Source organism: Thunnus albacares, chromosome 1 (genome assembly GCF_914725855.1).
Source record: "Thunnus albacares chromosome 1, fThuAlb1.1, whole genome shotgun sequence".
In the NCBI taxonomy this organism is placed as follows: Eukaryota; Metazoa; Chordata; class Actinopteri; order Scombriformes; family Scombridae; genus Thunnus; species Thunnus albacares.
The window spans coordinates 13,578,988-13,723,166 of NC_058106.1; the positions used below are offsets into that span (position 1 = coordinate 13,578,988).

General features: G+C 39.0%; 1 protein-coding gene across 5 annotated transcripts; it reads right to left on the reverse strand.

The window, feature by feature from the left end:
• Nucleotides 1-5,196: 5,196 nt before the first annotated feature.
• Nucleotides 5,197-119,918, reverse strand: LOC122971272 (protein unc-13 homolog C). Of its 5 annotated transcripts, XM_044337883.1 has the most exons (34): nucleotides 119,387-119,918; nucleotides 107,926-112,189; nucleotides 95,502-95,524; nucleotides 94,806-94,852; nucleotides 93,566-93,644; nucleotides 91,081-91,086; nucleotides 90,632-90,703; nucleotides 86,320-86,539; nucleotides 85,023-85,250; nucleotides 81,098-81,239; nucleotides 77,361-77,530; nucleotides 75,712-75,827; nucleotides 75,253-75,416; nucleotides 70,047-70,203; nucleotides 69,529-69,597; nucleotides 62,025-62,114; nucleotides 60,876-61,004; nucleotides 52,793-52,926; nucleotides 50,041-50,126; nucleotides 35,357-35,483; nucleotides 31,825-31,921; nucleotides 29,264-29,407; nucleotides 28,951-29,028; nucleotides 26,318-26,395; nucleotides 25,455-25,481; nucleotides 21,503-21,591; nucleotides 21,026-21,163; nucleotides 19,093-19,216; nucleotides 18,583-18,642; nucleotides 15,426-15,506; nucleotides 12,472-12,619; nucleotides 9,244-9,336; nucleotides 7,838-7,997; nucleotides 5,197-6,809 (listed from the first exon to the last, which is right to left on the reverse strand). In XM_044337883.1, the coding sequence occupies exons 2-34, from the start codon at nucleotides 111,989-111,991 to the stop codon at nucleotides 6,524-6,526; spliced, it is 7,728 nt and encodes a 2,575-aa protein (XP_044193818.1). In that variant the 5' UTR covers nucleotides 111,992-112,189; nucleotides 119,387-119,918; the 3' UTR covers nucleotides 5,197-6,523. The 5 variants fall into 5 exon arrangements, with proteins under 5 accessions (XP_044193818.1, XP_044193972.1, XP_044193895.1 ...); XM_044338037.1 differs by lacking the exon at nucleotides 91,081-91,086 and having other exon boundaries at nucleotides 90,632-90,685; XM_044337960.1 differs by lacking the exon at nucleotides 91,081-91,086.
• Nucleotides 119,919-144,179: the final 24,261 nt, after the last annotated feature.

Genomic DNA, 144,179 nt, shown 5'->3' on the forward strand with positions numbered 1-144,179 from the left:
GATGTAAATACTGTGCCAGGCACTTACCACATTCTTTCTTACTGCAGCACTGACAAATATATAACCATATACTGTATGTACATGACAGCTCTGAAACAAAGTATTTCCCAACATTTCCAAAAAGTAAACAGTTTTGATGCTGGGCCTAGGAGCTGCTGATAAAATACAGGTAAGTCTTGTTTACCCTGAAGGTCATAAAATGCTTGAAATATTGAAATGTTTTGAAATCCAAGTCCACAGGATAATCAAAATAACATTTATATGCATACCATCTGTAACAACATATTCAGTCTAGTCTGCATTAATGCAAACTCGACTGATACACAAATAAGTGTTTCTTGTTGAAGGACTGTGAGTTGAATGACTTCCTCTCTGTAGAGAATTTACTTTCATCCTATATTTTATTCTACTGCTTGAAGGAGTCAACTGCATTGCTAACTTTTTACACCTTGTTTACATCTTATATATCCACTTTATAGATGCATAGCATTCCCAGAGGTTTGAAATCCTCCAGTTTGGATCTTCGACTTTAAAAATCCTGCTGTGAATGAGTAATCCTTCCCTGGAGGTGAGCTCCATCAATCTTCCCCTGAAGAATAAACAGCTCTCTGCTTTGAAGGACACAGAAAAGTCCAGGTTGGATGCTTCATGTTTGTTGGGGTGTTACTCATACATAACAGCTGGCTGCATATCATTATCACACACGGACATGTTCCTGTGCCCCATAACTTCTAGATAATGTATCCTCCTCTTGTTGAGCTTCACTGCTGTTTTATCGTCCTGTCATATGCTCAATTAGTTACCCCTGGAATTCATCTAGGCTTTATTTTCATCATTTAATGATGTAATGATAAGTATCATCAGTAAGAGAAATCAGCTGCCTAGTATGCACACCATACACACACATGCACACATGCACTCATGCACACACACACACACACACACACACACACACACACACACACACACACACACACACACACACACACATATACTGTACTCACCACACGCAAGACCATGAGGTTAACAACCTGGTTGTCATCTTACAATAAATCATGTCAACCAGCTCATCCTCAGAGATCATGTTGCCTACCATTGGTTTGTCCTTTGAAATGTGCTGCAGATGATGACAAAAAAAAAATCCCACAGGAGTTCATAATATGCAAATTAAAGGTCAAGGTTGTGGAAGTCAGAGTTGATGTAATTTTGCATCTTGGCAGCTCTACCGTAGGATGAGTCAGTCAGGTAAGTGTTTTTCTCTGTTTTCCCATCCTTCTGGGAGCACATAAGTGAGAGTGACAGTGTTTTCCTTTCCCCTCCACATTTTGCTCCTTTGTATATGTTTTCCTCTTTTTACTTCCTGCTCTGAAATCTCTGATCACAAGGTGAGGACACAAGCTGGCGTGCTTGGCACAAGTGACTCAGGCATCTGGAAATTTGTGATGCAGTTTCCTGTCGTTTAATTCCATCTATTTTCAGATACTTATTTACTGTAAAACCACACAAACTGATGCTGTAACTCTGTAATCTCACATCATCAGCTATAGTGTATTTCTTTAGATTTTCTCCCATGCTATGTGTTTTTGTAAAATGACTATCTCAGTGTTTAGCCTATTCTACTCAGTGGTCCTCAGCTCTCCTCTTGTTTCTCTGTTCACTGCTGCTCACATCTTATACTCCCTCTCCAATTGTATTATAGAAAAAGGCCTCTAATATCCATATTTATCTAAGTGAGCGATTATATTAGCTGTTTATATGTCATGGCTTTCAGCGTTGGCGTCACAGGGGGGCACAAGGGGGCCAGCCCCCCCAAGCTAGACTGGTTTGCCCCACTTCCAGGCTGTGACAGGCTGTGGTTCTATGGCTTGGTTGGTAAGCAAATTTTGTTAACTTGAAACAGAGCCATGCCATCTTTCTCCATTCCCAGTCTTTATACTTACCTAAGTGGCATCCCTTGGCAAAAAAGCAAATAACTTCCCAAATGGTTGCCTTCAGGTATTTGAACTTGTAAAGCAGTTTTCTGTCTTACAATAACTGTGTGTATTAGTGTAATATGCTAGTAATACATTAGTGTTGACATTTTTAGGGTGTTTTTTGTTTTTCTTTTTGTTGCTGATTGTGTCCCATGACTGATGTAAAGAAAAAGAAACTGGACATACAGTGACTTATCTGTTAACTTCTCAATGAAAAGAAAGGATGTTAAAATATAGAATTTACAAGGCAATAACATGGGATAAAAGATTCTGTAGATGTTTTATGCATAGAATTGCGGTTAATACTGTAACACATATACACATATGCATCATTATTAGTCAGTGATGAAATCCCTGCAGGGAAACGTGTTAAGTCTTTTGAATGTAAGCAGTGTCATCACGTCTGTATGATGATTTAATTGTTCTCCATAAGCTTTACAGCTCAGGACTTAAAATATCTCCCTTATTTATTTCCCCTTTCCTTTACAGTTCTCGTCTGTTGTTATGTCTTTACCTTATTCTAAAATGGCTCCATACCTTCATTGCTTTCTCTCCTCACAGTTTTTCTCTGTCAGTCTCTTGATTATGCCCATTTTCTTTCTGTCCCTCTCTTCTTCACAATTGGACTACAGCTGTAAAGAAAAGACAAAAGGGTGACACTGACAAATGGACTTACTTTGTCTGGCCTTCTTATGTCCTGGCTCCAGCTGATTAGATACACTGTGTGGGCTTTTGACCAAGGACCTGGCTAAAGTAGTTTTTCAGTCAAATCCAAAAAACTGGTTATTGCTATTGTGGTTTTTTAGAGAGAATATTTGTGTCATTTTGAATTGTAACATGAGTGTTTGCGTACATTTATACAGTTTGCATTTCCCTGAAGTATTATCCATGTCATATACAATTATACTTTCTAACATTCAGCTCATAAAACTTGGCTTTACAGTGTCCTACTTAAGGCTAAAGTCTTCCAGATTCACCATCTTCATAAAAAGACATGAACGTGGCATTAAAATGTTGCCATGTTTTTGTGGGATTATTTCCTTCCATTGATGAGCATTTCTTCCTGTCGTTGCCGAGTGACTGACAGTTGAGCATAACTGATATGAAGGCACTCATCTCAGGCACCATAAAATCATAAAAAAGAGAAACCTTGTCAGAGTAAAGCCTTCATGTTTTGTGCAATGGATTACAGTATCTTGTGGAAGCATCTGCAGATGTGGAAGGGTTTTTTCAAAAGAATAAGTATCAAAATGCAAGAATATATGCAGTTTAGTCTCAGTTTCCATATGTAGATGAGGAGGAAAATTCCTCTTCAAACCTTTTTTTCCCCAGCAGCACAGTGTCTCTTATCTTGTAACCCAACACTATTTAATATATTTACAATAAGAAGTAATGGAAGTCATATTTTTAACACTTTTTGCACAATCTTGTAGTGAAAAAACATGCTACAAGTCTTTACCCAAATTGAATTAGGAATTAATTGAATTATTCCAGGACCTTTTAGTGTGAGTTTGGAATAAGGTATCTCTGGGGTCTCTGGGGTGGGTGTGTTAGGTACATTCAAAAATGTGTACAGTACATTCCCGCCATTTTAGAGCTCTACCGCAACATTGCAATAGAGAGTTAAAATAATTTATAAGCATGCAAAATGCACTTAATGGTGTATTTACACTTAAGTAATGTTGTGTTCATGTTGGTTGTACTGGTTATCATCCCAGCACACACACCATGCGAGGAAACAGATCTGCAAACCAAAAACACATGTTCACATTGAACACAGGTGTTTCTTTTCTTTCTTTCTTTTAAATACTGGCATTGGACTGGTGTCTGATTTTCTGTCCATGTTTTTTTGTGTACAGTTCTGTAACCTCAACATATGCTATTTCAGATTAAACATGATGGACCGACATGCAAACTTTGTCACACTATTCCCTGAAAGTAGATAATTTCTTATGATTCTTACATTGTGGATCCCAACATAAATTGCAAAAAATTAAGTGCAACAAATTTGCATGAATATAAGTTTATAGGTTAGTTCTTTAATGACCTCAAATTGAAAATTCAATTACAAAAACACTCAGAAACTAGAAGAGTGCAGTCAGTAGGGTGCAGATCTCTGCCAGGTGTGTACAGTAAAGATGGTGGTGAAGGTAAAAAAACGTGGATTTATTCATCTCATATCGTGCCTAACTTTGGTGGCTCATGACATATCAGATGAGACCAAATTTTTCTATGGATTTCAGTTTTTGAGCCACGACAAAAGCCAAAATGTGGCCTGCAACAAACTAAGTAAACCTTGTTTTTAGCCTAGCCAATTGCTGGAAATGCCTTTTGCTATGTCGTAATGCATATTGTAAAATGGCGAGGACTGCTGAAAAGACAAAAGTCTGAGCTTTATGATAGGCTCATAAGAAATGGCATTATAAAATAGGTTTTTCCAAGATTGTGAATCACCACAACCACAAGCATCCTTGAGCATATAGTCCTAACTGTGCACAAAAAGTATTAGCAGTGTTTCCCCTATGATTGTACAGGCCTGGCAGGACGCCAGGCCCTTGAGAACCCTCGCCAGGCCAAAAAAATAATAATTTAATGCCAAAAATAATGCCAAATATCCATTAATTCGGAAATCAATATATTTTGGGACCCTCTGTGCAGCGCTGTTCCTAATGTGAGTTAACCACTGTGTCGTTGCCTGGGAAACTCTTGGTAGCGTAGCTCCTTTTAAGGAATAGGGCAGTGTGTAATGTGTGTGCGTAGCGGATGAGTGAGTGGTTGAGTGAGAGAGCGAGCAGCAGAGAAGTTGCGGTGAATGAGCAGAGGAAAAGGTTAGTAGTAAGGTGTCAGTCTGGCAGTAAATGTATAGTGCAGGCTACAGTGTGTCAGTTAATAAATGCTGCAGCTTCTCATGACCAGGAAAAGTCTCATCTGTTGTTTCCCTAAGTGCTGGAAAAGTGAAGGGGGTTATCTCCAAAGTTAGCAACAAAGGATTAGCCTAACCTGAAGACACTAAACAGAGAAATAGGGAATGGAGAAATGTGTGGCTACTGAGATTAGCTGCGGACAGACACACATGCGGACACATGCACACACACACACACACACACACATACACACGACTAAAAGCATGGTCACCTTCAGGCTGACGCCTGGCAGAGATAATATATTTTGTGTTAAAGGGATGCCTACTGGAAAATTGCTCAAAATGACCCAGATATGTTAACACGTTTGCACATACTTTATGCACATTGAAGAAAAGTAGACTTTTGTACAATATCTCACTAAATATATTTACATGACATACAATTCGCCATCAGTGCAATACATAGGAATGTTGCATATTTACCAAATGTTAGACTCTTTCCTTTATGAAGAAAAATAATTTAAATGACAGAAGCTGATTTAACTAACGTGTAAAGTAACATGTGCAACTTTCATATCGGTTAACAGCTTCACAGGAAATAAAAAAAATAAAATCTTATTACCACCCTATCAACAATCAAATATTAAGCATTGAAAAAGTAATAGATCACGTACATATATATCTTCATACATGTAATGGATTGCTTTTGTACAAATATTTTATATAACTTTGGCAGTTTATCAGGAACAAAGTTATTGGAAAATATGAAACAATAATATCAAACTGTCAGCAATGTCATGTAAGCTTGCCTTCCAAAGCTCATGTTCACAGTGGTCATTCAGAAAGGCTGGAAGCTGATGGTCGAAAATAAAGAACCAAAAACCAAAGAAAAAAAGAGAAAACATTTCCATCCTTTCTGCTAAGACTGTTAGCACTGGAGGCTGTCATCATTGTTGTCATGGTTATAAAATTACAAACACCTATGAAGGTTTACATAGCAGTCATCGCCATTTAAAAAAACATGGTCTATTTTCAGGTCGACTTAAAATACAAACAGTTTGAAGGCAAGGGGACAGGACCCTGCTCTGTGGTCACTGTGGAATCATGGGAGAGAGATGACCGAGAACAGGACATGCACAACAGTGCTGTGTGGAAGGACGTGAAGCAAAAACGAGGGTGCAAAATGAAAGACTTTGCAACAATCAAAACGCCACACGGTCAGAAAATGACTTACACCGGACAAAATAATCGAGCAAATTTCAAACGTACTAAGTTCACCATAATTCATATACGTTGGTTTTGTTCTTTTTTTCACTGGTTTGGCACTTTATTGGAACAAATCTCTGTTCAAAAAGACTAAATGTTGTACAAAAGGTATTTCATGTCTCGTTAACATAACTCGTAGAATATAGTACTTAATAGTAAGCATACGGTAAGTAAACACTTGTACATACTGTAGTTTAAAATGAACATTCCAACAGATGTTTTACGCACATGCACAAAAACAAACAAACACAACTCTCTCTCTCTCTCTTTCTCTGCCTTGCCCATGTGGGCCTCCACCGGTTCTCTTTGGACAATCACCTCCTCCTGCTGAAAGAACAACTCTTTCTCTTCCTCCTCCATTCTCTAGCTCTCTCTCACTTAAGACAACACAACTCTTTTAATACTGCATTTATGCTCCACATTACGACACTTCCTCCGCCGAGCGTGTGTCTGTCTTGAGACGCACAAACTCCTTGGCCACCTCGTCGTTGGTCCTTTGAGAGAGTATCCTCATGATGGTGAGGCCTGTTTCGTCCATGCAGATGCTCTTCACCAGGGGGTAGCAGGCGCAGCAGCTGCCCTTGTCCACCAGCTCTCGGAGCTGGATGACCGTCATGCCGATGATGCGGTCCTCGCGGGCAAAGCAGTAGTCCTTTACTGAGACGTGCAGCTCGTAGGCCTCCGGACCGTGTTCATTACTCAGGACACTGGGAGAAATGACAGGGGAGGGTGGGGGGGTGTCAGAGGGGTGAAATTCAAGAGTTCAAATATGAAAAATAAGAAATGTTTGACTATACTGTAGTGTATCTGTATTTAAAAGGGAAACTCTTTAGATTTTCTACCCAGAGCTAAAAATAAAGATGACAAATGGTGTCTTCATGACATTTCAGATAGTGTCAAGTGAGATTCAAGTCACTTATAAGTATACTAAATTGACTTTGATGCACTTTTCTTATTGTTCAAACTTGATGAAAAGCCCAGAGTCTCATTCTGAAGAACTGTATATGAGAGCAAACCAATTTCAAACCAATTTGGACTCTGACGTTGGGCTTTGTTCGCAGCTGAATATAATGTGTCAGTAAAAGAGTCTGGCTGGGTGACATTTCCCCAACGAAAAGCAGCCTTATTGTGTGTGACTGTGACGAGACGATTCAATCATGTTTTGCGAGTGAAAGTGATGTTTCTATTCAAATGAGTCATTACTCTTAGCCAGCTTTTTCTTTGGGCTGTTTTCTAATTATCCTCTGCAACTTAACAGCTTCTTAAAATTCAAATGACAATGCCCGGAGTAAATTTATATGCTTACAGCAGTAGGCCTCACTAATCACACTGGTGTTGCTACAACTCGCCTGGCTCAGAGAATTACAGTGTTCTAAGGGCAGGCAAGCCTATAGCTTGCCTATAAGCTTGCTAAAGCAGTCACTTGACTTCCTTCAATTGCTTCAATATAAAGAACAGAAGTGCCGGTGAAGCAGCTGCCTTTTATTCACAACTAGAAGGATTTTCACAGGTATTATGTGGTATATACTGTAGGTCCCTGCTTTGTATTCTGCAGTGGCATACTGAATAGAGCAGCATATAAGAGAATGTTGCACATTATCTTGTAGGTTGTATGCAGGCAGATAAAATGCTGCATAATAATTTGAATGTGTGTGCTTTTAAACACACCCACAGCTTCACTCTTCAGTCTTTTCTCCACCTCTGAAAATAACACCAAGGAGGCAGGATTACTCACTATTGGAATGTTTCATTGTACTTTGGTGACCAATTGTTATTCTTGGTCTTGGTGCTAAACTTGCGCTTCTTGTCAGCCAGGTGGGGTCCCACGGCGTTGACCTCTACAAATGGCCGGAACATGGCGTTGGTCTGCCAGATGAGGTTGTTCACTGCGACCACTGAGAAATGCAGAGGGAATAATCAGTATAATTGTAGGTAAAGGTTAGGAGAAAGTTCAAATCCAAGTCAAACGCTAATGCTGTTAAAAAAAAACATGGCCCCATTTTTTTGGAAATATATTTATCTTGTTTCAACAGATACCTGCCTAAAGGTAGAAAATGCTGAGATACTGTCAAAGCCTGTACAATAGAGTCTGATGGCAAAAACCTTTTATGTTATCTGGAACATTTATGGTAAGCATATTTGGTGCCTGTGCATTTTTTTCAAGGTTCACCATTTTGCACTAACTTCAATAAAAATGCACCAGGATATTCATGTGCATCAGAGATACTGATGGATGCAAGGGTTGCGACAGACCATAATGCAATGGCAGTGCACAGAATTGAAATGGAAAGATACAGAAAATAGATACAAAAAAGCGAAACTGCAAACTGCTCTTCATTGTATAATAACTGACTAACAACATGTCACAGTGTCTACAGATGGATTTTCCATGATGATATGTGATTGCCATAGTAACCTAACTGGCAATCACATTGACGTGTCACTACTGTCGGCTGATAATAGCAGTATGCCAGCATATGGTGCAGCTGTAGGTGGTGGAACAGATATCATTGCAGTTATGTGGGTGATGTTTTTAGCTGAGTCCATTTTTTGTTGCTGACAAAGTGTGTGATTATAGAAATAAACCTCTAAAACACAGGAGTGACTATTTAAACAAGGAAATTACACAATCATCAGTATATTTCCAGCTTGCAATGAGACACAAACACAAAATAAAGCATTAAAAATGAATGAAAAGCATCTGTAACTGCAAAAGAGAGCAGGAATCTGAACAAGTAAAATACATTTGTACTTTGATATAAATGAGGTAAGTGTATCATTCATTTTATACTTTCAGATGGTGAAGAACTACAGATATTTCAAATCTATAAATCATAAAGTGATGGGCTAAGCTGGTAATGAAACTAGTACAACCCCCATTGTGGTTGTGATCTTGCTTGTCTGTATAATTACTTTAGTTATGTCATCAGCAATCTTTCAGATGTTAATTTCCTTATTTTTGTCTTTAAAGGGAGCTCTAACAATACACAACAATGCTGCTTCTCCTGGCCCCAGCAGCACTCCTGCACAAATGAGATTACCACCATGAGCTGTCCACGATGAGTCTTTGAACATTTCCAGGTGTGAATACATTTGAATAGAAATGACGAATATCAAGTCAAGAGCATAGGGAAAACTCACCCTTCACGCTGACTTTGTGCTCCCCAGTGCCAGGGTGAGAGATGAGATTCACTTGCATCGACACCTCCCCCACTGATCCGTTGGATGACTGACCTGGACACACACCAAAACAGCAACAGGAGAATTGGAAAGAGGTATAATGAAAATCAGAGCGAATAGAGGAGGGGCAGAGAGGAAGTCAGGGAGAGAAATAGAGAGACCGGTAAGCAGAGGTAAGAGAGGATGAAAGGACAGAATCCAAAACTGAGGGTGCAGCTTTTTTTTGTAGATGAGGTATCCATGAAATTGATCCATAAAGCTGTGTATAGACACCTCTCTGTGTGTCAAAGCTAAAAAACTAAATCCAAGAAAAAAACAGTAGGAAAGCACACTCGATTTCACCCCCCATGGCAGACCAGTAGCAATCACATCCAGGGTTCCTTTAGCTTCAGGCTGAACAAGAACAACAACAAGAATAAAACACATGAAACATGAGACATGAAATATTCTGCCTGGTTTGAAAGCCATGGAAGAGTCAGATGGTGTGAAGGGATGCATTAAATATACGATGTTCTATACGATGAAATTATCTGTATGCATTTGACTGTATGCAGACAGCTCGAGTGGAAATCAAAGCAAAACAATGCATCACAAAAAAGGTAGATAGGGGACAGATAATGTAAAGGGGTCATACCCAGGGCAACCTTTTGGGCATCACAGCCTGCACAGTTATGTCAGCATTACAGTTTCAATCGCACAGAGACATGCTGTTGCTAGGAAAGAATTAGAATTGATTGCTGACCATGTGTCTCACTTTGCCTGATGCAGGGAGTCCTGCCCACTTCAGCTGCCTCTAACAACTGCCTTGTGTTTCACCCAGTCCAGGACAAACAGATGTTGAACACTGGAAGGCAAGTGCTGATGTGGTTGATGAAGGGGCTTGTTGATCCAATAGCTAATCAATATGTGCCAAACATGCAGTGCCCATTATAGCTGGTAATGAAGAAATAAGCCTTGTGATTTATTGTAATGATGCCCTGAGCAAAACAGTTCTGCTGCATAATTAAGCCCTGGATTTGTGAGAAATTAACAAAGCAATGTCACAGCACATTTACTTCAACTATCTATTGAAATAATGTTGGAAATATATAGGTTCTGTACATTTTCAGAAATATTTCCTGCTCCTAGTACAATCTACTATGAGTTAGTGCGTCTGTGAAATGATAAGCAGCCACAGCAGACACTGGAGAGTTTGAGGGACGTAGGAGAGCAGAGTGTGAATAAGATGAATGGTGCATAAGTGAGATAAAGGAAAGCAGACGCAGATAAAACAAAGGTGGTGGTGAGGAGGGTCAGGAGATTAAGAGAGAAAAATGCTAACAAAATGAACTAACAGATAAGAAAGGTGAATTCTTGCCATTAATTGCTGCAGAGCTGCACTTTATTTCATTGAATTTTTCCCCTTTTGCTGTGTCAAACAACAAAGATGTTACCAAAAGCCCACACAAAGTGACGAATGACAAAGGATTCCTTTTTTTAAGCAAGATGTTGTGAAATAATCATGTAAAATGGCTGTATGTATGATTTTATGTTTTTTTTTTCTAGTGCTGAGTTTCCATTGAAGCATAGAGCAGCTATATAACCTCAGCCTGCTCCCTCACAACCAGAGAGACACATGTATGCTTCCATGCGCACTCTTGGAAGGAATAAACTAGTGCATGCCGTGGTCTAAATGTGTCGCTGTCAGTGCACAAGGGTTGGTGATTAATGAAACAGTGTCCACTGTGCTACATCAAGCATCAGCACATCCCCACACTTTTCACTGACCTAATGCACATCAACCACCTCACTACCTCCACTTACGGACACCACATTAGACCACCTCAGATAAAGAGTGACAACATGGTGTGAACTCAAAGGGGGAGGGGAGGGGATGGGATGGCATGAGAGATTTAGAGAAGGAGGAAGAGAGAAACACATCGAGCAATCTCAAAATAGCACACAGCGAAACATTGTGCGTCTATGCCCATCTGCCAGTTAGTGAGAGCGGCAACGCTGGCTGGCCTGCTGGCTGCCTAGCTTTCTCCCATTGCCATTCTGTTTCCTGCCGCCTGCCTATATGCAGTGTTCTGCAAGGCTGAACACACTAAGGCAACCAGGAGCTTAAAGCTTCAACGCCCCACTGGACTGAATTCCCTCTTGAATCTCTCCGGACACCTGGAGGTGTTTCTGCCTTGTTACGGAGAGAGACGGTAGGGAAAAAAAAGTTTCATATAGAGACAGATGAATGAGACAACAACACAGAAAAGTGGGTCAGTGATGACGGAGAGAAAGATGGGGAGCGTAATAGACAGATAGAGAGAGAGAGAGCACAAGAGGGAATTTATAGATTTACACTACACATATATCTTATGAATTTGTCATGACATGGTTTTTATGTGTTGCTAATGAGAAAGAGAGAGAGAGCAAAGGACATGGGAGCATTCAAGCCCTTAAGGGTATGGGCTGAAGACGCCACAGATAACTTTGCTCATTTGTTTTTTTTTTATTTATTTACAGTGAAAGAGAAAAACGACTTATACATTGAGGGGATACATGCAATTACTGCAATGTCCACTGTGCACATAAGCCTAAAGAAAATAAAGTGACACAAAGCAATTCCACCCTGATCCTTAGGAAACACATACTGTAAAGGGAGCTAAGACTGAACAGCACATTGTTGAGATTAAAACAAGCCAGGACTGGAGTCACATCATTTTTCAATCTATTCTAAATAGCAATATGTAGAAGCTGCAAGTGATCCGGAAGTAATAAGGCTTTTCATTTATCACTTGAAAAGTATATGCTTATAGTAGTGAAAGGCTGCAGACATAGTGAACATCAGCAGCAACAAAATACATTGTGAATAAACCAATTCACTACCAGATTTTATCAAATACAATTATCCTGTATCAGGTGTGTATCTTTAATTGTGTAAATATATTCACTAACTGCTGCCTGAGAAAAAAGCTAAAGTGCTGCTGTGCAAGTATATCCACAATCTGTGCTTCTTACGCACCATCTAAGCATCTTTTAGCATCACTTGGTCTTGCTTATTTATTTATTTATTATTTTATTTTTCATGGACACATGAAATGAAAATAACTCTTAAGCCAAAAGGTTTTTCAATATTTGAATGCTGAAGTAGTTCTACTCCCTGAAATGAAACTTAATTGAGCCTGCTCTCAGCTAAAGCTTCAGCCTCCTTACCTTGAGAGGTTTGGGTGCATATATATTTCTTGATCAAGGCATCTGTAGGTTGAGTGTAAAGGCTGAGAGCATATTTGAGGGACTTCATATCGGGGCTCTTTTCGAGGAAGGTTTTCTTCAGCCCATTGCCTCCAGCATGGAAGTATTGCTACAAAAAAAAAAGAAGGACAGACCAGCTCATATTTATAATTTCACAAGGTCAACAGAAACTTTGGAACATGATGGCAAACTCTTCTTTGCCATCAAGCAGTTGCAGTTGCATGAGAAACAGCCTAGGATTATATGGACAGTGTGTATTTTACAAGGAGGAGCAAACACATAAAGAGACCAGACAAGAGACAGCAGTAATAGCCACTTTTGCAGCTAATTACCATGCATGTAAATCAGAAACCCATGCTTGGACGGTTAATGTACATTTGTGCTGATAAGCCTGATAGCTCAGGACAGACAAGGCTTTGCTTTCTTTTCAAGTGCTGTCACGACTCCCACATGTGGAAAGTGGGAGGGTGGCCATGGACAGATCTTATTAAGAAAGGAGGTGTTACTGAAAAGAAGTACTTGGAGACACATTTCTAAACCCTTTATATCTTTTATTCATTTGTGCTTCTTATGTGTTTAGCTGTCTCTCTTCTCTAACACATAATCATTACAGTAACAAATTGTTTGCAGAGTTTGTTGTGTCGTGATCTAAGTTAAAAAGTCCTCATCATGCCTCTAAAGAGAGAGGGGCTTAGGAATATTTTTTGATTTTCTGATTCGTGTCAGGTCAGTACTTGGGCACCGACTTGACACAGTTTTCTGCCTCACCAGTGACTCATGAGTCACAAAATTTGACCGACGTGCCTCTTACGAACTGTATGTAATCTGGCATGCAGGGGGGTGAGTCATGGGTGGAGATTTGAAAAAAAAATAATATAAAAAAAATAATATCCAATAGTTTTGTCTCATTTTGCTGCTTTTATTTTTAAACTCTTACGTTGTGGTTATAATTAAATTTATTCAAATAACAAATGCCATTCTATTCACCTTGTCATGGCATCACGACCGATACAAGACAGTGTTATTGGTCAAAGAAAGTGTTGCCTTATGTTGGAAAAGCCCAGTGTTACTACAAGGCTGCAATGCTGCACTCCCTCTGGCAAATCAACGAGCTGACCTGTCAGAACAACCCTGCCTCTGGCAAAATTACCTGCCAAACTTCAGCCCTTTCTCCATTTCTTCTTTCTTTGTCTTCTTTACTCTTTCACTTTTCACTTTCCTTCTGTTCTGTCCTTATATCCTTTATTTCTTTAACGGTTTTCCTCTTTTCTTTCTTCCTCCTATCCTTTATTTTCTTTCACCTCTCTTTTTGTTTCTTGTATAGTTTCTCTTTTCCTTGTTCCTTTCATGAATTACATTTTTCTTTTATTTCTCTCTGTCCTCAAGGCTTACCAGGAGTTTGCTTCTTGTGGTGAACAATGTGGAGTTACACTATTCTCTAGGTTGTAGTCTATATGATAAATAAGTAACAACTACTCCCATATATACATATATGTAAAATCAAAGCTAGTAGTATATCAGTAGTATATCAAAGCTGGATTTGATGGGACAGATGGACCAGTTGCTTTTCTTCTACAATCACTTATAGGTCAGAGTTCAAAGAAAGGAGCAAACTGTGTCTTATTGGGAATCAGTTCAATGAACTGCATACATCTTTGTCTCATATGGACCCCTGTATGGGCCAGTGAGTGCATTTATCCATTAACCTACCCATTAGTTTTCACAGGTTCAAAGTTCAGTCTGGATAAAATGTTTTCAGAGGGAAAACAAGCATTGTGATTTCAACACACATAATAATCCTTGCTGATACTAATCTGAAGACATGTATCACTTTATTTCAGTATAATCCTCATGCAGTATATGTGCTTGGCTACTTAATACAATATGTACCATTTTTAGATTACATATTTTAGGATGTTGTGCCTGTAAAATGAAAAATATGATGCACATAACTCTCTGCATATCGTTTCTTGAGCTGATCACCCAACTCTCCTAAGGCATTACTGAACTGTGTTAATTGACTGTCCTCATTGGAATACTGATGAAAAGAATTCCAGTGACATGACTGATCTAAAACATGCAGGTAGTTTCCTTGGAGACAGCAGTATCAATTAGTGTTCTCTGCACTTTCTGATGCAGTGGCAGTGTTCGCCCCAGTGGTACATCATAGCTCTCCTCTTGTCTCTGAAGAACAGAGGGTTGGTCTTGAAATTGTTTCATATCCCTTCACAACAAACGGTCGTATGGCAGTAAATTAACAGAGCTGCTCTGCACATTTTCTTTTGCTGAGAGGCTCTGGGCATCTTTCCACATTCATTGGTATCAATTACACCTCCTCAGATGGGTCTAGCATAATTTCATATATTCTAAAAGCATCATTTTTTGCAGCCACTGCATGTCTCATCAAGAGGCATCAAGAAGATGTTAGTTTTATCAAAGAACATAGATTCAAAACATTTCCTGCCAGCCCCTGTTACAAGTCTCCTTTGTAGTTTTTAAGGTGACCATGAAGAATATTATTTCTCTCCAAATGCACCTTTTCCAGCACATGAATACCTGGACATAAAAATTACTACTCTCCAAGTCCACTTAACTTCCAGTATTTATGCTTACCATACTTTCGATTTCTGTTTTAACAAGCCTACTATATATACACCAGAGAAACAGAAGGAAATAGAAGAAGGGGGGCAATAAAACCTCAACATAAAATGTTCTACGCAGATGACATGAACCACAGCATTCCACGCTGTTTTCTTTAGTCCTTGATTTACCAAATGCTCATTTAAGTCAATTTGCATATTTCTGCTCTGATTTCCCGTATGTGGCTCTGCTGTAGATGATAAAGGTATATGATAAAGTTTACCCATCCAGCTGTCTCCCTGTACGGCCAACAGTATAATTAACATAAAACTGACCTTGATGGTGGGAAGCACAAGGTCCATGGCTGCACACTGTCGTGGAGTCAGACTTCTGGCTTCCTCTCGAATGACATGTTCCTGCCGGGATACCAGATAAAGTCAAACACTCTACAACTGGAATACAAATCACATTCAGACACTTTAAATTTTAAGATGTTTCTCCAGCATTATGGTAATGATCTTAAATTATGAGACTGAACATTTACTGTTAACAAAACAGCACAATTCAGAGTTTGACTTGTCTGCTAAACTTGAGCCTTGCTGTCTCAAACAAGTAAGTAAAGCTTTATTTATATAGCACTTTTTAAAACACATAGTTACAAAGCACTTCACAAAAACACACACATGCAAAATTAAAACAAACAGATTAACAAATAGTATAATTTATAATATAATATATAACATGTAACACAGAACAGAGAGAAACAGACCAAAATGAAATGAAACAAAACATGAGAACAGGTAGGGAAGTCTATATAAAGGCTTGCTGATATAAATTGATTTTTAGCGTTTAAAACAGTCCAAAGATTAAGCAAATCTAATAGATTGTGGAGGATGATTCCACAGAGCTGGGGCTAAGACTGCAAATGCGCGGTCACCTTTTGTTTTGCAGTTAGTGTGGCGGATAGATAAAAGACCAAGATTTGAGGATTGTAGCAGTCGAGAAGTGGAATAAGGAACGAGGAAATCAGAAATGTAGCTAGGGGCAAGGTCATGGAGTGCCTTACACATAATCAGCAGGTTTTTGTAGTTGATTCTGAATTTTACAGGAAGCCAATGGAGGGGAGCAAGAATAGGGGTAATGTGGGACCTATAGCGGGTTCTGGTTAGAGGGCTAGCTGCTGCATTTTGGACTAACAACACACTAAAAGTCTATTTTAGTCATTAAAAATGTTTTTTGTCAATTCTAATTGAAGTTTTCCTTATTTGTGAATTGATTACATCGAATAACTTCTGGCATAGCCTTATTTCCCAGATGTGTACCTAATAGAGCATAGACAAAATAGCACAAATGCTTTATGAAAAGGATTAAACTAAAGAACTAAATCACCATTGCAAACACTGCTACAAATGTTGTAGTCTGGTCCCTGGTGTGCACAAAAGCACACAAGTCTGTTAAGTAACAGTATTTTGCATAAGCTTGGCGTTGGTTCAAAAGAGTTGATAAAATACCCGCTGTGGAGGAGGCATGTATAGATGCAGTGCTGTGAAAATGCACACTTCATCCCTTAAATTAGAGGCTGCAGATGAAACACACATACCTGTCCTTTTTTTATTTCTTCAAAATACAGATTTAATCAACTACAAGTCTGTTTTAAATAGATTTTAGAAAGCTGGTGTGAAACAAAGAACACTTCAACATTTGTGCTAAGTTGTGATCTGTTTTGGATGCAAATGTGCATTGGGCCCACTTCATTTTTATTGCCTCAGTTCCAGTAGAACATGTAGAAACACTGGGCTTCTTCTTTGATGAAAATACAGACCTTAAATTGGATAGAATTTTTCTCAATTCATTTTGATGGTGCAAATAGAAAACACTGCTGATTCTATCAGAATTTTTTAAAGAAATGATTCTCTTTCAACAGGAATAAATTGTCAGAAGCAGATTAAACAATACAATCCCCCTTTCTAACATATTGTCATATGCAGATGGGATTTGTGGAGGTCAAAGGATGTGATGTTCAAAGTGGGCTTGAACACAGCATTATTTGTTTCAGATTAACAGCCTGAGTAAGTCTTCTGCTGTTGAAGCCATGTCATTATATTGGTCAAAGGTCAGCACTTGAATAATAGATAATGTGATGTAACAATGACAGGAATTCATTTTGCATGTTAGCAATGCGGTTAAACACATGCATTAGTAATAATAGAACAGAATAGTATAGAATAGAATAAACACCATCAGACATATCTCTTTATGTATACCCATATACACACATAGACAAAAAAAAATAAAATACTGGACATGAAAAGAATAATTCAGTAAAATGAGATGAAGACGATCACTCATGATTAGAACTAACAAGAGGATGATAAACCACTTTAATGCTTTAGGAAAGAGACAGAAACACACACATCTGTGTACTAGATGTTACCCAGATGTTGCCTCAAAAGACATCTGGGTCCCACAAACAACACAAACATGAGTACGGACACACCAACTGGTAAACACAATCCTATGAATGCAGATAAACACACATTCAGTTTGCATCCCCTGACTCAGAGGTAAAGTACCTCTCTGAGGTACTGTCATACCACGGTTGTTAGTAAAACCACAGTGTAACCACTGATCCATTCCAACGCCTCACTACACAAAGCCTAAGGGATTAAACATGCTCAGGTCACATCAGCAATTAGACACCAGCCTGGCATAGTGTTACACTGAGCTACACTGTATAATGCCAAAGCATACAGTAGCTTACATGCTTCTATTTCTTCTTTTTGGTTTTTAATGGCGGCTGGCAACCAGCATATTAGGTGCATTACAGCCCCTCTTCTGCAGGCTTCCAAATGACATAATTCATCTATCCAAATTTGTATGTAATGTAAATATAAGTGCAAAATATTGTAAACATACTGCATGTTTTACTGCTAAGATAAGAGCAGATTGGCTGAACTCTGCAAAATTCCCTCTGGGAAAATGGAAAAATGCGGGGGTCATGGAGTGTATATTGGACTGCGTGATTAGATCCCTCCACTTGTACACTGAGTATGAGAAAAACATCTTTTTTTTGTCAAAAAATATCTATATTTTTGTTTATCTACTTGTCATGGTGTTTTCCATGTTGACATTTATCCACATATCTGACTAGCTACTAAAAGACTTACAATTCTTATAATTTTTCCTTTTTTATATGAATAGGCATAAATATGGATCAACAGACTCTGTAGTGAGTTTCCTATTGGGACTGTGGTCTGTGTATATCTGTGTTATCTATAGTGGCAGTGATAGACAGTTAATAATATAATTCATAATAAATGTTCAGTACAAATAGAAACCCGTGTGCATGTGGAGTGCAGCCATAATACACGTTTTACTGAGATGACAACTATGCTGTGAGAAATCCTTTTGGAATCAACACTGTTCACAGACACACTATTCAGACTATGTGTAGTGAGATGAGCATCCGCCTTGGGCTTATCTAAAAATTACCTTCAGTTTGGACAGCTGTCCCAAGTCCTTTGCCGCATTGAAGATCATCTGAGCTCCTTGCTGTTGGAGAAACAGATATTTTTCCATTATAGCATAAACACTCAATAGATAAATATGTGAATGGAAAAAATTATTACATTACATGATTACAGACTAAGCAACAGAAGATGACGGGAAAAAAATCTCAAATATGAATTCATATCTGTAATGGTATTTTAAAGCTGCTATGGTTATTTTGGAAACTCTAAGTGACAGAAAGAGGAAAATGTTTGAAAACTGTTGTAAATGATGCCATTAAATTGCAAACATGCTTCTAACAATATAACACAATGTGTAAATGAGATGAAAAATCCAGATTTATGTCCTATACTGTAATTTGTGTGTTATGAGGGAGCAGAATAGAGCTGAATAGATAGAAGAAAAAAGAGAGAGACAGGTGGACATGACAAGGGAAGTGGGGGGCAGGCAAAAGAGTTACAGAAAGGGAAAGAGATAATTGATCAAACTCACACTCTGGTCACTCAGCGGAGGCAGAACAATGGTTCTCTCAATGGTGTTAAGCACAATTTTCCATAGCTCTTTGAGGACTCGTTTCAGCACAGTCTTCTCACAAATCTTGGCAAATAACATCAAACTGCAAAGCGGCAAAAAAAGGGCATTTGTCAGGTCAACACTTGAAGCACGTGTGTCAAACTGAGTCAACACAGCTTATGGCTCCAAGTGATGATGTCTTCATGAATAATATGGTTAAGTAAGGAAAAACACCTGTGAGTCACCGAATAAATGCAGCAGCTTTATGCTTTAATCTCACCCTATTGTACGAGCAGGGTCTCAGAGACAGGGGGAAGGATTTGGTATTTCCATATCATTAAGAGGATTCCCTGTAATACCCCATTGGCCTCAATGTTGCTTTGACAAATTGCTGAGAGCGATTCCCCAAGCTCAGCTGAACCATATCCTCGCTGTGGTTCTTTCAAGAATGCCACAGAAGTAAATACAGTCCCTAGGTTGAATTAATAGACATTCAAAGATAATACTGGTCTTTCTTTTTTTACTTTTCTCCAAAAACAAATGTAAAATGGTTGTCATTATTATACTGCTGTATCAGTTTTATTGAGCTGACACATCTGGAGGCCCTCAACTAAACCAGAATTAGAAATGGAAATATGATCAACAATGATCTTTGTCATGTCTGAGGACGAAAACATTTTTGGAGTGAATACAGCAAATGGGATTCTTTGGTTTTTTTCACAGAGTTTTTGATCCTACTCACGAGTCAATAAAGCGGCGTTCAGACAGATAACTGCACAGCATGAAAAAATTATTCATTTGAATGGGATCACCGTGTTAGCACAGCAGGGTGCCGATTGTGAGGAACAAAAACACCAAGTAGCCTGGCAGTAATGTTGAACCAGGCTCAACAAAGTGCAACATCATCTAGCAGGGCTCTGCATTGGCCTGTCAAATACATTCAAGTGCTAATTCCTGATAGATTACTGAGTAACATGAGTGCTGTATTTCTATTGTTTACCTCATAATCATAGCAATGAAAGATAAAAATAATGACAATTCATAGTAACTTTCCAGAGTTGTAAAATCCTGTCTTGTAATGTTATGGCTCTATTACTCAGGACTTCCTGGACACCATCTCACATGTCCCTGTAACAAAAACAATGCAGCCTCTTGCATTGTTTCAATGCTGTTTTCAGAACACCTACTAGGACTCTGGTGTGAAAGGACTTACACTGCATGTGAGGTTCTGCTGTCCTTTTAAACTACTGATCTGTTTGAGTACCAATTACCAAATACCAAGGTTACTTTTTATAATCTTCCAATTCTAATATAACAGTACAATATAAAAACAAATTCAAACAGAAAATTGTTACAGTTTACTTTGCATACTTTATTTTCCCAAGCAGAAAGTCCTCTTATATTGCATTGGCAAAAACAACTGCCACAGTTAGAATTTAAGCAACTGTGATCTAGAAGTTATAGAGATAATGATTTTTTTTATTCTACATTCAGTGTATCAAGAACTTTAGTTACAATTTTACAATACTTTCTGTAAAGTCCCTTATTGTAAACTGAAACTAAAATCTGTAATCTGATACTTGGGCAATACAAACATATGGTGCTAGACAATCAAGAGTACTAGGCATACATACTGTATGACTGGATAGAGGCAGCTGAAATATTAATGGTTAATGGTAGCCATGTGTTTTTGTTAATCACCTCAACATATATTGTAGATTCTGATGAAACCAAACTAACACTGACTGTTCAAACTATTCATCAACTTTGAGACCAAAACTCTCAAACATGATAGCGGTAGATGAAAGATTTAACACTTTCAAGAGAGCGTGGCACTTATGGTGGACCAAAGTGTAAAACTGTCTTACATGTCAGAGGATAAACTCTGACCTTGCATTCAGCAGATACCTACTTTTTATCCAGAAGGTCCATAAGAGGCCGAAGAACAGTCTCTGCATCCATGGCAGCATTGCTCCCTTTAGCTGAACCTTTCATCTGGACCAGCTCCTGGTTCATCTGCTTCACACAGTCCTCAATCACAGGTTTGAAACTGGGTGATGGAAAACATAACAATCATTTAAAGCATTTTGTATGTTAGGATGTAGCAGTCACAGGTAGCAACTTTAAGGAGGTGTAAGCTCGCTCCTGCTGGTCCTATTAGATTATTAAAAAGGTGTTAGAGCGAGGGTGTCCTTTGTTCAAGCTGAAATGTTTAGCAACTTGCTGTGCTCACTGAGCGTGGTGCACAGCAAGAGCGCTGGAGTCAATTATATTCTGAGTGCATGTCTGTCAATGCTTAAGTAGTCTTGTAGCACAATTTCTTTGATGGAGACCTTCACCTTAATGAACATGATCCCACACTAACACACATGCACACACTAATGCTCACCTGGAGCCGAACACTCCGCTGAGCTCATCCAGCACCGTGTTGAGTTTATTCTGCAGCTCCTTTAGCAGATCACTGGCCTCTGCATCCAGCTGTCAGTGGGAGACAGACAGTTACTACATCTTTACACTCCATTCACTAGCCCACACTGACTAGAACTCTGTATCTCTGGAGGATGCCTCAACTGGGGTGGGGGTGTTGAGAAGGACGACAGGCACAGAGGAGAGGTAACCTGCCTCGCTGGTGGCTTCCCACTCATTTTGCCTGCCATCTGTGCCGAGCAACGTTCTGAATACAAATGGACGGATCATCTCCGAGCTGTGCAATGATGACTGCTTGCCGAGTCATGAGACATGGTGTCAGCAAAGAAGCAGCCAGCTAGTGGTCTCTCAAAAGGAAACATTTTTGTGCACTACTACACAGTTACAGTAGTAAGAGTGTACTGTCAGCCAGCCTCAACATTGTAACATCTCAGGGGAATAAAGCTTACTGTCATATATATTCATAAAACCTTGAATCTACAGATGTTCTGATACTGAAAACTTCTGACTGCCTTTTTATGCTCAGGAAAAAAATCTTGCTGCAGGGGAAAATGTTGGTCTTGTTTGTTTCACTACTGAATTCATTCAAGTGTGCAGCTATTCTGTGTTGTTTTTATTTACCAGATGGCAGTGTATCCTGCCTAATGCTTTCTTAAATTCATGTACTATGTGCCTTAATATCTATGATATAGTGACAAATCAGACACAATCTGCAATGCACAATTTTTATAAAAACATGCATGGCATGTGTTGGCTTTCTGCAGCACCATATTTATGCATGTGCATGTGATGGATGTGCATATTTGTTCATGTTTGCATTCATGTTTGTGCTCATCTGTAGTTTTGGTGAGATTCTGAGAAGATGCATGGGTGGATATTGGGTATCTGAGCTGTGCTATGTATATTTTTGTGTCAGTAACTGCATGTATGAGTACATCTGCGTTACTGTTTGTCTCAGCGCATATGAATTATGTTCGCCATGTAAAATGTCGAAATATTGATGTTTTGGATGGGGGTGGAGAACATACGTTGCTGAGGCTCAGTGCCTGAGATGGATGTGTGAGGCCAGGCACTGTACCACATGCATGACAGATCGTCGCATTAGACCTGATAAGCTTAGACATGGAGCTGCTCATCTCACACATGCTAATGGCGGATGGCTCAGCTGGGGAACGGATGTGTAAACTAAACCTTTTATAGACACTGTTATTCTGCATACATGCCTGTATCTGCAGCACGAACAGGATAGATTTATGTGTGTGTGTACGTGTTTTCACTTGCGCACATGTTCACACTGCTGTCTCTTCAATAGATGTGATCGAAGCATGCAAGATTTTTCTGTCACAGAGGAAATTACCCATAAAGATTGGAGATGTTATTTCAGTGTTCAAGTAACAGATAACATCTTTTCAAGTGATAGCAGAAAAATACTGTAGGCATTGGTCTTTTATCAGTCCTGTTGGCCTGAGGAAAGTTTTAGGCTAGCCTCTAATCTATAGCCCAGCAGTCTCTGAAATTGAGATTCTCTTTTCTTCAAGAACAGTGTGTCTTAATGGGAATGCTGGCAAAGGAGATTCAACACGCTGTTAGATAAACCAAGGCACATGTCACCTCCTGAAAGGAGAAAATTACATTCTGACTCTGTATGGTTACTGATGCTCCAGTCAAATGTCTACCTGAAGCCTGCAATCCTGTCAGAGGGGCCTTCATTCAAAGGTAGGCGCAGACATTTGTATGTCACTGGAAAGTCATAGAAATGACTTGCAAAGTGAGGCAGTTTTGCAGAAGGGAAATATCAAAGATTAATCTCCTGAAATGTCAGGTTACAGATAAAGCATAGGATTAGTCTGGAAATGGGATATGATGTTGAGAATCGAATGATAAATATTATTTATATAAATATATATATGGGGTGCTATGAATAGATCCTGTGTTAATGGCTTGCACTCTCTGCATACAGAAACTATTTAAGTTGTCCATATGTCACCACAAGAAATTCTTTTACATTTATTGCACTTAGCAATTAAAGCCATCTTTTATTGTGGTAATCAAACTTTATGCAAAGGAAACATCATGTTTTGAATCTATGGAGCACCTGGCTCCTATATGGTAACTAGTCTCACTCGACACTGACTGTCATCCAGAGTCCTCCAGAGTGCACAAACTCTCTCCTGGCTGACAGCCTATCAACAGCAGCCCAGCTTTGCTTCCCTTTGCCTGTTTCAACAATATCTACTCACTGGCAGATTGTTACTCTGAAACACAGTTTGTCCTAAATTACTAACAGTGCCAAGTAAATAAAGGTTTAATAAACCACCGTCTCTAAAGTGAGAAAAGCATATTAGTAAACAGGGTGACACACAAAATAAAGCCTGATACCAATCTGGGGAGATCAGTCCATGATCGTTCTATAAATGTGGGCACTGTGAGAGATTATTGCTAATCTCTGTTATTGGTAACGCTATGATAACAGCTCTTGGTAATTACATTGGCTCTCTGGGAGTTAATTGCTGATAGGGAACTATTCAGTAATGAATAGGCTACTGTGCAGAGAGGAACCTTTGGAAAACTTTCACCTTAAAAACACCTCGGATGTGTAATTAGCATTCAGGAGAAATTACTTAAGTCATACAGAGAAATTCTTAAAGATATACATGATTGTCCATTGACAGTGGATATTCACAATTTGACTTTTTGAAGGGATGTAAAGACTTCGGGTGTCATTATTCATCAGACAATAATGTCCTGGGAGGGATCTGCTAACTGTAGCCCCTTTCACACATGCACTGCAACCCAAAAATTATCCTGACATTACCCGGAGGAGCTGTTTGTGAAACATAAATGTCTGAATCAGCTGGACCAGACTTTACCCTGCCAGCTCCCAAATACAAAGTCTGTGTAATGTCCGATTAACCCCTTGTGTTAATACAACAGGTAATTTTCCAGAGAATTCACAGCGAGCGAGTAGGCGTGTTGACGATGTTTCTATCATGCAGCTGGCACTGGATAAACGCAGCAGGCCAGCTAAACTGCATTTTTTTGACTGGGCCTGAACAGTCCGCTGCGAAGCTAGGACTAATGGGAGACTTCCTGTGATTTCTCAAAAAATAAAAGCAGTTTTATTTCCGGTTAAAAGCTTAAAAACACCAAATTACAACCGCAGCATACTTTTTGCACCATGTCCTGCCTCCTGCACACTCTACCCAGGCGCCACCCCTTGCCTAAATCAAATGGAGTATTTCCAGTAGGTCAGAACACATCTGACACGGACAATCTCCTGCTGTGTATGTGTGAAAGGGCAACTCTAGACAATGTCCAGGCTTGATTCTCCGGACATTGTCCAGAGTTCACATGAGAAAAAGGTTTGTGAAGAGGTAGCACCACCTCAGCTGAGGGCAGAGCTGGAGAGATTTGTAAGTGTTTGAGAAGCTCATTAAACATGGTCCGAAAAATACTTTCTGAAGCATTTTGTGGCTGCAGCCTGGGGAATGGATAGAGATAATCAAAACCACTGCCAGCGACTAGGTGAGTCTCTGACTCCGCTCTTTACGCCAGGAAAAAAAAGGGGGAGGGGGACTAAACGAACTAAAATAAATATCACACTTCTAAATTAGCCATGGACAGAGAAGTGGTGGACAGAAAAAAAGCAAGCTAAAAATAAAGATGGGGTCTGGTGGGTTGAGCCACTATCCCCAGAATGTGGGGATGGTGAGCTTCAGCAGCCTGTCTAGAGCGGTGATGGGTAATTCAGATTCCGTATGCTCTGTGGCACATGCTGCTGGAAGGGTTGGGGGTGGGGTGAGAAGCGTAGGAGTGTGAGGGGTGGTGGGGAGACACGGGGGGGAGGGGGCGTGCTTTTTCGTATCATTCGGTAAATGGTGGGAAGGGGTGTTGACGAGTCCTATTGCACACACCTTACAGAAGGACACAACCCCCTCCTCCTGGAGACAGAGAGAGAGAGCACAAAAAGGAAATGGGGGGAAACAGAAGACACAACGACAGGAGACAAAACGCAAGGCAAGACAGGCGTTAGATACTGGAGAGAAACATGCGTGTAAGTCATAAGAAGCCGTGGCGGCTGCTTCTCAGGTTAGACTGACAGACTGACAGGTCGACAGGGAAAATATTCAATGGTGTTTCAAACCCAGCACACAGATTTATAGGTTTAACTCAATATTTACAAAAATGTTAAGGCAACATATGTTATACACAAAGGGGATTAGAGACGAGGAAACAGTAATGGGGTAAGAACACTAGTAGAGGTAGTAGTCAGAAATGTGATATTAGCAAACTGAACTACATGTCAGATTAGTCTATAAGACGGTTACGCACAGAACTGAGGGACGGATTACAGCACAACACCGATGGGGTCAATTCACTTTCACTTCAAATAAATGTAATCTGAAATGATTATTTACATAATCATGACACAGCATTTATTTCTCGGCAGAGTGCTGATCTGAGGATGTTGGTTTAAGCCTTCATATATATGTACCTCCATATATATGTAACTGGTATCAATTTTGCTAAAGTGTCCTTGAGCAAGACAGTAAATCCCTACAAGACCTGCTGGGGGACATTGTATTGTAGCTAACCTTGTGGTTTGACCTTCCAGTGGAAGGACACAGATGTAAAGAGAATTTCTCTGCATGGATAAATGGAGAATTGCATTCTAATAGTTTATACAGGGCTGAAATTTCAAAATTAGAATTGAAAATGAATTGCCTCAAAACTGGACACAGACATAGCAGACAGATGCACTCAGCTAGGCACAGACCTGTTTGCCACCCATAGACTCGAACATCTTCTCCAGTTGGACACGGAGCTGCTGAATGTTGTTGAGAAGGATGCAGGGCTGTAAAAGTACAAGAATGAGATGTATTATATATAATGTGTTTTATATTATATATATATGGTTTTGACATCCCTCAAAAACCTAGTGTATTAAATTTCCTTTTTTAACAGCTATTGGCACTATACTGTAACAGTTTGTGAGCTTGACACAAGCCCGTATAATTGGAAACATATTCAAAAACATCAGAAAAATCACAAGGGTAACAACAGTTAAATCCATCAGTTTTGATTTCCTGACAGATCATCTATACAAAGATGCAAGGTTTCTGCACGACATTGACAGTCAGCAGGGAAACGCAGTACATAATACAACGGGGAGAGAAATGTCTGCACTGAATATGTCAGGCATTATCGATTCTCAGCTCCACAACAAGTTTAACAGATGACAGACATTAATCACACTGCTTTTTATGGAGACTGTGAGTAATTCCTCCTAGTTTTCAGTCAGTCACATATTATGTACATTATCTGCTCAAAAAAGAACTGACAAAATTACAACACCCTAAAAATTATGATGGTGGTAATGGATAGCACTAACATGATAACTCTGTGCCCCACAGGAGAAAGATGATTGGTGTCTTTCAGTCTACAAAGCAGCCTATAGGGTCTCTGCGGCAGCACATAATGGCTTGCTCTCAACTAGATTTATGAGCATATTTGTATGGGAGTGATTAGATATTCCAAATCTAAATAAAAGCAATAGAGATTTCTCTCCGTTACATGTTTCTAGCTTGAGAGAGGTTGAAAAATATAGAATAGGGGACTGAACACACGGATTGAATATATCACAATCTATCCGTTAAAGGCTGCTTTTTTCACTTTGGTGAAATGATGTGTATCTACTAGAGGTATAACAGTACAAAAAATTCACAGTTCGGTATATACCTCGATTTTGGTGACACAGTTCAGTACAGTTTCAGTACAGCAGAAAAAAAAGAAGGATAGAAAATGATATTTTGGTCCTTTATTTTGAAAAATGTAAACATCCAACAATGGATCAATTAATTGGTCATAACTATTACTGAAACAGTTTAGTTGCTGCAGTGGAAAAAGAAAACAATATTTCTGTTTCTTGCAAGGAGTCAGGACACCTGCTGACAGCTGTCTTATGCTGATTAATGGTCTAACTGTACATATAGTAGTTGAAACTAGCTCCACTTCCAGCAGCTACAACAGTAACACGCTGCTTACACACTGACGCTTCAGTATTAATAATCTAATGATGTCATATATAATAATATTTCGGTCAGAGGAACCAAACTTTAAGACTTTTTGATTACATTTTCCTCACTCAGAACTGGTTCTTACGACATGCTGTCTGACCACGTCAGAAATCAAATGTGTTTATCGTTCTAAACAGCTTCACTCAAAGACAGAAAGAAAAGCCGACCGTCACAGAGAGGGGAGGGGGGAGGGGAGACACGGTATTGTTTCACTATGGAGATAACAGAGCATATTTTAAGAATAGTGTTGCACTTGGTCAGTGTTATGGGTCTCTAGTTTGTCATCCTGAAGGCAGCGTAACCAGGGCAACCAGGCTACCTTGGCTAGCATACACCAATGAGCATGCTACAGCTAAGTGGTGCACTGCCAAAACATTCTGGGTGTAACTTGCTCTCTAGAATTATTGTTCCGCACGTTGGAATAAATGGATTATTAAACTATTTGTAAATGTTTGGGTCACAAGCCTTATTCTTCATACGACTACATGCACTGAACCATAACATCTGTACCATGGCGGTTTGGGATGAAGTACTGTTACACCCCTAGTATCTACTGATTGATTTAGAATTCAGAGGGAAAATACTGTTTGTATAGGGTGATGGTAAACTAAAAGGTTTTCACCACAAATATTAGCAATGTCAAGAAATGCATTCATCGAGTCAGCGCTTTGTTTACAGACAGACCAAAGAGGGGAGGGGAGTGTGGACGTGTCACAATACCTCACACAATATCTGGTACTAAATGATTAAAAAAAATAATATTATGGAGATTAGCTTCAATTTGATGTAACCCTGCTACTGTATAACTCCATCTGCCTCTTTATTTCCTTTTTTCCATCATTTGTCACTCCTGTCTCAAGGAGACATTTCATGTTTTCTCTGGAACAATTGTAATGAGTTGTCAGAACTGTAAAGAAACATCTGCCTCTTCTACTAGTACCCTGTGTGTTATCTTTCACTTCAACTTCAAAGACCAGTGTGGATAATTAGGCCACTCAGAGGGCTCTGTGTTTAGCCATCCGTCACATTAAACAATGGACAGAGAGCCCAGAAAATACCAATGACTTTACCCAATCAGCTATGGGCTGCGAGATGAATAATTGAATCTGGGTTAATAGAGACAATTTGTTAAGTGCATTACAGAAGACACAGCAGGGCTCAGCATAGAAGAGACTGGGCTGCTATCTTTAACGTTTGCCACATAGTCTCCATGCCAACTGCTCTTAGAGACAGTCATCATGGAAACACCATCATCTGCATTTCTACCCAGAAAAAAACTCAACTCAAGGTATCCCTTTCTGTTAACGTTTTCAGACTTTGAGGGGGCACTTACCACATTCTCCTTACTCAAATACAAAGGAAAGTCCTTGGATATGATTGCAGCATATTGCAGAAGAACCTTGTTGATAGTCTGCAGGGAGGGAGAGGGACAATATTATAATTATAATATGTTTGCTGTTCTATTATTGAAGCACTGGAACATACTGAGAAACTTTCAGCAGTCACAACCCAATAAAGAGATGATATAAAACAGAATAAACATGTCAAAGAGTCTTCTTAGATCAATGCTATAGTCTTTAACTGTGAGTTATTACTCCCTACAGGAGTATTCAGGTTTCTTTGAAGGCCTTTCCAAAGAGCCTGACCTTCGCAAAGCGACACATGAAGTGAGCCAGAGCCTGTGGGTTTGGACACTCTAGCTTCTTGATAATCTCAAAACTCTGGTTTAGTTGAGTGAACACATCCACCACTGAACAGGAAAATAGGGCGTGCTCTGAGGTCTGCTGGAACTGTAGCAGGAAAGATAGTTGGAGAGAGAGGCATAAGTGTAGAGAGAGTGATGCAGGGGTTGAGAGAAGGAAAAGAGAGAAACAGATGTAAAATCTTAGATCTTTAGGCACATTGTAAAAGCATAATATTCTTTAGAACAGTGTTGAGAATAGTCAATTAATGTAACAATTACTCTGTAACTACAGTACATTGCTCACAGAGCAGGAATCTAGACCACCTAATGCTGATGAGGAACAGTAGGTGTACTGTTAGCTGAGGTATACTGCCCTAATAACATGCCACGTTAGGTCTTTCACATATATGAGTTAGGTCTTTAACATATATGAATTCCTACATTTATTCATAATTAACATAAAAATCATATTTAATCACATAAACTTTACAACCTCATTTTGTAATGCAGGCTTTCTATTACCTGTCAGTGATGCGACTCAAGTAATTTTCTGACTTGAAAAAGCCTCTATAGAACCACAAAAAACATTATACAACTGTTTTCACAAGCTGTGTAGTACTCCACGTGACTTGTAAATTAACTTGGACACATAAAATATGTGGAGTGTTCACCTGTTTTTACAGAACTGTGCTATTTTAAAGGGCAAACTGTGCTGATTGAAAAGTTTTACAATTCAATTGAAAATATCAACATTTTAAAAAAAAGTGTAGCCCTATGCAATTTCTTTTGCAGCGTTTGTTAGAAGCAATTGTAAGTGCTTCTCTCTATGCAATTATGTGTCATAACAAATATACAGTACATCCTGTCATTTAGATACATATGAACACACATGCACACAAACCAGGTGGGTCAACAATTTCTTTGCCAAATGTTTTGTGAATATTTTACATATTTTGTCTCATTATTGCCTAATATGTTTCTGTTCCTTTTATTGCCCCGAAATCATGTTTTACTTCCTGTTTGGTCCAGGTATCATCTGATAATTCGTAATTCATTTGTAATTCAAAAACCAAAAAACGGTAAATCTGTTATTTGTTTCAAAACAAAAAATGGAAAACCGTTTTTGGTGTCAGAATCAAATAACGAAAAACCAATCAAACCCGGCCCGTTTTTGGTTTTTGCTGATTCGTTTTATCGTTATTCCTTTTTGGATTGAATATCCAGCAGGTCTGTGGACATCAAGTCAGGGGTTTTTCCTTTTTTTCATTTTAAACGAAAAACGAAAAACGAAATCACGTGATCTATTCCTTTTTAGTTTCCCAACAAAAATCCAGAAAACCAAATTCAAAAGACCGTTCAATGTTGGTTTAGAAATCAAGTATTTTTGTCAGTTTTGTATGATAGCGGAAGTGGCTACATTAGCCTACCCATGATCCTCAGTGACCGTTGCTATGGTGAAGACGCCAGCGACAGCCTTAACATATAGTCAGTATAACTTTATGTAGTACTGCAGATAATTGGTTACGATCGGGATCAACGTACTTTACTGCACATTGAACTGTAAAGAAAATAATGTGTGCTATGGACAAAGAAAGGAAGTGTATGAAATATAAAAAGGTGATGAGAGAATAAATTAAACATAAATAATTAATAAATAATTACATCATGTAAGATTGGAGGTTGAATAAAATGCTAATCTAAAGACCAGTTTGATGAAAATTACGAAAGTGAAAGTGTAGGGCTTCAATGAGGGATGTGAAATGTAAAGTTCAGTTTTATAACCCCGTCTTCATCCCGTTTACACACACGGCTGTCACTGGCGTCTTCACCATAGCAACGGTCACTGAGTATCATGGGTAGGCTAATGTAGCCGCTTCCGCTGTCGTACAAAACTGACAAAAATACTTGATTTCTAAACCAAAATTGCGCAGTCTTTTGAATTTGGTTTTCTGGATTTTCGTTGGGAAACAAAAAAGGAATAGATCACGTGATTTCGCTTTTCGTCTTTGGTTTAAAATGAAAAAAAGAAAAAACCATGTGACTTCAGTTTTTGGTGTGAAACGCAAAAACGAATTGGCTGAATGTCCGCAGACCTGTGCAATATTCAGTCCAAAAAGGAATAACGATAAAATGGATCGGCAAAAACCAAAAACGGGCCGGGTTTGATTGGTTTTACGTTATTAGATTCTGACACCAAAAACGTTTTTTTGTTTTTTGTTGTGAAACAAATAACAGATTTACCGTTTTTTGGTTTTTGAATTACAAATGAATTACGAATTATACAATGATACCTGGATCCTGTTTTTATCCATTTTTAATTTACATTTCATTCATATTCTTGTCTTGCGATGCCTCCAGACAAGGAATGTTTTTGACTATGTGAAATTTCCTTATCCCCTACATCCTCTTCCTCAAGAGGTGAATTTTGTTTATTTCCCTTGTGAATAAGAAAGCAGTCTTTAGTTGTTTGGCTGATTAAATATAAAGTTTTATATTTAAAAAGTAATTTAAGGTAGTGCTCACTCCATCTTTCTTGTCCCTTTCCAGCGCTCCATTGAGGAAATCCATGGCAACATCCTCGTTCTCATCAAGCCATTGAATGACAAATGGTTCGAACCACCTAGAAAAACAAAACAAAAAACAAACCAAAAACCTTCTATTATGCATGGGTCAAATTATTGTTTGAAGTCATTTCTAGCATTTGCTTCATCTCATCTGTCTGAAGCACCAGATGAGTCACGGTTTACTATGAGAAAATGATTCAAAGGCCAGGGCATTTTATCATTTAAAAATCATAGGGAAACCAATGCACATCGGCATGGTAAACATCAGGCTTCCGGGGCTTTAGCCAGGATTTTTCTTTTACTTGCTCTGAATCTTTCTGATAGAGGAAAAAAAGCTATAATCATCAGGAAGTGTAATTAATTTAATTCCCGACAACCCCCTAACTCTTGCTGCTGCCTGTGTGTGGATGTAGTGGAGACTGAGGGAGTGGACGGGGCTGGGTAACACCCTCTTGTATGCAAGTTCAGTCCATCTGCAGCCCTCACGTGCTTGCTCATGCCCTCACCTGCGCCATGATATGGACGCACGATGTGCAATTCTGCTTCATGCTGTCTGTCAGCTGCCAGGCTCACACAACACTAGCGACTATGCTATCCCTAGATTTGAGAACCACTGGTTTATTGACTAATGTAGCTAAGCGAACCCTAACTACATATCTTTGATATCTGCTGTTGGTGCATTCTGACATTTGTGCCAGAGAACTTGGCTAAGCCAATGTTACTGGTACATGTCAACAAGCTAATTAGTGTAGAGTAACAGCATTTTGTCATGTAGGCATAGATGACATGAAAGGATATAGAATACTTGGGGAGTTGGTAACACAATTTGGAGATGGCCAGATGGTCAAAACACCTGATATTCCCTAAATGGATGTACAAATAAACAAGTGTTTCAATTCAATCTACAGCCATCAGGGTGCTGGTTTATTTTATTTGTACAACACAAAGTGCTAAACATTAAAGCAGTCAAAAAAATAGAATAGAATAGAAAAGTCGCAATTAAACACTGGTGCCATAGGTTTGAGAACTCTCAGCTGCCCTGCAGATGTCCATTTTGTCCAGAGCAACTGTGTTAACATTACTATTAAAAATTAAATTTCAAATGAGACGTAATGTTTGCAGTAGTCATACAGTGCCGTAAATTAAATTAAATTTAGGCAGTAGTGTTCCAGGCAGAACAGCAGGGACAACCCAAAAAAATTTGGCACACACCCTGACCCTGACAGCACACACCCTGACCACAGCTCCAGATGGTCTGAGCTTAGCCCCAGACCTTATCAACTCCTAGAAACATCCCTGCCAATGCATTTAAGGGAGATCAATGAAAATTGATTGCGCTACATTCAAAAAGGTATACTAAAGAGACCTAGCAGATTTCAATGTGGTTTTGGCCAGGGCTCCAATTTATGCAGACATTGATATCAGGTTTCAGTTTGTGTCGACAGATTAGACTGCAAGGCTCAGACAGAGGACAGCAAAGGACAGGACAGGCTAAGACGGATGAGTCGGGTGAGGAAGTACATTTGTTAGAGGAATAATAATGCTGTTCTGTCTGTTTCATTTTGCCATTTCCTTGTTTTATATAATACCCAAGCTTGTCCTCAGAGCAACGGATGTCCCCCCAAAACGGCTTTGTACTCTGGCTAAGGGCATCTGCTACAGGAGGAAGAGCCAATAAATAAGGTGGGCGTGGTGAAAGAGAAAGAGAAGAGAGACGAGGCAGACGAGAGAAAGTCTGTGTGTGTGTGTGTGCGTGTGTGTGTGTGTGTGTGTGTGTGTTCATATGATGTGTATGTCTCAAGAAGAATCAATCCTGCTAGGGGTGGTGTTTGAGTGACAGTTTTGGGAGGGGGGGAGGGGGAGTCATTACTCTGATAGACTGGCAGGATGGGAGAGGGCATTGCATTCCATGTGTTTATATTGCAGCTATTCCTGCTTTGCTGCACATGATTATGCATGCATAATGGAAAACAGTGATTATGTGAAAAGAAGAACAAAAACCTGCTTTTAAGCTATAAATTTGTCTCCTCATCCAAAACAATTTATGATCAGCTTGTTTAAAGGCTTGTTGTAACTGCCATCACAGATAATCCAAACATGACAGGTTTATAGATTCAGTCTTAAAGGACCAGTGTGTAAGATTTAGTGGCATCTAGCAGTGAGGTTGCAGACTGCAACCAACTGAATACCCCTCCCCTAACCTCTCCCCTTTCAAGCGTGTAGGAGAACCTATGGTGGCCATGAAAGTTGCGAAAAATGCACATGGCCCTCTCTAGAGCCAGTGTTTGGTTTGTCCATTCTAGGCTGGAAGAGGACCCACTCCCTATGTATATATAAAGGGCCAAATCTAAGCTAAGCTATCTAAGCTAATCTAAATCTATCTAAGCACAGTGATTTTCAGGTGATTATACACCAATTAAAACATACTTATGAATATTACATTGCATTTCTGCCAAAATCTGTTCTACTAGACGCCACTAAATTCTACACACTGGTCCTTTAACCAGCCACAATGACTCAGACATCATATTCACACTGTTGACGATTACATAATCTTTGTCCTTATGGTTTTTGTGGTACAGAAGTATGGTTTAAAGTTGATTTAAAATAATTTTTAAAATATTAAGAAAGTATGAAAAAAAAGTTTTTATTGAAAAAACATTTGCACTTTCCTGCAGAATTCCTGAAAGATTTATCTTTGAGCCTTTTTGTCTTATTCATAATATTTACTTTCCATGATTAAGATTTTTAGCCACGCTAGCAGCATGACTCTAGAGATGGATGTGTCGGTCTGTGTGTCAGTCCACCACTTTGATCTAAACTGAAATATCTCAACAACTACTGAATGGATAATGATGCAATTTTGTGGAGACATTTATGGTCCCCAGAGGATGAATCCTATGGACTTTGGTGATCCTCTGACTTTTCCTTTTGGGTCAGGCCAAAGTCTCAATTTGTACAATACTTTGGTTTATGACTAAATACCTGTAAAACTAATGACATACAGTCAGCCTCTGCTGTAGTTTGTGTTTAGTGCTAATTAGAATGTTAGCATGCGATTGTAACATGCTAAACTTGGATTTCTTAGCATTTACTTCCTTATGCCACTGAGCATAAGTGGTACCTAACAGAGCCACTAGCATGGCTGTAGACTCTTAGTCTTGTTAAAATTTTGTTTTGTTGACACCAACAATTTCTTAGCTGGTAAAGATGGGCAATAATTAGTGTAAGAAATGAACACTGAACTGTAATAAAATTTCATCCTGAAGCAACTGAACAATTTCTTTGCAATGTTTCTCTCTGCTCTGTTTCAGTCAGTCTTATCATCCTCTTTGTGTCTTGTAGCCTTGCTTGTTTTAAGCATCTTTTCTGCAGTTTCAACTCCAATCCAGTTCCAATTACAGTATGTGTATGTAATATAACATGTATGTATGCATGCTTGCGTGTCTCTACATGTACAATACATGCGTGTGAAAGGAGAGGGCACTTACAGAGAATACTCAGGTGAAACACCCTTGAAGGCTGGCAGCTCACGGACGTACTCATTATAGAACCATTTGACTTTGAAGTGAAGATTCATGTATTCAGTACTTTTGCATAGGCGGTGCTTGTCATGCTCTGTAATGCAGATTAAAACATGAGAAAGGAACATGTTAGCATATACAGTATATCCACTTGAGTCACAATTCTAAGACAGAGAAACCTAAGTTGTAATACTTATGAGTCTCACACCTAGGAACACCTCTGGACTGATCAGAGAGCATAAAAATTGTAGGGCAGCACTGCAGCATCAAATGTTCAGTCTGTAATACAGTAAATGTGTTAATTAGTTAATGTGCTCTGAAGGAAAGACTGACCCATTGTTTCTTTGGACTGCTATTTCCTCCAGAAATCCAAAAGTACACACACACACACACACACACACACACACCCACACATGCACACATAATAGGAATGTGCAAACAACTTAATAAGCATAAAAAAGACCTGGGAAGCAGTGGTTGTTTTTAATCTGACATCTTACAAACTCAATTCTGTACAGCCTTGAGCTATGGAAGAATAAGTAAATAAAACTCGGCCTGTGAATGCGTCCAGTTCCCTTCAAAACAAAGAAAAGCCTTGAATGACTGCAAATAAACTGAAACTAAAGTGGATTAGACTTTCGTGTCAGCTGACATGGCTGCTGAGTCATTTAGTCCAGCTCACTGCAGACATTTCAGAACAATTAAACATTTCCATGGGATCCCCTGGAAGAGCAATGAATGGTGACGGTGCAAGAGAGGGAGTGAAGAAAGAAGAGATGAGGGAAAAGAAATCAGTGAAGTAGAAACAGTGAGAGGGATATGAGACGAAAAGAGAGGAGACCATGGGAGAAAGACCAATCAGAAGAAAATTATTTTGCTACTGCAGTGATGGGTAAATTATTTGTGTTTATTATGTTCCTGTAGATGAGGCAATACCACGAGGTGGAGGAAGACATTCAAAAAAACAAGGGAGACCAGCGTTGTGGTGGAAATATCATGGCAGCTTAGAGGATCACGGGAACATTTGTTGTTTCATGAAAATAGAATAGAGGAAATCATCATTTCAACACAGATAAGATAGATGAGGACCAGTGGGGAAGTTAACATGTCATACAATAAACACTAAGCCCTAACAAAAGGGAAGAGCAAAGGCTTTGTTCAAGACTGTCCTCACCAGAACAAGACTAACAATGTCTACACAGTCAGAGCCCGACACACAATCAAACGTAAAGCGCCAGTGAAACTCGAGCCTACATGCAAGCAGTGTAGACAGCTGTATTGATTAAAATAGAAGCGTATCTGTTCCATCAGATATGCATGAGATGAACTGAAAAATGCAGCTTTCTGTGAAGAGGCTGCATTCACAGGACTTGGTGCTTTGAGCTAAATTCTAATGTCTACCTGCTCACAATGACAGTGCTAACATGCTGATAATTAGTAGGTATAATTATATTATTATTATGTTAACCATCCTAGTTTAGCATGTAAGTGTGCTAAAATCTGCTAAATAGAACTAAACAGTACAGCTGAGTAGAAAATTACTTCTATTATTCTGGACAAAATTTTATGGCAATCCATCAAATAGTTTGAGATATTTCAGTTTAGACTAGAGCTGCAAAGATTAATTGATTAATCAATTACTCGATTGACAGACAATTAATCTATTATTGATGATAATAATTTTAAAAACATTTTAAGAAAAGATGCTAACATTCTCTGCTTCCAGCTTCTTAAATGTAGATATTTTCTTGTTTCTTTAGTCCTCTATGACAGAAAACTGAATATCTTTGGGTTGTGGACTGTTGGTCTTGACAAAACATTTTAGGTTGCAACTTGGGCTTTGGGAAACAGTGATTGACCTTTCCCTAATTTCTGACATTTTAAAGATCAAACCGCTCATCAATTGATCGAGAAAATCAACGAGAGATCAATTGATAATGAAAAAAATCGTTAGGTGCAGCCATAGTTGAGACCAAACTGGTGGACTGACCAGGCAACCAACATTGCCATCCACTGAGCCATGCTGATAGCATGAAAAGATTGGTGGTTTGTGCCTACGCTTAAAACACCAGAGACTGCTCCCATCTCCTGCGAACAGTAAATGTTGGGTTAACAGAATTATGCTCACAGTCTTTCTCTGACATGTAACAAGTAGTTTTAACTGCCTAAACTTAACCAAACCTTATCCATAGATGTGGTTGTTGAGAAAACATTCTGATCACATTCAGAGTGATCATGCATTTGCTTACATTATAGTGTTGTGTGAAAACATAGGCATACTAAACTGCAATGGACAATCACCTTGTAAATGCTGTTTGTACATTCCATGACAAACCTCCCAGTCTCAGTCCTAACCTGAGGCAAGTTACCATGATCTCCCTCTCCCTGTCTCACTCCACTGCTTCCTTAGTGTGTGTGTGTGTGTGTCTGACTGTCTCTCTCTTAGTCACTCTCTGTGACTCTGCATTGTCTTGTTTCACTTTTGTGTGCAACCTTTTCTTTCTCATTTTGAGTTTTTCTGTCTAGTTTTTTATTCATTATGCAAATAGCCATGCAATAATTTCTCTGTGGCAGTGCACAGATATCAATTTTTCAGTTTAGCAGCTATTCCAGTTTTCCACAGATAAAATGTGGGGAGCTACTATCTGATCATAACTGCTCATTTGAGACACATTTGAGACATATTCTAATATCAGGTGTGAACTGCAATCCATCTCAGCTAAATGGAGACAAATTCTGGCTGTACTGTATCTAGACACAATATATGAGGTCTAAAACAGGGCTAAAGAAGCAGAGAATTTAAAGGAGGGTGATAATTTCTTTCTATTTTACTGCAGGTGCTTCTAAATGGTAAAGCAGAAATGAAGATACACATACAGTACTTAGTACAGGACACATACATCCACACATCAAAGACATGTTTAAATCCAATGCATTGCTCCCCTACTGTCATGCTTTAATCCTGATAAGAACCCGAACACTTACTCTGATGAATAGTGCACCGCCTGCCACCCTACACTCACTCTAAGCCCTGAGGAAAACATTTACATATGTTTAATTAACATACTAACACTACCTGTGAATAATGTATTCAAATACACAATGCACAATATTTTACTCATTAGCATGGAGAAGATTCTGAGTGCTTTACTCAACCCAGTCTGTTATATTTGTGACTGAAGCTCATTTCAAACCTGCTTTTGAAACTGAGGTTAGACTGTATTTAACAGAAAATTTCATTGTGTTTATGTGTAACTTCAGAGTTAAATCAACTTAAAATCAATGTTACAGTGAAATATATATATAAATATAAGTAATAAGTAATAAATTCAAAGAAATGGTTTGACAGTGTTGGTCTCTTCTTAGAAAATCTCAGATGCATAGTGGGTGTGAAGATAAATATAATCAATGAAAGGACAGTAAGCATTAGTTTCCATAGCCACCATTGCTTAACATATATCAAAGTGTCAGAAATGAAACCTCCATCAATAGAAAATCACAGTACTGGCAACACTGACTGACAAATGGTCTGTGGGAAAGGTATCGCAAAAACACCACAATAATGGCGCAGATGTCACCTAAATTCTTCTCGATAATGAATCTGTCTCTTAACACCTTGTGATATGAGAAATATCATTTTTTGTTGAGTGGCATGCCTATCTACCCAAGTCATCTTCTCCACTCTTATTCTCCTATAAAAGCCCTAGGTAGTGTTTGTTAAACTTGCACATATAGATTTTGACATCTTGCCAAAAATCTTTTCACAAATCCCAGGAGACACACTAGAAGACTAAAAAAAAGTTTCTGCAGTATCCTGCATGATATGAAAAGGGACAATGCCTTAAAGTTACTTTCTTTCTGAACCCAACACTGGAAAATCACTGCTTTTATCTACACCTACCTAACCTTCATAGCTGAAGTGGTTTGATGGGTGAAATTGCAGAGGGATTTAAGGTTTCACCTGAGTTCACCTAGTCAGCCAGTGTCATAAAGGAGCAGGTGGTTTAAACATTGTGAATATTGGGTTGATATTGTTTTACTAGAGAGGACCTGCTGTAGAGGCTGTGTAATATCTGAACAGAAGGATCCACTCTGGCAGTGCCACTTTAATAACTGAGCTGGTACTGCAGGGGCGCTTATACACATACAGGATGGACACACATATGCATGCGAATACACACACTATTGCAGTCTGTCAACCTTTTTGCCCTAAGCTCTGTCTACACACATACTCGCTGTCATACACTCACAGTCACACTCTAGTCACCTAAAGTAAGCAGAAGGAGGTCATTTGGAAGACAAAAAGGAGAGGTCAGCAGGTGTTTTGTTTGGTGTTGCCAGCCAGGTTCTGCTAGCTTGCTAGATGTGTATATGTGTGTTTGTGCACTGTGTGTGTGTGTGTGTGTGTGTGTGTGTGCGCGCGCGCACAGTTTTGTTACCTCATTGGAACCTTTTCTGGTATAAAAACCGACCTTGTCAGGACCAGTAGTCCTCATGAGAACCAAAGCCCCGTCCTAATGAGGCCAAACATAATTTCTGAGATCCTAGTTAAGGTTAGGGTTTGGGTTAGGCTGTCCACAATGAATGGAAGTCATGAAATGTCCTTACAAGGATAGCTGTGTAAAAAATCTATGTATAGAGATTAATTTACTATAATGAAACTAAGGGGAAACAGCATTAAAAAAAGTAAGCAGAAGGAGGTCATTTGGAAGACAAAAAGGAGAGGTCAGCAGGTGTTTTGTTTGGTGTTGCCAGCCAGGTTCTGCTAGCTTGCTAGATGTGTATATGTGTGTTTGTGCACTGTGTGTGTGTGTGTGTGTGTGTGTGTGTGTGTGTGTGTGTGTGTGTGTGCGCGTGTGTGTGTGTGTGTGCGCGCGCACAGTTTTGTTACCTCATTGGAACCTTTTCTGGTATAAAAACCGACCTTGTCAGGACCAGTAGTCCTCATGAGAACCAAAGCCCCGTCCTAATGAGGCCAAACATAATTTCTGAGATCCTAGTTAAGGTTAGGGTTTGGGTTAGGCTGTCCACAATGAATGGAAGTCATGAAATGTCCTTACAAGGATAGCTGTGTAAAAAATCTATGTATAGAGATTAATTTACTATAATGAAACTAAGGGGAAACAGCATTAAAAAAAAAATCTGAGTCTAAAGCCTTTTTGGTTGGGCTTTGTATTTTTTATGCTGCCTGTATACAGTATGTTAACGACTGATAATTTTGCTACTTTAAGATCCTTATGATTAGTGGCATTAAACATATACGTTTCTTACAGTTGCTTTAGAGGACAGATCATAAAAATTGCTAATGTTCATCCTCCGGAGATCATGAACATTCCCTAACACCACATGCTAATACAATCTTAAAATTTTCTGCATAGTAAATGTCACCTTGTGGGGGAAATATTGAGAAACATGCACTTGCTGTTGAATACAAATGTATTCTTACACCAGAGTACATAATATTTGTAACTTTCAAGAATTAAACTGTTCATTGTGCAGGACAAACATTCTACAATGATATTTTTCTTTCAAGCTCAAAACATGCGCAGTATTAAGACAGAAATATCTGCTAGAAGTTAAAGCGTTCTTGAAAAGCTTTCTTCTTTCAAAACTCCGCAGTTTAGGAGTGATAAAGCTCATATCCTCTCTATAGAAAACTGAAGCACACAAGGACCAAATGTGCCTCTTTGCACACTCTGAATTAAAGCAAAAGGATGTAATTTCCCATTCACTGGGCCTGATGTGATTCTTTGAATAAAGGAGAGAATCTGAGGGAAATGGGAGCAGTGTTTTAAAATACTGCAATAAAACATACATAAGCTGACTTCAGAATGAGTTATCTGCTTCTTTTCATAAAACTGTTTAAATGTTTTATATCTTTGGATTCCAGCTAAAAATGTAGGCGACAAATAATATTTCCTCTTTTACATAACACACAAACAGTCAAGGCCTTCTTAAAACATGTAATTACAAGCTGTGGAACTTAAATGTGATTAATTTATAATTTATTGAAAATATAACTTCCATGACAATTAATTATTTCGTAAGTTTAGGTGTCACATGTTTTCAAAGGGCAATCTGTCATTGTGGAAGGTAAATCAATTTATACTTATTTATGCTGTTTAAACAAATCCAGCCTCCTGAGGCCTCCTCCTGGTGTCACATGGATTGACACATTAAAAAAAAAGTATTTAACATACTGAGTGTGTCTATGCATGTGCATGCATGAATGCATGTGGCAGGGTGCTATTCTTGTAGCATCACAAATTCTGGAGCAAGAAGAACTACAATGTGTTATTTTACTTACCTTGAAATATGCTTTATCCATTTGTATGGCACTTTCTGTGCTTTACACAGTGTGAATGAGGCAAAGGTTTAAGGAGAGGCACAACGATACACTAGTGGCATTCAAATTAGGTGATAAAAGGATACATGAGGTGTTTAGAATTTGTGGATATCTGACTGAACACAGAATACACTGACTGAGGGAATACAGTGCACACTGACGTCCAATGACCAGGTCCTTTTTTTGTTGCTGTTGTACTGAAAGGTTCCTCATTTAATAATTTGGTGATTACAAGAAGACTATGACTGCACATTCCTCACCTAGTGGACATATTTTGACCAACAAAAGTATACTTAAGTTTATAGACTGCAAAACTGCAGTAAGGCAGTAGGAGTCTATGGCAGCATCTGTCATCCACAATTGCTTGTAGACTATATAAAGACCTTCCTTTTAATTCATTTGACTGAGGTGGTGGGCCAGATATGTACGTAATGCTCCATCTGCAGTCTCTAATTTGAAGAAAGTGTTGTGCGGGACCAACCCCAATTTGTCACAGAAAAACCACACTGGTTCACATTGCAAACCATGAGGTATAAATGCAAATAACATCCTGGATGCATTGGACACACATGAAAAATCATCACTGAACTGCCTCACAACCCTGCGCATTTACACATCAGTTTACCAGCTGCAAAAGCTGCAACCTTCATCGTCTTTTTCCAACATGTTTGCCTGATGTATTTTTAACTAGAATAGGCTTGCTTGAATTAGATACTGTTGAATCAAGGAACAAGTTATGTTTTATCTTTTTTGATTTCTACACCTCTGTCTGTCTTCAAAACTGCATAAATTTCAGTTGATGCAATCATGTAAATGGCTTGTGGCACCGTACATTTGCACCTTGCCCCTATCCACCTCCTGGACAGCAATACAATTCTTTATTTAGTGAAACATTTATGTTACAGGCCATTGTGATTGGCACAGCTGTTTCACAGATAATGTGACTGACTGTGAAGATAATGTTTAATCACCACACCCACCCTATTTATATTCCACTTCACCCATGTTTTTGCAAAAAAGCTGGCTGCACATATATAAACAAAAGTATCAAGTGTGCTTGAATGGGCTCTCATTATACACACTGTACCTCATATCTGTGTGTGCCTGTATGTGTGTGTTTCAGTATGTTTGTGTGTGTGCATCTGTGTATGTATACGCCATTGTATGTGTGTGTGTGTGTGTGTGTGTGTGTGTGTGTGTGTGTGTGTGTGTGTGTGTGCCTTTGTGCCCTGCTGGTGGTAAACAGTGTGGGCTGTCCTGAGGGAGGAGTAGGCTCAAGGTCCCTGGTGAGGATGTCATCTTGTCTGACTGAGCCCACAGGGACAGACAAACTCACAGGAGACTCATTCACTCTCTGCCTCATTGATTTAAATGCCGTGGATATTATGATGAAATGCAACGGTTCACCACAGCATTCCCATCCTCTAATTACCATTCAGTGAATATATCTATAGGAGCATGTGGCTATACAGATTTGCTTGAGACAAAAGGCTGGAGAAGCAGAATGGCAGCCATGGCCAGTATATTTCTCTTTGTGACATAATTCCTTCATCTTGGCTTCTGACCCAGTTCTGTCAAACAGCCTCCTAAGCTACATCACAGGGGCCTACTGACACAGCTTTGCTATAACACCAAAGCCCACAGAGACACTAACTCCTGTTGATGCGACTCAAATATAGAATGCACTGGGACACAGCCAAATTTATGACTCAATAATGTAAAGGTCCACATTGGTTCAGTAGAGTGAATCACTAACAAATGGAAAAGTCAAAATGCCAGAGGATTATGCTTTTCATCTGGACTGACCACATTCACTAGATGTAATGAGGAAAATTTCCTAAGTGTTTATGAGATCTCTAGTATGACATAAATGCACCACCTACAAGGCTTGAACAGGACCTCAGTGCTTTATAAACTTGATCTGTGCCAACATAAAACCATAAGCTGCTGAGGTACAGAGTGGAGAGGAGATCAGGATTAACTGTATGCTCAAAACTGCAAAAAGGGCATTAGAGATCACTGGCTGGAGAACAGACTATTAAAATCACACTGCAACGCATAACCTATAGCCATGCCCCAGCCCCGTAAACAGCGTCTTTCTGTAGAAACGAACTTGCTGAGGTACAGTAATTGAAATTCAATTAAAATATTCTATGGAGTGAAGCTGTTCCAACAGGCTGAAGATGAGTTAATGGGCTGCTGGCCTGGAGCATTGGATCTTTAATGACATGCTCCAAAGACCATGGCCATTAAACAGCTATACAGTGGATATACAGCATGTGCTGTAGAACTTCATCATCGAAGTATTCTGCACTCTAGCAAGAAGTAGCACTACTTTTTCGTCTCTTAATAAATGTGTTTTTTTTTTTTTTTTCCAAAAAACAGAAAAACAATTTATTTAAACCCTGTTATCGAGGTACTATTTTAATGTAGATGACAGGATACCCCCTGCCTTTTTATCAGTCAGTGATCCCCTCTGTTTATTTACGTTGAGGTTTGGTGAGCTGGCCCCACACTAGATGGCGGCTGATGTTTACTTGAGTCTGAATTCTGAATTCTCAATGTAATGGCTTCACCTTTGCTTCTGGGAAATCAAGAATGTAAATAACACATGAACCTGTCTGTCAGTGGTCACGGAAAACGATGATGATTAATAGGTGTCTGAAAACTCAATTACAACTACAGAACAGCACTTTGAGGGTTTCTCATGTAGGTAATAGTGAATAAACAAATGGAGAAGTGAGTTCAGCTGCAGCCACAGTCATTCACTCTCTCACATCTCTGCCTCCTAGTTTGTCCTCTCTCTTTTGGTCTTCCCTCCTACCTCTCTCTATCGCTCTCTTTCTCTCTCTCTCACACATTCAGAGATTCACACAGAGATGCTAAAATTAGCAGCATCCATTTCTGCACCAGCACCAAAAGCCTCCGAGCAGGAAGCAGAGGATGCATTAAAGACTTCATTAAGTAATGCGCATGCACATGTGCGCATGCACGCAAACCCACACACACACACACACACACACACACACACATTCCTCTTGTATTCTCATTCATTCTTTCTTACTTGCTTGTAAAACTGAATGCTTGCACAAATGTGTGGCTGAATAAATGCACACACAAACATGGCTGCACACACTGCATGCACAGACACACACAGAGAAACACAGGCCTACAAAGCAGGACATTCTGGCCTGCCTCCTTCAGGGTGTCTCTGTTAGCCATCTTGCCTGTTCTCTGTGCCTTCTTATGTAAACAGGTCACTCTGAGTTACTTCCATCCATCTGAATGAGAAAAACTGGCAGAAACATTGACTGGCTCAGTATTCCTAGCCTCTTCCATCACATTATTGTCATTCATTGTGTAAAAGCACATAGAATACATGCATAAATGGAGGAATGTGCACATACACACTGCAGGATACATGTGTGTAGAGCATGCATACATCAACATTAAATGTGGGCTTGTCGTATGATGGTAGAGAAAAAAAACCTCAGATGACCAAAGCTTTCTTACCTGCTGTGGAAGTACAGTCGAGTACAATCAATTGCTGGTGTTCCAGCTGAATAATTGTGTTGTGACTGATCGTTGTAGAAAGCAGTGAGCCGTTATTAGAGTAATTAAATCCCCTGCGGTTTCACTGCTTTCCTTTACATATGACCATTCATGTTGTCTGTTTTTGCATTATCTCTCACACAGACACACATTTATGCATATGCCAGATACATGTATGTGTCATGTAAGTGGTTAAATTAAAGTAGCAAATAGTCTAAATGTTTACTAGTTGGCAGTTTGGGCAGTATAACCAGGCCAATATACAAATTACTTTTCTGTTGAGACTTTATGAGCCATGGATTATGTTAGCCTACATTGCATGTATCAGTTGGTGTGTGATTGCTAAATCAAATTCTTGACAGAGAATTCATTAGTTACACTTTTTTAAGTGAAAACACAAGCATTTAATGTATCTTAATATACAATCTGATGTACATTACTTTTTTTACTGCAGTAAATTACAGTACCACAACCAGGCTGAAATGTTAGCTGGTCCATTTAGCCATGAGGTGCATTTTCAACTGTAAAATGGTTTTTGCTATTATATAACATTACTCACACATGCACCAGTCACTTTTTCATGTACTTTTAAAAATTACGTATAAACACTGGTTACACAACAGCAATGTATTATGGGGCACTTTATAATTTCTAATGGAAAAGATAGTCAGATATCGATGTCAGTGTATCATACATACAGTATTTTAAAGATGCACAACATCAAATTACTCTGCACCAAACCATGAGTAATACACCGGATCCACAGGCATCATCTGTTTTTATGTGGTTTTACAAAAATCTATTCAGTTATGTGGTTTACAATGTGCATGTTTTCACCACACTGTTATGTGGTTTATGAGCTGCCAAACTCTTTCATATACTGTAAATACGAGTCTTCACCAAACCAAACCTAGAACTATTACAGCCAGTAGGACTGACAAGAAATGAGCAATTATTCATACAAAGTGCTCCTTTGAGGAATATGACAGTCATGTCCTCCTCCTGGCATGTGTCGCTGTGGGCGGGCAGTGATGTACTGACAAGATGAGGCAAGAGGAGGCAAAGCAGGGGAAGAGGGTTCAGGCTAAAGGAGCAAGAAAGAGGGTGTATGTGCATCCATGATTCTTGTCTACTTTTGTAACACGGACACCCTCAGGCAAATCACAAACACACACACACACATATAAACACACAAACTGCCCAAACCTGCTGTGACAGCAGTCAGTAACACCCTAGGTGGTCACATGCCCTGCTGCCCTGACTCAGATATGTACATGTCCAATCACACATAGCCACACTTTGTCCCTCTCTTTCTCTCACTTTATGTATATTACCCCATAAAGTGGAAAGACAAGTGATCTAAATAGCTAGTCTAGTATACTTCTATTACAATGTCCTGTTTAACAAAAGCCTTGTAATCATTTGAATGCAATGCCAAGGTTTAATTTTAGGGCCACTTTTGTTAACTATCTATGACTATCACATTGTTTCCATTCAATTTACCTCTAATTAATTGCAATGTACACCTTTATGCTGATGACACACTATTCTGTAATACATATTGTACTGCAACTTTTCCTCTTTGCAGTTCAGCATTTTATAACTTCAAAAATTAAACTTTGATAAGACTAAAAACATGTTACTCTCAATGTCTTGTAATGCCTGCTTATGCTCTTTACTGTAATGTGCTGCAGAAGATTTTTGGAATGATGACCACATTCATAATCAAAAGCTCAGCTTTCAGTGGGGAACAAACATCTTCTCCAGCTAACCAGTCATTTATAAAACACATTATTTGTTTATATTTCCATTGTTTTCTCATGATCAGAGTACTTCTTAACTTTCTAGATTCCATTTTACAGTATGTTACTGGGTTGGATTTTGTGCAAAATCTGCTGGTTTGTGTTATAACACAAAACATACAGAAATCACTGTTCTTGCTGTCCAATCAGAGGAACAGTTTCAGAGAGCATTGCTAGATGATGACATAAGGTTGATGGAGGGCTTTCAACATGTTTTTTTCTGTTTTTCTCTTTGGGGCACAGGAGGTAAGAAAACAAGAAGCAGCATCCTTTTTATGACAGACAGGCAGTGGAAGTCTGAGGACATATAACTTAAACAATTCTATTAGTGGGATATAGAGTCTACAGATAGTCTTGACTGCCACCTCATTTGTTTTCCATAAATACCGAGGTATCAATTAATTTTACAAGAATACAGTGATGTTTAAAATTATACACATAAAATTGTGAAAAAGATTACGATTGGGGATTTAATATAAATTTCAGCTTACATAATCCATCTTGTTGATTTATGGCTGCTCATTATCTCACCACAGAAATACACATCTTTGCATGCACACACCTACAAATCTACACCCCACCCATCTCATTAAAATTTCATGTATGGGCACATTTGTATGCATATACTCCACACACATTCTGTATATTTTTCCTTGGCAAAACGCAGATCACATTTAATACCATTTGGTATAGAAATGATATTCCATCTATAGAGTCTATATATGCTTCTTTTATGTATGTGTGTGAATACTGTATCTCAAGACACACTGCAGATTTCACTCTTGCCACCTGGTTTCCATAGCAACTCAAGATGGCTTAGCAAGGAGGAAGCAGCAGGTATGTGCTGTGTGGATTAGGATAAATCACCAATAAGCTATTCCCTGTCTTTTCTCTTACACACAGCAGAAAGAGCATTCCCAACTTTTGACCTCAATCAGATCACCCAGCTTTTCTAAACGCAACCCTCTACCTCTTCTGTCATCATTATAGTAGAAAATATTCCTCCCTCTTTCATGTCTCATTCAACAAAGAGGTGGTTTGCAAGTGAAACCTGCAGGTGAAACACATCTGTTGCACCAATCTAAATCATAAAGTTGGGCGACAGCAGATCACAATCCCTAAAATGAGTTGCAATACATTTGCTCTGATTTCCTAAATGTGGTGGGAATCTTCTCTATCCAAGTCAAACCCAAAACCGTGTTCTACACAGCAGCGGGCAAGCACTTGTCTGTTAAAACTTGAATTTGACATGAAGGGATCTGACAAGCAAGATGAATTTGGTGAACTTAAGTATAGTGTGTGCTGTGTACTAATGTCATATTGCGTTATTTCTGCAATTTGGATGCATGAATGTGGAAAACTTGAGCTGAGTACAACTTTAGAGCAAAAATTCACACAAAATCATAACCCAGGGTGCTATCCTGCTGAGTCCTCACGTTCACATACACACACAGACTCATTTTAACATTCATTCACAACCCCAGTCCCGTTAACTCCCTTTTGTATTCCTCCTCCACCATAAACCCTGATATCCTGGAGGTTTGATCCTGAAGCCTCCAGCCTAGTTCAATAACCTCCAGGAGGCTTTTGCTGCTTTTTGGCAGGTGAGCTGGAGAAAGAGGGGGGTGGGGATTTAAGTCAAAACCCACTTTAAAACCGGGAACATCTGTCTTCCTGCCAGCAGAGCAAATGTAAGATTTACTGCTTGATCACTAAGAGCTTCTTCTGTCTTTGGAAAAAGACTTACATGTGTTGACAAAATCTACACTAAATTATTGAAAATGATAAGAATGCTAAATGCGTATTACAATTTGGGGCATATTTTAAATATAAATTTGTCACTACAATGGCTGCAACGGAGTGATGGATTTTTCATTCTTGAGCAATTAGTGATTTTTGGTTCATGCTACAAGACTACAGATTATATATCACTACCTTTATATGGTACAAAGGAAGTGGCGGTAGAATTCCTTTTTTATGCATTCATCTTGCACACTGCACTCATCTTACATAGTACTTGTATTATTCAGTAGCAATGAAGTACGAGTCTGTGTATCTTTATGTTATGTTAGACCATAGCATAAACACACAGAAAGCAGTGCAGCAGTAGTGTGGACATTTCTATGTATATAATGGCTGCTGTGTGTCTATAATTATGGTAACTTTTAAGGTAAGATTTTTGTTTGACTCATGACTACTTCCTATGTGCCGCTGCCTGCTGAAGCTAATGTAGGTCAATTATATTGCTTCCTGCACATGAGTCATGGGTCCAAGTAAATAACTAACCTGAACACTAAATTGTGAATCTAAATGTAACTGACTTTTAAATGATACATACATAAGTACTCTGTCGCTGTCTTTTTTTCTCATCTTGCATTACTTGTGAAAACATTTGGTCCTCATAGATATCAAGATATAAGAACATATACATACTTTCACACGACACACAATCCTGAGCATCCCATCTGTTTTTGATTGTGCCATTGATCAATTGTTTATCTTGATTAAAAGAAGTTCCAGTTTCTCTATACTGATCAATAGAGCTAAAGCGGGGAAGCGTAATCTAGATAGGCAGTGCAGCTGACCACAGCCAGAAACAACTGATAAACAACACAGTGACACCAGCAAATAAACAACACTCACCTCAATGGAGGAATAAAACACTTTGCACCTGTTCCAGAGTAGCTACAGAAGAACTAGAGCTACTTATTAGAACTAACTACTAATTAGTGAATAGCTAACAAGTAGTTACACATTCAGTGGTAACTACTCAAAATATTGTGTATCTTGTTGTACCTTGTTGTAAACTTTAACCTATTATTCTTCACCAACATGTAATCAATCTATCTTATTTATCTGCAGCTCTGACTCACTCACACACACACACACACACACACACACACACACACGTTCAAGCAAGAGACAATTGTCTGTTCAGCAGCATTACTTACCTTCCATTGCATACTTCATATCCAGGGCAAAGAGGTTCCATGTGATCTCCGCGCTGATCTTGCCCACATTCAGCTCCTGTGGAAACCTGGTGGAATTGAAACGGATTCCAATCAGACTCATTTCCGTATAATGACACGCTCGACTGGGTGGCCTGATGGCTTGGCCCAGCCTGAATCTCTAACAAACGACTTAACAGATGTGCAAAAAGACATGGTTGGTGAATCTCATAATCTAATAATCCCCCGTCATTTCCAAACCTGGTTGAACTGGGGTAGAATGGAGATGCATGTGAAGGGCTTTAAGATGAGGAAAAGTGCAGGAGGAAATGGCACAGCAGAGGAGAGAGAGAGCAGGGGAGGCAACTTATTTGGCAAGTAATGTGCTATTTTGAATGCCTATAGATTTTCAGTCACAGCTTGAATGTGAGATGTCAATGGTTTAATTATCCGTATCTTCAGACAGTGATGACAGGGCCTTGGCTTGAGAAAGGTTTTTCGTTTCAAACAACAAACACATTTGTCCAACTATTTCTATTGAAACAGTAATCATCTGCTCAGCCGGGACCCTCCTGCAAAAACTAATGCCCAAGTGTGTGTACACATTTACACACACTTTCCTCTTTCCTCCCCAACCTTCGGCACACCCTTTTATGGAGCAAAGAAATAAACACTGAAGCTTGAAGGCGGATTTATGCTCCCAGTGGCAAGTGGAGAAAAAAAAGAAACATCCCAGAAACAACTGCTCCCTCTTTCATCTCTATCACTCTCAGAATCTTTCTCTCCACCTCTGTTATTCTTCAGTCTCGTTGTGCACCCACGATGTACTGTAGGCAAAGCAGACAATGAAAATCCTGCATGGCTAAATGAATGTAAAGATCTGTAGCTACTGTACATGCCTGTAGATGGTTTACAGTCTGCCTCTATGTGGTGAAATAAATGATGTTATGTGCTTTACAATCTGCATGACGAGTATTTCTGGAAATAATCTCTTCTTATCCTTTTACACTTTTAAAAACATCTATAGCATCCAAATTTTATATTTACAATTACAAAATTGAAAAAAAAATTAAATCAGTAGATCAGTCTATTCATTGTTTGGCTTGAAACAGAGACATAGAGCAACAGGCTAACATTTTTTTCCCTCTGGCAACAGCTCCAATTATATAAAGGCAACAAGTCCACTCCTGGATTTACCATGAAAATGCATCAGAGTTGCTGTCACTCTGGAACTTGACCAGGGGAATGTGGAGGAAATGGGCATGAATATTGCAAATGTATCATTAGACAGTGTAGGAGAGAGGGCTCAGGGCATAAACAGAGCCGTAATAAGCATCGTAAATCAGCAAGAGGACAGAGAAAAGAGAAAGGAGGGCGAAGAGTGTGAGAGGATATGTATGAGCGAGACAGAAAGAAAATGTAGGTTGCATCTTATTTCATCTGAGGCGAGCTCCACTCCATTTTCATCAGGTCATGTAGTTTGCTTGATTTTATTAAACAAATCTGACGGACACAAACGCTTTGTACCTCCCTCAACATCATCACCACAACCAGCCCTCTATCCCTACTTTCTACAAACAAATCTCTCATCTGTTATATAATTCAGCATCACTGTGTTCCCCTTTTAGCCATCCATAGCATGGCTCACCATACAAAATAAAGCATTTTGAATGCTGGCTTCTCTGGCTGCCTCACAGCCTTCTTGCGCAACACACCGCTCATTCAAGTCTCCACAATCTGTAAATATTTTTTTCAGATTTAAAGGAGCTGATGGGCACCTCATTTTTTCTAAAATATAAATATAAAATAACTAAATAAATAAATGATCTTAAAGGGAATGACTATGAAATGAATTACTATGAAGCGATACTTTGAGAAGGATATTTCTCTCTCATTTATTCAACTCTGTATGATGAATACTGAAGCCTGAAAGGCAAATAAATGAATAAAAAATGTAAGTATTGTATAAATACATAAATATTTCATCAGCATGAGCCACATTATAACCCCAATTATATATCAGCTAGTTATCTATGTTTTTTTTTCTCCATCAAGTCTAGTTGGTCATGAATGGTTGGGGCATAAATCATACAGCATGCAGTGAAAACTCAGCCTCTCTCAGGATGTTGGTGTATTTTCAGTGTGGTCATTTATAGCTTCAAAGGCCCTGAAAATCAATTTACACAAATAGTTTCTTACTATAAGTGAGACTTTCCTTCATGAACACACAATTTTCTGCCAAAGTCAGAACTGTTTTGGTTATTCTACATGACAGATGTCTTTATTTCTGTTTCTGTCCTTCTTGCTGGTTTGAAGTGGGCAGGGCTTAGCTGGAAAAATGGTAATGTCATGCATTTCTGGGCACCAATCAGGGTTTAGCAACATATGAATGTTCTCAAACAAACACATGCAGGCCAGATGAAGCAGATTAGTTTAGTGTTTGAGTGTTAAAACTCTTAATAAATAATGATGAAGATGTTTAAACTGTGATTGTTGCTTATCTAGTCACAAATGTTAAAGAGAAGTACTTAAGACTTTAATACAACTTTTCTGGGGCTTTAAACAATTTAAATGGAAGATACACTGGGAAATGTGGTTGCATGCAAATATTATGATGTTAACAACAATGCATTTGTGAGGAGAATACCTAACCACAAATGTCGGCATAGCAACCAAAAAATGCAGTTTGGGCATGCATTTGACTGATCAGATTGCTTGTTAAAAACCACATATGGTATAATAAAGAAGTACATACTGATTAATGACTGGGGTGTAAGCCGTTCGGTCCTCATCGATTACAGAAACCATGAGAGTGATGAGCTTTGGCCAGAAGTCCAGGTTCTTTATTGATGGACCCTGCTCCTCGCGGGGAATGTCCTGCTTCCGGCTCTACAGAGAAGGAATTTAGGTAACATGAGTCATAAGACAATATCAGTGTATTGAGGGTGATGCAGCAGATATGGTGATGAGACATATTGAAAAAAATGAAATGTTGCATGGGATTAGGAGAAAGATAAAGAAAAAGATAGCCAGAGAAACAAAGGAGGAGGGATGCTGTATACAAGCAGACCTATCAACACATTGCATATGTTCTGTACTGCATGTCATAATATCTTGCCATGATATATATTATGCAACCAATACTGTACTTGCAGTATAATTAACTAAATTGAACAACAGGGACATGAAGGTACTAATATGGAAGACGTTCACAGTGTAAGGACAATAACCCTGAATAACTGAACATTTTTAAATGTGGCATGATCACCAGACTTTAGTGATTACCTTATTTATTTATCTATTCAGTGATTACCTCACTATAAAGTGGTTTTTATTGTTAGTGGCAGAATCCACCATGCCCTTGTGGGACTCAAATTAGAGATTCAAAAGGTATTGATGTATGCATGAAATCCCACTTCACTTTTTTAAAAGTTATCTCATTGATAATAGCCTTGCTCACTATTACTCCCCGTGTATTAAGTTACTACTAATGCAAGCCAAATATTTCCTCTTTCCGCTGCTTCACATTGCATTCAAGCATTCAACGGGCAAAACATAGGGTGACTTTTACTGTGGATTTGTCACTGAGATCATCATCATCAAAAATGCATCAACAAAACAAAATGGCAGCTATTTTCTGCATTTTTTTGACAGCAGATCAGTTTTAAATATTGCAGGGAGTGATGACAGGAGAAGGACCAATCACATAAGCTGTTAGATGATGAGTTGCAGGCAACGGTCTACACACATCCAACTCCTCAGCAAAGTAACAAACTAATATTGGCCCAAACATGTTCCACACAAGTACATAAATACAAAGGGCAACATGTGGCCCAGCCAGAGCAAATGTGCAACCCTAGTGAAAATACTCAACGTGTGCTCTTATGGACTGGTGGAGGTGATCAATCTCAGTCTTCGAAGAGGCGATATAAGATAGGTAAAGCTAATCTGAGCATTTCCATGACCACAGTAGTAAACCAACATGGCATCTGTGGAGGAATGTGTACTACTGTACTTACTGCACAGAAGAAAGAAAACAGAAAACACAGAAGATGCAATGTGCAACCTTTGAATTTCTCACAGAGGAAGGATGGAGAATTTCTGTCTGAATGAAGAGGTGACAAAGTTCATCAAGAACTTTGTCAAACTGGTCAGTATGATTGTTTTGAGTGGAGGTGAACCCAAAGAACGGGGTTGGCTTTCTCTTGTTGTTTCATGCTATAGTGACCCTAGCTCCAATACTCAGACTGCAGCTTATGCTTGCGTTGCGTTAAGAATTTTCCAGTGACACACTCCTGAACGCAATAACATGTGAAATCAACCAGCACTGTAATCTTAAGGATTATAATTTTTATTTGAGTTTTAGAAGCAAAATTGTCCTCCATTCAATATATCACCCTCCAATAATGTGTGTCACAGTGTGTGGCAGAAATCTCTGCTGCTGTCCGGGGGTGAAAGGTGTTGAATCTAAAACCACTCACTGACTCGACCATCTGTTCTCCCCACACTGACTATGACCAGACTGATCTTCTCCAGTCAGTGAGTAACTGCAACAGTTTTTCAGTCTGCCGTGAACAGGTTCCACAAAAAGGAAGCAAGGCTGTGCACACAGATAAAAACACAGCTGAATGCACATACTGCAGCAAACTCAGCCAAAGTGACAGATCTGTATCATACACAGACACAATTACGTTCAAACACACCCGCGCACTTATTATGCACTCTGACAATGAGAAATATAATTTATGACTGTGGACTGCAGGGACATACCCTCCCAAGAGGATGCTATATACATTCTTTAATTTGTGTATTTAATTCTGGCTGGTACAAATTTTTAGATGAATAGAACTTTGTTTTAAAAATGAAACATGTTCAGATCTGTTGCTGAATAATTTAGTTTAAATTATTATTCAATATTGACGTTGGTGCGGCACACAGAAGAGATGTAGGAAGAGCTTGGGAAATGGAAATGCTATATGAGTCCATTTATCCTAAATATAATCCTTAGAATCGAATCGATTCCTACAGTAATCAACTTGTGTCCGGTGATGTTGATTCTTGTATTAAATATCTTGTAATGCAAGTAGTGTAATGCTGTTGCATCTCTTGCAGCATTGCAGCTGGGAGAGCAACAGAATTTAATTTCACAGGTACAAGAAACACATGGGGCTTACAGTTGATTTTGTGACAGTTGATCATGTCAGAAAAGGGTTTACTACTTTAATCATTCAAGTTTGGGGCTGCAAAAGTTAAAGGCATACAATGCAGAATTTGTCGGTTGGTGTTTGTAAACACAGCGTTCAAAGTTTGCCCCTCCTCCCTAGCTCAATGACACCAGAGCGAACTGAGAGCATGAACGAGAGAGAGAGAAAGAAAGAAAAAGCAGTGGTGGTTCAGCAGGCTAGAAAGTGAATAAAGACAGGGAGTGGTGCCGGCAAGAACAAAGCTGTGAATCAGAGAAATAAAATTTTCTGATTGTTTCAGGGCGGTTACTTTCTGAAGTGCAAACAAACACGCCCACACCTCCACAGAACCCTGTGGGAAGGTGCCACATTGCTGGATTTTGTGTGAATGCAGAGCTTCATCCTGTCTGCTGTGGCCTCTCTGCTCTGCGTGTGTGTAGCTCAGCCCTGCCCTCGGTCAAGCAGTCAAATCTGTTCTCTTTATACATACATGAAACAGACAGAGAGCAGAGGAGAGAGACGGAGACAGCGATATAACCTGGTCACTACGCTTTGAGTCCTGGCCTCACACCCTGTATGCTGTTATTGGCTTGGGGCAACACACCCACTGCCCAAAGGTTGACGCCCAGAAGCGTCCCAAACACAGCAAAATAATACGAAAATACAGGCAGAGGGCAGAGTCTCTGCAGATAAAATCCCTCATCTGGTTAAAAGATATACTTAAAAACAACCAAGATCTAAAAAGTTTATCATAAAAATGTGGCTTAAAACTGAATAAAAATCAGTTTATGACAGTTTCTGGAGGACAACCACAATGCAGACATATTATCTTGCAAATGTATACTCTTTGGTAGATGCCATTGTGATGGACAACCACAACACTGACGCATGGAAATGTTTGAGATAATGTAAGTGCACAGCACAACAAAATACATAACATAGGTCTAGTTGTTTTTAGACATTTTAATGCTGAATAATCACATATTATGGCTTTAAGTCTATCATCTTGCCTGCCTGTCATGAAAATAGATTACATGTTTCCATGGGAGGTTCCATCCCAGGCATCATATTGATTAAAGGCTCATGAATTTCTAATTTGCATTTTCACTTATGTTTGCTATGTAGCATGACATGAAAAATGCACTATAAATGCAAAAGGGAGGTAGTTTGAGTTTTATATGTAACAGAGTCTCAACTCAAATACTGTGTAGGGACATGCCAATATGGACTGGACACTAATTTTCAGAGTTTACATGTACACAAACAAGTAAATTATCTAGAGTATGTGCAACTAGAGCTTGTGAAGAACTGAAACAACATTGGTCCATGTGATCACAAATTAAGGCAAGCTGTGCTAAAAACAGATTTGCCTGGTCCACCAATCATGAGACTAAAAATATTGAGACACTGTCAAGACATTACCGGTCAAAACTAAATCAACGCTTTACTGTATGAGTTTAGATCAAAACTACAAAAAATAACATGCAATCTATTTTGGCTCCCGATCCATAGTTTATGAAACTAGAATTGTAATGCTTGGTTCATACAGAAAGATACAACATATGTAGCTGTGTATGAGAGGACTGGGCCATCAGGGGAGGTATGCTACTATATGCAGGAAGGTAAATTTATGTTAAATTAGAGGCATGAATAATGAAACAAGTGTATCTGCAGGGGGTGAGTCAGCTATGCAAAACCTGTCTGTGCCTGTGTCATTGTGTGAGTGTGTGCACGTGCAAAACTGTATGCATCTACGAAGGACACTGAAGGTTGTGTCACCCCTACTAAATCGGATACATTATGCATCGCGTTAAAATGTAGTGTTTGCTCATTTGTATTCACCTCAAGCAGGTACAAACACATTGTTAAAGGTGATTAAGTGGCCTGCCGTTCTTTTTACAGTCAACAACACACCCATGGGCTTCACTCTCAGTTGTACTAAGAGGTGAATACTGTACTGAACCAAGAGTGCAGTGTAGTCCCAACTACTTCCAGTGCACAGGGTGGTGGGGGCACTAGCAGCAATATGCGTAGCAGCGCATCACTCCTCTAGAGGGTAGCTAGTGGATTATGTTTATTGTTTAGTACTTTCAGTCCCTGTGTGGGAGAAATCAGCATTAGCATACAACTGGCTCCTCATCAGTTCTCCCAATGTGACACAAATTACAGAGTCTCTGATTGAAGGATGTTCCCGGAGAATGTGATCAAATTCCCAAGACAGCAAGCAGGGGGTTGAACCGAAGCTGTTGCAAAGCATTTTAAGGCACCGTGAAAATAAGGTGTATATGTACATTTTTTATGGAGAATTCAACCCAAAACCACATATTCTGAAAACAAAGATCTTCTTCAAACACAGTTAAATCAACCACTTTTGTATCATTGGCAAATAAGTGATAATGTCAATGAGAGATACTTATCAAATCAATTTGAATTGCTTGCTCAGTAACAAGTGGAGTATTCTCCGTGTTGCTCTGTGGCTCTTCTCACAAATAGGCACAGTGGAGACCATACATGCCTGTCAACGATCACCAACCTCACTCTTCGAAACCGGATTGCTTTTATTAATCTCCATACTTATACATTGATATTTGCATAATGCACAAGCATGTATACAGAGTCATGTGTATGTTACCAGGTATTTCTGGTCTGTGCATCATCATTGCCACTGCACATTCTTCCACTGGATGAACCAGAAGAAAAGTATAGTTCCTTTCCTTTCCCTTTTCCATGATTCATTTGCCCTCTTTCCATTTCCCCTTCATCTTGTTTTTCAAAATCCTCCTTTTTCTGCCAGGATTTAAGAAACTATTAAGCTAGATTCCCCCTGCCCCTCCTCCCCCCCAGTCATTTTATGCCCAGGCAGACGCAGAGAGCTTTGTTGTTATGTTATGCAACATGCCTGGGACATTTCACTGCCTGCCTGGCCACCGTGTCAGCTCTTGTGTTGCCACACTCCGTTACTGTTAGCATCTGGAGAATTGGGGTCTGAAATGTGTTCTATCCACTGAGTCAAAGGCTACCGAGTGTATATCAACATAATAATTTATTGTCACAGTGAGGTTTGCTTTGAGGTGAAGTTGACCTCAATATTGCATTATTTATTTGTTTGTTTGCATGTTACTGTGTCATGTGTACAGCAACCTGCTCCAAACAAATTTCCCCTAGTAGGGATTAATAAAGTTGTTTGCGTTGTATTGTATTGGTGTCTTTTTCTTCTGTTGTAGAGGAAGCATTGATGGAGAGGCTGTCTACTGTGAAACTGTGGTGGACGAAGATGTAATTAGAGAAAGCGTCTATCTCTCCAGTTTGGTAATTGCTTACAACCCCTCAGGCTGTTTAAACAAAGGAAGCTTATTATTCAACTTTTGAGCGGATTGCACACCATTACGACCTAAAAAGACATTATCTTCTGTGGTGTGGCTGCCATTCTCCTTGGGAAGTAAGCCGTAAAATAATCAGGCGGAGCTGCCTGTTGCCTGATTATTTACTCAGGCAAGGCCAATGCACAAGTAAACTAGCACATGGAAATAATGTGTTTGGAGAAGCAAACCTAACTGAGGACTGGATAATGTTGTGTTTCTTGAATATGTAAAGAGTATTGTCTCAATATGAGAACATGCCTCCAGCTGCTGATGGCATGCCAATGATATTCTATTCTATTTATACATGATGAAGTAACATGCTTTCAACTTATTTTTTGCACTCATACATTATCCATCGGCTCACTTAAGAGCCAAAAAAGCCCAGAACAGTTGAGATTTGCATCAGGTAAGTGCTGCCTGATGCTTGGCTGTTTTGATATGGCTCTTCACTGTGGACTCTCCCCTTCTTAGAAGGTTGAAGTCTTTCATGCAAAGATTGCAATAGACACGGTGAGCATTTATTGGCTGGTAAATGTCTGACACAATATATAGCCTATTGATTTCTGGTCATGCTGGATTGAATTTATATTTTCCCAGCATTGTAACACAAACACTACACAAAGCGCACTACAGCTGAGGGAAAGCATGATATCAGCTTTATGACAGGCTGAAGGTGATACATGATGAAGGAATGAGGTGAGAGAGAGGGTGCTCGCCATAGGCAGAAAACTTCAAAGAGTTTTAATGTTGAGCTTCTGACAAGTGAATTAGGAGCAGAACTGGAGTAACAACTGTATTCAATATTAATTGTTTGACTGTTTAACGACAACAAGCCATTAAAGGAAGATTTTTCTGGTATCTGGCTACATGAATTTATGCAAGCATCATCATGTTTAAACAACTGAAGCTGTGCAATAAGCAAGTAGAGAGTTAATAAAGACTCCCTTTAGCTTCAGTTATCTAGTTAGTGTTGCATATTGTTGAGCTGGTGAGTTGGTAGTTTGTTATTAATTTAATGTTAATGATTACATGAATCTGCAGGAGTGCTGTGAGTTGCTAAATTTGAATTTCACACTATCATCAAATCATGATTCAGAAAAGTATAACATTTTTACAATAACAAACACATGCCAGAGGCCTAGGTTTGTTTGTAACTATCCTGTGTATAATATCCATAGAATACAAATTCTATTCTTAGGAATAACATATTTTTTTATAATATCTTGTTGAGTGTTTGTTTGCTATGGATTGACCAGTGGTGGGCCAGGTTATGTCTTTCACGCCCAGGAAAGCAATAACAACAACAACCACAATCAAAGACACAAAAAACACCAAAGCTGAACAGGTGGCAGACAAGTCCCATTCTGAAACAGGGTGAACAAATGCATTTTTAAAACAACAGTCTGCATTAATATTCAGCTTTTCAACAATTGCTGTAGAATGCACAAATGCTGGTTGATTCAGCCACAAAATAGATGATGGTTTTTAAAACTGCATATATAGTGATAACATCAGACAAATTCTGGGGAGCATTAAGGGCTCAGATTGAAACCTGCACCCATCAGTGTGTCTCATCTTTGCAGGAGTTGCAATTGCTCTCTGATACTGTTATTGGCGCTGTGGACAACACCTACAGCGAATAGACAGGAGGGTCGCTACTGAAGTCGAAGAAAGCACGTAAAGCTGCATGTGATGTTTCTTTCTCAGAACTTTAAAAGTAGCTGCATTGTACAGGTAAAGCCAATCATTAACAAGGAGCTGTGGGTAGTAGGCAAGGCTGAACACTGGGATGTCAGCCATAATTGCATTACTATTTTGTGCAGGTTTGCGGGTGCACAGCACGCAGAGGTATGAGGGTCCGAGCACAAGAACTATGCAGCCTTAATTTGATTAGACTCAAACACTATCCACACCTACAACCTGATACCTCATCCTCTTCTTCATATTTTTGACACAAATGAATGTGCACACTTCTATAGTACAGTAACTATGCTTAACCTGTAACTTAATTGTGTTCGTGTATGATTTGACCAGAGATTAGGGTTTCAAGACACATCTACAGAAAATCCAAGTGAGGAATCACTAAGTGTTGAAGTGATGCATCGTTTAGTATGTGCGTCACTACATCTGCAAGATATAATGTGAGAAATACAAGCTGGCAACTGTTCACGTTGTACATGACTGGAGAGTTCAGTATATACACTGCTGTTCTTTATGTTTACCTGTGCCACAGAAGTCTGACTTTCTTGAGCTGAAAAGGTTTATAAGTAGTGTTATAAAAAGTACTGTTTACCTGGTCGAGGAGTTGGTTGTATAGTTCATGACAGTTATCAAAAATGTATTTGTATGTGGAGTCCAGACACGCTTTCACACAGTCCTTCACCACCATACTGGCTCTTGGTGGACTCTGGAGCTCTTGAACCTACACACACAAACACACATACATAATAAAAAATAGGTATACTTTCAGGGTTAGGTATTCTTGTAGGTCTCCTAGCATATTGTTATATGATTTAAAAAACCCAAATCAATGACAGGTACATTAACTTAAATGCATTTCTATGTACCATCCATTAGTGGAGTGATAATGTAATAATATCATCTTACATGTTTGAAATATTTATACTAAGATATCACTACCTTGTGGAAAAAATGGGCAACCTACTTACATGTATTATGTATATCATAATTGACATGTGGTCAGACTGGCATTTAGGGTGTGTGTGTGCACCGTATAGTAACACAGTAGCTCCTATGAGTGAGCAGCGGTGCTTATACACAGTAAAGCTCAGCATGGGCATGGCACAGAGTGAGAGCTTTGGTAACCTAAAGTGACAGGTTTCATTCCTTTGCTCGCAGCTGCCATCTTAGCTATGCCTCAGTGCTCCAGTGCTACACCCCCACTCCCGCCAAAAGAGAGCTGAATGGAGCCGAGCTTCATAAAGCGGGAGACAACTCGACATACTGTTGGGGGGGGAGGGGGGGGACAGAGCTGGAAGCATTTGAAACATAGAGGCTTACTGTAGTATGGAGGTCAGCACACATTATACAAACACAACCCCCTTGCATGAACCTGCAGTCATGAATTTGTACAACCATAAATCTTTTGGTTTTGAATGGTCAGTTGTGTTGAAAGGGGGGCAGGTTTCAGGAATTATGTGATTGAATTGATTTCACCTAAATGAAACATGCATAAAATCAATCTGGGTTTATGTTTATAACTGGTTGGGAGATTTTATGGCCTTGACCAGTATTGAAGGCGCCTCAATCACTAAGTCAAGGGTGCAGCACTTCTGTGATAAAACGTGACAAAACACATCTTAGAGATCTACAAAGATTAGTTATTGTTGTTTTCCATCATCATTTATTAAAATGTTTATGTTTCTTTCAATTTCAAAATATTCCACACCCACAAGCTCACACATATGTGCACACACACTACCTTCATCCTGAAGAAGGTGATGCTGGTCAGCAGATCAACAGTGGACTTCAGGTCCTGGAGACGCTCTGGGTTTCCTGCAGGGAAATTATCCTGGAGAAAGAATGAGAAAGACAGGAAAATAACATGAGGAGAGAGGATATCTTATTGTAAGCAGACTTTAAATGTCACACACCTCCCCCCCTGCCCTCCAACACATCACACCGCGTAGGCCAAAACATTGAAATTGATTACAGAGCAACGCCCAGCAATCATAACGAAATGACTGTCTGTCTAATCGTTTAGTGGACAAGGGAGGTCTCTGCTGATGAAAACCTCTATTTCAGGGCCATGAAGTCATCAGGCAGTGCAGAACACCGTGACAGGGAGCATATAAAGCCCTGACAGCCCTGAGGAAAAGCATCCCTGCCCCATACATTATCCTACTTCTCCTACTCTCTCGGTGCTCTAATACAATTCTGCTTGTTTTCAATCCCTCCTCTACCTTGTCAATAAATACACACCGGAGATTCAGGAAATAGAACAAAATCTTCACAACAGCCTGAAGGCTTGACAGCACACGAACAGGAGAGGTCTATCTGAGATCAAGGCCCATCAGCACAAGCAAAACTCACCTGACATCTTTTGGACGTGAACTGCATACAAGTTTTTATTGGGTTGATAACTGATTCAAGAGGATTGGTTTTCGAAGAAGAAGAAAAAAAAAAAAACGACAATGGAGTTTTCAAGAACAACCAACAGAGTAAGAAATATATGGGAGGCATATTAATGTTTCACCGACAGTCAGCTGCCTACTGAGAACTTACAGTTTATTTCTCTAGATCGATGATTAAGGAAAAGTCTAGTTTAGAGGTGAAAGTGTAGTCCCCAATAAAGATAAACACCCTCCAGGCAAACAAGCTTGACACACATCCTGCACAAGCAAATGTGGACCAGTTATACAATATTTGGCTGCCTACTGGAAAAAAAGAATCAGTTTGGAGTAGATTTGTTGTCTCAGAAAAATTGCAATTTGCATCAGTGCCTTTAATATGAACAATTCAATTATTTGAGCATTCATCATTTGTTTCTAGCTGGAAAATTTTATTCCATTTAAATTTTAAAACATGATTTAAGAAGCTCAAGCATCCTGTCTCATCCAGGCCCCAGCACATTCCTTTTAATATAAATCTTTCAATTCCAGGGAAATAAAAGAATTTTCCAGCAGCTACTGTACCGACACAGAGTCTCATTCCCAGCATGGAGCCCATAAGCGCCATCAGTCACTTTCCTCTCTTTCTCTACTGACACTGATATTTCTCTTACAATAAACTCACATACATGTAGCCTTCAGACACAAGTGAAACCATCAGTCCCTTTGAAACATGGATTCTATATCTTCCACTGCAACCTTGAATGCCATCATCGATACACCTCTTGAAATAACCATGCTGGAATCACCGCACTGGAACCAGTAAGACAGTTGTGTTTCATCTGTTTATTTTGGGTATAAGTATTGCAACTTTTATAGAGTGAAACCAATTAAGACTTTTTTTGTTGCTAAAAAGTAATTCTGAAAAATAATGGTGTCTAATCCATTAAGGCTTTTGCATTCCTGAGGTAATGTCAAACAAATCTGTCCCTTCATGCTTTTCCAATAGAAGCATTAACACCTTTATCTAAGAGAAGAAAATCACCCTAGAAAGAGCTGAAAGTGCCCACAGGGGAAAAACGAAACAAAAAAGACTGCAATTTCAATTACTGCCAGTCTGTCTTTTACTGATAGTAGAGGTCTCATCTATTGAGTTTACTTTTAGTACGTTCATTGAGTTGACTTTTGAAATTAAATTATTAATTCAAATTGTAAACAATATTGTCTTATATCACATCATAGTGTGGCATTTTTAACATGTTAATTAGTGGATTCTCTGACATCAACAGGTAATCTAGCTGTGTAATTATGGTGACTGAAGTCAGGAAAAGTCAAGTGCTCATTGACACTCATTACAGTTGATGCAGAGAATGTATATTTCTACAAACAAAATGTTATGATCTTAGCTACCAATCTAATTTGATTTTTTGACTTAACAACCTGCTTTGATTGCAGATGGCAAGGGTTCCCAAAAATGCATTCATTATTGAAAGCAAGTATCAACTGAGCAGGATTTATCTTAATTATAATGTGTGGGATGCTTAAACATGTTAAAAACAGCATGTACTTGTGAACCAGTGAGACGTTAATTACAGAACACAAGGAACTGAAAATTGTAATTCAGCTCCTCTCTGTTTCTTACCAATTCCTAACTTTACAATTGCTAATTTTAACAACTATTTACAGATATTTCTTTGTTTGTATAAACATTGTTTTGTGATTGATGAACAAAGACCTTTGTCTAGCGTAACAGCAATTTTTGCATGTCCAAAAAAAAAAGACCAGAAATGAAAACTCCATCAGCAGAAAAAAAGGAAAAAGAAACAGATGGATTGCCCAGAAGCAGGCAAGCTAAAAAAGCAAAACATCCATATTTCAGCCAAAAGTAGAGACAACATCAACACTGCCTTCGAAAGATGACAGAGAGTCCATTATGGGATGGGGCAAGGAGTGAGTGATGCAGATGAGCTTTTACTCCTTTTTCTTTATTCTAGTCCACATTGAATATTATCTTAAGACAGTGTCTACATTGAGTAATAAAAAAAACCCAAATTTTATTTTATTCAGAATGGACAATTGTAACTGTGCAGTTTACATAATGTCATGCATAATGGCTAAAATGTTGCTGGTTAAACACCGGGTAACAAGTGGAGGGAGTGCAGGTAATCATGTGGAAAAAAAGATCAAAAGCAGTCACGCACTGACAGGCACTGGACCTCAAACTGCCACAGGAACATTGCACCGGTCACCCTGCACTCTGACCATCCTCAGGCATGTGCCACTGAGTGTGTCTATTTGTGTGGGTTTGTGTGTCTACCAAATTTATAAGTTGTATATTTAATGGGTACATTTAAGAGAATTTCTGATAACTTGGCTGTAAATGTAGAAATAGCTACATAAATTCACATGTAAAGCTAAAAAGAACGACTCTTCTATCATCTCAAATATTATGCATATTCCACTTATTTTCAACATGCATGGAGGGTTAATAAACTATAAATATTAATGTTTCTGTGTCTTGTTATTTTCAAAAGCAGCAGAACTTCACACATTTCAGACTTTGAGTCCTGCGCCCTTTCAATAACTTTTTTTTCATCGGGGTTGCCAGAGAGGTTTCTTATCTTCTCCACTCTGTGAAAGGTGATACTAGCTTTTCCATTGTGCCTGGGTTTTTACATTGTCATAAATTTCAAATAGCTACCTCTGAATTATGCAGGTTTTGCTCTGCAAAGAACAAGATTATACTTGCAACTATGCAGATACTGCTTTGTTCTCTAAACATTTTCCTCCTCTGGAAATTAGAAAATCATATTTGTCTGCCATGTGAGAATGACAGAGGCTGGTTGTACACTTCTGTAGCAAGTATATCCTATTAGTGCCATAGAGCAACCTTGTGGATATAATCTCAGAAATATATGTTTTTTGTTTGTGTTATGCCTCATCGCCTCCATTAACAGCTCAGTGCTACTGAATATGGCACAAACCTGTAGTAGAGAGAGAAAGATACTGTAAGGAACAACTGCTTTACTCTCTTTTTTTACTGGAGGTAGCAGAAACTGCTGCACCACAGAGAGGACCAAACCAGTTGTTTGCATTAAGTAACCTTTTCTCTAAAGGTCTGCTGCAATACTGTGCACAGTTCAATTTCAAGAGAATAGAGCACAACTCCCAGGGGTGCCTACTATCATGACTTTACATCAAACTGTCAAAACTAAGGCAACACCCCAAATCCCTTGCAGTGTACGCTGGATACTGAGATTTTATGTCCGACCCAGAGAAACCTGCAAATCCCAGCAGGGACAGACTGATTATACAAGGTGTCACCGTGTATCAGGGCTGTTAGAGTAAAGTTTAAAAGGAAGAAACGCATATGTAGCAGAATGTAGAGTGACAGCTGCACCCCTGCTCCCTCTCTGCTGATTCAAGCTCTCTGTTTTACAAAAGCAAACTCAATCTCCCTCAGAATGTCATTATAGGGAAATCCATACGGCGAACGGCAGAGCAGCCAGATCTGAATCTTATTACTGTCCAATAGTGGCAGGCTGGCTCTGTGGGACAGCTTCAGAAAGTGAGAGAGTGAGAGAGAGTATGAACTCTGTGTGTGTGTGTGTGTGTGTGTGTGTGTGTGTGTGTGTGTGTGTGTGTGTGTGTGTGAAGCACTGTTTTGTGGCAGGCTTGACAGGAGAGCAGCAGGGCAGTGCTGGCAGGTGAAGCCATTGTGATATTCTGTGACTGCTCTCGGTGAACATGTCATCACCAGACAGCCAGGCCATCTGAAAATAAAAGAGGCCATCTCTCCTTCACTTAACCCTCTCTCTCCTTTTCTCTTAACCACTCACCATGCCTACTTTCATTCTTCATCTGTTCCTCTTCTCCTCTTTCCAAATCCATCTCTCATTTCTTCCAACTCTCCCCCCTTCGTCCAAAGCCCAGCTCTTCTGACTCCTTCTCTCTGCTTGTTTCATCCACCTCTCTTTCCAAATTCTCTTTATCCCTCCCTCACTATTTACTACTTGCTGTCCTCCTCTCATCCTTCCTCTTTTTCCATCATGCAGCCATGATGGGCAGCCAGCAGGATCTGCTGCTATCAGGGTGTGTCTCTGTATCATGTGGCTTCACAAAGAGAGCCGTGGCAAGGAACGAGGGAATTAAAGTGATAACCCACTCAACGACACATTGCCTTTTGTATCACACTAAAGGTGAGAGGGTCATCTCTCAGTTACAGTTCACTGTGTAATGCCACCAGCTGAGGAGAAATGTGTGTGTCTGTGTGTGTGTGGTGCTCAGGTGCATACCTGTGTGTAAGGCAGTGTGCAGTTACAGTGAAACAACAGTGTGGATGGCTACACATTTGGTAAAGCAAGTGCAGAAGTGAAGGAGATGCGGGTCTGTGTATGCATGTATGTGTGTGTGTAAGAGACAGAATGAGAGAGAGAGAGAGATATAAACGTGTGTATGATTGTGCATGTGTCCATAACTATGTGCATGTTTGTACCTGCATTTGGGCACATGTGTATGGATGTACAGTATATGTGTGTATATGGTCATGCAAGTGAGTGTTTGAATGTGTTTGTGCGTGTGCCTGCGTGTTTGTGTGTGTGGTGTTTAACAGGATTAGCTCCCCTGGGATTGTTCTGGAAGATTATGTACTGTATGTCAGGATTTCAATCTGCCTGAGTAGAATACAGCAGCACCTTTAGTGGCCCGGGAGTGGCAGATCTCTGGCGATCAGAGATGAATTCCTGATTGCATGGTTCCAGTTTCTACATTTTACCATTGTCTAATCTAAACACTATGTTTTACTGGCACATTTTCTCATACATTTTGAGTTACGTAGAGTCACTATGTTTTTGATGATTCTTTCAAAGGGTCATTGGTTATTTCATCAAAAAAAAACATGTTTTATTTAAATTAATTATACAATTTAATCAAATTTTTACATGTAATTCAGCTTTTTAGGTATGTTTTATTTGAGTTTATTGCACAAATATGCAAGTATTGACGATAACCGACCATGTCAATTGGCACACTACAACACAAAGTGTGGTCTCATAAGACATGAAACAACGTCAATAAGCACTCTAAATCAAACACATACAGGCTATGGCTGTGACAGGTCAATCAGAAAATTCTGAAAATTCTGTATATACAGCAGTACAGTTCACTAACAAATGATGTGAAAACCCACAAACAAACGACCATGAAGAATGAACCTATATCATACAGTAAATAGGCCTCTAAGTGTCACTAACTGGGGGATGAAATGTTACTACATCTATTCTTACAGAGAAATGTTATTTCCCCAGCATGTATATAAATGGGGTGGACAAAATATTAGAGACACATTTTAGTATAATGCATTCAAATTACTTTAACATTTGAATGATCACCTCCCTTACACAGTATCAACAAAAATTGAATCATGTTACCTTTACAAAGATAAGGTTTGTTACAGCTCTGATTCAATTGTATTGCTTGTACTATTATACTAGTGCATATTGTTTTATATTTCACATATTTAGCTTTGGATACTACAGCTTAACCACCAAAATATGAAGTGTGCTTAACTTATGTGAACATGCATGGCAAGAGGCAAACATCATTGGCATATTAATGTAGTACACAGACAGGTATGTGGTTGTCTTTTGAAACAACATGTTCTTGTTTTACATTAGTACTGGCCAGCAAATGTCTGCTAGTATTAGTTGATACTTGACACATTAAATCATCCTGGAGTTGCTACAGCCTACATACAGAAACCTGGGAGTATGTGGCCTAGTTTGCATCTGTTTACATGGTGTCCAGTAGTCTAAATCCATGTACTACCATGTCAGGTGGAGTGCTGGACACTCACTGTAGGGTCTATTTATTGGACCAGAAGAACCACTATTTCTTGAGATGCCGATGGGCTTCTTGACACAGCGGGCTGATTACCAGTATTTATGTGCCTGGCTACAATCTGCTGAAAACTGCAAAATCACTTCAGTCATTTATAATTCAATTCATTTTAAATTAAATTCAGTGTTGTTTAACAACAATGTATGACATGAGGTCTGTCTGTCTGTCTATATATGTGTCTATCTGTAACTTCTGCTTTTCCAAATCATACTTTTCACAAGCCTCTCTTAATCATCGCAGCTTAAGACCACAAAATCTCCAACGCTATATACACTCTGCATATACTCAGTTGTTAACATTATGGGGACATATGGGGAATGTGTCACATGTGGCATAATAAAATGTCATTCTTGATATGACATCATGTCACACACAGCTGGAATGACATTTACCTTGCAATAATCACCATATTTAGTAGAACACTTTTAATACAGTATCTGACATTAACATGCATCCTGCGCAATTACACTGTGGGAAAAATGCATGAAATACGGATTGAAATGTTTCCAAGAAAGAAGATGACCCAGTCAATATCCACGTTTGGAGGGAGACAGCCACACGTTTGGCATTAACATCAAAGCGTAAACGGATTGCTGTTCCATGCCAGATATAGTAAGCACACACTGTACTGTAAACAAAGTTGAGTGAACCAGGAAGCCTTTATCAAATCAACCAAGTGGAAGAAAGCTTAGATGGCATTACTTCTGTCAAAAATAGATAGCCAAATAGAGCACAACAAAAAGGTGTTTAAAGCCAGTTTTAAAGGAGGTAAATGCTAAACATAGCAAACTAAATGGCAGCCTGCAGTGTGTCAAATGTCCAGTGAAAATGTAGTCCATCTACATAATAACAATGTAGACTTGAGATTGTTTTTTACAACAAACTGATAATAGTCACAGAAGAAGACACAGAGACAAACACAAATAAGATTAGATTTCACAAACACACTACACTACATGCATAATTTCACATACATACCCGATATTTGGAGAGGTCGATCCTTAGAGAGTTATGCAGCTGGTCCAGTAATTTGACAAATTTCTCCCTCTGTCAGGATGAGAATTCCATAATTTAGTTTAGAGTGTCACCACACCCAAAGTGTTTTGTCAAAGAATTTATAACACTGTGTGGTAGCATTGATATGCCTGCGGTGGTTCATTTTTGCTTCCTGGAACAAAATTTTGTGGTTTAAGTGTATTGCCAGCTTCGGCTTCCTGCCTGGAAATATTGCAACATTAGCTTATTAAATGTTCAATCAGAAAGCACTGGCGACCTTTGAGATTTTGTTGATTTAAAGTGCACAACTTGTTTTAGACAATAACTCTGGGAATGATCACACAAAATAGTGATGTCAGTAGTTCAATATCAGAATATAAGATAGCAATAGATGTTACTTGATTCTAACTGGAGATTGTGGATGACCCACATTTTTATTTAGCACTCTATGTCTATGTATCACTTTTGGCAGATTACAAGAGAAAAATAGGCACACTTACTCCAAAGTTAGAGGCAGCAAATCGGTCAGAAGCGGAGGCAGTGGTTGTGGTGGTGGTGGTGGTGTGGGCGAAGTAGGCATTAATATTAGCAAGCAGGTTGCTCATCACTGCTGGCACACCGGGACACATGTATTTGGCAGACAGACAGGAGAAATGCCTGCAGAGGAGAATAAACAGCTATTATCTTCACTTGGCTTCAAGCATAGTGCCGTAGTCATTTCAGGGCAAGATCGACATCATTTCTTCACCCAGGATCGATAGATAATCATATGAAAAAGCAGAGACCCCACAACAACTAGAAAATTCCAGGCAGAGAAAATGATAAATTAATCAATATGAACTTAAATAACCCAAAATCCACAAAGTTACAGTGTTGAAAAAGAACACAGTTAAGAGTTCAGCAAAAAAAATACCCTTGAAATATATAGCTCAAAAATATCCCCTACCCTGTGTTTGTCCATCTGTCCATACACTGCCAGTGGCTACAGTAAAAAACAAAAACTGTGCAAACATATTGCAGTACAATATTTCTTCATTATTTTCACCTTCTGACTGCAGAAGAGAGAACACTCTGTTCCAAACAATTACTTCTGGTGGAAGAGTTAGTGCATAATTAGTTCACTGCCCTGTTCATGTAATAAAAAGTGTCTTCACAGATTATCTATAGCAAAATACTTGTAAATAAAAGCTTTATAAGCTATACAATTAAAGATATAAGGCTGCAGGTAATAGATGGAGCAAGTGTTTGACAGTAAATCAAAGGTTCCTGTTGGGGCTGAGATATAGTCATATCCAGAGAAATAGAAGAAAGAAATGCAAATCTTACTGTCTACCATTAAACTTACTTGTTTTTTCATTCTGTAACAAAGACAGTTGAGACAAATTCATGCACAGTGTGTGCAATTGCCAGTTTAAGTGTTTTCCACTAAGATGAATCAATGTATGTCAACCTTGCACAAAACGCATCTCAATACTACTGTATGTGATGAGCTAAAATTACACAAACTACAAGTCATCTCTCCCAGGGGAGGGATTGAAGCAGGGGTTTGTTATTGTTGCAAAGTTGATGTATTTTGTTTAAATACATTTTGTTTCCTTTTCTCCTGTCTCCAGCACTGTTTTAAAGGGGACCTATCAAGCTCATTTCCAGCTCTATATTTTTTATTTTTGGACTCCACCAGAGTAGCTTTGCATGATTCACAGTTTTAAAAAATCATTATTTATCTAATACTGGCCCTTTATGCAGCCTCTCAGTTCAACCTCTGTCTCTAACAGGCAGTTTTGGCCCATTCTGTTCTGATTGGCTTTCAGGAAGCCTGCTGAGGGGCAGCCGTATCAGAGTCATGTTAAGTTACCGCCGATGCAAACTCTACATTTCCTGCTTTACTGCTTCAAATTAAAAGCTTTTAAGTAACTAAATAATGGGAGACTTTTATTGTGAAGAATTTACAGGAAATGAAATGTGTTCCTCACCAAATTATCAGAGCTTCCTTAACAGCGCTAAAATCCAGTCAACACAACAAGATATGGAGAAATTTGGAGCTATTAAAATAATGCAGGGGAGAATAGTACAAGCAGAAACAGTGACAAGTGATGATGATGTTTGATGAAGAGCTGCAGATGACCAGCACACCTCCAACAGGTAAACAACTTATTTTACTTTGCCTGCTGTGTAATGGAAAAACACTCATGTGCCAGCTCAAGTCATGGCTCGATGTGACTACCCCCAAACAATGGAAAAATGCCATAATGTTAGCGGAGCGGAGCAGTGAACTGGCGCACTGTGTGCTGAGCAGATGATCATATAAAGAAATCCATCACGAGCCAACGTCGGCTCAGGCTGAAAGTAGAAAAACGCTGGAAACCGAGCATTCAGAGCAGTATGAAGCTGGTGCTCTTTGCTCACTGGTATTACTTCTACATATGTTTACCTCATTATTTGACACTTTGGCCATGATTAATCTGAACATCTGACATTGTAACATTATACATATGACTGTAAATAAGCAAAAGCATAATAGGTGCCCTTTAAATTACCTGAAATTTAGACTTATCATGCTGAGAGAGGCGCATGTATTGCCCCTTCAGATTTGCCATGATCTCTCTCTCTCTCTCTCTCTCTCTCTCTCTCACTCTCTCTCTACACACACACCCACACTCACACAAACACTGCAACAGCACTACCCAGCAGTAATTAATTGCTGGAGGCCCGGTTTGAGCAAGGATCTCTGTCTGAGTTTAGAGCATATGCTCATTTTAGCACTTCATACTTCTGCTTCACAAGCGATGTGGAATGCTTCCTACATTATAATTCACTGGTACATCCATCCTCATTGATACATCATTGACAGTGAAGGATAATGTTACTCTAGGTAGTACACAACATAAAAATGTATATGCGCAATAATCTGTATGTTTACTTTAATGCAGCAGACAATGTAAACAAGGGTTCCCTTATCAGTCTCTGGCTGTGACCCAAAGCAACCAAGCATCTGGATGAACTGGATGCTTTTTACACTGTAAAGATGCCTGAGGGCTTAAAGCCAGAAAAAGTAGGCTGAGCTCTATAAATATAGCATGTGTTTAATGCTCATTCTTAATTCTATGGAAAACAGATTTCCTTGTATTTTGAGTCTGTATCAAAAAATCTCAACCATTACCTTTAGTTTAGATTCCACATAATGTTGCTTTAAAAGATAAAAAAAATCAAAATAATTGGTATTATTCACCTTCAGATAGATATAATTTTGCAGTATTCTTTTTAATATATTATATAATATTAGGAAAAATAAATTGAATTAACGTGTTTGTCCATAAATATCACATAAGTTGGAAGTGACCATAAGTATCATGAAGCTGGATGTTGGGTTTGAAGTCCAGAGATTTTGAAGCTAAACAGCTCAGTGAGTCATTGCTTCATGAAGCCAAAGTGTTAGAAAAGGCACCGAGTTATGTGAAATAATGATTACAGATTTACTCCCCCTCCAGAGTGCAGCCCATGCACACACACACAAACACACACACACACAAATAGAAACACAAACATGTTCTCATCGGGAGGCCAACTTAATTACTCTGCTTTCAGCCTCCAAATTACCCAGGAGCACTTGGGGTTAGGCGAGCACAGAGACTGATGCAAAGAGAGTGATGATGGCATCCGACAAACTCCCATGGTGCTTTTAGAGCTGGATCTCCTGAGCAAATTTTCAAGAGAAAGACATTGCTTCTCCGTGTGTTACCCTGCCTTGGTTTTTATCAGTGGATGCAATGTACCATGCATTCACTCACATATGATCATTTTGTGGTTTCATATGGCGGGAAGAAATGAGAATAAGATGATGAGAAACAGAGGAAAAGGGAAGCAAGGGAGTTAGGGAGTGGTGATAGAGTAAGATGAAGAAAAACGAACATGAGGGAAGTGTATGTTGGGGGTTGTTGTGGGGGGCACAGGAGGGAGAGTGAGTCTTCACAGCTGCTGTGATTTATGCAGCCATCATGTCTGGAGTGACTGGGAGTCAAGGTTCTATGATGAAGAAAGCAGAAAGGTAGGGCCTTTCATAAATTCCTGATGAAGCATAATAAGCACCACAATGAAAAACGCCCAGCTTAAACAAGGTTCAAGCCTGGAGCATTAACTCCACCTGAAAAAGCTGGTAGTAAAGCCACTTACTGCTTCACTTGTCTGCAGTTAAATAACCCAGCAATCTCTCACATGCTGCAATACACTGTCACACTAAAACAATAGTCTGTCACCCAGCAACTTCACATCGGCAGCACTACAACAATCATATGTGTCAACAACACAGCTATAACCATGCTGTTGCTGTAGCAGTTGGACTCTTTACTTATGTGGATATGAAGGCTACAAATGTGAGATGCTGAAGAATCCTATGAAAAGCTAAATCAAGCTTTAAAGGGATCTACAGAAACCCAACAACACATTTGCCCTATAAGGCCAGTAGGAGAGTAAATAAAGGAGCTGCTGTGGGATATATGAGGCTGAATCCTGATCAGTGGGATCTCAAAAAGTGGTAGGGGGTGGGGGGATCAAACATGCTTGGGCCTAGTAGAAAAAAGCTAAAAATCAGAAAGAAACCAGTCATCCTGAAAGAACTGTTGTCTCATTTTGCTACAAAAAATAAAAAAAACATTGCAAGCAGAGTACTTTATGTTGCAAACATTTTTTACAGTGGTTGAGCAAATAATATAGAGACCACAAATACAAAAACTGTCTCTCAGTGTTGCTTCATCTCAGGGATGCATGTGGCCAGATTCCTAAACATGAAAGCACAAATGTGAGCCTTTCAACCAAATTTGTCCACACAATCTGTGTGTAATTAGCATCTGATTTACTAAGGTAGTAACTAATTACATAGTCAGCTACTGGGACCGCCCAACAAGCTCATGTTTCAGGGTGAGGAGAGCTTAAAAGGTGCAGTTTGGTGATGCGATTTGAGATTTTCAAACAGCAGCTCTAACAGGCATCAAGTGACTCATTATTACTTACTGAAATATTAAGAAGCAGAAGATGTCATGAAGCAAACAGTGAACATGAGACAACATAATAACAGACTGAGATGCACAACAGACAGTATAGGTTAGAAATGAATTCCAATGCAACCAGTGATAGATCACCAAGACTAAGCGAGGTGACACTGACAGAAGCTCAGGAGTAGAATCTTCTTTGTCTAATGTAGTCTTAATCAAAAATTTTCAGCCATCTCATCATTTCACTGCATGTACCACAAAGAGTTTTGAAATAAAGAAATAGTCTTATATAAGAAATTAAGTAGTAACATGGCATGGCATGACCTTGATCAATATCTAATGATTTTAATTTTAGTTGGTGTGTCTTTGCATGTGGCTATGTGAGTATGTGTGTGGAGAAAACCCAGAGACAGACATTATTGATGGAGAGGGTCATAGAAGATCAGGGAGACAGAGAGAAAGAGGGAAACGAGTGTGTTTATGTGTGTCCATGATCAATGTGACCAAGGCAGGTTGGGAGTTTTTCCAGGAGACCAGCAATTAATCAATCAAACTTAGGAGCTTGATAGTCCAAGCTCTGATTCTGCTGAGGAGACATCTTTACTACTCCTGTTCTCCTTCTACTCTCCTTCTCTCATCTCCTTCTCTACTCCACTCTCCAGAATGAGACAATGACTGATTGGTGAGGTAAAAGGCCATAGATCAGGGTGGTACTAACGTCATAGCCTGATAGATGGACTCCACTCCGTATCTCATGGCGGACTCATCCACTATCTCTTGGGACACGTCGTCAAAGTAGACCTTCCATGCCTCGTCCCCTTTCACCTGCGGGATCTTCACTACCCCGCTGTTCTTCACCTCGGTCAAGTAGTGGAAAAGGTTCTGTGAGAAGCACGAGAGATAAGAAGGAACAGGGTATGGTGAGGGAGCACAGTGTCACAACAGGTATTAAAAGAGACATTTCTTTGCTCAGTGTACGCCACTACTGGAGACATCTTCATCATCTTTTATAGCAATTCTGTGAATGTCGATTGTTGAAAGATCCTGTTGTGTTATTTTTTCTGTAGTCACAGTCTTTAGCAAACATGAGATATGACATAATTATTTAATGCTTTGTTCCCCAAAGATGAGTTGTTTGAAAACTAACTTTCCTCATGAGTCACATTACAATGGTTACCTCATGTAAACAGGTGTACTGGCCGTGGGGTGGAACCACATTTTCCTCCCCTTTCATCTCCACGCTGATCTTGAGTCTGATGGCACCAGATACAGCAGACTTGTCAGTCCTCTTATCTGTAACACACAACCAGGCTGGATTAGTTCTGGTCTGAACTCTCAAAATTGGGAAGTAACTGAAAAATAACTACCAACTACAAGACATATTAGCAAAACCATACAGAGTGCAGTGATGTGACATGGCTTAAACCAGTCTTTGGTAGGCGCATATTCCAAAAACATACAGTAGCATCTCTTTCTGCTTTGTCCTGGATGATAAAGTAAAGTTACTGCTTGACATTATGTTCCATAAAACATGAATTATGTCATATCTACAGCCATGACGTTTTATGCACAAGAAAACAGTATCATTAACAATATTATTAGCTATAATAGGCTTGTTGGTTTTGGGGAAAAAAATACTTTATTTATTTAGTAGAAAGAGAGTGCATGTAGACTTGAATGCTCACATAGAGCCACATGCACTCACAGATGCCAGCAAACACATTCCTGACAGGACTGAGAACTAATGACACGGCAGTTGCTTACAGACTTCAAATACCCCCATCTGTGCTCTCATATGCAATTCATCTCTGCTGTGTCAAATGAGTGAAATTTTCCTCTACAGTCAGTTGGTCAAGAGACAGACAAGTGAAAAATAATAACGTGACAAAGCGACGGTGACTAGCCATGTAAGCGCAAAAGCCAAGATTGAAGAGGAGCTGAAGAGGCTTAGAGAGGAGAGCAGCTGGAGGGGTGGACACCCACACCAGCAAAAGCCTGTTTAAACATTCATTGTGGACATTTAAAAAGGCACAGAGAAGCAGTAGAGGGCAGGGGTCACTATTACCACAAATTGCTTCCTTTTAGCTAGAGAGGCAAACAAAGACAGCACCTGTTAGTCATAATACTTCAACAGAAGTGGGAGCTCCCATTATGCTGCCATTCATCCTCATGCAGCATGATGAAAACAGTGATGTATGAGAGTGGAAATAGGTAAAGACTCTGCATCAACACCATCAGTACCCAAACTGAACCACAGGTCCTGTGGTTATTTGGTGCATAGACTGTAATGATGACCTCAACTGGACCACACTTCATCTTATCTTCATATCCTGTTATAATAGTTACAGTGTAATGGGTTACATGTTTATGTTCATAGCATATAAACCTTGTGGAGTGGTAATGACATTGATAACTAGGGCTGAAACTTAACGTGCCTATAACACAGTATCAAAAACAGTCAGGTATCAAACATTGCATTGAATGCCTTGTTAGATACTTACTCTTTAATTAGATATTTAATGATTAAAATCCTAACTTGCGTGATTGCAAGTGTTAAGTTAACATTTGAGAAGTTTGGCTTCTTTTGTTAAATAGAAAATAAGTTTTTTGTAGGAACATATGTTTAAATTCCTCAAAGTATGGTATCAGTAAGAAAAAAAAATGAAATGATCTGGTCCTTTTAATGACAGATTGTTACATATATAAAGGGAGATCTCAAAGTGTCTTATATCACTGTTTTTAAGTGCCACAATAAGTGCCACCATAGTTGTCGAGTAATCAATATCTCATTTGTAAGAAAACGTTAAAATAAAATGAGCAACATACCCAGATTGTACCAAACATCCATCTCTCCGCTGAGAGTGCGAACCTCAATGATGGTCTGGCCCAGAAAATCATCTGACTCGCGCTTGAAATGCTGCTTGACTCGTGATTTGATGTCATCATCCTCATCCCACACACGCACCTTGATGCGGTCAGTGGCATTGTGACATTCGCTGTGATTTGAAAGATGATTACGCCAGGTCAAAACAATCACAACGACATGAACAACAGCAGCAACAGCATATTAAGTGACAGCTCATCAGGTTGGGGGTATTCAGTGGAGCGGAATGACAGTCAAATGCATAATTCAAGCATAAATACAAGTTCAGACACACACATACATCTTAACCCTTTTCTAAGGAACATATGGAGAACAATTCTTGCCTGGATTCAAATGAGAGAGTGTGTGTTTTTGTGTGCATCCATGGATGTGTATGAGTGAGTGTGCAAGCCTAGCATGTGTATGTGGAGAAGGGCTCTCTGCCTGGCAGGAAGAATTACCCCAAGACATTGCATGACCTTTACTGTGCATCTGTATATTTTTACTCTCTTTCAATGCATGCTAAAATCATCAGAGATGAGCTGAACGTTACACAAGAATGATTGTGTAGCATTTAAAGCAAGGATTACTTATTTGGGAGGCTTTATACTGCAAAATATCCATCTCTTTGGTCTTCCTCACGTCATTGCAGCTGACCGTCGTTTTGCAGTAATGACACTGCTAAATAGAAAAGAGGTGGCCAAAGCACTTAGCTTCAGATGGGGTCAGACTGTTCGGCTCTGGAATTAAAACCGACAGATTACATTTTGTTCTAATGACATCTTGGGTGCGACAGCCAGAGAAACAGTATCTGCAGTATTTTTTTTTAACTAATCCCTTTCTTGGGGAAGCACTGGATGCTGCTGCTACACAAGTCTGGGACTTTGCTCTCTGTCAAGCACACAGTAATGTATCGCTCTATTAATCTACATCCCTGTAGTAATGGGAAAGAGTTTTATTACAGCCACCACTGGAGTCTCATTACAGGTATGGAGCCTTGTCTGTTACTGGCATAGGACATGCACACATACACAATCTCAGTAATATGCTGGTAATGTGTTCCTACGAGTTCTTTAAAATTAATTAATTAATCACTGTTAAAACTATTCATTAAAAGGCTCACATTTAAAAAATATGGTCTCTTACATGAATATGAGCTAGAAGTATAGACAGACACCTCCAGAGGAATAGCACCTGAAAACTTAGCGCTTGTACAGCATGAATCAAAAATGCCATTAGCTGCTCACTCTTTGGTTTAAGTCAACATGACAAAATCTCTCTGATCCTTTAACAGTTGCTCCCCAGTGTCCCATATACATACAGAGGATTACAGATAAAAAGAAAAGAAGAGAGAACAAAAAACAAAAAATACAAAGGCTCTCTGCTGCCTAGTGAGATGGAGCCAGACCTTCAAATAGCAGTCAAATAATATGTTCATTTTATTGTTGGGTTTTGTTTCCAGGTACCGTATTTCCTCAAATAGTGGCCGGGGCCTTTATTTACCTCAGCTGCAGAGGGTACCAGGCCTTTATTGGAAGCAGGTTTATAATAGAGGCCTTTATTTCTAATTCCCTCTGTTTGATAAGTATATGTGCTCATATTTTAGTACAAAGCCTCCTTGTTTTCTGATCTGTTTCTGTTTGCTCTGTTAAATTTTTGTTACTGCATTACCAGTAATCCACTTACTCTGACGTGCAGAACAATAATTCTAGCACTTGATTTCCACCCAGAATGTTTTGGCAGTGCACCGATTAGTTCATGGATGTATGATCGCCAGCTTAGCAAATTTACCCTGGTTACCCATGCTCATGCAGTGTCGTTGCCGTTGGCTCCTCCATCCACCTTCCTTCTCTAATCTATCTAAAATAAATTAAAGAGTAAAAATAAAACATGGAGGCAGAGAACTAATAAGTAGACGGAGTGGTGATATTCATGTGGCTATTGCACACCTTTACTGACCAGAGAGAACAGCTTGTGCTGAAAACAAAGAGGCAGAAGCCTGGCCAGCACAATGGATAAGTCATACAGTATGAGAGTCACGTACTGCTAAAGCACTAAAGGATTTATTCTATTGTTTCGACCATGCCACAGCACTGAGACTGCTCTTGTTAATTTCTTCAATGATATCCACTTAAACACAGACAGTGTTTAAGTGTCTTAGTATTACTGGATCTCAGTCCTGCATTTGACATGATCGCACACAACATATTACTTGACTGACTGGAAAACTGGGTGGGACTTTATGGCAAAGGACAGGGACTACTTTGTGTGTATTGGTAATTACACATCTGAGAGGACAAAAATGACATGCAGAGTTCCCTAAGGCTACATTCTGGGGCCTCTTCTATTCAACATCTACATGCTTCCACTGGCTCAGATTATGGAAAACAGCAAAATAAGTTACCATAATTATGCAGACGACACACAAATTTACATAAACATAAACATATCACCAAGCAACTATGGTCCAATACAAGTACTGAGTAAGTGCATTGAACAAATCAGTGATTGGATGTGCAAGAATTTTCTTTAATTAAACAAAGACAAAACTTATGTAATTGTCTTTGGAGCCCAGGAAGAACAATTAAAAGTCAGCACTCAGCTTCAATCAGTAATGTTAAAAAACACAAATCAAGCCAGAAATCTTTGTGTAGTCATGGACTCCTGAATTTCAACAGCCACATTAAGACAATTGCAAAGTCAGCCTACAATCACATTAAGAATATATCAAGGATTAAAGGACTTATGTCTCAGCAGGATTTGGAAAAACTGGTCCATGCATTTATCTTCAATAGACTTGTCTACTGTAATGCTGTCTTTACAGGTCTCCCTAAAAAATCAAACAGACAGCTGCAGCTGATTCAGGACGCTGCTACTCAAGTCCTCAGATGAAGAAAGTGGATCATATAACTCAGATTCTCAGATCTTTACACTGGCGTCCTGTCTGTCAAAGAATTGATTATAAAATATTACTGTTGGTTTATAAAGCACTGAATGGGCCAAATTACATTTCTTATCTGCTGCTACGTTGTGAACCATCAGGTTATCTGGGACTGGTCTGCTTTCTGTCCCCAGAGTCAAAACTAAACATGGAGAAGCAGCATTTGTTTTTTATGCACCTCGTATCTGGAACAAACTCCCAGAGAACTGCACATCTGCTGCAACTCTCAGTTCTTTTAAATCAAGGCTGAAGACCTTTCTGTTTGCAGCTGCCTTTTATTAAATCAAATAATCATTTCTGACACTGCAATGTAGCTTTTATTCTTGTATGTTATACATCCTTATTCTATTTTAGTTTATTTCTGTTTTCTATTCTCTTAGTTCTTTAGTGACTGTTTTTAATTGTATTTAAATGTCCCTTTATAGTGTTTCTTTTGCATTCTGTCTCGATGCTTTTAATGTTTTATATAAAGCACTTTGAATTGCCTTGTTACTGAAATATGCTATATAACAATATTGATGGATACTATTGTAAAGCTGTGTTTAGTAAAGTCTCCAAAAGCTCTGCAGTGCAGCTGGTGTGTAACATGTAATAAATAATAGTAATTTCTCAAAGTATTAAGTAACAGCCAGGTATTAAAAAAAAAAAAAAATCGTTTACATACTGACAAATGCTTTAAGAGTCTCTTGAACAGATGAAGCTTAATCTTGCTGGGGATTATCTGGTCAGATAAAGTTCAAATTAATAGAAAGCACTTACAAGTAGAACTTCTCATCCCAGATTGGGTTGAGGTTGCCGAAGATGGTCTTCGTCCTGCGTTTGGTCTTGCCCACCTGGACGGTGACATATGGGTCGCTGGAACCAGTTTTATCCTTGGCCTGTAGCCCCTGTGCACTCATCACTGGGGTGTGATGGGGTAAGACAGGGTTGAAGAAAAGAAGAAGATTTACGTGAGTACCACAAGCAACATAAACCTTTTTTGTTATTAGATGGATGACTGTTGAAATGGTAAGTTAGTTGTTTTTAATTGAACCTTAATGATCCATACTTAATACTATTAGGGACATATGTCCTGGAATATTTTTACAGGACTTTTTCAATCCCATTCATGAATCTACCTCTATATTTTACTTCAGTGCTTACTCATCAGTTTCCTGTATTTCATTCTTTGGTTCCAACTTAGACTTGAAGCCTTGTCACTGCCTCTGCTTCCTACGACAATTTGGTGTACTTGCCAAAAGCTGAGGTAACAAAGCAGCTTTGGTTCATTGACAGCAGCTATCTTTCATCTATTTTTGTACATAATATTAAGTTTATCTATGATTTATCTATTCTCACATCCAGGCTATAGGTAGATCCCACCCCTGTGTGTGTGCCCACTGCTACAACATCACCATGCTGAGCTAAGCCTTGGCTTCAAAGAAAGACCTGTGATTCAGAATCTTACTTCCACACACAGAGAGGAAGGTGCAGAGAAAGCGAGACAGTAGTATTTCACAGCGCCATAAAAGGGAAAAACGACACTGGGGCATTAAATATGCATAAGTGACAGTCTAAATAATTCAGGGTACATATATATTCCTCAGCTCAATGCTGACAGGGGTTGGTGGGCAGGATATAGAGGTTTGAAGAGGCATGGCCTGCTTGCTCCATGAGTACTCAAAATCAAATGGCTCCTGTAGTAAAGGAGGGGTCTGAGAGAGTAACAAATGTGTAAATTGGTCAGGTTCAAATAAAGTGCTTGTTGGATCATCCAACAGTGTCTGAAACCCCCTCCCCTAAATCTTTCAAATGTTGGAATCAGGAGGGGCTGTGTCCAACATTTTTTGTAAATTTATCAAACTGATAATCTGACCAGCATGCCCACTTCAAGGCAGCGAATGGCCAAGTGTTTAGAAGTGAAAAAGTAGGTGGAGTCTCTCATGTTCTCTTTATCTATTCTTCACACAACTATTTTAATTACTTTCCTATGTACAAATGAGTGCAAAACACCCAGTCCTCAAGATTGGCCATTCAGAACAATTATAAACACTTTTGCCTAGAGGTTGGACAACATGTCATACAAATCAGTTTGTTTAGAGCATATCTACACCTTCAGTGGAGTAAACTGGGAGTTGGTGTTTGATAGTATTTTAATCCCATAGTGAACCTGTTTGTCAAATTCAAATCCCTCTGAATCCTTTCCTGAGTCTATCTGGTTTTATATTTTTACATGTTCAAGCACATCACAACTACCTGAACACTTATACAATGTTTTTTCGCCAATAGAAAAGAGAGAAGATAAATGACTCGCTAAGAGATTTGTTGGCCCTGGGGTGTGATGAATCTGGGTATTTCACCAAGTTGAAATCAGAGTAATTGTTATTAACTCTCTATTCCCAAATACTGTATACTTGTGTCCTTTCAAGGTACCATGCTGCTTTTTTGGCTTCTTTTGCCATTTGTGAAACACAATATATACTATAATACAATATAAGCACAAAAGGTAAGAAAAGTGAGATATTTCTATTGATTTGAGTGGAGTAGAGTACCAGAGGGGGCATACCCAGAAGCATAAACACATGGAGCATGTTTGTGGTGTAAAGAATGGTCATTGAACACAGGAGACTGAGTACTTGTTTTCCAAATTAATAGACTGACCTCTCTTGGGGTGTGTTTGAGCAATGTTTTCAAAAACAGCAATATAATTCAAAAGAAAATACAATGTTGTTTGAAGTAAAGGAAAATAGTATATATATACCTTATAATATATACATATAATGATGTATGTCATTGTTTCTTTGATAATAAGTTGACCGGTGCAGAGTTGATAATTAGCTGAGATTTTATAATTAACTGATTACTGTATGTCTGATCAAGGTTCATATTCACTGCCAGACCTTCTATTGTGCACATTTACCAGATACAGAATATCTCATGGTTGCTGTCAGAGTGCTGCAGATTCAATACCAGTCTGTGTTTATCAAATGAAAGATAAATAAAAAACAACTCAATAAATACTATCCAAAATGGGACTCTCAATAGGCCCCTGGGATATTGACAGAGGCAACTCTTGGTCTTTCTCATGTCTCTCTCACTCCTTTTTCCTCTCTGTCTTCTTTTTCTTCTTTCTTCCTCTCCACATGTCCTCTCCCCATCTATTTGTCTGTCTCCTCCTCTATTTCTGTTTCCCTCTGGTATATTGACACTGCCAGAAATGCAAGGTGGGCAGTAACTGAGCTGGGCCTGGCACAGTTACCACAGAGATGGGTTGTTAACTAGCTGCAGAAAATGAAACCCAGTGATTTCAGTGTGTACCATGTGTATGTAAATTATGCAGGGAAATAAAAGAAAGGCCTTGTAATTCTCAAGGATGATGATTTTGTTCTTCAACTTTATATGATATTCATGTTTATGCTACTACGATTACTGGAAAATTAATTTTGTGGCAGCATAACAGGAAAAGCTTGCAGCAAAGAAAAATAAAAACATCATTATTATGTTGTTATTATGTTGTTGAGATTATGTAATCAAAGAGGGAATGAAAAATGGTGCCATAAATTAGACTCAAATATAGACTTGTGATTCAGTTCTATTCCCTTTCACTAAAAGGGCTGGTAAACAAAGACAATAGAAGTTAGGGAAGTAAAGGACATCGGTTTCATTAATTAATTTCCCTTTACGTCCACAGAAAGAGAAATTGTTCAATCTGAGTTGGTAAATTTACCAAACCACTGCATAACCCCAGGAGCTAATAGTGCCACAAAAAAGAGCAAAATGCATGCGTGAAAAGTTGTCTTAAAAAGAAAACCCAGATCATTTTCCTTCTGAACATGCTGTGAAGAGCTGTACTGTCAAACTGTACTCAGGGGCATGACATTTTGATTGGCATCTCAGAGAGAGCTGGAGGTGCAGCTCTGGGGGGGCTCATTTCCAAAGCACACCGTGCAAAGTTCTGTCAGCATAAGTGAGCTCAAAAATAAGACATAAAGATCTCTGTCAGTTGCAGCAAGTAGTCTACTGCTATAATAAGTCATCATCGCCTCTCAGTTGCTTTGTATTTACTGTGCCACCATTTAACATTTGGCAGGAAGCATTGTTGCAACCTGATAAGCCCTCCCACTGCTCAACTTGTATCATGTTTTCATTAGCGCTACATATCATGGACTGAGGTCCTATTTAAAATGGATGTGTTCTTAAAAATATGCCATTAACAAAGTAAATGAGTTGAGTGTAGTAGATATGGTTTAGATCTGTCAAGAAATTAAACTTCTGTTTCCAAAGTCTGTACAGGATGACCAAAAAAATCTTCATTGTCCCCATTAAGAGTGACATGGCAGTAACCTTCACAGTATTATCAACAAATTGCTTCTCCTCAAACTATCTAATTTATTTTCATTTCTGTTTCAAATGGGCATTGTTGTTTTTGGTTCTGTGTCAGAGGTTAATGACCAAGATCTTGAGGTTAATGACAAGTAGAGGATCCTGACTTGTAATGGCAGTATTGTTGATTTGGGTTATAGGTCATGGCCCATAGGTCATAGGGCAGTATGAGGACATCGATGATTAATGTGTAAATGAAGGCTAATAAAAACAACTTCATATCCTACCTGGCAGATGCTATTATGGTATGATTCATAATAAAATATGTAATGGATGGTTTGAAGAATGAACTTTCTGATATATTCACTGGAACCAGACTAACCTGTGATGCTGATTTTGGCAGACCACTTGGAGGTCCCATCAAGCACAGCCTGCTTGGCTGTCTTCAGATGGCTAGCGAAGTCCTCTCTGGAGATTTGGAACATCTCCTGGATCAACTCAAACACCTCAGGACGGTTCTTCTCCCTTATCTTCATGCGCTCCTTCATAGCCATGATGATATTCTGAGTCTTGTCCTCTGCCCCGTGCTTGGAGCTCTTCTCCACTGCCCCTGAAACAAGCCAAGAGGGCATTCATCTTGTGTACTCATCACCTTTCTTCATGTCTTATCTTTTAACTATCTATGGTTGGCTAACATTCATTTATCTCTACTTGTGTGTGAAGAGTTCACAATATAGTGTTACAGCATCCAGCAACAGATCAGATCTAATGTGTGCTGGATGTGTGATGGATGAGAAATCCAAAATTCATGCGTTGATGTCAGTGTGTGTATATGTGTGTTTATTTATATGAATGTGTGTCTGTAAGACAAAAGAGACCCATGCGACGGTTAATTCTCTGTATCTGATCATAGTATCATCTTGTATCTGCAGTGCGTTCATGAGTGCAGATTGAAATGTGATAAAGATGAATCGCAGTTTGAATTATAAAACATTGTTATGCTTGTATAAAACTGTTACAAAACACTGAGTTTTATAGCAGCCAGGGTGTAGCTAATCCACTTAAGTGTGTGTGAGGATTGCCGTGAGGATCATCCTGAAGCCTGTGTGTCGCATTGTTTCTATTAGTCTACACTGTTACAGCAGGGGTGTGCCTGATTGAAAAAGCTGATTGGAGATTGTAATGAGTGCCAGTGACAGAGCGAGCAGTGTAAATGCACCATGTTACTTGTAGCTACAAGTGGTGGGGGATATGTAATATGTATTACACAAATCCCCACAACAGCATTCACGTGTACTGTGGGACTTATGCTTGGTATTTATAGACATGTGCGGGGAAGAAAAAAACAAAAGTGAAAACATTACAGACTGACTACCACATGGCATGGTGCATACATAACAGATTCCCAGAAAAAAACATTTAATTCAAGATTAAACTCATGTTAACGATTATATAATTTCTACCATCTAAAGACTACGATTAAAAAATAGACATTAGAAGAATACATGTAACATAATGATAATAGGTCCGTGTTATTTTAAATGCAAATAATACTTACTCTCACAGACTTACACACAGAGTGTTAAAATCTCTGTGAACCATACAAAAAAGCATTATGGGAAGGAAAAAAATAGGTCAGCTGTCAGTGTGTTGATGTATAAATTAATCTACTTCCTTACTTTGTAAACAATCTGCATTGAGCAGGTCCTGGCACTTCTCGTGGCATTTAACACCACACTCTGAGCAGCGCATGCCCTGGCGGGCGATGCCCCACAGCAGCCCCTCACACTCATGGCAGTAGGTGGGCGCAGTAGCTGTCCACACCTCAAAGTTATGAGGTGTTGTGGATGAAATTGGGTAGATCAAGGCCTGGAGAGTCTTCTTGAAGACATGTAGTTTCTGAAAAGAAACAAAAGTGAGATAGTGTATAAATAAAATGATGGAAAAAAATGTGGAGATGTGAAAAACAGAAGAGGTAGGGCTCATGCTGTTAAACTCTCATGGTACCATGAGCTACAGAAAATAAGATTTCACACCAACTGCGAAAGTGAATAAAAAAACAAGTTTGCGCTTAAATTGCCTTTCAGAGATGTTTAATACATCTTGAGATCAGTACTGAAATAAGATAAGAGGAATACCTTTGCACCTGCTGAGAGATCAATATCATAAATACAAAGTTTCAGTTTGGAACTTTAGCAGAATACACAACCTCAATAATCTTTATTCACATCGATCTGCAATCTGAGCTGGATAAAATTTACAATACCCCTCTGCGTTAATCTTCACAATCATATAAATTGACAAACTGCAGTGATGATTCATCTGTACTGCTGTGTTTTTCAAGCTTCTTTTTTTAGAGAACAGGATCAGATTATATTATTCCAAGAGATAACTTGTGGGAGTCTTTGTTGATCCTATTCTGATACCTTATCATCAATGGAGAGGTCAGTCGTATGAGAGAAAATCAGCCTGACATCTCATTAAGCTTAGATTAACAGCATCCTTAGCCCAAAGGCTTTAGTCACATTGAGTGGTTTACTGACAAAAGCTTCTCCAGACCAAATACTAAAGTTGACTAGAGGTCTGTCTAGACTGATTGTTGTGTAACAGAAGCCTCTTCAAATTGAATGCTTTACTGCAGGAGCCCTGCCATCCACAACGACTGGAAAACGGGCCAGGACTTGCCAATTCTTGAAGGGAGAATCAATGGATGCCGTAAATAAGGTTTTTAAAAGTGAGCATTATCCAGATTGAGAGCGAGGGAGGAAGAGAGAGAGAAAGTGATGGAGAAAGAGAAGGAGATGTATGGTGGTTAAATAAATCTTCAAGAGGTACTTGCTCTCCACTTCTACTGCGCTCCACTCCTCATCCCTTCTCCTCCTCCCTGCCCTGTGCTGTCAGCCCCCTGTGTGTTGACAATGTGCTTTTACACCTGAACAGTAGCTCTGCACTTCACAGCAGGGACTACTGCACTGCCCACTTGGACACACATACCCACACAAATACACACGCACTTGCACAGATGATTAAATGACACCCGATGACAGGACAACAAGGCTATAACATTGTGAGACTTTGCGTCGCTGATGCAGCACAGAGGCTGCTGAACCCTGGAGGACCTTTAATGAAACACAGAGGGAGACAGAGAGAGATCTCTCTTTTAATCTGAGGACGATGAGATGAAGCAGATGTCTGAGATTTATTCGCAACTCACACAGTAGCTAGAACAGGGCCACACCCGGAAGCCTCACCAAATATAATACTGAACCGTCTGGTACTGACAGCCTGCAGGAGATGTGGGAGCCAGAATTTCTGTGAGTGTGGGAAATCTCAGAGACCTCTCAATCTCTGTTTCTCTCACTCAGATGACTTGGCTGGGAAATACCATCTTTTTTGGCTGCAATTTTACCAGCCAACTAGATTCTTTTTTAATGGTACAAAACCTTAAAGTTACATTACTGAGCATGTTAAGTGTGTAACTCTTTTTTCCGCTTTGGCATTTCCATAAAATAGTATTTTAATATCTATTTCTTTGCTCCAGTCTATTTCTCTCTTTTCAAATTTCCCTCCCTATCTGTTTCCTCATTCCTGACACTGCATGTCACACTGTGCAGCAGATGTGTGAAGAATGCTCCATGTGTGAGTTTCATCTGTTACACTGTGAGGTAACCCTGGTGATGTGCAAGACACTGGTAGAGCTGATTGACAGCCGCAGCCTCTGCCTGACAGAGAAGAATCTAATCTCTCCTCCTCCTTTCACCCCTCCTTTCCAATTTCACCACCTATTGTCCTTGTCAACCACTTCATTGACACCGCTATCCTCCTCATCCTGTTCCAGCCTTCTACACCTCTAATCTTTCGCTTTAACTACTGTACCATTTCAGCCCTGACGAGTAATCCATGTGGTTTTCCCAAAAAAACATATGACCTGGGTGTAATATTTAAACAACTGCAAGTATTTTTAAACTCTAATATCTCTAATCTAATATGCTTTTCTGCCAGATTCACGAAACTACTCAAAATGACCTGGGCAGAAATCAAAGGCATGTATTGTATGGTGTAGTGTATTTGCCAGCTCACAGCTTGCCTGATGCTATCTGAACTGACTTAAATCAACACATCACATCCTATTTCCAGTAACTCTTTGACCCATGTCATTCTGTGTCTCCCTCCTTCCTTAATACAACTGAGTCCCTGCCTTTGTCTCAGCAGGTAAGCAAGGCCCTAGTTTATGTTGACAGTCACCATTAAAAGACTCTGGTGCTCAGATCACATGCAGCTCAGAACATTAAGCGGACACACGGGCCGTTAGCCAGCTCACATATAATGTTGCTTTCTGCTCTAAAAAGCAGATGCATGAGAAACATGATGCAGAAAGAGAAAAGCATCAAGGGAGAGAGTTCTACACGTCATAGCTAGTGTGTTTACTAAATTAAATTCAATTAAAATGTATTAAGTTAAAAGAGAGAACACAACACCACAGAGTGCTAATCTAAACGGATTGAAACATCTCTCCAGGGAGTCGAGGGCGGATTGTACAACATGGATGCCTGATCGGTGACTTTAGGGCTGTAGGGTCATGATGACAAATCACTCTCTGCTTTGCTCTCCTTTAATTCTCTTCTCATTCGCTTCCACATGTCCTTTCCTTTCCCTTTCTCCTCTCTTCCACTAACTCCTCTGCATTCTTAAACAGCATATGGTCATTTACTGAGTACCCTTACAGTCCTCACAGGAAAGCACTCTCCTGGACTTAATGCAGCAGATAAAACTCTGACATCTGCTCGTCCTACTTACCAAGACCGCACAATCTGCAGCTTTGCTCGGAACTCAGCTACCCTCGACCACCAATTATTAAACTCCTCATTTTATCCTAATCAGAATATTGGACATCTACCCCTAAAGTTCAAGCCTTTACGTACTACTGCTGCACAACCTCCATATTTGCCAAAGAATGAGCTCCCTTTGCACACCAATTAACACAGTGCATCTATAACGTAATTTCTCCCTCATCTGGGACATTAGTTGTTCATCCCTAAAGCCCCTTTAATCAAACCCATGGCTATTAGTAAGCAATCAAGACCCTGTCACTTTAGGGCAACTGGGCATGTGGACCATGAAGACCAAGTGAAGTGTGTCACATAGAAAAGTGATAGGAAAATACACACAAATTGAGAACCATGTCTCTTGTTTAAAAAGATGAAATATTTGCGCATGATGTACAGAGCACAATTTAATCCAGTAATCTTGTAGGCTTAGGCAGTCCCATGTTGCACATCAGCGGATATGAAATTGTCTGCGTGTTTGTCTTGCTAAGAAACTACTTTCTCCTGCTGTTTGCCTCCTATAACGCCGTCTTTCCTCTGGGAGGGAAGAATTGCAATCAATTAATGCAGAGAGAGCTTTGGAGGTCAACACAAAAGTGTCTCTAGCTATTGACTGAGACATTCTGCCCTTTCTCTATAACTCTGCCTTCCTCGATGCACAGTGCTTATTATTAATCGCAGGGCATAGTCTAACTGAAATGATGGGACCATTTCTTAATTTCTGGACTCAGCCAAATGATCTGACAGAAACAGCATAGCAATAAGAGTGAGTATCTGGCCACAGAGACCATTTTAATAAACTGCAGTGTGAATTACTGTATATACAGAGAGACAGGAAGAGAGACAGATGATGGCATGCTGTATGTACATCCAAAGAAATAAGGCCAGTAAAGGATGCAATCCATCTCATTTTCATTTTGGAACCCTGCGTTCCTGGCAACGTGATCCCGAACCCTGAAGTACAATGGCTGCAGCAAACAGCACAGCTATAAAAGTTTGTCAGTGTTCCAGCACACTCTTCTTCCAAACACCACCCTAAAAAATAATGAGAGCACGGGTCCAGCATCCTATGTCTCTGCAGAGTCCTCCATTACCCACCAAGACTCCACTATAACCAGACAATGATTTCCATGCAGGCAGTGAGTGCAGGCATGTTAGTACTCACCAGGTCCTCATTATTCAGGGTGGACCGGTTCACCAGAGCGAACGAGATGCCTGCCTTTCGAGCAGTGAGGGTCTGAGAGAAGAGGAAAAAGAGAGATGATGAAAAGGGAGAAATCCATTGACCCATTTTACTTTTCTGCAGTTTTACACAGTATAACAATGGATTTACAGACAGAACACACATCTATACAGAGTTACAGCTTGTGACTGAATGATAATATTGAAGCACTGAGTAGAAATAAATGTCATGAAGACTGAATCATTTATTTTGTTCCCTAAATCTAACAATATAAGAATAATTTTTACATATAGAAATTAGCTAACATAGTAAATGAATTGATGAAAACATAAATGATATCTACAGTATTTTGTTATGGATATTACTGAAGATAAAGCTCTGCATCTTTTGCTCTTAACTCGTGCACAATCACGGACAAACAATAAGCTTACCAAAGCCTGTGATTTCCAGGTGGCATGAATAGAGAATGAAAGAAATAAAGAAATTGAATTAGACAAGGAGTGGGAGGGTGAATTATGAAAGCACAAACAGCAGAGTAATTGTATTTATCCATACTGAGAGCATAGGTGTCTCAACTGCCATGCAGGACTGCTGGTTAGGGCACAGGGCTCTAGAAAAATAACTATTATCGAGAGAGATTATACAGCCGTTGCATGATTCTTTATCCACTCATGCATTGGAAGTTACTAAATTGCAGTCATGCTTGGCATTTATATTCATTTCTCTGTTGGATGAAGCTTTGATCATATTTTCTGCTGTCTGCTCTGCACATTAGTTTGACACAGAGAAACACAAGACACACACACTCATGTATGGGTGAAGCCAGCTGTACTGCACGACACCGACTCACGCGCACATACAACACTGACTCACACACTTAAAAAAACACACACGCATCTGTTCAGACGTTCGCAAATTTACTCAAACATAAATGATACGCGCCCACACAAGGCAATCTCACAAACACAAACAGGTAACACACAGAGACACACAGATATACACGTGTAAATTAGCTATATTACATTAATATCCATTGAGTCTGGGTGACCAGAGATTGATAAACATTTATCCCATACTGGAGGAAATTACGTAACAGAGGAATGCAGACATGGACAGCTGACAATATTGGATCAGTCTTTACCACGACCCTCTTGTCTGTACAGCCCAGCTATGGTAAAGATCCATGGAAGCCATGGAGAATGTAGGAGGGAATGTGACCTCTACATGAACTGTGAGTGTTGATGTAAGTTTATCAACATGCACCAGCACTGCTGAGGTTGCTGAGGGCAATACAATATGACCCTGTGTCCAGATAATACCTGTTCAGCTACAATATAGCATCCAGTGCTTTGTGAATCGATTTCAAACTATTTCTTTCCGTTTGTTTATGTTTTTGCATCCCGCCATAATGTGGGGGAACCCTGCCGTCCGTTCCAATCAAACGCTGTTGCTGCCCTGAAGCAATCGCACAGCAAATGGGGGACATTGACAAAGGAGAGGCATGAGAGGGGACCAATTAATTTGCTGACTACTGACTTCATCCCACGTGTAAAAGGCTTGTTCAGTGTCACTTTTACATGATTTAAAAGCCTCACACAGTTAAATCAGAAGTCAATGAAGTCTCTTGGATATATTTTTGGGTTGAGTTGTCACCATTTCAAGTTAAATGCAATTTTCCACACCTGCCGAGCGACACACAAAAAAGAAGAAAAATGGCCAAGCATCGGCAAGGCTGAAATCTGACAACTCACTGAAAAATATCACCCATAGCTGTTATGGGTCTATGTAGGAATGGCAAATATACACGCAAAATCCAAAAAAATTAAAAAATAAAAGACGACAACCCATACTTACCAAGACATTGTTGGTTATTAATTTCATGAGAGATATGGACAAATACAGTATCAACTCATGTTGTTCACTGTGATATAAACATTTATCAGCATCTATGTGTATGACATCAAGCTGCATTATCATGTGCATAAAACGCATGTTGTATTACTTCACAAGAGACTCGAAATCTTTAAAAAGTATTAAAACAGGTTGTTTTTAAACAACTTAATTTAAAATAGTTGAGAAAATATTTCTATCCTTTTTGCTAAAATACATGAAGATGAGAAACATAACAACACAAGACAGACACGCACTGTGCAGCACATAATGGACAAACAGTTATAAACAGACATGAATACTATTGGCATCACAACCGCCTGTTGTCTTTCAGAAGGACTAACCATGTGGCACAGTGCTAAAGTGGACTGCACTGCAACAGGCCTCTCTGTGGGATATGTTATGACACATTATGTTGTAATAAAAACAAATTGGGGAGCATCACTGTGATGCAGTATCTTAAACACCCTCTCTAGGCTAATTAATTAAGCCATAGAGTTATAGCTAAGGTTACATTTAACATCCCACAAGGCAGTGCTCTACACTAAATTGCCAGACTTCTAAGTGGTTGCTTTTATCACCAATCAGGTCCTTACTGTTTTATCACAATGAAAGTTTGTGACTTTTTAAAAATCTACTTCATTTTGAAACTGCAAAGCAGGTCTACATATGTGAAGTCAATTTAATCATACAAATCATGTGCTGTAACATATTTGTAATTAAATCCAGACTAAATTATATTTAAATAACCATTAGCCTACTTTTGCAGAGACTTAAGCTAAAAAGCTATAATTTCAGTCCTGAGGATATCAGGCTATATAATAATGACAGACAGACGCTGTCACTCACTCTATCCCGGCATTATCGCAATTTATCAATTTGCCAGTAAAGTGAAATTCTCATTGTTATCTTCAGCAGGAGTCCATACTCACACAGAGAAGGATTCCGCCAGTGTGGTACAATGTGGGGTCACTCAGATAGATTTAACATAAATCACACATAACCTTGTTGAGGCAGATGACTCACCAGGTCTCGGACAAGAGGCACTGTCCTCTTGCGGCGTAAATCTGGCATGCTGTCAATACCATAAAGAATACTGCCAGCCCTAGAGAAGCAGACAGATTTAAGGTGTATTAATATCATAATAATACCATGCTGGGGGAGACATTACTACCATGGAAGGGGGGCCTTGATTTACACAGCTGGCAAACATCGTGGATCATGCCTCCTGCCTAACCTGTCTCACCCCTTCCTCTCAGCTTCACATGGTGCCGACCACCTACACTGGAGCTCTTTGTAATCCCTCTCACCCTCTGCTGTTCCCATAGACTCCCTTTCTTCCATGTAATTTCAATTTCTACAGGGCAGTGTTGCAGCAATGCATATTACTGATACATATTATACCTATTATTGAGTAATGTGCATACTGTGAATCCTGAATATGATATTGTATTATATAGTGATGGATCACTGCAGCAAAAACTATGGCAACACCTTAAATTCTTCCACACTGAGTTTTTCCAATTTCCTCTAACTGTTTCTACAAGTTGTAGTTATCTTTCTCTCTCCATCCTCTAACTCCCTTGTGCACACTACACAGCTCCATACCAGTCTTGCTCCTTTCCTGTGAGGCTCTCAGTGGCATCACCTCAACTGTCACTCAAAGCCTCTCTAATGACCTCAAAATGACATCAAGGCCCCAATGCCTCCACACAGATAAAGCTCCTCGAGCTTTTCTGTCAGCCCTCTCAGCGACATCAGTGGTATGACCCTAAAGATACACAACGTGATGAGCTGCACGGGCTCTCGCCTCACCCTAGGGTCCCTGCTTCTTGCTGCCTTTATGCACAACGCATGTTGCAGATGGCTGCATAGCAATCTGGGGTAACGAATGCTAAACATGTTTAACTATTTTTTTCCCTCATGACATTATATGACAACAGTTGGCTTCATCTATCTTTCACATCCATTTTCATAATTGACCATTAAATTAATACACCTTTCTGAATAGGAATCAGATATGTGAAGCCAAGGGGATAGGCTCCATTACAGATGTTGTGAAGGCATTAGGCGTCTTGTATCTTATTCTTCTCTCTGTGTCACAATATAGGCAGCATGATGCCTTGATTGAGACTACATACCAGAGAAACAGCATGCTTGTACATTTCTGTTACATGTGGCTCAGTGTGGGCGTAGAAAACAGCACATCGGCAAAAATTAGTGTAATTGTGAACGGATCAGATCATGAAAGTGAGCCACCACTCACCCTCCAGACTGCAAGCCGAGCACTTTGGGGTCCAAAATACTGCGAGGCTGCAGAGAGAATAGTGACACACAATGTAAGATAAGAAACTACAAGGTAAGTACACACTACCAGGCACAAAACAGCCAAATTAAAACAAAGGAAATATACAGTATAATACAGTAGGAATATACAGTACATTTGGAGGTCATTTCAGGACAAGATAAATGATAGGAGATGAGGAGTACAGCACAGAGAGAAGGGAGGGAAGCACCAAAGGCAAAAGACCAAATTATTCCACATCAATGTAATTTGTGGGCTCAAGACTGAGAGTTTTGCCGCTCTCTGTGCTTCAGGCCAGATTTGCCTATTGTGTAACGCTCCCTCCTCGCTGACCAAAATGTCCAGTTTGAAACACAAATCATTTTCTGAAAGGAGAGGAATAAAAGGATAAACACCACAAAGTGACAACAAGATGACTCATAGGCACATGCAGCATTCTCTTTCATACCGGATATCACTTCAGTTTAATTACAGGACAACAAACACACACACTCATTCACCCTCAGGTAGATGTATTATTTGAAAACCAATTCTAGGGTGATGCATTTCACCACATAAACACAAATACACACACAGCATACACACATACACAAACACATGCAAGTGCAAGGAAATCACAAATATCTAAATGGTTCATGATAAACAATGACTTAAAACCTGAGTATCCAAAGCACTGCAGTCTGAAAGGAGAAAATGACAGGAGGGTGGAGAGTTAGAAAGGAGCAGCTCACTGGAAAATACACACACTTAGGACACTAATCTACTATTACTGCCTAATGACACAATTCGGTTTTGCCTAACAATTTATGCAGAAATGGAGAATAGTCAACAAGCCCCTCAGGGAGAATGGCTATGAACAGAGGAATACTGTATACAGTAGAACCAGTAGAGAAAGTCACTGTTATACAACAGAAAGCTCTCAGCTGAAGGTTTAAATGTAGAGATAATTCTTACACATAAAATTATCAAAATCAATGCAGCACAAATTTAAAAATTATGCCTTTGATCAATAATATTACCTGCGTTAACACTCATAGCTACAGAGACATGGGACATTAGGTAAGCCTAAGCAATTGGTATCATATTGCCATTTCAGAAGGGATCTGTGAGAGGGCAAGCCCTTTAAATAAGCAAGACTGCAGAGGTGTAATTACTGTGCTATTGATCCATGGGTGATAAATGGCAGCATAATCCTGATCTAATGCGCTACAAACAGAAAACAGCTGTTCACAAGAGAAAGATCAAGTTGCTGCTCTGATTAAAACGACACAATGCTTGTTGTTGACATGCAGTTACTGCATTATTGCTACTGAATTAGACAATATTAGATAGCTTCTCTCTTTAATTTTGGCAGTTTTGTTTTGTCTGTTAACTTAAAAGTTGACACATATTTTTAAAAAATCACACCATGAACACACTAATTGATAATCATTATAATAGTGATAACTAGACCTGCATTGATTGAGAACACAGTACATAGTATTCAGTGGATGCTTTTACCCAAAGTGCTTTATAGTACCATTAGTGTTCACCACAAGTGTATATTTGATAATGAGTGGTCCTTGTGGATGCATTTGATCATTTAAAGGCATTAAAAGTGTATTCCAGTCAACATTAAAACAAAGTTGTCTGAATTATTGAAAAGATTTTTGTAGGAAAACTACAGTTTTTGTTCAGTTGTGACAATATATCACACGCAGAGCAACAGCACTTAAAAAGGAGCTAAGGTGTGAGTGGGTACCATGGACAGCGATCAGCTAAGCTACTTTCAGCACAGCTATACAAGATAGTGCCATCTCCTCTACCAGCAAGTCTGCAGCTGTACTAGATAAAGCCAGACCACAAAGATAGGCTATAGGCTGCTGATATAAACCTCATTTCACAGATGCCTTAAATCTGTGGAACAAAAATGTAATTGATTGGTAGGAAACCTTTGTGACTATGTGCTGTGGGCAAAGTGTTGAGGTAACAACAGTCGCAGTAAATCCTGCATCTCAGTGCTGACACATATGGTCACACCTCGCATAGATCAGAGCTCACTGGAGCAGAAAAGCCTGCACGTAGCTGATAGGACAGTGCGACCAGGACTGACCTGTGTTCCAGGAACATGCATTCTTGTGGAGACATTCAAACACACTTTCACACAGAGACACACAAATATACACTGATGTGTGTCTATATACATACACAGACACAGGCGGATAAAATTACTACTTGGTTAAGGTTGGGCGACCTTTGTCATCATGCTTACAATAATAATCGCAATGTTAAAATTAGGGGACGATCATGGTCATGGTTTTAAAAAAACAATGATGACTTGCAGTTGGAAATGGGAAACAAACAGCAGTCCTCGGTGTTAAAATTTTAAGTTTGGTTGGCTCATCCATCCACCCTGACCTCTTTTGTACATGGGGATCACCATTTCAGATTTGTTCAAGTCTTAAGTCTTGTGTCTTAAAATACAAATCACACCCAACATAAATTACAGCTCATTGGAGCAGAAAAAATCTGCTGGGGTCAAAAATTATGCCAAGTTTCAAGTCTCATGGAAAAGACCACGTCCATTCATGACTAACATTAATAACTGAGGTCAAACACAAAATGTCAAATGTTTTTATAAAATATTTCACATTTCTATCCCTGCTGCTCACTGACAAGCAGTACTGTACCTCAAAATGCAACTGCAATTGCAATCACATCAGCATTAATGTTACACTGTTAGCAAACTACCATCTACATTAACAAACTAGGAAAAGTTTCAATTCACGTATGTGAATCACACATTTGAAAAGTTTAACTTCAATGACATTTATGACCCACCCTTAGATGCACCTAACTTATCAAAAAGGCAGTGCAGGATGTAGTACAGCAAGATTTACTGATGAAAAGTAAAGTAAAATCTGAGAGTAAGGGAGATTGTGCACACCGGGTTCATTTGGGTGTATTCAAACAGTTTAAGATGAGCCATATCTACATTTATTGCTGAGACAGGATTTAGTGTAATGTTCATAACTGCTGAAGTGTATTCAACACTGTCTCTACTACCAACAGCTTGTATTGGTAACTTACAATACTACAATACTGTAGTTCCCTGACCTCAACCAAACAGTTTCAGCTGCCTAAACTTGACTAAGAGTATTTTGGGGCTATATTGTCTTCATCTCACCAATGAGTAGTTTCAAGTTACTTCAAAAAGTAATAAATTAACTGATTAATGCAATACTCTGTAGTTCTTATCAATTGAAAAAAAAAAAAGAAAAGGCTACATCACTAACTTTTCATGGCTGAAATGTTTACATAATAAGAAACAGGAAACACACAGTATAGGCTATAACATTTTAATGGCTGAATCCCATTAAGGTATTTCAGGTCCAGGAATATGATATTGTGCATGTCAGCTCCCTATTGGTTTATTGATACACCTGGAATACAGTCGCAGCTAATGTGATTAGTTCCACCTGTGCTTATCTTGCAATAGTATGACACATTTAAAAGTGTAACATTAAAGTTACTGTGAAAAAGGTCCATTACTTAACAATATTAATATTAGTAACATTATTTTTCGTTACTCTGTCCAGCTCTGTCATGGTTGCCTACCGTAAGCTATTTAAGATGTGTGGAAATAGAAAACGAGCATACACACTAAACTATACTATCACTAGCTCAGCGACAGTACCAACATCCCCATCCTCACAGTGAAGCCCAGGGGGTTCCCTCCAACTTCGAAACAAAACCCAGGTGATTAAGCAGTGGTAACTATAAACACAACATGTGAAAGACAACTTTTGAATTACCAGAAGGTCTACAGTATGTCTCTTCTTTGGCAGAGCTGCATGTTTCCATCCAGTCAGTGGCTTCACTGAACATACAGAGATTAAACTGATTAGACTGACTCCTCCTACCCAACTCTCTGTAAAACAGCAACCAAACCCAAAAATAATCTTTAAAAAAAAGTCAATTAGATATTTTTATTTTATGATTTTTTTTTTGGTGTGTAATTCAACAGGAAAATAGTGTCTGACACTGATAAAGTGTGAACGTTAACTAAAATATTGAATATTGTGCTGTTTGGTCCCCAGAACTATTGGAAACTATATTCTTTTTATTATATTAATGTTTTTATATACTTATTTGTACATTTATTAGTCATTTATTTATTTAGAATTCTGTAATGTTGGATCATAGCATGTACCATTTACAACAATATGTTGTTTTTATGTAATGGTGGTAATTTTTTGCTTGCACCACTTTCTATTATTTTATAGAAATATTTTCTTTGTGTAGTGATATTGTGTAGTGAAATATTTTCTTTGTATATAGTAGATAGAGGTAATACCAAAACATTTCATATTATATATCATAACCAATTAAGATCTGTGTCATTAATAATCTCACAAATTACTTTTAAGAGAACAAATATGAGACAACACAGGAAAGAAAATGGGAGATGTGTGTAGTGAGAGGTTACAGCGCTTTGTAATGAAATGTGGTAACTCAAAGTGAGATATGAACATCCTGGGGGTCTGAGCTACCAATTCTTTTACTTTTCCCTCAGATGACTCAAACAATACCACATGACTCACCATTTTGTACTAGAGAAGAAAACACATCAACTACAGTATATGTGCAACTTTAACACTCAGTGTTCCCCTCAGCTCTTTTTTTTTTTTTTTTTTTTTTTTTTTGTGGCAGGCTGATGTCAGAGGGTTTGTTTAGTTCTGTTTTAGTGCAAAAATAGAATCCCTTTAGGCATAAGCCAGGAATAGAGCATTGGGGTAAAATGGGTTATCACCCCACATCTAATCAAAGAGAAATACTTGTTTTGTTTTTGAAACTGAGATTTAAATCGTACAGATAAAGGGAACACTACTGCCTTAATCACTGTGGTTATGCAATTATTCTACACCACAATCAGAGACAGCATACAGTGTCTAATCTGACAGCCAGAGGTAATGTAATGCAAACTAGAGTCATAGCTCCTCTAAGTTGCAAGCAAAACTGTGGAGAAGAGGCTTTCCCTGTTTACAGCAGTCAGATGACAACAGCAGTACTGAATCAGTCAGTGCTATGAATGGGATGGTATTACCTAAAATTACGGAAGCCCATAGGAGACTTTATTAAAATGATAATGAAAACTTGAAAATGAAAATGTAATTCCACAATAGCATTATCATTTTTCCACATATGTATGCGTTATTTGAGTAAAACTTATAATAAATATAATAAATATAATAAATATGAAAATGCAATAATCCAATTTGCATTTTCATTTTCACATACTCATATGGGTGTTCTATGACCATATTAAAAAGAAAGTGGAAAAGCTGTTTGACATTTAATTTTCAATGTCATACACCGCTGTACAGAGGACAATATTCAGATGTTAATTCAAAGTTGAAAATTAAAATGCAATATTGAAAAAAATGTAACCTCACTTCCCATTTATGCAAGCAATATTTAAGTCTCATTTAAATTAAAATGCAATTTTCTAACAATTTGAAAATGAAAATGAAAATGGCACTTGACATTTCATTTTCAAAGACTTAACATGCTTTACAGGGGACAATATTTAAATGCAATAACCAAAACAGCGCCCCATTCTATTGTATTTACATTTACATGTCACCACACTCTTCTGGGGTCACAATGAAAATGAAAATGCAATCTGTCAGTCCTCTCATCAAGGTGGGTCTTCAGTGGGGACGTCAATCATTATCTGTAGGCAGGACATCATCCTGCTACTCCAGACAGTGCACAGCCACAGAGAAGGGTCCAACTGCAGTCAACTGCGTAAACATTCACTTATTTCACCTTAGCAGTCAACCAAAATCTGTTTCTGAACAAATCTGAGGCAAGAATCAAGCAATCCAGTTGCTGAATCTTCACTCATATCAAATCTACAAGGCCTAATTTAAAAGTTTGTTCCCACTTTCATAAGGCAAGGTACTATTGTCAAACTGCACAGAGCAGATCAAGCCAGATCACAGGAACAGCATCCAAAATAAAACACCCTTTGTCAATGAGGGGCCATTAGTTATATACAGTGAATGGTTACTTTTGTAACCCCAGATGTGAAATTGATGAGGTTATTACTTAGCCTGAGCAGAGCCAGTAATAAGAAGTTAAGATTTTGTGCGCCTACGTCTTTGTTGTGATTTGTTTTTAAAGTATAAAACACTAAAATCTCTTGTAGTTTGCTGTTAACATGGTGCTAGCATTATCTAGTTGACCAGATGCTCTATGCTGTTCCTGTATCTGACTTCTTGTCTGGCTTGATCTGCTCCGTATAGCCTGACAATAGTATCTCGCCTTACTGTACAGCAGGTTAAGTGTTTGATTGAATTTTCAAATTGTTATAAAATTTCATTTTAATTTTAATTATGACTTAAATATTGCCGGCATAAACGGAAGATGAGATTACATTTTTTTATATTGTATTGTAATTTTCAAGTTTGAATTAACATTTGAATATTGTCCACCGTACAGCAGGGTATTACTTTGAAAATAAATGTCAAACAGCTTTTCCATTTTCATTGTAATGTAGTCATAGAATGCCCATACAAGTATGTGAAAATGAAAATACAAATTTTATTATTGCATTTTCATTTTCATTTTCACTCAAATAACGAATACATATGTGGAAAATTATAATGCTATTCTGGAATTACATTTTCATTTTCAAGTTTTCATTATTATTTTAATAAAGTCTCCTATGGGCTTCCATACAAAACTACAACAGAGACTCTTCATTCTCTGTATCTGCATTTTTCATATCCACACTTTCTTGAGAAATGGTGCACTAAGCATAAAGAGGGTCTACCTCCTTTGCTCCCTCAGGAGCAAGCAGCAAATTTCACTAGCAGCAGACCTCTATAAATATTCCAAGCAAGGTTGACCTGGTTACAGAATGCCCTTGGGAGTGTGAATTAGCATCTGAATACAGACGCTGCTGTAGCCAGTTGAAGACAGGCCTGGCAAGAGTGGCAGTACTGCTGAGACTCCCTTCACAGCTCCCACACAGACCAGCCAGCACGCTTCAGAGCACGTGCATGATGAGCACACATCAGCTACAAGAGATGAAGGCATAGAGCTAATGAGGGAGGAGTATAGAGAATACATATCCATCTTTAACTATTTCTCCATCAGTATTATAATGAATTTTAAACAAATGTTTCCAGTGTTTTCATCAACTCTGTTAGGGCAGGTGAAAGAGATTGTGGAAAATGTCAGGTGGTTGGTAGTTTAAAACTGGCAGATAAATGGACAGACTGTCAGAGTTCTTTAACGATCTGGTATTATGGCCTTTTTGATTCATTTATATAAATATTGAGTCTATTTTAAACATATGTGTGACATTTTATACACCAAAAGTTGATTTATTTAAATCCATCTTTCCTTACAGCCCAGATTCCCTTCTGTCCTCCAGCAGGCGGAAGCTATTTACATAAAATCGGCATTATTAATGACCACTTCAATTGGCAGGAGGTTTGGCCCCCAACTTCACCCCCATCCAATCAGAATATGTATATACCTAATATATGCAAACTCCCTTACACTGCATCTTTACCTGGAGTATTGTTTGCAGCTGGAGATGTAAGTCAGTATATAGCAGTCTAGAGAGCGGAGTCTGATCCTGAATGAAGGGGAAGAACCTGCTGTCGCACAGTTGAGACTTCAACAGAATGTTTTAGAACAGTGAGATCATGTCCAAGTTTCCTAACAATGTAAAAGTATTTTTTTCAAACATAGCTGGAAGTTGTTAGCTTAGTTTTAGCACAGATATATTGTATTCCTTTAGCCAAGTAACAGAAAGAAACTATGTTTATGAGTGCATTTGTTTTAAAACTTCATGCAAAGATTGAAGATGAAAAGATTGAAAATCCTGCGATGTACTGAGTCTCATTAAGCAGACTGTTGGCTGTAAATATGGAACACACACACAAACACTTGCCGATAACAGAGGGAATTAATTTTCAGCCATTCCTGATATAAATTTCCATCCTCTGGAAGACTATGCAAAAACTTTTTAGCTTCTGAACAACTAATAACAGCACACTTTCAGTGTCCTGCTTTGGTCGTCATCTGACTGAAATGCAAACTACAGAAGTTATGGCAGGGGTGGGCTCATGACTTTCCGGTTAGCTCATGAGCCATGAATCTCAAGATTTCAAATAACTTAAAAAGACCATGGAGATAGAATTGAGTAATTTTACATCACAGGACAGCCCCCACCATCACTCTAATCCATCATAAAGCTCAATTTTTCTTGTTTTACGCAATACCAGTCCTTTAATGTTAGGTAGCATTGGCTGAATTTTATGCTGTCAAAGAAATGCATTTGAGAGTATTTAGGATGACAGCGAAGACAGCAGTCAATCATGTCATTGTTGACTTTTTTGATATGTCTTTTTCTAAACAAATGCATTACAATATTTTATTTGTTGCATAAAGCATTTATCCACAAATCAAAAAGCATCTTAATCAAGTATATAGTTTTTATATATTTTCTTGTGATAATGTGTGTGATTTGCAGGATTTCACTGTATAAATAATGGGCATAAAATTGCCAGAAATGGCTCGCTCTAATATTTACAATTACACACATTGGCTTTCCTTTTTTTATGGTTACTCCTGCCTCACATTTCTTCTCGTCATTTTGACCTGTTTCATTCTGTCTCAAGATGTTTTTGCACTGTTGGTTAAAGTCTAAACTAACAATGATTATCTCCAGTGTCTGAGCTCATACATCACTGTTCACAGAACTAGTACACACTATTAAAAAATATAGAAACACTGTAGCAAACTATTAAAAGGCCAATAACTCACTTCTAAAAAAAAAAGATAAGAGCCATTAGACAGTGAGTACAACTGCTTGCACATTTACATTTGGAGTCATATGCCTGGAGTCTACTGCACGCCTAACCTTGCACATGCTTGACTGAACAACATCTTTCCTGGTAGTCCAGCAAAAGCAATGTATAAAAATAAGAATGCATAGTCACAGGCAATAAATGGCAAGAAATTACAGTGTAGAAATTCTAAAGATTTGTTTTATGTTTGAGACGATTTATAAACAATGTCACCATTACATAATTTGTCCATCAGAAAGCTCTGACAAGTTCATTTTTAACAATAAAATGTAACCATTCTTGTTCATCTTATTTTGTTTTGTTAAAAATGCAGGACTGTAGGACTATATATTGTACCCAACAAGTTCTCCAAATTAAACGACAAAGTATATTACTTGTCCATGCCCTCTAGAATGACACATATTAGCAATTTCTGTTGTAATGCTGATATTAATAGGACAATATTGTTTCAGTGCCCTGCAAAACTGTTGTAAATAACTGTTGAAAAAAAATCAGTGACAATGCAGTTTAGGCACAAAAACAACTTAGATAGGTTTAGGGAAAGATCATGGTCATGGTTTAAAGAAACCTATGTTGACTGTTGGTAGGAAACAGGACACAAACAACAGTCTCTTGTGTTAAAGTCAGAGGTGCTATTGTTTCCCCTGTCAACCCTGACCTCTTCCCTCTGTAGACTAGGTGGCTCTATAATAACGCTACACTACTTCCTTCTTTCCTCCTAAAGGTCAGCAGTCATAATTAACATGGCTGCTAAAGAGCTTTGTCTCTTAAGTGTAAAGAAATGTTGCTTTTAAAGATTTGCTGAAATGACTGATGCTATCAATTGGTTTTAAAGAGTTAATGGGTTTTTAGGAGGACGGTATCACTGTGCCAGATTTTAAGACCTCCTATATCAAAAGCGGTATAAGTCTCAAAAATCAGTTTGGCCTTACAGTCTACAAGAATTATTGATGCATCCCTTCTATTCTCACTGTGTTGACATGGATGAGCTAACACAGAGAAGTCCTGGAGGGATACTCCGGCACCATTCAATCTGTTAACACTGTGATGCCATATCTAAATAGAACTGAATAGAATTGATCATGTATGGTATATTGTCGTAATAATTTAGATGATAATGTATAGTGTACTCTTATACTTTATATGAGCTGCAGTTTGTTGGTCTTAAAAGGTTGGGAGGCATGGGCATGATCGCTTACAGCCACATGACAGAGAAAGAATACTGTTTCAGAGTCAGAGCTTCAGTAAATAACAGCCCTGCTGGATGCTTGGTGAATGTGGCCAATGAAAAGGTTTGTGCTTACATCTGTCACACAGCCTCACAGTCTTCCGTGTAGCCTGTATTCCCTGACGTAAAGTACATACCTCACCATGAGTACAGTTGCAGCTACATATGTAGGTCAAAAACCTTTTCACTTTAAATGAGAGTGGAAATTCCCTGGTCTCTCTTTTCATTCCAGCTGAAGAACCACTTTTCCTTCAATTAATCAATCCTAACAATTTATACACCCAAGTTGATTTTAAATCACATTCTTTTTAAGTAAGACTTGACCTATCGGCTACACAGCCTTTTTATTCAAGGCAACTACCGCAATGAACAAAAACAATGATACAAAGAGACAAATGAGAACCTTGGCACAATATTCTGTTGCACATAGAGAATAAAATATATCAAACTTCAAACATCAACACAGTGAAAACATCAGCAACATACAGAACATACTGGGTGGTAAGTCAATATGTACGGACTTCATGTTCACACTTGACTTAACTGCCTTTCACCATAACAGCACTCAATAAAAGACTGAAGTCATGTTTTTATTCATCTATATATAAAGGAAGGACTGTATGTCTGTCTGCCTGTATGTATGTATGTCCTTCGCGTATCTCAACAACTAATAATCCAATCCTCTTCACACTCGGCAAGTGTATTGCTGAGGACCCAAGGAAGTGCAATTTGGTGCAATTTGGACATGCGACATCTTCAATATTAATAAACTGTAGCAATCAGCTCTGCAGCAGCAAGGTGGGACTTCTGGGCTCTGTGACTGCATGTCATGAACACAGGCAGAGATCAGAGCCGTACAACCCTGCCATTAGAAAGACAAGGGGAGGACATCTCTCTTTGTTTGATAACATTAAAAGTTAAGCTTCATTGTCGGCTTCCCGAGTCATTTTAAAAAAGACGAGAAAAAGAGAGAGAGAGAGAGAGGGTGAGTAAGCTGACAGCGCAGGCGACAGAGAGAGTGCTGGTAAGGAGAGACAGTGGTGGAAAGCTTTCTCTGAGAGGGAGAAAACCCGTGAATGACAGAAATACAATGTTATTTCCTGACTGTTTCACGTTTTAAAGCACAAATAAACAACCATCAAACACTCAAAAGATGAACTGTGGAGACAGATGCTCTTAGTTTCTGTTTCATTTTCCTCCTCTGCATTTCTTCTTTTCATTCATTCATTACATCCAACAAAAGCAGTAAATACAAAGAACAGGACAAATCTGTGTTGTTTTTTCCTCATGTGTGAATGTTGTGTTTCAAGCACAGCAGCTGAGAGTGTGTGCACGTGAGAGAGAGAGAGAGGTGGAGCGAGGAGAGGGAGTGGTGGAAAACTTTCTCTGCAACAGAAAGCCTGTGAATGAAATAAATGGCTGACCAATCAGTGGTCTGCAGTGTTTTCACGTCACCTTTAAGTATCAGCTCAGCTCAAGAGAAGTTTTTACACATGGCATGCTCTAAAAAGAGACAAGTAGACAGCGAAAACACAGCTTTTAATCAAGAATGGGCAGACTCTTAGACTACTTCCCACAGGCAGTTCAAAACCAATATGTCTGATATAAGCACAAAGCTTTTGAGCAAATAAACCCACTCAAATGATCTGAACTGAAGCCAGAGAAAATAAACAATCTAAGAGCCCAATATGATCGATCCACTTTGAGGATGCACATTTTTTCAAAAGCTGTAAATGCAGCCCTCATTATACTTAAATTGAGAAAAGATTCACAAGTACAGTACTTAACATCTGTGTAGAATGTTAGTTTCTTTCCTGTTGTTGGTGTGTATACTCATTCACACCTCACATCAACAGTATTAATTTTTCTGTGTTAAAGCAGCAGTACCGGAGGCCAAGCAATCAGCCCGTTCCAAACAGGCACGTTTTGAACAGGCATTGCACTAGTTATGAAGAATTGATGGTAGGTCTGGAGGCCAGCCCTACTGTAGCTTTGAAGGTCTATTAAATTTTGATGATAAATGATAAACCTCCAGAAAACAAGTTTGACAATCTTATCAGTTGAGCCACAGTCCACTAAAAGAGAATTTAGTACTGCTCTATGGGAATACAAACACAAAGTCAGTGCCCATACTAACACTGCCCTCCACCTTCAGAGAGAATCCCATCTTCGGTCTTTCAACTCAAAATCAATCACCAATTCCAAGAGACATCCATAAGCTGATCAAAGTCTGGGGTTCCCATAAATCCAGTCTGGGGTTCCCATAAATCCATCTGATTTTTCAAGCCTTAGGCTTGTCTCAAACACATAAATGAATGTTCAAACTGCCACTAACAACACAGAGGACCTGCTGCTGGATGTTTAGGATTAACAGACCATACCACTGGTTTTGTATGTTTTAGAGCAACTAAATATTGTGCATAAATTTTACATTGCTTACCATTTTACAAATCATACTAATACTTTATTGATTTATTATTTTTTCAATTGGTTAATATTAATTTAATATGGTATGAAAATAAACATGCAGAAACTTCAGACTTGTTAGGCATAGGCATTTGATCACATTAAACATTTTTGCTGTAACTTTTATTTATGTATTATTGTCATCTTTTTATACTTTTGCCAGTGTTACTTACCATGTGTGGTAGTGTAGCTGGAACCATTTGACAAATTTCCTTGTTGCTATGGTCAAGGATGCTCCAACATTTGAGACTTACATGTTGATGACTGTACCATCTCAGTGACACTGTAAATTTGCATTACCTTATCCTTTTCCTGATGTCAATGTTTACTTGTTGTTTATCTCATCTCTCTTTGTCAGTATCTCAAACAGTTGCAGCTGAGATGTTAGCTTACTTATATTAATATTAATAGTTACTGTTATTTATATATATGATAGAAAAACACATTGTTATGACCTCCCATGTATCGCCAAAGTAAAATGACACCATGAAAAACATTAAGGAGTAAAAAGTCATACCCCCTGCCAGGATCTGCTGCTCCAGCTCAGCCATCTGTTTCCTGTAGGCCCTCAAAGCTGCTTCCTTGAATGTGGGTCGCACACGCTTCTTGGTTGGGGCTTCTATGGGCTTCTCCTCAGGAACATTTTTGTTTTCATCCTCCTGCTGTTGGCCCACTTTTTCAGACACCTCAGCAGCCTCCTCTATTATCTCCTCAACCTCTTCCAACTCCTCATCACCCTCCTCCATCTCCTCTGTCACATCATTGTCCTCAGTCTCGTCTGGTTCTTCTACATCCACATACTCCACCATTGCATCATATTCAGCAGTGTCCTCAGTCAGATGGGTTTCATAATCCTCACTGTACTCTTCATCATACTGTTCATCCAAACTGCAATCATACTCCAGAACACATGCCTCTTTACTTGTCTCATAGTCTTCCGTGGCATCAAAATCTTGAGAGGCCTCAAAATCCTGAGAGACATCATTGTCTTGAGAGGCATCAATGTCATCGGAAACATCATAGTCCTGAGAAGCCTCACACTCCTGCACAGGCTCCTCTGTCTCCACTGTATCGTTAGCATTAGTCTTGTTCTCTAAATTAGCCAGTACCTGCTCCATAACTTCAACATAGTGAGTCTCATTGTCTACAGATTGTTCCCCAGCTTCCGCCTCTGCACCTGTTTTCTCCTCCTCTGCCTTGTAGAAGACAGGTTCTGTGTAGACATCAGAGTCTATGGTAGTGCTGGAGTTATTTGCAGTTGAGGTGGACAGGGTGCGGAAACGCCCCATAAATGAGGAAGAGGAGTTGGAGGGCTCCTCAGGGGGAGCAGGGGTATTCTGAGAACCAGACTTCCAAACAACCTCCAGAGCTGACTTAGCCCTTTGCAGTGTAGATCCAAAGCCAAAACCAAAGGACTTCTCACTGAGATCTATGCTGAGCCTGCTGCTCCAAGACTTTGGCACCTCCTCCACCTTCTCTGTTCGAATCTCACTCTGACTACGGTACATAGATGAAGACTTACTCTGGGTCTGATGAAAGCTATGATTGACATCCAGCTCGGGGAATTTTTCTTTAGGAAGTGTTTTGGAGCCTTCCTTAGGGGCATCTTTAGAGGCCACTTTAGATGCTTCTGTTGGGGTTGCTTTAGGTGTCTCTTTGGGGGACACCTTAGGACTCTCTTTAGGGGCTACCTTCGGGGCTTCTTTAGGTGGAATCTTAGAAGAACCTTCTTTAGAGGTTACTTTACTAGTCTCTTTAGGTGCTACTTTAGGCATCTCTTTTGGGACCTCTTTTGGTGGTAGTTTTACAGCTTCTTTGGTAACCTCTTTAGCAACTTTCAGACCTTCTTTAGATGCAACTTGTGTGGGTTCTTTAGCATTGACCTTAGGGGACTCTTTAGGGGATTCTTTAGGGGACTCTTTAGGGGTTGAGACAGGGCTCTCAAGTGGGGTTAATTTAGGGCTTTCTTTTGGTGATTCTTTAGGACTTTCTTTAGGAGTCATTATCTGGTTATCTTTTGGGGTTGCTTTAGGAGTGACTTTAATAGCCTCACAAGGAATTACCTTAGATGTCACTTTAGATACTTCTTTAATGATGGGCTTTGTGGCATCTTTAGGTGTTAGTTTTGGACTATCTTTAGGGATGGCTTGAGAGGATTCTTTAGCTGCTGATTTCTGAAGCTCTTTAGGTGACTCTTTAGGAGCTGCTTTAGAAGTTACTTTAGGTGAAACTTTAGCAGACACCTTAGGACTTTCCTTTGCCAATATTTTGGCAGGTTCCTCTTTTGGAACCAATTTAGTTTGTTTGTGTGTCACTTTAGTGGTAGCTTTAGTGGCATCTTTAGAGGATACTTTCATGCTTTCTTTTGTGATCACCTTAGACCCTTCTTTAGACTGCCGAACAGATGTCTTGATGACAGGCTCCCGTTCTGTGATGGGAGGAATGATATGTGTGGTTATAGGTGGTAGGGAAGATTCTCTATCAAGCATCATGAACTCTTCATCCCCTTCAAATTGTAAATCAACCTCTTGGCATTTAGTGATGTTCTCTGGAAAACCAGGGATGGTTGATGGGTCAAAAGGACTGCTAACCTCTATGGAGACTTCCAACCCAGAGTCAGCACCTTGCTCCAGATGATGCCAGTCTTTCCAGGGTGATAGGTCACCTTGCAGAGAGAGCTGGGAGCCACTGTAGTGGCTTCTGTCCCCAGACATGCAGACAAGTCCATTGCTTACCCCACTGTCAATAGTTTCTGTAGTCTCAACCTCATTGTGTTCATAGGGTTGATTCTCATGGCCGAGTGGATGACTAGGGCTAGCATACCAGGAGGAGGCCATGTCCTCTTGTTTTCTCTGCCACAATTCCTGATCTGAGGAGGACAGCAGCGAGCAGCCATTAGCCCGTGTAAAGTATTGACTCTCTGAGAAGTCTTCCGAGTATGACTGGCAAAGTTTTGAGCAGTCAGACTCAGAGCGGCTGAGTTTAGGGGTGGAATAGTCACTCTGGGAAAGCCAACCAGGGGTCAAATCAGAGTAGTAAGCCTTTCCATGCTTATCTGGGTCATAGTAAGAGTCATCAGCATAGTGAACTGTGCCTGAGTAGCCTGCCTCCTCTCCTGACCGGCTATGGTCATGGGATCGCCTCTTCTCTGATTTGCTCTTGTGGACAGGCTTTGAAATTACCATTGCATATTTATTTCTGCTTAATTCATCTAGTTCTTTATCACTGTCCATTGAGTCCCAATCATCGCTCTCCACTACTTTATCCTTTCCTGAGACCTTTATATCCATGCTTTCATAGGTTTGTGAAGAAGACATTGTTTTGTCTTTTCTCTCCTTTCCATCATGAGTTAAGCTATCAGTAGAAACTGTAATACCAGTTCCTTTAAGTTTATAACATTTTTTCAAGACTAAATCCCTATCTTGTGTTGTTGCAAAAATAACAATAATAGGGCGAGGTTTTGCATTAGAACATTCTCTTTGTTGCCCTAACCTATGAGCAAGCTCAATTTTAATAGTTTTCTGGGCATCAATGAAACCCATTTTGTCTTTTAGTATTTTATATATTAGACTCTCTGTTTTCTCTGACCTTTCTTCAGGAACATTGATGAACCGCAAGGTTGAATTATTGGCCTGATGGCTAATTTGTTTTATATAGTCATGGATATCACGTGTTTCCCTTCTAGACTGGACAAATCCTGAGCGAAGCTGCTCAATCTCACTCTGAACTACTTCCACACTGCTAGAGATCTCATCAATGGAGCTCTTTAGGGCATTTACATGGCCACGCAGCTCAGACAGTTCTGTCTCTATCTGGCTGATCCCCTGAAGCTCCTTGAAGATCATCTCCATAACATCCTGTGTTTGACTGATGCAGCCTGTGGAGGAGGAGCCAGGCTCCAGGGTTGAGCTCTTTTGCTGCCGTCCAGCACGATCCAAGGACTTGCTCCGGATGCCCAGTGTTTTCCTCCAATTGCTCACCTCGGAGTCTGAGGAGACACATTCCTGACTCTTCTTCCATTTTCTTAACTTGCGTAGAGCACCCAGCCGAAGTGTGTGCAGACTGGAGCGTTCCACTCGTTCTCCCTCAGAACTGCCATCAGAGGGAGCCAAACTGATGAGGCTCTTCCTGTTTCGTCTTACTGGCATAGTGTGGGATTTATGCTCATCCAGTCTCCGGACAGGTTTTGTCTCACTCAAAGAGTCAGAGTAGCTACTATCAATCGAAAGAACCTCAGGAAAGATACTTTCATTATTATTCAAAAAAAGAGAGTTTTTTGGGAGTCCATTTGCTATAGCCACACGATAACTAAAAGTGGGTGAAAGAGACGAGCAGTCGTTCTTTCCGTCGTCTTCTTCAAGTGATATGTTACGTGCCGAAGAGCATTTGGAAATCTTTTTAACTGTAGTCTTCAGTGTGGTAGAAAGAGTTAGATTGTGTGCTTGCAAATCAGTGGTCAATTTGGGCTCTTTATTTTCGCTTCTCTCTTTCTTCTTTATTGGGTTTGCCAATTTCTTTGTAAACATTCCTTTGCAAATCTTTTCAAAGTAGGATGATATAGTCTTGATTAGATCAGAAACCATGGATGGCAATCCTGTAGACTGTTTATTGTCATCTAGTGGAGGAGAAGTTGGCTGGGAATACAGCGGTGGTGAGCCAAGCACTATCAACCTGTGCTTGACAGTGGGAGCCCAGCTCACAATCACTAAAACTGCAGTCCACGTCAAGGCTCACTAATGATTTTAAATCCAATGGCCTTTCTCCAGAAAAGGAACATCTCTCTGAAAGACAAAAAAAAGAATATTTACTTACAATTTGAATACAGATTCCTTGATCACACTTAAATTGTAAGCACAACAAGCAGGAAGGAAGAAAGAATAGAAAGTTATCAATTCACAGTCAACAAGACAGTGCTTATTATAAAATCCCTAACACAAATAATGTATAAAATCTTTCACTGAGAAATCTAGAAACCCAATTCATTCACCCAACCCAATTAATTTTAACATTCAAAGTAAAGACCATTGACCATTTTGTTATTGATTTGGGGGTGGAACGTCTCAAGCTGTATGGGGATCACTTGCATGTGCATATGACTGTATGTGCATTCATGTATGTGTATGTGTCAGTCAAGGTCAATAGACCCACACGCTAAATTGATGTATCAATCTTCTACAGCAAGATATAGTTATTCTAATTGTTCAATGCTTTCAGACAGGAGGTCTAAAGTACACAGGGAGTATCAAACTAAAGCATGATCATAGTTCAACAGTGTGTTAATGATATAATCAAATAACTAAATATCTAGTTTGATGAAAAATGCTGAATATTTGGTATTAATACAGGGGCTGAACTAAGTAGTTCTCCCCCTCATTTTCAAAACATCGAAGACAAAATGTGTCAGCTATGTTCAATATATTGATTATAATGATGAGGATGATGCTGGCATCTTCACTAGTTAAAATGATGAAGTTAATGGCCTATGTTGTCATGTATTTTATGTCCCAATTAGTTGTAATTGGAATGGTCCAGCACCTGAACCATTCAGGTGTCACAATGCATATGTGCAGCAGACTATATATTTTACAGAGAGGATAAAATGGCCATCATAGGCTCGTGGAAAATAGGCCAGAGACTTATTGAGCCATGCTGCATAGTGTTAAACCTTGAACAGCTTGGAGTGACTGTGAGAGGTGTGTGTTTTCTATAGAGTGAAACTGGCCAACTGAGTCGAAAGAGGGATGTTTGTTGTCCAGAGGATCTGACAGCTGCTCCACATTAGTTCTGGGGCTTAGCGCTTGATGTGTCTACAGTCTCATGACCACAGAGACATGCTCACTTCAAATGAGCTGTGAAACACAGCATCACAGTTAGCTTTTATTGCCCTGCTCTGAAGAAGGACCAGGCATTAATAAATACGGCTTGAGGCTAGGTTGTCAGCATAGAGGTTTTCCTGCCAGCACTGTATGATGGAATGAATCCAGGAGCTTGAGTTTTTGTTAACTTCATGGGATAAGGTTTCAGGCAGGCCTGGGGCAGGAACACATATTCATTATATGTAAAGATCTTGCTCTTTTGTATCCATTTCATTGGGTGAGCTGTAGCTTACCAACTGCAGCTACAGTAATAAAGTACTTTAACCAAAGTTGTCATTCTGTCAAAAGTAAATTAAAATTCCTTCAGAATTCTGTCCCAAAACTGCCCTGATATCATCACAGGTCACTATGGAAAAAGCAGAGTCAAAATGAGTCATTAGAAAATGTAATGAAAACAGGATGCGATGTAGAGCGATGACTTTATATTTTATAGTATATTTTATGGTATGAGGAGGTTCATGACTCAGCTTTCTTGGAGACTGGCGTAAAGCCAATAGCAGCCTTTTTCAACTGATGGGTCATGACCCAAAACTGCCCCCCCCCCCCCCATAAATAACAGACAGACATATACATCAGATATTGTTTAAATATGTTGTGACATTGCCTCAACTACTTTCAGCAACAGTCTCAGGTTGGCTTCTGATTTTCAAACCTATATTTGCATGAAAAAACTGAGAAGTGCCACAGTAGGGTTAAATGCCTTGCTCAGGGGCACCTTTATTTGTTAGAGAAGGAAAGGATTACTCCACTTGGTTTCTGTGTTATTATGAATTTTTCTTGTCAGTGCTAAGCTATCCAACTAAAACCACTCCTCAAGGATTATAGTTTATAATGTAAAGCTCCTGCACACCTATAGTAGGCCTACACCCATACCAGCATTTTCAGTTATGCTGCCTGATTAGACCTCTTCTCAGTACTGCATGGGCTTGTACAACTTGTACATGCTTGATTGACATCTCCTTCCTGTTAGTTTTGCTGCACCTGAGGGCGGGATTATTTACACCATTATCATATTTATTAATAAATAGATTTTGGTTATATCACATTATTACCATTATATCTCCACCCAATTTCAACCTGAGAAGATGTCTTGTCAGTCAGAATAATCAAAAACAGCCTACCAAAATACTCACTTATTTCACATATTTCGGTATGGGTATTTAAACGAAACAGGACCTTTGGTCAATAAAGCAAAATTAGAACCACATTTCTCTGAAAAACAGGGTAACATTCTTAAAGAAGCTCCTGAGCTTGGAGAAAAAACTTGGTTTGGACAGTGGTGGATATAAGTCAAATACTAATATCAGCTTTTCTGCTTATACTCTACTGCTGCTACCACTCTAATTTGCAGATAATATTGGATGAGAAGAGAAGGAGAAAGAGAGGGGTTGCAAGCACAGATCTTGAACCATGCTGATTGGGGTGGTGCCCATTGGCAACCCAAGCGCAAAAGGTCTCAAGCTATATGGATATGACTAAAAACACCAGTGTTTCCCCTATAATTGTACAGGCCTGGTAGGCCATCGGGCCAACAAGAATCCCCATCAGTCCAAAAAAATCTTTTTTTGAATGCCAAAAATAACGCCAAATATCCATTCATTCAGATATCAATAATCAATAGTGTTTGGGAGCCTCTGTACAACACTGTTCCGAAACGTGAGTCAACCTCTCTGTCGTTGCCTGGGAAACTCTTGATGTGATGCGAGTGCAACTGCTATCAGAGTCCCTTTAAATTACTGCAGAGTGCCTAAAAAGAGAAAAAGCTATAACGCGGGTAACGGACAAACAAATATATCAACATTTTTCTCCAAAACTCTGAAGTCAAGTAAAAATAAAGATGGGGAAGAAGTGAGAGGGGCAGCTTATTTTATGCAATAAATACAGCTTATTAAGTCATCCTCTCCTTGTGACCACTTTAAGTCTTGAATATACCAAGCAAACAAAAATTTGAATGCAAATATAAATTGCAGACCGCCTGCTGCGCCACCTGACTGAAGCTGACCGCGCGAATATGCCATCCCGTGTGCCTCGTCCCGTTAGGGTTTTTTCGGTCCGTACCACCAGGCCTGAAAAAAATTCTAGGGGAAACACTGAACACTGTTGAAAATCAGTGCTGGCTGCAGGAAGCCTATTGTAAAACAAACCACAAAGGTGTTTTCAATTACTCCGGCTGATAAGATTCTCCTCTGGTTGAAGTTGAGAGGCACTATGCTGGGAATTAAGTGCTATTATGAAACACAACATACTAATAAGAATGATAACAGTGTAAGTTGTCTCACCCTAACAGCTGTAACAAAATGCCAATCAAGTGTAGTCTGTACATGTTCACAAGTCCTCAAGAGAAGTGAAAAGAATCCTAGTGAATGGGCTGTGGATGTGTCAGGGCTTTGAGAATGAATGAAGAAACAAGATGACCCAGAGGTGACTCAGCTTCTCATCACTAATGGCAGTTAAAATAGATCAGTCAGAGCCTTGGATTTGAATGGCATGCTGGAGGCTTTTTCCCAGAGGAAGGCAAGGAAAAAGCATCTCATTTAAGGAAAAGCAGGTAACACTATCATGTGCATGTCAATGGCTATCAAAGGTTTAATGTGTTGTGCAACAGAATGTCAGGCTCGGTGCTTTGCCGATTGATAAGTGTTGTGACTATACAGAGTTTCATGAGTTATTAAAAATAACAAAGACAGGAAAATTAATATCATACACTCGTGAGATGCACCATTTAATTATAATTGGAAAACAAGTTTTTATTTATAATCAGTCAATCTGAAATTAGTGTTTTCTTTTCCCGTTCAGTGATTTCTTATACTGTAGCATGCAGAAAGAAATTCCAAAAATGAGTGTAATAAATGAATATATTTATTATCTGCACCCTTAAATAATACAATATAATGAGCAGAATGAAATGTGGGCATACAATAAGTGAAAGAGAGAAATCATGAGTGGAATGCAGTGAATTAAAATGAACAAAATGAAATGATTTGCAGGGAATACACTACTAAATTATAAATGAGTTAGACATTTGGGTGACAGCAATAGCAGATTATAGAAACTCAATCAATCGGTTGCAAAAAAATTCCATTATTCATAGTTGGAAATGCAAAGATAAGGGATAAAAATATAAATGGTATATTGTTTAGGCTTGAATTGTGTAAAACCAGATCTTTTTATGAATATTCTCACTTTGAATAATTGGGTTGAAAACACAATGTGTACATAACTCAATTCAGTAACTCCAGCCATCGAGTCTATAAGTTTAATTCTTGGAACTGCTGATCCAAAAATTTGTATTCTCCATGTGACTCAAATGTCAAGTTTAATAAGTATTAGATTTGTATCATTTTGGAAACGGCTTCCTATTCTGCGTGGGAGGGTTGGCGGAGACAGAAATGCCTCCTTTGCTGAAAATGGGAATTTTCCAAGCTTAAGTCCAAATTTGTTTTCTGTTCAGGGTTCTGTTCATCGTTAAAAGAAAATTGATCTTGCTTTTAGGAAATTGGTTTTGCATAACATTTCAAATAATAACCCCTATCAACCCATAAAAATGAATTTGCAAAATTATGATAGCTCATTGTAGGAAGTCTATTTAACCAACACATTAATGCTTTTTTTTGTTTGTTTGTTTTTTGTTGTCGTTGTTTTGTTGAATGAGTCAACAGTCATGGATCATCATCATACAGTGCTCCTCACAAAATACACCTAACAATGAATGCTGGTTAATTTCAACCAATTACTATGAATTTGTGATGCAAATTTTTGTAATGTACTTGATGTACTGTATTGAGCAAGAGACACAATTATGGCTGACAGCGTCTGGGATATGTCACTGTTTACTGTAGCAATGACTGAAATGTCACTTATATAAAGCACTGTACTGCACTGTCTGGACAAATCACACTGAAAGAGTATTACTGTTTAATGAGTGTTGATTACCAATTAGGGAGCTGCCTTTCTCTTGACATAGCCAACATCCTGACATCTGCATGTTAAGGTTTGACAAATGAAGCATTCAGCCTCTTCCAGAGCTGGGGTTGATACGCAAATGACTTGATAATGCCCACGAGGTATCGCCTGTATCGTCCCATTAGAGCGTAATGATGCAAGAATTAGGAGAAAAGGATGACAGATAATAGATCACCTTTTCCCACTCATCTTCATTTTATCAGTTTGACCAGAAAGACATGGCTCTGTGAGCAGGCTCAGCAGCTAATGTTCCACAAATGAAATGATACCATTTACTCAGAGCCATCATGACTAGTGCATACAAAATGAGATTACGTTAAGTTATCAACATCTACAGTATCTTCTCTATTATGCATCCTTACTGCAGTTTGTAGCATAATATAAGCAGATATGGGCTAATAGAACTCCTTCTGTAGCATGTACGCAGAGATAGATGGACTATTAGTTTTTTATATAAGATGGCTCATAAGTAATATACACAGGTAGGTAACTTAATAAGTAGCATGTGCTCGCTCATACACACACCATCAACCATAAAAGAAGGCCCTGTCCGGTATCTATAATTGAGTTTATTGGTCCATAATACAATTAGGTTTTAGATATATATTATGACATGTTCAAGTATGTTATATGTTCCATATGCCTGTGAAATACATGACTATGCCTTCACCAGCCTGTGGCACCGCTCCTTCCAGCCTATACAATGCCAGTGTTCTGCGCCTTTGAGCAAGGCACTGTGTGACTGTATTTAACTTATTCATCAACCGCATGTCTAGCATGTCACAAAATACAGGTTATCCTTGATCATCTTGCATGATCAGATAGGAGCGCTGAAAAATGAGTTGCCTGCTACTGTGACAAAAGAAATTCTGGGAATTCCTGTGGTCCTGAGGTATAGCGCCCCTCCCATTTGTGAGTCAGACTAGAGAAACCTCCAGAGAAAGGGGAGCACCTCAGCCACACCCACTCCCTCTGCTCTGAGGCACTGCTACCCCAGGCCCTGCATTAATGTCCAGGGACCTATTTCCCCCTTTTTTCCTAATGCATCTGATTAGCAGAGCACTCTGAAACACTCCATTTCTCACAGCCTTACAATCTCTGCCACTCTCCTTTAATGAAAATGAGTGTCAGTTGGAGGCATGCTAACCTATTTCTCACAATAGTACAATCTGCTCTTTTCTCCTGATGAAAACGCAAGTATGCCAATTTAAGATTATTATGCTGCAACCAATTACACTACATGCTGTGATGTGCTGCTCATTCTCATATTCTGTATGAGATGCAGGACTGCAAACCTTTAGAAACGGATACATATAGATGAGAGATGCTCATGTGTTGCGTCATGTCTCCAGAACACATGATTATGGATTATGGCCGAGTGTGGATTAGTGTACGTGGGTGAGTGCCTGTGCCTCTGTGTGTGCAGCCCTGCATGCACACACATGTCAGCCATGCATGCCTCCGTGCATGATTGTTTTTAAGCATGCGTTTTCTGCTCTGAGAGAAGAGAGGAGCACTACGGGGAGGGGGGGGGGGGTGTTTGAGCGTGTGAGGGTGTGTGCATCCTCAGATCATATTGCCCTCACGCCCATCCTCAGCTACATTCTGCCTCCCTTCTCCTAACCTGTGTATTTCCCAACAGTGAAATATCTGCCTGCAGCCCTCGGAAACCAGCCAACATCACAACAGATTGTCTCCCCTCATAAATCAAATTGTTACCGTTTCTTTGGCCAGCATGACGAGAACCAGTCTCATCGCATTTGCTCAGTGTGAAACAACAGCATTGCTCTCATGCGTTCATGTTGTGCCGTTATGCATAACAACATGGGGAAAGGTGAGAATGGGAGCAATGGGACATTTGTGTTTGTATTAGATCTGATTTTTTTTTTTTAAATTAACAACAAAACCACTAAATACCATTAATACCTTTGCATTTTTGTATTATTTCACCCCAGTTACATCGACAGATGATGCCATCTCCGCATCATTCTCAAATAACGTTTCATTAATCCACTGACAGGGCCACAGAGGGAGGGGAGGGAAGCAACAAGAAGATTAAGGATGAAGTCAAACAGTCAAGATCCCCACGCCATGCAAACACGCATCCTGCTCCCAAATGGTCCACGCCGCTGCACATACCTGGTTGTGTCAAATCCCCGTGCAGGACGCCAGTGGTAGTGAGCACAGCGAGCCGTGTGGAGCCGATTCCCCGGTTTCAGCGAATGGTCGGTGCGAGCAAAGCAGCGATGCTGGGGAGGGGAGGGAGGGGACAGAGCGGCTCGGTGCGCAGCTGCCTGCTAATACCAGAGCTCACAGCATCGCTCCGCGTCCGTCAGACACCACATCCCACAGCCCTGCCTCCGCGCAGAAACACACACACACCTCTCCTCCATGCCAACCTTCTGTACCCCAGTCTCTGGCTCCTCTGCTGTGCTCCCCTGTTCGCGTTATGGGGTACCGAAAATGCTTCCTTTTAATGCCGCATGCTGCTGGCTTTTATTTGCTCAACGGTTGACACACACGCACACGCGCACACACACAAACACACAGTCACACACCCCTGCTCGTAGACCGTGTCACAGCGCGGGGTGTCTAGTCCAAAGCGGGATGCAGACAGCGCTGCTGCTGCTCCTGGCTGCCCAGACTAAGGCTCTGCTCCCCGGTTGGAGAATGTCTGTCCCTCCCCTATACAAAACTCTTCTCTCTCTGTCTCTCTCTCTCTCTCTCTCTCTCTCTCTCTCTCTCTCTCTCTCTCTCTCTCTCTCTGCTCGCTGAGAGAATTCAGCTCACACACACAAACACACAAGATGCTCCCAAAACACACACACAGGCTTGCGCGGGATGCCTTGAGTGAGAGAAGCAAAAGGAAAGGGATGGAAAGTGAATTGAGGATGACATAGTGTGTGTGTGTGTGTGTGTGTGTGGGGGGGGGGGGGGGGGTCTGTGTGTCTGTGTGTGCGTGTGACTCTTCCATTCCGATGGAAACAAGAGTGATGTAATAGGTCAATAAACCTTCAGCACCATAGACACATTGAAGTACAATGTTAGGCTACAGGGGTATTGCTTTAATTTTTCGTCAGGTTTCGTGCATGTGTCATGCACGCGCACTAGTGCTTTTGTGCGAGCGCCACGGGTTTATGGGCATGCCTGAGGGACAGAGGAACGCACTTTCATCTTTTTTCGGTCAAATACCCCCCCCCCCCCCCCCCCCCCCCCCCCCCACCACCACCACACACACACACACACACACACACACACACACCTGAGCTTCACATACAGTCACAAATCATCTAATTACGTCTCTCACTGGAAATTTCGACATACATGATTGCTCCTTCGCGTTGCAGATTAGTCACTGACGCACACTGGTGTATTAAAACATCATCAGCGTCGTGAATGGCACATGGTTGAATTCAACATCCATGCTGTGTGCCAAAAAATATTATTTATAATAAAAATACAACTAATACCGCAAGGAAATTGGTTGGCAAGGGAGGAGATCAGAGGCATTTTTTACCCAATTGCTTTAATTTGTGCTTGTGTGACGTTTCACTAATTGAAGCTTTAATTTCATGTTGACAGGGACAAATGAAGATGGACACAGCGAAATGAAAATATTGCAGGTGGAGTGTCACATAATGGTCCAAATCATTTTACTGACTCCCCAGACTTGGTGGCGATTAAGCATTTGAATAAGCCCCCCTCCCTCTGCTCTCGTCCCATGAGTCTGCCTCCCTCTGTCAGTCTTGTTCTCCTTTCTCAGCTGAGATGTGTGTCATGCGTTCCTCCAACAGCTACTAATTGTCTGGCCTTCTAGCGAAATCACATTTCTCTCTCTCTCCGTCACATGGGACAGAGGTATATAGTGTGTGTGTGTGTGTGGGGGGGGGGGGGGGGGGGGGGTTGCTGTGTGTGGCCCCTGTTCGCCCCCTGCTGATGATGAGAGTAACTGCAACTGATCTGAGATTAATTTTAGCATTTGACATGATTCAGTTCAAGTCAAATGTCTGTCTCTCGCTGACCATGGTCAAACACTTGATTCAATTTAAAATTTTGGTTTCATGTTGAATATATTCCATGTTAAAGACATCCATATATCTGGTCATTAATGTTTTGTCTTTAATGTAGATTCTTCTGAAGACAGGGAAATAGACAGAGTATTATTTCTTGTACACCCCAGTGACCTGGTAAACAAATTTAACGCGCATTACTTTTCAGCCTTGAAACTCCATTGTGCATCTAAAAACATGGTTTGTTCTAGTAATCAATCATTTGCCACTAAGACAGCACAGTGCAGTTTCAAACACAAATTCAAACAGGCCAAGACAGAAGAGAAACAAACTTGACATGCATCTGTTATTTCTGAAATGGCTCCTGGCTTTGTACAACCATAAAGTTAAGGATGTGTGACCTACTTATTTCTGTGAACCGACCGCAAACAAACAAAATAAAACCCAGGATTGGTTTCCAGACAGCTACAGTAATAGGCTTTTAAACATCACTCAGTCCATGACTTTGTGGATAAAAACCAAAATCACTGGCATTAACCAGCATTCAGTAAAAACTGATTTTCCTGTTATTCAAAGCCAGTGTAACCCCATTTAATATTTCAAACAGGGTTAATAAGATATAATGTTCTTTTAGATGTTATTTCACATATGAATCCATCTTCTAGTACATTTGACATATTGCACCATCAGTTCTGAAAAGAGTAATTGACACCATTGGCCCCTACATTCACGTGAATAGCTCTCCTATTACTTGCCATGTCCCAAACTTTTTGAGCAAGCTGCCACTGCAACTGGAACATATGAAAAGCTAGTTAAGATCCCCCTGAGAACTATAGATCTACTGTCTTCATACTCCCATTCCTGTCCAAGAATCGTAATTTCCTGGATCATTGTTCTTTGTTTACTTTTGACATTACATGGCCAAATAGTTAAAGTGTTGCTATCTCAACCTTGAAGGAGTGTCAGGACCTCAAAGCAAGAACTGTTTGTTGTTCCAAGGTGGTTGTGTGTTTCTCATCACTGGTCATCATCTTCAATCGAAAGCTCAGACATTGACTCTTTCTGTAAAGCAATTTCTAACTTCTGTTAGCGTTATAGTGTTATATAGAGACAGCTTAGATACTTATGTAGCCTCCCTCCTCTACTGGCCAAGCTTCTGTGATTATTATTATGCCCCCTATATTATCTTTATCTACTAAAGAGTTACCTCCCCCTCCTAATCTGTTGGCAAAGCGCACAGCTCTACATAAAAACACAGAGCCAGAGAACTTTACCTCTGATTATCCTTGTCAGTATGTACAGTTGTGTGTGTGTGTGTGTGTGTGTGTGTGTGTGTGTGTGTGTGTGTGTGTGTGTGTGTGTTTGTTGATTTGTTTTCCGACCTGCAGAAGTGATGCTAAATGTTGAGCTGCCGTGTACCTGTGACTTTTGCGGATACAAGATTTGTGTGCTTAAGAAAGGTCATGGTACAAGAGCCGATGCTTTCATCTTAACCAATAAGAATCAAAAATATCATGCAACCATCTCCCATGACAGACCTTTATCCTCTGAAGGCAGAAACACAGGAAAGTTGGCACTAATGAGACAGGCAGATGGCCTTTATATAGCCCTTTAGTGGTTAAAATCCTTCCATTGAAGCATAAAGAGATAGCCGTGGGCTGATGTAGCATTAAATCTAGCACATGACCATCAGCTTGAAGGAAAATATATTTTCATTTATGTTGAGAAGATGGAGCACATTAAAGAAGTCTATTCAGATCACACAGCTGTCGACACAGAGCTGGCATCAATTTGCGCTGCCTTCAGCACTATAGGATAGGATTAACATTTTCATATTAGCACCTGGTGAACCAGAGAGTTTAATATTGTTGCTGGGGGTCTACAGGATAACAAAGAAAATTGTGAATCAGGAAGAGAAGGGGTTGAGTGAAAGTAATGATGGTGGTAGAATATATTTTATATCCATCCATTATCCGTTTATTTTATTTAAGAAGGGACAATGCACATTAATTAACATTAGCACTTGGGTCCATCATGTAAATGTGCCAGATTTAGCCATAAAGGCTCATTTTCATCTGCAGTCCCAGGTTGATGGTACATAAAAAACATTAAAAGAAAACATACAAAAGTACATAAACACAGATAAATGGTAAAACAATGACATAACTACTACTCCAGATTATGACAGCATGTTTCATTGTCCAATAACCACTGTTTTACAGATTTGGAGAAAAAAATTAGAAAGGTGATGTTCCTTATTTCTGTGGGTATAGTGTTCCAGGTATGTACTGCTTGATAGGAAAAGGTTGACTGTGCAAAGGTACTTTTTCTATGTGGAATTTTATAATCCCCTAGATTAATTGAGTGGAGGGGTTGCCAGACCATACATTTTTTTATAAACAAGTAGGATATCTGCAAATTTGATCATGTTTTCCCAGTTTAAGAAATCATATTTAGTTAAAATTTTGCAATGATGATATAATTTGACTTTTTATCCAATGTTTTCAAAGCCTGCTTATAAAGTGTTTCTGCTGATTGTAATGTGGTCCTACCTGTCTGTGTCCATCTGGTAACACAGTAGTTCATGTGTGAGAAAATCATGGCATTGATGAACAACTTTGAGGCCTCAGCAGTTAAATTATTCCTAATGTGTCTGACATTTGCCAAATTGAATTTGATTCTGTTCACAACTTTTTTAACTTGTGTTTTGAATGTGAGTTGTGAATCTATTATTATGCCTAAATATTTAAACTCATGTATTACTGATAGTCTTCTCTCTGCTACTACAACATCTGGGTCTGGATCTCTATTTGCAGACTTTGGAAAAAACATACATACAGGCATTGGGGTATAAACATGAGCTTGTTAACCAATTAGAAATGTTGACTTTTGCAGCTGACATTTCCTCTGCAGCTTGCTTCTTGTTTTCTCGTACGTATCATCAGCGCACATCTGATGACAAGTTACAGTAGGTGGACAAACTTCAGGTAGGTCATTAATATACAAACTAAGTAACAGAGGACACAAAGTTGAACCTGTAGGTACACCAACATAATTATCAACCATTTGTGAGGTTTTATGGGTTATGCAAACACATTGTTTTCTGTCTATAATGTATGATTTTATCCATCTAATTAAATAGTTGAAAGATTAGTAATTATAACCTCATGATTAATTGTATCAAAAGCTTTATTTATGTCAGGGAAGGCAGCCCCTATCACACCTCCCTTGTCCAATTTAACCATAATATTTTCAAGAAGAAAAAAATGTGCAGTTTCAGTGGTATGATGTTTTCGAAACCCAAATTGCATTGTATGCAATGAGAAGGAAGTAGTTATCTGTTATCTGTTCAGAGATCAATTTTTCTGCAATTTCTGACACTGCCAAAAGGGTACTGATCGGTCTGTAGTTACTAAACAGGTGTTCACCTGATTTGAACTCTTTCATTAATGGACCAATTAACAATTTTTGAAATAGGATGAATGAGTGCCTCCTCATGGGTTTTGATAAATACTGTGTCCATCCCATATGCGTTCTTTGCCCTTGAACAATTAAGAGAGGAAATAATAATTATATGTACCTAGGAGTTGGTCACTTCTCTAAAAGTCAGAGTGGGAGCATCAACATTCAGAGACAGAATAATTAAATCCAGGGAGATTCTGAGTCAGAGTTTTTGTAGAATCAATAAGATAAGCATTAAATGCTGTTGCCACTTTACTTGGATCATGGGTCACATTTCCCTCGGTATTCAGTTCTATTGTTTTATTAATGGGATTAGATATCCCTGTTACTTCCTTTAAATTCTGCCAGATTTCTTTGGCATTTCCCTTTGCTTCACTAATAGCATTAATGAAAGATGTTGCTTTTGCCTTTCTGAGCTCTTTTACAACCTTATTTTTCAGTGTGGTAAATAAACCTCTCCCATGTTCTACCTTATTCTTGTGAGCCATCTTCGGAGTATGGTCCCTTTGTTTCATGAGTGACCGTACTTTTCATTTAACCATGGTAGATAGTATCTTTGGCCTGGTTTGCATTTCACTTTCCTCATAAAACTGTGTATAGTTGTTTGAAATTCAGTCATGAAAGAATTACAATTATCATCCATACTATTATGTACAAGGTCATTCCAATTTATTTCTTTGATTACATTTTCAAGATTGGTTAAATGACTATTAGGAATTTTATACTGTTCTATCTCCTTGTAGGCTGATATATTAAATCTCCTTTTAGTGAGCTTTCTTACAGAATCAGAATCATATTGTGGTGACACAATCATGTAACCAGATTGTGATATTTCTTTATTCTTTCTTGTCTATTAGTGAAAGCCACATCAATAAGCGTTTCTGAGGAACTAGTTATCCAAGTTGGTCCTTCAATAACCTTTTGAAAATTAAAATTGCTTGTTACACATTTTAGCTCTTTCCATTTTGCTTTATCATTACAATTTATATTAAAATCTCCTAATAAAATGATCTCATTGTTATCACACTCTTTAAGAAAGGTATTCAACTTATAATAAAACACATTTTTTTTGCAGATGGGGCTATATAAATTCCAATCATAGTAAATGACATTTTGGCTGAAAGAGTTAATTTGAGACTAATACATTCTAAGTCATTAACACATGGCCATTGGATCTGCTTACAGCTTATACTGTCCTTGACATAAAATAGCACACCCTCATCGTGACCATCAGTTGTCTCGTTTAAACATTGTAGCCATCAGCAGGGGACTTTCATATAACCATGTCTCTGATAGGCATAGGAAGTCCAAATTTGATTCATATAGAAGATGTTGTAGTTGTTCACTTTTAGGAATAGCGATTTGAATATTCAAATGTCCACTTAATAACCCCCTTGGTTTAGCTCGAGAGTCCCACAGAATGCAAGCCTGGTTCACTGCCGAGAAGTTTAAAGCTGCGGGGCTTCACACTTGCAGGATTTATCTTGCATTTTGACTTGTTTGGAGATGCAGAGTTTATCCTTTGAAAATGATTCTCCATGGAAGGTGGCACAACACTTAGCAAGATTTCTGCTGGTGATGTAGTTATTGGTATTGAATCAGCTAAAAACTCACCCAGTGGTAAGCAGATTGCTGTTTATAGCAGTAAATTCACACCCCAGTTTAATATCATCCAAGCCAGGATAGTGATGCACATTCTCTGCAAGTGCCACTGGAGGATGTCAATCTGGGCCCACGTCCCTCGCAGTTGGCATCCCCCACAAGCAGGAGTGTGATAAACAGGTATCAAGAAAGTTTCCACAGCAGTTTAGGAGACTTGCGTTTAGTCATTTTGTTTTTGGAAATGGCTGTTGACCACAGCTGCATTGAACTGGCAACAAGAGTCACAATATAGATGACAATCAGTGTAGTAATCTTGAAATGAAGCAACTTTTGAGTACATTACCACTTGCAGTATGGTATCACTGTTGCAGAGAAAGATTTTGAAAGCTGGATGGCAACGCAGCAGCACCTGCCTTACCGCACGCCGTCATCTTCCTTTTACTGATGTAACTGATGTAACCCATCTTGGGTTGATGATGTCTTAAAGCTGTGCTCTAGTAAATTACACCTGAAACAACTCAAGGAACAGGTTTTTCCTGGGTTTAGTTAAAGTTTTATGATCAAAGAAAATTCAGCTCTATTGACTGTGTCACCACCCAATTTGTCCCAGTTAGTCAGCATGAAAAAAATGTCTGCTTCTGAACTATCCAGCCACTACTGAGCAATGGGGATGAGTAGTTTAAATAAATAAAAGAACAACTTTTATAGATTATAGTGTAAGGATTAAGTATAGGTCAGCACAGCTAACGTTTATTAACACTGTATTTGAGTGGTTTTGTTTCAAACAGCCACAGAATAAGTGATAGTGTAAAGATTAAGGAAAGACCAGCAGGACTAGTTATACATATAAATTGTGCAGTTTATGCCCCAAATTTAAGATTATTAGTCAGTTTGCTGACTGCGATGCTTGTTATGATGGTGCTTTTATTCTGCAGGATTCAGTTTCGTTGATGTTGCTTCTGGCAGAAAACAGACAGAATATCTTTCATACCATCTTTTTCTCAGGAGAACATGCGTTTCATGAGAAGATGATAGTATCTTTCAGTACAACTCAAAATGATCATGGGAGAAAACAAAAGAAGGTATTTTTCTCCTCCCATATATAATACTCTCCCCAGTATCTGATCTTCATATCATTGGGTAACAATGTTTGTATCTAATCACGTATTAGCATTTGTTCAGATCCTTCCTATCATTAAAAAACAAATAACAATACAGACTTACTTCACTGTAAATATTTTACAGCATGGAAGAGAATGTTCACTGCTGCAAAACATGAAAAAACACTCTCACTGTCAATCCCGAAAGCTTACTGAAAGGTTAAAAGCTCAGCAGTTCAGCCTGAGAGTGAAAAACCACAAGTTTAAAGTGTCAGTAAATATACAAAGCTCTAACAAGAGGCACTACAGTGAAATAATGGGGGGTTGAGGGGGGGCTTTATTACAAGTGTGTGTTGGGGTGTCAAGGTCAAGATAAAGTAGATGAAGAGGGTTGTGTTTGGATAGAGTTTCAGTTCATGAAACATACATGGATTTCTTGCAGTCCCACATTTATCCGTTTCTCACAAAAGACCATCAACTTGTTTGGATTTCAGCCGACACTTAAAGAAAGAGAGTGGTCTTTGGGTTTCACCAGACTTTGAGAGAGATGCTATGGATCAATCAGAGGGTGTTTAAGTCCCTGGCAGAGTCAGAGTCCTCTCCTCAATTCACCCAACTGCTGCATTGCAGATAAAAACCCTCCACTGCCAGACACCTTTTACACACAGCAACCTTTCTAAACTCAGTAAATCACACACTATTGGGCATAGGGGTATATTTTTCAGCAAAAAACTAAAATGATGCAAATTTACTGTTCATAGTAGACCAAACATTGAGCTTGCTCTTGACTTACAATACATGGCCATTTATAAATCATTGGCTGTTATACTTCATGCTAGAATTTATGGTAGAAATCTATCTCTGGTCTGGACAGCTGAGTCTATACGTGTTATCAAGATGGGGACTTGATTTAAGAATAGTTTTGGTTATTTTGAACCTCTGTCTTAATTTCCATAATTGACAGTGTTGAACATGTCATTATGTAGTACAATAGCAACCAAAAAGTGCTTAATACACGTCTACTACTAGCTCTGAATAATTATCACATTTTCACTAAAGAAGTCAGTTATTCAGTCTTGCTTACTTGTTTAACTTGGATGCTACAATCAAGAAGCTTAGAAAAACAGTAGTTCTTTATGTTTTATACTAAATGTTCTCATACAGAATAATTTGCATTAATTACATTATATACTTTAAATGCAATTTAATGTGCAGTGGATTATAAAGAATCTTGCAAAAATATCACAGATATCTTATAATTATCATTAGAGTGGTGGTGTTGATGTGTTAAGCAGTTTTCATTAATAGAAAACTTAATTTCAACATGCATGTGACATTAATGAGCTTAGTCAGACAGTAAGTTAGACAGTCGCAACTGATTCATTGGAGTAATATATCCATAACCAACGTAACAAAATTGCAGGAAATTTGAAATTTGGAATGGATGTTATTATATTTTATTGTTAAGTTTAATGCACTGTATTTTAAAGGCCCATTTAGAGACAGGCTATAAATGCTGTGGTACATGGCATCATGCTATATATTTGTCCTTACACAAATAAACATTAAAATTAAATAAATAAAAGAAATATTGCAGTAAAAATTACATTATACACATTTTTGGGGGTTAAGCTGTGTTAGATATTAATTATTAAGATGGTTTATTATGTGGGATTAAAAGTTAGATACACTTTAGAAAACAATGAATTACTACTACCACTACTACTGCTAATAATAATAATGCTGTGCAGCATGCTACTGGTAAGATAAATCAGTCATGAAGCAAAAACAATAATGATTACGTGTAATGTTTACTATGTGTTAACTATGTAAACCTTATTGTCTTTGGGTTTCATAATGATATGATGTGGTTTTGTTCAAACTGTCATTTGATAAGGAATCCCCACATGCTGCAAGTGTAGATTATCTGTAGTTCACTGTTTGATTTATGTACGTATATACCGACAGAATTCAGACATGGCAAAGCAATTCATCTTTACTCAGTGGCAGTAGAGTACCACTGTCCTGCTTCAGTAAGCTAATTATCTTCCTGGCTGTTGACTGGGGCAGGTAAACCACAGTGTTTTGAGAGAGTGACTGAGGCTCAACACTTAAAACCTTAATGGGCTGCGAGCTTATCCCTGAAAAACAGCATGTCAAGCCCCAGGCACTCCTCTGAAACCCTTGCCTTTTTTGATGGGAATATTTCACAGCAACAATCACAATAATTATCCTTGCTGCTCACACTGCCTCAGCAGAATTGTCTCAATTACTGTTGATGTTTACACCCAAACTAGCTGTGATTAGCCGTCAGTCAAGAGTTCAAGGTGATTTGTCAGACTATAATTCACAATAGAAAAATGAAAGAAAATCCCATGTGGCTTCACAGTTGTTTTCTCAATTGTTATAATGTTGTTGGCTTGTTTTTTTTAAAAATAGCAGATACAGTGTTGTATGATGCTTTGACTGTTGAGCTGTATTACTCTTAGTGATGTTTTCAATATGTAAAACTCTCTAATTGGAAGCAGTGTGGTTTAACATTAGAGTTACTTGCATTTAAGACATACATTTGAACTGGTGAGTGGTCACAAAGAACTGAATATACAGCTGTCCATGGTTTATTCTGGATGGCAGCAGACTCAAGATGATGTATGAATTGCGGGGGTATACATCAGCTCAACATCAGCAAATACAACATCTAATACATTTTACTTGATAGGTGACTTGATTTGGCTTGATGTGATCTAACAAATGAGGACCTGACACTTTCAGAATAGGCCCCTTGGCTGAGGACGAGAACGTAAAATTTGAAAACTTGTGACCAGCGAGGCTGAACTAGCCTCACCTCTGGCTACTAGTGTCGCTGAATGATTCAGTCTCACCCTGAGGTAGGAGCTGCCCGTCTCTCTCTCTTTCCTCCTCTCTCCTTCTCTGTGTGTGTGTGTATGTCTCTCTTGGACGCACACATACACACACACATACATCAGAGGCCATACAGTAGCCCAGAGGTGACAACCTGTTGATTTCCATTCCTGTCCTCAGCTCATCTCACTTCTTACTTGCAGCTGAGTCACTACAAGACACACATACACACACAAATGCACACAATATTATTAGACACTGCACACAACTATTTCCCTAAGGTGAATTATTTCACCCATGCAGAATTACTTCATCCATATAAGAAAAGCATAAAACTAACAAGGACATAAATTGCAACTAATTTACAAACGTAAATATCTGATACATATTTAAACGCTCATTATTATAACACAAGCATCAAAGTCACCATCAAACCTAAATAAGCCAATAAAAATCATTTGATTCATAAAACACTCACAATAAGGCAACCAAAAGCCAAATAATGACATTCCAGTATGCACACAGCGTATTCTCTCTCTCACACACATACACACACTCAGGTGCAGATGCCTGATACTTCAACAATGAAAGAATGTATAGCTGATTATCATTAAAATTGGCTCTGAGTGCTGCAGAGGCTCTCTACGGCGTTAGCGGCATGGCTGTGTCAGCACAGCACTTCCTGTTTACTGTTTAGTCCCACAGCAGGCTGCAAACGCCAGATAACAACAACACAAAGCATGCTGGGAGATGAAAGCGCCTCAAAATGTGCTGGGGCCCCCGTTGCGCCTGTTGTTGCCTGATGTGGCATCAGTCAGTGCTACTGCTAAGAATGGTACTTCCTCAAACAGCCCTGCACATGAGAGAAAGAGAGGATGATGGAGAAAGTGGGAAAGAAAGAGAGATGGTTTGTTTGTGATACAGGCAACATAAAGTACAGTTAAACATTTACACAACGCTACAACTACAGTTGCTTCAGACTAGGTAAGTCATTCTGCATTTTGGTATTAAGCAAATGGAGTTTTAACACTCGAATTTATATTGTGCCCCATGTGTTTGTGGTTGAACGATCACATAAGGAGAAACGAAAGGGTGTGAATGGATATGAAGAATAACAGCAGGTCCAAGGCTAGAGAAGTGGACTTGTAAAGTAGCAAAGAATAGATTTGAATCCAAAATAAATCAGCAGAAATACTGGGGGCAAGTGCTTAATCACAACTTAGTATCAATCAGGTTTGTTGTTCCTTTGAGCAAGAGCATATTTCCTTTTTCAGTTACAGGGTCATGAAAGTCATGAAAATGTAGTTGGTATGGTTCGATAGAGAAAGTAAAGGGTTATGTATGTAGAGATATGTAAGGAAGATATACACAATATATCTAAGAGACTTATTTATAGTCTATACGATTACATACAGTGTAGCCAAAAAGTATTAGGACAGTAACACATTTTTCATTGTTTTGGCTCTGTAGGCTGGACTGGATTCAAAATGAAACAATGACTGTGAGGTTAAAGTGTTGACTCTCAGCTGTAATTTGAGGGTAAACTGAACTGTGTTATATACATTGTCCCCTATTTCTTGGACTCACAGACATGAGCTGATGCATTTCCCCTGGTCATGCTCTGACAGGTCTGTATTGCTGTATTGCTTCCTGCATGTTTTTTTTTTTGTTTTTTTTTGCTTTCAGTCTGGTCTTCAGCAGGTGAAAAACATGCTCAGCTGGATTGAGATCATCAGAAATATCATTAAACATTCACTGTTTGGATTTAAAACTCTTTGGAGTCCTTGTTTGATTTTCAATTCACACTAACATTTTTGACAACTAAAGTGTAAAAGCAATGGTGTATGATTTTTATAGATCTATTTCAGAGAGTCCTGGCTTGCCAGTGCACTTCTTAACACTTGACATAAATGCCAAACAGGCAAAGTAAAAATGTTTTGGTGTAACCAGTTTAAAGTTTCAGGCTCAAGTGGCACACACATGTCCACTAGAGGAGGTTTAACTCTTGTATTATTGTTATGACCTTTGTTAATTAATTTTTAGAAAACAATCTAAAAATACCAGTGTGTATGGTGTATGTGAATCTTTGAACACATATACAGTGTTGTCACATTCACCCACATTAGTGCAGATATGGCTTAAATTACTGCAGCTTCACTGCATGCAAGGTTTGAAGTCGAGACGTTTGTGTTGAATTCTCTGCTGATTCCTCCTCAAGGGTTCAACAGCAATTTTCTTGGAGTACAACAGCAGCAGGGAGGTTGCTCTAACCTGTACTACCCACACCGTGAAAAGCCTCCGTTGGGAAGATCACTGCACCCATGGGACCGGCTTCATTAAGAGTGAGTGCAAACTTACACACACACACACAGTAGTTGTACTTCTGTCCTTGTGAGATCCATCCACTGACATTCATGCCTGTCCCATAACTATAAGTTTAAACATCTGCGCTACATGCCCAACATCAACACTCACCTGAATATAAACACAAAATGACCTGACTTTGCAAAAATGTCCTCACTGAAGTTTCAGTGTACAAGTCCAATTAGCACACACAATGCTGCAAGCATACAGAAGTAAACAGAAAGACACATACTGTACCCCTCAAAACATAATGTACAGGTACACCTATTACTGTAGATGAGAGATTTGTGTTTTTTATAGCATAACCTCCTGGTTCCTGGCCTGAATGAAGCTGTAAATGTCTGCATATGTCTGTCATTGGAGAATGTGCCTGCCCTCGCTACAACAGGCTAATTACGTTTCAGCCTCAGTGATAAATGTGGCTTTGCGATGATTTACTTGCAGCTGATCTCATTGTATTCATAGCCTGTCTCTCTCTTACTCTCTCTCTCTCACACACACATACACCAATTCCCCTTGAGAGCAATTATCATGGAGTTCTATGGTACGTACTTGTGTTATTAATCTCTTCACTGACTTTGCTGTGACAATACAGCACTTTTTGCTGTTATTTACAGAACAATTTCTGGCCAGTGGGTTTTACTGCAGCCCATAATTACAGGCACAAATAAGCTGACGTATAGAAACCCAGCAGCTCAAAGCATGAGTTAGTTTGTTATTGGGCAGGTGGGATGGGGAGTAGAGGGGGATGATTCAACTCAACGATGTGAAGAACCAGGGGAGTGCCTGAGCTAAGTGTCACAGTCAATCACATATTATATATATATTAGAGGGATATATATACATACATATGTATGTGTATTTGCATATACTGTACTGTGAGTTTTGGGCACTTTAGATGTTTAGATTCTTATCCATAAAGCAATACTATCAGGGAAGCCTCTGATCAGTCCAAAATTTATTCTGCAGCATGACAATAAGTCATTAAGAACTGTCTTCAGTGACAAGAAGAATGAGCAGTCATGAGGAGTCAACAGATGGAATGACCCCACCAGAGCCCTGATCTTAACATCATGGAGTCAGTCTGGGATTACATGAAGAGCCAGGAACAACTGAGACGCCTAAATCCACAGGACTGTGGCAGATTCTCCAAGATGCAGGAGCAACCAAGGTTTCTTCTGTTTACTGAACTTTGTATAAAGTTAATTGATAAATAAAAACTATTGATGGCATTATTTTTGACAGCATCCTCACTTTACTTTTAGTGGCTAAAACTTTTGCACAGTGCTGTGCATATCAACTTACCTGAAGACCACAGCCAAACCATGGACAAATTAGTGGTGATGGCAAAAATATCATAAAATACATGAAGAATTTCTTTTTATAACAGTTGAAGTTTGCCACTACTGTTGGAGCAACAGACCTTGCAGCCCAGTATGTGTGGTTTTGGTGATTAGATGATGAAATAACATCCTGGTGTCCATTAAAACTGGACTGAAGTTGTGGTTGAAAAGTTTTTAGACATCCAGCTTACATATAGTTTGCATTTGTGTAAAAATGTACTTCAATTTATTGCTTATTGGACACATTTTTTTGCTAAAGCCATACTAAAATAGTTAACTAGTTACACTTTTACATACACTATGTGTTATTGTGCAGGTTAACAAGTGAGTTATTACCACAGTAATGGTAGCCTGTTTACCTCTGCCTACTCTCCCAGATTACCCCATACCTTACAGTATTATATCAGACTTGTCCCTAGGTTTCTGGAGGGCTTAGGTGCTGTGGGGAGTGGGAGATGATATGATTTTACTAAAAGCTATGCATTTTCACATAATTTTGGACTATTATCATTACAATATTTATTTAAAAAAACACTGTGTGCCATGGTAAAAACAAGGCTTATAGTGAATGGATTTGAATTGTGATTTCTCATCCTCCCATAGTCAGGCTGTAGCCACAAGCCAGCTGGGACGAGTGTGGTTGTATTTTTATCTTATCCATACTCTTATCAGTCCAGTTCTTTTTCAATACTCTTGGCAGTTCTTTTTCATTACTATGGAATGTTTGTGAAAGTTATCATTTTAAAAAAAGAATAAATTCAGAACAGGATTAGAATAGACAATATTGTTTCTAGAGCAACAACAGTAATGTTTACAACAGCAAAGTCACTATATAAACTCAATAATATCTCACTGGTAAGAAATCTAAAAATGTCAGTAAAATGAATAATATTCCTGACATCAAAATACCAAGTGAAGTTTACAAAGAATGAAGTACACAGACATTAGTCACTATCAGTCCTTCCTCCTGTCCTGTACTCTGTGATTGACTGCCTGCAGGTACCGCTGGTAGAGAGGAGGGGGCTGGTTTAGGAGTGAGGGCTGCCATCTCAGTCTATATCTAAGTTTACAAGAATTTGCCAAATTTTTAATATACGTTACCTACTAAACTAAACAGTTAGGTTACATACAGACAGCTTTTGTTTTAGCTTGTTCTTAACAATTCTCCAATTAACCAGTGCGCTGTGGTTGTGTGAAACATAGCAGCGGTGGATGCGAAACTGCAGACTAAGCAGTTGAAAATACCACTTTTCTACATGTTTATGCTTGTTGAACAGGGGGTTTAATAAAGTACTTTTTGGCTTTTTACTTTTTATTGAAGTTACACTAACGAGCACAGTTGTCGTTAACTTGAGTATAACTTTCTCTTTCACTTCACCAGGGGCCTGTACTACAATGCAAGTTCAACATACCCAGGATATCTTTTCTTTATCATTGATCATCCAGGTAACCAGTACTACGAAGCTGGTTATCAACCTGCTCAGTCAACTTTGGGTTTTTCGATCTAGCTATGAGCGTGTTCATGTGAAAGAGGTGGGGTTGTTAATTATAAGCGACATCATCAGAACCATGAATGAAGTATTTCATGTGATATGAGATGACACGGTGATACTGAGTACCTGTGGAAAACTTCTGTTTTACGGACAGTAAAAAGTCATGTTCAATGAGGTGAAATGTAAACAAGCCTGTAATCATACAACAGAATAAGAGGATGTAGAAAGACTAGAAATAATTTCTAAATATTAAAAGTAGCCGAAGGTTTAAAATACATGTACATATTATTATACATGACTTAAGTATAGAGTGCTTTGCTATTTAGCTAGATGACGAAGAAACCATTCTGAATATGTCACATTAATTAACTGTTTCTGCTACCGAAGCAAAGAGTGGAAACATAGTTAATGACTGATGAGGTCTATCTATTTATAATCATGGGAGCCAATTAACAGTGTGTGGATTATTTTACTAATAAAAGACAAGCTCTCGCTTTTATTTCCAGTTATCATCACACAGTTGTCTCATGTTACTCTGAGCTGCAGTGATGAATCAGAGTGTAAAATCATCCACACTGTCAACTATCACTCTGGGGATAAAATCAACTTAGCTAAACTAAAATCATCATTATTTGTTTAGTGATGTAAACAATCTCTCCGTTGTTAGAAGCCTTGTTTAAAAACCAGAGTGGAAATAGAAAGCCTGGAACAATAAAATGTTTCCACTGACCTATAAAAATATATATTGCTCTTTTTTACTTGTCACTTTATTGTAACTCAGGACTTTTGTCCACGTCAGGAACCTGTAAGAATGATGACTCTTTTTTTACAGTGATCTCCAGTGATGGTCAGTGGTCAGGGTGTTGACAGGTTGTGATCCAATCCTCTGAAGTTAACCTGCTAGTTGTTCAGCATAAGTTACCATGGCAATGTACCCCGGTAAGAAGTGAACCACTGTCGTAACCCTGAAAACCCAGAGTTAAACCTGAAGTTACCTCCACTAACCCCAAACCCTGCTTTGTAGTACAGGCCTCTGATCACTGTCTCCACTGCAGCCTCTCTGCTCCGCTGTCCGCTCTATGAGTGTGTGTGTGGGGAGGAGCTGAGCCCCGCCCTCAGTCAAACACCGACAAAGAGAGCAGAGGAGAGGACAGAGGAGCTAGTGTAACCATAAAATGCAAAATCCTGTATATGTATGAAAGAAAAGAAAATCACCACTATGTCAAAGATAAACTAACAAGTGGGTCCTCATTTTGTTTGGATTGCGCCGCAGGACATAAATTGTTATACACTATTCCAGTTATCAACAGTCGTAACGTGCAAAGAAGCATATCAATGATCCTACAAAGGCAGTGAAGAAAAAGACTGCTAGCAAGTAAACATGGATATAAACAACATAATTTGTTGTTTAATTTGGAGAATTTGTTGGCATATATGAGACTTTACCATGTTCCCTTTCCCTATCCAAAGTTTTCACAATTTTCACACCAGAAATCAGACCAGATCGGGTCCTGCTCAGCTGCTGTTAGTTACGGGCAGACAGCAGTAAGTCAGTTTATTGAGAGGTAGGAGGAGGACGAGGACGTGGGAGGGTAAACAACGGGGGTTTGGAAAGCGAGAGAGAGGGGTGAGGTGAGATTGTAACAGATGGCCTTTCTCTGGACTTGGCTACACAGACACACACACAACCAGTATTCTAGTGGTGGGAGGTTTAGGGTGGGAGTATCACAGATGACCAGGACATTAAGCTTCCTGTTTGTTTGCACCTAATAAAGGGTGAAACCCTTCCAGGTCCTGGGGCACTGATCTGCTGACCCATCATTATCCTATTATAATTGCTGTTGTTTATTATTATTCTCATTACAAGCGGAAGTCAAATAAAGAACAAAAAAACAATACTTTTTAAATCTTCACATTTTTTTCTAATCACCCTCTAAATCTAAACCATTACTTTCAGCTTTCCAAGTCACTCTTGCTAAAGGTGATCAGATTGAACGTGTTCTGTTATTATCATTCTGCTTTTTCACTTGCCAGACAACATTAAAAAGGAGATCTAATGTGTTCCTCTAAGAGTAAAAAGCAATTAGCTCGTTCATTGAACGTGTAACCTCCCCCTGTTAACATATACTAATTGTAGGCCTTGTTTTTAAGCTCTTGTGTATTCTTGCAGAAATGGAAAGAACAAAATAGAAAGCTGTACGCCGCCAAGGTTGGAGGATTACTATAAAGGTGCCTGCTGAGGCACTCAGTCCAAACCAACTCCTGTCAGAGACTTTGTAAAGAAGTAAAGCTAAAGGGAATGCTCTAAATTATGATTAATCATTTGGGAACTTCTTTGCATTTTAATTAAACGCAGTGATGCATGAGGCTACAACCAAACTTGTTTTCACCCAAAGAAATTTGTAATCATTATCTGAAACAGAAACAAATTTCTCCTGCAATTTTCCCAGCAAATAACTTTGAAACTAATTACCACCATGTACAAAACTAATCAGCAGAGGTGGGAAGTAACAAGTTATTTTTACTTTTTTACAGAAAATATCAAATGAATTGGACTTGTAAATTGACATTTTTGGAAGAAAAAAAAGGGCTACACTAATAACGCCACATGCCTCTTATTAATTTTTATTCAGTCCAAGTTCTGTTTGTTTTCTTCTAAGACTAGATTGTCAGCTTTGACTCTTCATTGCCAGATAGCCACTAAACTTGAACATGACAACAAAGTCCACAGATCTCCTTCCACAGTTTCCACCACTTTTTGGACTTTCAATCCCAGAACCTCGGATCAGTCGATTGTACCACGCTGCACACACTGCTTTAGCAATTTAGAAAAAGGAGTTAACCAGCCCACTCCAATCATTACAATGGCCTGCACTGATCAAGTAAACACATAACCCAATTTGATCTTAAATTGACTGTGCACTCATTTCCCCTCAAAAATCAGAATGATCAATTTGAACTTGATTGAATCCATGACCCTGGCCACTAACTAACACACCCAGCAACAAATGTTTTCTACAAATTGTCTAATACACTTAATGGAATCACTGACTATGATGAACATATGCACTTTGACTTAAACCTTCAACCTGCACTCAATCAGAACTTAATACCAAGTTCCTTAGTTCCTAGCTGATTGATAACCTTGAACAATCAATGAAACAGTGGTGGAAGAAGTACTCAGATCCTTTATATAAGTAAAAGTACCAACACAGCAATGTTAAAATATTTCATTACAAGTAAAAGTCCTGCATCAAAAATCCTGCTTAAGTAAAGGTGCATAAGTATTAGCAGCAAAGTAAAATTACTCATTTCGTCCCTCTGACTGATATATTATTATATATGACATAACTAGATTATTTGTACTGAAGCATCAGAAGCATCTGTTTTCAGTTTTTGGACTTTTTCTCTAATCTTTGATTTTTGATCAAATATTGGATCATTTGAACATTTACTGAAATGAAACCATGTGGGAAGTTTAGAGGGAAAAATCACTTTTTGGTGGAGCTGTTAACAACTCATAGACATCTGAAATGTGACCCCGAGTACACACTGCTTTTTGTAAGACGTAAAAAGCCAAAAAGATTGGAAACCACTGGTTTCATCTTTACAATGTGTTGTATTTTAAAAGCTTGTTATATTATCCATTGTGTCAAATCTTCATCTGAAAAGTGACTAGAGCTGTAAAATCAATGTAGTGGAGTAGAGAGTACAATATTTCCCTCTGAAATGTAGTGGAGTGGAAGTATAAAGTAGCATAAAATGGAAATACTCAAGTACAGTACAACCCAGCTAGAAGGGAACGTTCCCACAACATTGGCTAGCATTACCTACAAGTTCTAATAATGTTTTAAAAAAAACTTTTTAATGCAATGTTGAAAGAATGTTTTAAGGATGTTTATCATTAAAATAATGTTCCTGTAAGGTTAAATATTAACTAAGACATGATGTTTTAACTGCTCTTCTGAGGATGTTTTGAGGACGTTGTTGAGGTAACATATTATAGAATGGTCTTTAATAAAACCTTCCCACAATGTTACATGATAACAAAGGAAGAACACAGGGCATTATGTTCTAACAATGTTATCACTGAACATTTTAAGAAGGTTGTCATCAAACATTTTTAGGATGTTCTTAGAGAACGTTACACTAGAACATTCCGAGAACCAAAAAAAACATCCTGCTGAAAACGTTTTAAGGAACATTTGGGCATAATATTGTAACAATGTTATCAATAAACATTTTTAGGAAGAAGTTTTTAGAGAATGTTATCCTAGAATGTTCCAGGAACCAAAAGAAAACTTCCCGCTGAAAACATTATTAAAACATTACAAGTAATATTCTCAGAATGTTTTTAGACCAAAAAAGGAATGTATTACTAATGTTGTTTGCAGGTATCAATCTGTAAGGTCATCCTCTGTAGTCTTTGTGCTGTGTTCAAGTGCAGCCAGGCCATGCACAACCAAGCTCAGCTAAGTCCAGAGGGAAAAATGCTCATCATGCTACAATATATTAACTGGCACCATAAATAGATAATCCAGCCAAAACTGTCTGTTACTTATGTTTTGATTGATTTTTTTCTGCAGGCTGTTTTATCTGAAGGTCTCTCTTCATCTTTTCATTTTAATTGGCCCGACAGGAGGGGAATCATGCAAGTCAGTGACATACAGAAATATAAAGCGGCCTCTTTATTCGAAACTCGTTCTATATTGCACACTTAATTTTTTTCCCAGTGTTTGCATACAGTGAATTTTTGGCCTCTTTAGCCAGCATTTGTTTTTACCTGATGGATTCACATAAAAATAAAAGAGGTTCCCCAATAACAGGCATGTAAACGAAGGAAGATTAGGCTTTTTAACAAGGGTTTTACTCATATTTAAGGTTGTGATCATGTACACTATAGTCATATTACTTTCTCAGTCAGTAATCCAGACATAGATTAAGATAGATACTGTCAAATAATAATCACAATATTCCATTATGTAGAAGAGATACAGTATTGATTTCATACCTCATTAGTATAGTATCAACCTCTGTAATTATACAGAAATTATCAAATAATATTCAAAAATAAGCTGTACCTTTTCATATACTGCTCTTAATGTACTAATTTTTGTGCTTTGCTTGCATAGTTTAGTCTAGGTTGCAGTTCCCTTAACCTACAGAGGCTCAAACATCATGTTGTCTTAAAATTTACATCAAAACCCTATCTCATAAGCCCCTTAACCATATACTTATGGGGTCACTGGGTAACAGATATGACAGGATGATCCATGCTTTAGCATTAATGCACAACTTTCCAATGCCGTCAATCCACCAGTAACCTTCCTCTGTCTGCCTTACAAACTTAAGACCTCTTGATTTACAGAGTAAGCTCTACAGCCTGATGACACACATACATAAGCACAAGGATCCTGCAGAAAGCTTGTTGATTCTCAATTAGAGCAAACAGGCCCATAGTGGATTTTAAGGAGGAAAAGCGACTGGTTAAAGGGTGCCTGACCTGCAAGTCTGATCTTGATGAACAGAATCAGTATTCATAGTAAACAATATCAATAAGCCCCCCACAGTGCTGAGTGTCGAGCAACACCAACTGCCTTGAAGAGACTCAACCGTAAAATAATCTGTTCTTCCATCTGTTTGTGTGCATTAAATGGAGATACTGAATAAACAGAGATGTATAAGGGCACAGACTTAAAAGTACACATAGTAAGCGACCTTGCAAGATTTGTGGCTAATTTAGTTATTGGGCAAACTCTTTTAGACATTTAAAACGAGAAGCTAACAATTCCTGCAGGTTCCCAACATCATTCATCGTACTCAAACAAGCAAAGTTTGGTGGAAACCCTTAGGGACAAGGCCATAGATTCCTTGCAATTTAAAACAAACAGACAGAGTTACTGGATGTACGATGCACGTTTTTTTGGGGGGACACTAAGAGATGATGCATTTGCAGCAAGTACAATAAATGATGTAATACAATAAAGTAATTGAATCTAAGAACAATGTGGAGAGGCATGAGCGTCAGCTGTCTTTCTTTCCTGATATAAAAGGGGAATTGGTGGAGAAGTGCTCCAGCTAGTACTTGACTATCTTATCGAAGTATAACAGATCTTAAATCTGTGGGACAAAGAAAGAGTGTCATGAGCCGTTCCACTGGTCAGTCAGCAGGTATAATGTAACATAAAGGATTAGGATTAGTTGAACGGGATTTGTGTCTTTATATTTCAATTTTTTACACTGTTTTCTTTTGTTTCCATCATCCTGCATATATAGAGTGGATCTATTTTCAAACCATTCATCCCTTTTTATGGAGACTAGACCAATTAGACTGTGTTTAATGAGTTTTAAAAATGGTAGAATTTAATAATAATAAACACACTTATTAAATTTCCCACAATGTATATCAATGGCCGTCAATGAAAACCCAATGAAAAGGAAGAAGACAGTTAATTTTGCATTTATTGAGACTGGTTAACGCAAAAGATATATAGATAATGAAGTGGAGAACAGACTGGGAGAACAGTCCTTTTTCCAATGGGAAACATGCTATATACAGTATTTCTTAAAAAGCTGTGTGTAACTATTAGACCAGGGCAAAAAGGGGTGTCAGTGGCTTTATATTTGATTCTATATATACCCCCAACTATGTGGATCACCTTTTTTTAATGTAAACATTTTTGGGCACAAGAACAGTTGAGATAATGGTGTTCAAAAGTTCATATGTTCAAATTAAAAAAAAAAAGAAAAGAAAATTGTTCTGTTACATGTAGGGCTGCAATTAACAATTATTTCATTATCAATTAATCTATCAATTATTTTCCAGATTAATCAATTAGTCTTTTGGGCTTTAAAATGTCCAAAATTGGTGAAAAATATCAGTCACTTGTTCCCAAAGCCAAGGTAACATCCTCAAATGTCTTATTTTGTCCTGACTGTTAGTTTATAATCTAAAGATATTCAGTTTACTGCCATAGAAGACAAAAGAAATCACAAAATATTCACATTTGAAAAGCTGGAATGTTGACATTTTTTCTTAAAAGTGAGAAATTTGAAGACAGGAGGACATTAGCTATACCACCATTTGACAGAAATGTTAGAAAATCTGCAGCCCAATTTTACAATGCACAGGCTGAAAACACTTTATTCTGACTGAGGATGATTTTGACAATCCAAGAATTCACACGGTTCAGTCAGATTCTTCCATTGTGAGTGATGAAATACACAATGCTCTGTGGAGTGGCTCAGCTTTGCCCACTGACTGTCATGTTTGTAGCTGCTTCTTCAGCATCAATGAGCATCTTCTCTGTGAGACCAGCACTGACCATTGAACCTTGTGAATTTTAATACACTATTCCTTGACTGAACTGCGTGTCATACTGGTCGTGACGCAATTATTCTCCTTGTCACAACAGCTCCACAGGCAAAACCTCCTTGTCTGCTTTGAACTCCTGGCATGCTTGGCTACTCATAACAACACAATGTATTCACTGACATTACTGACAGTAAAATAAACTGAGGAGCATTTTCCACCTCAGCCTTGTTGATGCTCTGGTAATTGCACAATACTGTAGATTCTGTTGTTTGTTACATTCATCCCCTCTGGGTGTGAGTGCGGTCAGATGTCATCTAGTGAAATGATAGATTGCATGAATGGATTGCAACCCTTCACTAGGTCAAACATCGTCATACATCTGCAAGCAGAAACTGCTGCTGACTGAAAATCACGAGCTACCCAACCACAGCTGCCCAAACACAGTAATTTGTGATTTCTTAGTTCAAATTATAACATTTGGCACCCTTTCTATCAGCAGATTTTAAGCAAGAATATAAATTTGTCTGCTCGCTGTCCCCTACTTTTTAAAATTTGAGAAAATCATGCCGTGTACAGCACAAAAAGAGGGGGGCACACTATACAAGCACAAATGTGAATGCATGTACAAGGATGTTGTGTGTATTTTTGTGTAAGCATGTATGCACCAGGGAAGATATTCATGGCAGTGGGTTTACATAACAATATTTGTATAGATGTGTGTGTGACAGAAAAGCTACGTTGCTCGTGGGTTTGGCTGGTTCTGCAAATGCAAAGGAAACTGGGTATTCAGGGCCCAGGGAGAGGACGTTCCTAGTTCCTCTTTAACTGCAAATGATGGGAAAGGGCTGTCCTAGAGGAGTGCCCTCCCACCAGTAGCTGTGATGGCTGATGACATCACTTATTAGAGGTCACAGTAAAGAGCACACACTGCTGAAAGGGACAGATTGGAATTAAACAAAGACAACTGCAGTTAAAGTGGTTTTGACTCCTTAGAAGAGCAATCAATACTAATGCCTTTTTCTCACCTTTGCTTAAACCCTGGATAGCAATAAACGCCAAATGCCACAGCTACCTCGGTTAACACACTCATCCGGTCTAGTAACATAGTGCACAATGTATGTATTTACATACGCATATATGTTTGTGTTTATCTGTTTGTACACACCTTAAACTGACATACTTATATCATTTCATGGAAGGTTGTAGTGGGGCTAGGCGATATCTCAAATTAATTCAATCAATTTGAATTTTTGTTTTTGCATAATGTGTTAAATGTCTAAATTGTGAAAATCTAGTTATTACAGTAAGGACAAAAAGGTTATTTTTAGTCAGAAAGTAACGTAGACGGTAACTGATACATTAACCATTTTAAGTCACGTCA

Coding starts and splice junctions, on each gene's coding strand:
- LOC122971272 (XM_044337883.1), bottom strand. CDS start 111,991: ATGGTTTCTGATCTAATCAAGACTATATCATCCTACTTTGAAAAGATT. Junction 52,927..60,875: donor ACAACCAACTCCTCGACCAG/GTAAACAGTACT, acceptor CCTTCTCTGTAG/AGCCGGAAGCAGGACATTCC. Junction 31,922..35,356: donor GTTTCACCTGAGTATTCTCT/GTAAGTGCCCTC, acceptor TTGTTTTTCTAG/GTGGTTCGAACCATTTGTCA.